The sequence below is a fragment of the Heteronotia binoei genome, chromosome 9 (genome assembly GCF_032191835.1).
Source record: "Heteronotia binoei isolate CCM8104 ecotype False Entrance Well chromosome 9, APGP_CSIRO_Hbin_v1, whole genome shotgun sequence".
NCBI classification, from domain to species: Eukaryota; Metazoa; Chordata; class Lepidosauria; order Squamata; family Gekkonidae; genus Heteronotia; species Heteronotia binoei.
The window spans coordinates 25,137,782-25,281,960 of record NC_083231.1 but is presented as its reverse complement, the minus strand read 5'-3'; the positions used below and the strand labels follow the sequence as shown (position 1 = coordinate 25,281,960).

Below are 144,179 nucleotides of genomic sequence, written 5' to 3'. Positions count from 1 at the left end.
AGACAGCATCAGCCAGTGTATGCAGCTGAGAGTGCTGCTGCAGTTGCCACGAGGAAGAGTGCCACCACAGGGCACCGCTATCATGCCCTTCCTTAATGACTCTGGGCAGTTGGAAGCACAGGTACAGGCAGGTGGCAGGGGAGGTGCATCATGGCTCAGAAGCAATGTTCTCTCTAAGCCGCAGAGTCTTGTGAGCAAAAATTCAATTTTGTGAGCTGCTAGCATTAAAGTTGTGAGCTGCTGCATAAATTAGTGTGCTCTGGGGTCATCCTTCCTGAGCTAAGACAAAAATGTGTGAGCTGGAGGCTAAAAATCTGAGATGCAAGCTCACTCTAACTCAGCTTAGAGGGAACACTGGTCACAAACCCTACCTCAGGGTATACTGGTGCCAACCCTGTGCCCATGGGGGAAGAAAACCTGTGCTTTTCCCCTGCTGGCAGCCTGATGAGCATCAGACATCGACTTCAATGTGATCCTGTCTGCATCACTCCACCTTTTGCAGCAGAATGTTGAGAAATGGCTTAGATAAGCAGATAGCTCAGGAGAAGTTCATGAGAAGGAAATTGTTATGTATTGAACATAAGTACCGGACCTCATGGCGATGGCTACCAAAGGAGACCCTGGGTCCCCGGATGGAGCTCGCCTGAGGCCCCGCCCACCAAGATCTGTGGCGGGAAGTTTGACCGACCAGGATTGGCCTGGTCGGAAGAGGGGGGTTGTACCGGAAGATGTATATAAGCGGGACCCGGCCCGTGTGCTCTCCCTCTTGTGTGTATTAAAGACACTATGTTGCCTTCCAACCGTCTCGGATCTCAATACATTACAGAAATCAATTAACTTGACAACCCTACTTCCATTCCCCAGAGTTTTTGCTTCTGTGTGTGTGTGGGGGGTGGTGGTGGTGGAAGGGGGAGTCCCGTGCCTTCAAAATAATCTAATTACTATGATAGCCATCTGATGTAGCGGCACTCAAGTACGCATGTCAGGTTGCTTGCTTTAGATTAACCAACAGATAATGTCATTTCATTACCAATGGGCGCTGAGAACATTGATGCTATTGGCTCTTTCCAGACTGTCTGGCCATTAACAAGAGAGAGCTACTCTCACAGACGGTGATGCTTTCAGCGCTTGGCACACCCTGCCGAGCTCTGCTCCCAAGGAACTCACATGTCCTTTGGTGGACTGTCTCTCCCATCATTAAGAAAAATTTAGTAGACCCTTTCGTTTGTTCCTAATTTGCAAGCTAAAGAAATACTGCTTATCCAGCTTGAAACTAACACCTATTCTGATAACAGCAACGATTTCTGTTCCACATATTAGCCTTTGTACCTCAATCAAAGTCCTCAGATAACCTTTTTCCAAGAGTGATGAATACCATCATAGGAGGCTATCTAGGACGATAGCTTAATGTATGCCCGACTAGCTCAGTAAGTTGTAGGTTCTGCCAACAGCAAATAGCTTACACAAATCAATGCCTGCACTCCCTCTGGGAACCGCCACAGTGTATCTCTTTCCAGTGCAGTAATGCTCCCGGTGCAGAACCCCCCCAGCGTGCTCTGACCAAACCTATCAGCTTTTGTCACATCTCCAAACATGCCCCAGTGCTGACATTCGGGACTTAAAGGGAAAACCAGGAATCATTTAGTTGTCATGAAGACTAAGATTGCAGAGTCGGGGGAGGGGGCTGGGGGGGGGGGAGAAGACGACAGGCTTGTTGGAGTTTGCTTCATCAATGTCAGACTCAACAAGCATAGCCATTTTCGGATATTGCTGAATCCAAGTAACGGGCGATGTGCATGTCTGGTATGATTAGAGATGGCAGTCATAGAGGGGGGAGATTTATTAATGGCTCTGCACTCTATATGCACTCGTCCTTCCTTGATTGTGTGTGTGTGCATGTGTGCACGCAACCCTCTTTGGCAGTATGTCCCCAGGATAGAGGTAAACTACCTCTGAGCATGGAGCATTTAGTAAACTACCTCTAAGCTTTCAGTAAAAAAGGTAAAGGTAGTCCCCTGTGCAAGCACCAGTCGTTTTCGACTCTGGGGTGACGTTGCTTTCACAACATTTTCACGGCAGACTTTTTACAAGGTGGTTTGCCATTGCTTTCCCCAGTCATCTACACTTTCCCCCCAGCAAACTGGGTGCTCATTTTACCGACCTTGGAATGATGGAAGGCTGAGTCAACCTGGAGCTGGCTACCTGAACCAACTTCCGCTGGGATCAAATTCAGGTCGTGAGCAGAGGGCTCCGACTGCAGTACTGCAGCTTTACCATTCTGTACCACGGGGCTCTTTAACCTTTCAGTAGTCACTGTTTATGTAGTTATCCCCCATTAATTTGTCTAACTTTTTTAAAAAAGCATATTAGCAGTTATAGCAGAGCGAATTTCATAATTTTCTTAGGTTTACTCCTCCTTTCGGAATTACCATTGGTGACGTGTCTCCCTTTATTGAAGTCAAAAAGCAAAATATAATGATAAATAGAACACAATAATAAATAACCAGAGGGCCAAACCCCCTAAATTATAAAAACCAAATTTGGCAAGCCCATTTTAGGGCAGACAACAAAACAGCGAATGATCCATGACAACCTTCTTAGCTCAAGGAGAAGTATTCTAAAGCAGCAGCCTTGATATTGTCATTTAAAGTCCAGTAAGCTTAATGCTAGGTGAATTTCTATGAGGATAGAATTCCACAGACAGGGGGCCACAGCAGAGAAAGCCCCGTCAGGATTGCTCACTTCAAAAGGTGGAAGCTAAAGCTGCCAAGTCACCCTGACCAATGCTAGTGGATGGGGAGGGTAGAGTTGGCAGATCCAGGTTGAAAAACTCCTGGAGGTTTGGAGATGGAGCCTGGAGAGGACAGGGGACCTCAGTGGGCTACAATGCTATAGAATTCACTCTTCAAAGTAACCATTTTCTCCAGGGGAACTGATCTCTGTATTCTGGAGATGAGTTGTAATTTCAGGGAATACCCAGTCCCACCTGGAAGCTGTCATCTCTGGTGGAAGCACATAGTATAAGTCTTGGTTGACTCATGTGAAATCATGTGGTCCCATTTGGGGGGGCTTTATTAGAATTACCAGCACCTTGAAAGACTGGAAGAAAATGTAGATTTAGCAAAACTGGCAAGATGTTATCATCCTAACAACCCAGTACATGTGATCATCCTAACAGTGCAAGATGTGATCATCCTAACAACCTAATGCATGGATCACTGTCCGTGTAATACCCTTCAAACAGATGGCATGTGAGGGAGGTGGTGAGCTGCCCTTCACAGGTTGCCTTCAAGCAGCAGCTGGACAAACGCTTGTCAGGGATGCTCTAGGGCTGATCCTGCATTGAGCAAGGAGTTGAACTGCATGGCCTGTATAGCTCCTTCCAGCCCTGTGATTTTCTATGATTCTATGAAATAACCAGGGCTTTTTTTGTAGCAGGAACCCCTTTGCATATTAGGCCACACACCCCTGATGTAGCCAATCCTCCTGGAGATTACAGTAGGCCCTGTAAGAAGAGCCCTGTAAGTTCTTGGAGGATTGGCTACATCAGGAGGGTGTGGCCTAATATGCAAAGGAGTTCCTGCTACAAAAAAAAGCCCCAGAGAAGCCCTTTCTTCACTCACTTTGAACCAGCCAGTTCCACTGAGTGACCCAGTGTCCTAGTCTTGTGAACCATTTTCCTCTATCCATTTTTCCCATCCTGTTTGTCATGTTATAGTGATCCCTCTCATGCCATCCTCTATTGGTTTTTCTCTAAACTTAAAAAGCTCCAGTGGTTTTCATTTTCCCTCATAAGGAAAAGGCTTCCTCTTCTCTTTAGCCGCTATCTTCCACATCTTCAAGAGATGGAGCAACCAGAAAGGTACATAATAAGAACATAAGAACATAAGAGAAGCCATGTTAGATCAGGCCAATGGCCCATCCAGTCCAACATTCTGTGTCACACAGCGGCTAAATATATATATATATATATACACACACATACACACTGTGGCTAATAGCCACTGATGGACCTCTGCTCCATATTTTTATCTAACCCCCTCTTGAAGGTGGCCATGCTTGTGGCCGCCACCACCTCCTGTGGCAGTGAATTCCACATGTTAATCACCCTTTGGGTGAAGAAGTACTTCCTTTTATCCGTTTTAACCTGTCTGCTCAGCAATTTCATCGAATGCCCACGAGTTCTCGTATTGTGAGAAAGGGAGAAAAGTACTTCTTTCTCTACTTTCTCCATCCCATGCATTATCTTGTAAACCTCTATCATGTCACCCCTCAGTCGACGTTTCTCCAAGCTAAAGAGCCCTAAGCGTTTCAACCTTTCTTCATAGGGAAGGTGTTCCAGCCCTTTAATCATTCTAGTTGCCCTTTTCTGAACTTTCTCCAATGCTATAATATCCTTTTTGAGGTGCGGCGACCAGAACTGCACACAGTACTCCAAATGAGACCGCACCATCGATTTATACAGGGGCATTATGATACTGGCTGATTTGTTTTCAATTCCCTTCCTAATAATTCCCAGCATGGCGTTGGCCTTTTTTATTGCAAACGCACACTGCCTTGACATTTTCAGTGAATTATCTACCACGACCCCAAGATCTCTCTCTTGGTCAGTCTCTGCCAGTTCACACCCCATCAACTTGTATTTGTAGCTGGGATTCTTGGCCCCAATGTGCATTACTTTGCACTTGGCCACATTGAACCGCATCTGCCATGTTGACGCCCACTCACCCAGCCTCAACAGATCCCTTTGGAGTTCCTCACAATTCTCTCTGGTTCTCACCACCCTGAACAATTTAGTGTCATCTGCAAATTTGGCCACTTCACTGCTCACTCCCAACTCTAAATCATTTATGAACAAGTTAAAGAGCATGGGACCCAGTACCGAGCCCTGCGGCACCCCACTGCTTACCGTCCTCCACTGCGAAGACTGCCCATTTATACTCACTCTCTGCTTCCTATTACTCAGCCAGTTTTTGATCCACAAGAGGACCTGTCCTTTTACTCCATGACTCTCAAGCTTTCTAAGTGTGGGGGTGACATACATTTATGTAAATGCATCATGCTACTGGCAGTTTTCAGTCCGTTCTTAATGGTGTCAGACGTTGAGTTTTCCTCTCTCACTGCCTATGCCCAATGAGCTGTTCAACAGGACTCCAAGTTCTTTCCTGGCTGCAGCCAGTTCTGACTACATCAGCATATTTAAGGTTAGGCACTTCTGCGCTGCTATCATTTACTTACACTGAATCTCATTTGTCAGAGTTTTTTTCTTCCAGTCACTCAGTGTGGAGAGTTCAGTAGTTTTTCAGTCTGCTTTGGTTTTTACTGCTCGGAATAATTGCTATCCTGCAAACCTGAATATCTCAGTTCTCAGCCCCTGACTCTGAATCATTTATGAGTAATAGCACTGGTTGCAGTGCAAAGTCTTGGAGGGAGACATTGCCTTATTTCCTTCTGTTGTAACACTGTTCTATTTATTCCTGCTCTCTCCATCTTGTTCTTTAAGCAGTAACTGGTCTACAAGAGGACTTGTCTATGGATTCCAGGAGGGCTAATTTAACAGGCCGAACCTCAGGTCCTGATGCTGCTATATCTATCATGCATGTCCCTTCAGAGCTTGCTGCTAGTAGTGCTTGCCATCATGAGAACATAAGAGAAGCCATGTTGGATCAGGCCAATGACCCATTCAGTCCAACACTCTGTCACACAGTGGCCCAAAACCTAGGTGCCATCAGGAGGTCCATCAGTGGGGTCAGAAGGACACTAGAAGCCCTCACACTGTTGCCCCTCCCAAGAATACAGAGCATCATTTGCCCCAGAGAGTTCCAACAATAAGCTGTGGCTAATAGCCACTGATGGACCTCTGCTCCATATTTTTATCCAATCCCCTCTTGAAGCTAGCTATGCTTGTAGCTGCCACCACCTCCTATGACAGTGAATTCCAAATGTTAATCACCCTTTGGGTGAAGAAGTACTTCCTTTTATCCGTTCTAACACAACTACTAAGCAATTTCATTGAGTGCCCACGAGCTCTTGTATTTTGAGAAAGAAGAAGATAAGAAGACGAAGATATTGGATTTATATCCTGCCATCTCAGAGCGGCTCACAATCTTCTTTATCTTCCTCCCTGACAACAGACACCCTGTGAGGTAGGTGGGGCTGAGAGAGCTCTCACAGGAACTGCCCTTTCAAGGACAGCTCATGCAAGAGCTATGGCTGACCCAAGGTCCTTTCAGCAGCTGCAAGTGGAGGAGTGGGGAATCAAACCCGGTTCTTCCAAATAAGAGTCTGTACACATAACCACCACACCAAACTGGCCCCAGATCATCTTCTGGCATCTGCTGAAGTACCACAGCCCATCAAAGTTGATAATACTGCCTTGGCCTGGATAACCCAGGCAAGCCTGATCTTGCTAGATCTCGGAAGCTAACAGAGCCGAGCCTGGCAAGGACTTAGATGGGAGACCTCGAAAGGACATAAGAACATATGAAGCTGCCTTATACTGAATCAGACCCTTGGTCCACCAAAGTCAGTACTGTCTACTCAGACTGGCAGTGGCTATCCTGGGCCTCAGGCTGAGGTTTTTCATGCCTACTTGTCTGGACCCTTTTTAGTTGGAGATGCCGATGATTGAACCTGGGACTTTCTGCTTACCAAGCAGATGCTCTACCACTGAGTCACCATCCCTCCCTAAAGAAAATTATCCCCAAGGAAAACGACAGCTTTGGAGAATAGAGTCTATGACATTGAACATACAAAGCTGCCTTCTACTGAATCAGACCTTCGGTCCATCAGAGTCAGTATTGTCTAATCAGACTGGCAGCAGCTCTCCAGGGTCTCAAGCTGAGGTTTTTAACTCCTATTTGCCTGGAGCCTTTTTTAGTGGAGATGCTGGGGATTGAACCTGGGACCTTCTGCTTACCAAGCAGATGCTCTACCACTGAGCCACTGTCCCTACAAGGAATATCAGGGTCAGGACACAGAGGCAGGCATATCAAGCCACCTTGCTGAAAAAAAGTCCTAGCCTCGCTAGGGGTCACCAGAAGTCACCATGACTTACAGATATGCAAGTACGCACAGACACACATGAACGGTTTAAAAAGTAGATGATACTCAGCTAAGGGACTCATAGACTAAGCCAGGGGGCTGAATCTTTTTGTGCCTATGGGTGCCTTTGGAATTCTTCTGACACAGAGTGATGAATGCAGCCTTCTGACACAGGATGATTAATGCAACCCCAAAATGGCTGACACACGAAGTGGGCCCAACCCCCAAATGGCTGCCACAAGAGATTACGTCAACCACGAAATGTTAGGGAGTGAGGTCATGCGTAACTATAATAGTAACTCATCAGCATTTTAGGAAGAACTTTTGTTTAAGTGCATTTAAAAATGAATATAGTGTTTAAAATATTTTAAATGAATATAGTGTTGAAAATATACACACAGCTTACTTTCAGACACACAGTGAAAACTCTTGGCTCTGGTAGTAGCACAGTAAATCAATGACCAGTTAGAAGCCTGAGTGAAGCAATGGTGTTGTCAAAGTGTGTGGCCTAATATGCAAATGAGTTCCTGCTGGGCTTTCCACAAAAAAAGCCCTGAGTATAGTTTTGTACAATCAGAATCACCCATCATGCAGTATTCAGAAAGCATGATTTTTACCACTGGCATCAAGGTAAGCAGGTCAGTAACACAATAAAACTCTTTTTTAAAAAATTTAATAGGTAAGTATATAGCTTCAAGTTTCAATTTTAAAAACAAAAGTAATGTAAGACAATAAAAGTCTTTGATATTAATAAATAATATTAAAAGGCTTTGCTTATGAGTTTCAATAATGAACAAAAACTAATCCACCAGGGAATAAAGGGGAAGGTTCTATAGTGTATCACATTCATTGGTCTAGTAAATTTTGGGGGATTTTTTCCCTGGCATCAGAACAGGATACATTTACTTGCTTACATTTTAATACTCCTTTGACTCATTCTGTAACCCTTATGCAATCCATACATTCTTTTTTTTTTTAAAGAAAATTTCCTTCTTAACATATTTGTGTATTTTTAAAAGATCTGTTTGGTTTTTTTAAAAAAAATTTAAAAGATGTGAGGATTCAAACAGGTTGCAAGCCATGCAAATGTTTGTAGGAGTGCTAAAATGGACCTTCACTGGTGCTTTAAGCTAACTGAATCCCTTGTGTACTAACGATGTTTCCTGTTTCAAACTCCAACTCACTACAGTAATTGAATCCTCCAGCAAATACTCCTAATTCTGCTTTTGCTTTGTACTACAGTGCAAATAACAAGCATGTTCCGCTCAGTCCAGCCATTATAAAGATATTACGCCATCATTAAATGGAATCTGTTATTCCACTGTTAAAACAACTGATCAATATCCATTACCATTCAAGGAAGATTGGACCCGAAATGAGATTATATAGTAAATGAGCCAAAGGCAAGGTAACGATCCTTTTCTTCTGACATATTTAAATATGCTCCTCCCCACTCCAAGCAGATGATTTCCTTAAAAGAAACACACACTCACAAGTGTTTAGTGATGTCCTACATAGGTGGGTGGAACTTTTACTATTAATATTTTATGTAAAGTTGTGTATCGTGGAGTTTGCAATAAAGGACCCAGTTAAAATTAAAAACTCTGGTGTTAGTGAAAGATCATTCACTTTCATTGTAGGCATGGTTCAGCCAAAGTTAAGTCTTTATCTCGTGTCTATTTCAGTATAGGTGAGTATTACTTAAGTTTCTACCACATTTTTTATTGCAGACTTTCTTCAAGCGGTTCAGGAAAGTGTACATGAACCTGCCGTCCTTCCTACCACAAGCCTGTGGCATAGGTTGGAGGGGGGGGGGGGGAGGGAAGGAGAGAAAGACTGGCCTGAGGCCTCTCAGTGGGTTTTGTGGTTGAGCATCATTCGAACCCTGACCTTCCCCTTCTTAATCTGGACTACTTATCAGTACACCATAATTACTTTCCTAAAAATTGTTCCCACTGAAATCAGTGCCACTGAAATGTGTTTAACTCGTCTGAATCATGGGTTATCTCATCTGTTCCCATATTGCTATATACGGTGGCATTAGAAAAGAGTCTACTGAGCCACACTTTCCTGCGTGGACAGCTCTGTGATCTTCCTACCTGGGAACAAACACCATTGAATTCAGTGGTAGTCATTTCCAAATAAAAGTGGATATGATCAGGCTGACTAGCTTACCAAAGTCAATGGAGCTTAGAAGAATTTGGACTGAATTTTGCACTTAAACCAAAACAGATTGGCCAGGATCCAGGATGCTTCTGGATCCTGAGCATGCCCAGTGAAATGTTTTTCTTGATTTCTTCAAATGATGGACAGTCTGTCTTTTGTCATATCCCCACTTTGCAATGAAGAGGAGCCATAGCTCAGTGCTTTGCACAGGTTCGATTCCCTGGCATGGCATTTTGCTTTGCACAGGTTCAATCCCTGCCATGTTCAGTTAAAAGGATCAGGCAACACGTAATGTGAAAGACTTCTGCCTGAGACCTGGGAGTATTGTAGACCTGGGAGTCTACAATACTGCCAGTTTACAATACTGAACTTTTTGTACCAAGGGGACATCAGGATAAGGCAACTTCATGTGTAGCTGTCTCTCCCTCTCTCTCTTTGGGAGGGGTGGTGGCTCAGTGCAAAAGCAGCTGCTTGACATGCTGAAGGTTCCAGGTTCAATCCCCGCCATCTCCAGCTGGAAGGAAGAGGCAGTATGTGATGTGAGAGACCCCCACCAGAGACCCTGGACAGCTGTGGCCAGTCTGAGTAGACAGTACTGCCCTTTATGGACCAATTATCTGATTCAGTATAATCCCTATTACAGCACAGGCTCTATACCTGTGTTGAATCTTTTAAATTCCTGTATTTTAATTGGTCTGTGACCATAAATAAAAAGTCCAAGTCTATAAGGCAACTTCATATAAATCACTAAATGCTTTTGGAATTCCTTAGTTTGAACAGCAGTTTACCATATTGAATAGGAAGAACGGAGGGGGTTGTGTCTCAGAAACACAAATTCGAAGCCCTATACCCAGCAAAGCAAAACAAGCTATAGAGTTACCAAAGAACATAAGAGGAGTCCTGCTGAGTCAGACCAGTGGACCATCTAGTCCCACTTTTGGTTTCACACATTGGCCAATGGGCAGAGAGGCCAAGGCCTTCCTCTGATGTCACCTTTTGGCACTGATATTAAGAGGATGATATTCCACAGTTGACTGTCTTGGGATGTGGAGGTTCCCTTTAATCATTCTTTAATCATTCTCTTTAGGGTTTTTTTTGGATTGTAGACATTGTACAGCAGCCGTTGATTCAATGCAGCCAGCAACACATCCCAACAATGAGAAGAAATTCTCTTATCTATAATGACCCACACTTTTAAAAAAGCTTCTTCCCCCTGTGGAAGGAGAAAAGCTTTTAAATATATCCCAGGGAACAATCACTGTCCGGAAAGAAATTGGAAATTGAACTTCTCTAAAGTAAAAATTGTAATAGCACGAAGCAACGGAAAGACTTCGATAACACAATAAAAACTCAGTTCAATAATTTATTCAGTGCAGTCTGGAAATAAAATAGGTGCCCCAGAAGAACCCATAGTCAAGAAATATGGAATAATTACTAGATGAGACTTAGAGCTTGCAAGCTTTACCAACATGGGCTTTTCATTACTGTTGAAATGGACAGGTCTCTTTCAGATTTAGAGCACTCTTCTAAGTGCTAGAGTTACACTCTTCTAAATCCATCAGTCAACAGGGGTAACCATGTTCAGAGAAGCACTGTAAGTGAAGTACATCCATGTGTAAACGAGTCCTCTGATACTGAAAGATTAAAGCAGAAAAGGCTGACTGAGTAGAGGGGGTGGGGAAATGCTCAGACAATATCTTAAGAAACGGGTCAACAATCACTATGTCTACTAGCAAAACTGGCCAGCACCCAAACGGATGACAAAAGCTATAAAACCAGCCACCTACAGACAAGGAGTTAGATTCAGTCGGTTTATTAGTTCAGTCTAGCCCAACTCAACTCGTTTCTACATCCCTCATTGCACAAGGCTTTTGTATAGAAAGGTCCCAAAATTCTCAGCATTTCTGATGTATATATTCATTTCCTGGGTCCTGGATAGAGTTGCCAGCCTCCAGGTGGGGCTCAGAGATCTCCAGAATACAGATATCAGTTTCCCTGGAGAAAATGGATGCTTTGGAGGGTGGACTCTGTGGTATTATCATGGCCAGTGTATGGGAGTAGGCAAGGTAGGCAGTTGCCTAGAGTGCTACCTCACCAAGGGTGCTTCTGGGCACCCCCTCCCCCACCCTGCTGATATTGAGCTTGAAATATATCACACTGCACAGGATTATTTGGAGTTATTTGTGATTTGTATACCAAAACTATTTTCTACTTGAGAGATAAAAGCAAAGATTGATGATGTTGTCGTATTATTTATTCTCACAATTTTTTAAAAAATTAAAATTAAAAAATGGTAAATTTAAATTTAAAAATAGTAAATTAAAAGTGTGAAGGGTTTCAAGTTTGGTGTTCTCCATTTTATCTACATTTTCCTTGTTTTTTAAAATCTGGCAGGAGGGGCACTAGTATGAGTCTCGCCTAGGGCACCGAAAAGCCTAGCACCAGCCCTGGGCATTATACCTCCCTCTTCTGTTCCCTAAACTCCACCCCCTCCAGGCTCCACCCCCAAATTTCCCAACTAGAACCCAAGCATATAATGCTTAATTTTTGTTTCTTTGTGATCTTGAAATGTTTATGCCAAGGGTTACCCCCCAACAAAGCTGCTGGAGGAAGCTTGACTGTGATGTGCTGAGGTAGCCAATGATGTGCTTAAATCACTCCCCGTGCACCTGGAAGTGATGTCAGCATGTCACCATGGACTTCCTGGCATGTGGCCAAAACACCATGGTTTAACCATAGAATTTTGCCAAATGCCAGAGTAGGGTTGCCAATCCCCAGGTGGGGGCAGGGGATCCCCTTGTCTGGAGGCCCTCCCCCTGCTTCAGGGTCATCAGAAGGTGGGGGGGGAATGTCTGCTGGACACTCATTATTCCCTATGGAGACCAATTCCTAAAGGGAATAATGGAGAATTGATTGGCAGGTATCTGGGGCTCTGGGGGGGGCTGTTCGTTGAGGTAGAGGCACCTAATTTTCAGCATAGCATCTGATGCCTCTCCTCAAAGGATCCTCCAAGTTTCAAAAAGATTGGACCTCAGGGTCCAATTCTATGAGCCCTCAAAGAAGGCTCCAATTCTATGAGCCCATCCTTCATTATTTCCAAGTAGGCAAGGCATTTAAAAGGTGTGCGGTCCCTTAAACGTGGTGGTCAGAACTCCCTTTGGAGTTCAGTTATGCTTGTCACAACCTTGCTTCTGGCTCCACCTCCAATGTCTCCTGGCTCCACCCCCAAAGTCCCCAGATATTTCTTGAACTGGACTTGGCAACCCTATGCTAGTATCTCCAGTCCCCTTCAGTGAGGCCCTATCATCACTTCCAGGCAGGAGCTAAAAAATTGTGAGCTTGCTCACACTAACTCAGCTTAGAGGGAACACTGCCCCTGATGTAGCCAATCCTTCAAGAGCTTACAATAGGCCCTGTAATAAGAGCCCTGTAAGTTCTGGGATGATTGACTACATCATGCAATATGCAAAGGAGTTCCTGCTACAAAAAAAAAGCCCTGGGTTGACCTATACATTGGGAAAGTTGCATATCTTACCTGCGCAGTGACTTCCCTAGTGCAGCCGCTCCGCCTCTCAAACTGACCTCCACATTTTTAATGAGACATGTGAATGACTATGAAGTGCTTTGGGTTTCCAAAGCAGTATGCAAATACAAATAACAATAAGGACGATGATAGCACCAATTTATTGATTTATTTATATTTTGACTTATATCCCGCCCTTCCCACCGAAGTGGCTCAGGGCGGCTCACAACACATAAACTTACAATTTGAGTTCTCGGCTCTTCTGTTTTCTCTGCACACTCCCTTAACAAGTAGCTTCTCTTTGCAAATGGTTTTGGAGAGAGCAGAAGTTAAACTGCTGCACCATCCTTATTTACAGTGCTTTTGGGTTTTTTGGAGGTTATACCCCGAGGTGTTACATGGAAAGATTTCCGCTAGGACTGGAGAACGCAGCTTAGATAGCGTTTAAGCTTCCTGAGCCCTCTTCCTGTGTTACTTTTTGTTTTGCTCCAACTCTCTTATTTATCTTCCTTCTGCAGGGAAGGGATTTAGCAAGCTGATAACTGTAGAGGAGGAAGAGCCATGTCAGATTTAGATGTTCTGCTTCGGCATTAAGGAATTGGTTTATTTTAATGCAAATGCCAGCACAATGCCATGCGGGTCCAGGCAGAACCACAAAGGGTTAATGTAATGCCCACAGTTGAGGAGATTAGTTCAGATTTAATTGGCATCTGGACGCCTTTTGCTAGCTGGGATGATTTGAAAGTACTTGTGGGAGAGAAGAAGCACCGAACAGGTAAAAATACTGGAAAAGTAGGAAACTAAATTGGTACTGACAATAATAATGCTTAGCATTTATAGTATGCTTTTTGAACACTTCATGCATATTATTTTGGTAATCCTCTCAGTGCTGTTGGAAGATAGCTTGGGGTTAACACCCCAGATTGCACACCAGAGCCTGCATCTGAAATAAAATCTCGTCTTGCCCAAGATTAGGGATGCTACAAACTTCACCGTGAACCAATGTTCCCTCTAAGCTGAAGAGTCTTGTGAGCAAAAATTCTACTTTGTGAGCTACTGGTATTAAAGTTGTGAGCTACTGGCATTACAGTTGTGAGCTACTGTATAAATTAGTGTGCTCTGGGGTCATCCTTCCTGAATTAAGGCAAAAATGTGTGAGATGGAGGCTAAAAATTTGTGAGCTAGCTCATGCTAACTCAGCTTAGAGGGAACATTGCCGTGAACAGGTATGCTGGATAGATCCATGTTGTTGTGTACTGAGTTTGGTCCCTGGGATTACAACTAGCATTGTGCACGTGCTCAGGGGAACCGCAGGAAACTGCAGGTCACCTGACTAAAGGGGACTGAATGAAGTCACCTATGACAATCTGTGGCTTGAAATTCAAGTGGTCTGGATTGGACCTGCCTGGGAAGTGGGCTGTTCCAGATGCATGCATATAAGCGGGGACCCAACCCTGCCATGTTGTCTTTTTAGTGATGTAGCTAATAAAGTATGGTTATGGTATGTCTCTGAACCCAGTACTTTACACTGACGATGAGGATGGGATCCAGTTGAGTCAGCCTACTGCTCAGCCACACCGCACGCACCGTGCATCAAGCTCCAGCGCTTCGCGCTCTAGAGTAACACACCATGGTTGGGATCATGCCTGTGGCTTAGAACACCAACTACCTGACTTCAATCCTACTCGGCCAGACATCTGGGAATCATGGGTGGACTGGCTCTAGTACTACATCCAGCTGCACAAGATGGAGGATGTGGCTGACAAGAAGGCACTCCTGTTGAGTTCACGCGGGGTCGAGACGCTCCAACTGATAAAAAGCCTCGTTGTGCCTACCACGCTCATGGCCGCCACCTATGAGGGCCTGGTCAAGGTAGTGACCAATCACTTATCGCTGAAGCCAACCCGCCTCGCACGCCGGTATGCATTTTATACACAACAGCAGCGACTGACCAAGTCAGTGGCCGACTATCTTTCAGAACTGAGAGGCCTAGCCCTGCACTGTAACTTCCGAGGGAACCTAGAGGAGATCCTGCTTGACCGCTTTGTGGTGGGGGTCCAGGAAGAGAAGTTGCAGCGGAAGCTCCCTTGAGATCGATGACCTCGATCTCAAGGGAGCACCCCACCAGGCTACCATCTTTGAGCAGACGCACGGCAGCCACCTGACAGCTGCCATGCATCAAGCAGCAGCCTCCTCGGTGTCAGAGGGGTCGGATGCTGAAGAAGCACACCAGATCCGCCGCACGCCCCGACGAAGGAACCAACCAGCAGCCCACCCAAGGACCGCAGAGAAGCAAGCCCCAGGAAAGTGTGCAAGCTGCAGGGATCCCCATGAGCACCACAACTACCCGTACTGGAATGCGGACTGCCAGAATTGCGGAAAGGTCAGCCACATCACATGAGCCTGCCGGGCCAAGCCCAACTGGAGGTGCCAGCTGACCCACCATGACTCAACAGACTCGCATTCTACAGCATCTACCAGCATCCAGGTACTCAATTTGCCCGGAGACACTCCTGATAAAATTAAGGTACCGGTGCAGATCAATGGGGCCCCCTGCATGATGGAACTGGACTCAGGGTCCTCCATCTCCATAATTTCAGAGGAGCCCCTAACAAACTGTACCCCAATGATTATCTGTGCCTGTGGCCACCTGGGTTCATACTGCGGGACTTCCAGAAGAACCCCATCCAGGTTAAAGGGCGGACTTGGGTCAGAGTACAGTTTAGGCACTTCTGAGGGCAGGCTGGACATACTGGTGGTAAGGCGTTGGCAATCGTGGCGGGAGTGCACAAATTCCACAATTACTTCTATAGGCTGTGCTAAATGATTGCCATGGACCACAAGCCACTGCAGGGCCTCCTCGTACTGGACGGCCAGGCCCACTAATCCTGTCCCAGCGCATCCTGTGGTGGAATGAGTTCCTCAGTGCCTAAGCCTACACGCTGGTCTACCACCTGGGTAAGTTGATGGGCCACGTGGATGCTCTCAGCCGCCTCCCACTACCATAGACAGGCCCCGACCCAGCACCCACACACCACGTGATGTTGATTGACATGTTGCCCGATCGGCCTCCGAGGTCGCCCGCTTTATGACCCGTGACAGCATCCTTTCCCGGGTCTTGGACTGGGTGGGGAGGGGTTGGCCCACGGGCCAGGTTGACCCTGAGTTCTGGGCCTTTGCCTTCCGCCGGGACAAACTCTCAGCCCACAAGGGAATAGAATGAATCATTAAAGTCTAATAATAATAGGAGGAGGAGGAGTGGATTTATACCCTGCCCTTCACTACCCGAAGAAGTCTCAATCTCCTTTCCCTCCCCACAACAGACACCCTGTGAGCAGTGCTCCCTCTAAGCTGAGTTAGTGTGAGCTAGCCCACAATTTTTAAGCCTCTGGCTCACACATTTTTGTAGTATCTCAGGAAAAATGGTCCCAGAGCAAACTAATTTATACAATAGCTCACAACTTTCATGCCAGTAACTTGCAAAGTATAATTTTTGTTCACAAGATTTCATACCTTAGAGGCAACTTTACCTTTGATGTAGGTGGAGCTGAGAGAGCTCTGACAGAAACTGCTCTTGAGAGGAACAGCTCTGTGAGAACTCACGACTGACTCAAGGCCACATCAAGCAGGTCAAAGTCACATCAGCAGGTGCATGTGGAAGAGTGGGGAATCAAACCTGGTTCTCCCAGATAAGAGTCTGCACACTTAACTACTACACCAAACACCAAATCAAAAATCAAAACCAATCATCTGCTGAAAAGTAGAGAGCAAAAGGTCTCAGGCTAATTTTGAACACACTTCAATTATTTCCAATGAAAACGTCATGTTTCTTATCTGAAATATGATTTAAATTCCCCATTACAGCATCTGTAAAACCATCATTTGGTCTTTTACCAGAATAAATGGTTTATTTTCTTGCCTATGTTTCTGTCATTGTCATTTTGCATTCTGATCATTTTAGCATTGGGCAATTCTTCACTGATGTTGTTATTCAAATCCAAAAATAATATAATGAATTGCTTGACTTGGAAAAAAGAAATAGTCACTTTCCAGACACTTACTTGTCACCTGTTCTCCAGCAGAATTTGAAATCAGGAGAGTTTCCCCCTGGCTGATAGGAATTGTGAAAGTAAAGACAGTTTTCTATATTGAAAAGATTGATTTTGTCAAGGGGAAAACTACCGCCAATTTTATTGTTAAAGCTTTTTGGGTGTGTACTGAAAACCTTGCAGAACTACTGTGTCAGGAAGATTTAGGATCTAATGTTCTTCTTTTGAACAATCACCTTGATCTTTCAAGGGAAGTCACTATATAACTGTAACTATTCTGCCTTCCCCCCCCCCAGTGATGATGATGATATTGGATTTTTATTCTGCTCTCCACTCCAAATCTCAGAGAGGCTCATAATCTCCTTTATCTTCCTTCCCCACAACAGACACCCTGTGAGGTAGGTTGGGCTGAGAGGGCTCTCACAGCAGCTGCCATTTCAAGGACATCCTCTGCCAGAGCTATGGCTGACCCAAGGCCTTTCCAGCAGGTGCAAGTGGAGGAGTGGGGAATCAAACCCGGTTCTCCCAGATAAGAGTCTGCACACTTAACCACTACACCAAATTGGAGCCAAAGCTGTTTACATCATTTTCTTGTTCTTGATTTTATTCTCACAACAACCCTACGGCGCAGATCTGGCTCAGAGTGCTTGACTGGTCCAAGGTCGCTCACTAAACTAACATGGCAGTGTGCACCTGGAGTCTCGCAGTCCCTAATCCAACAATCTAACCACTACACCAGGGGTGGTCAACGGTAGCTCTCCAGATGTTTTTGCCTACAACTCCCATCAGCCCCAGCCAGCATGGCCAATGGCTTGGGCTTATGGGAGTTGTAGGCAAAAAACATCTGGAGAGCTACCGTTGGCTCCTCCTGCACTACACCATGCTTGTTCAGAGAGCTTCTGGAAGTTCTGGTGACTCCAGAGTTTTCAAGGCAAGAAGATGTTCAGGGGTAGTTTGCCCTTGCCCGCCCCTACATTGTGACCCTGGATTTCCTTGGTGCTCTCCCATCCACATGCTAACCAGTTAATGGGGTTTTATTTTATTTTGTATGTTTTTAATCTTAGCATTGTGATCCACTGTGAGCCATACAATAAAGGTGGGGTATAAATACTAGAATAAATAAACAAATGGCCAGGTTCCACTTGTTCTAACTGGTTGTGGTTCTCCAGTCAGGAGAAAACCCTCCTGATTTCAAATTCTGCTGGAGAACAGGGAGTTTAAGACGTGCATCTAACTACACGCACACGAGCCAGCTGAATCTGTCACAAGACAGCATATATTTTCCGATATAGTGGAAACAGGATCATTGAGATGAATGAAAATGACAAAAAAGCTGTGGCCAAACTTGTTTAACATAACAGCCATATAGAATAAACATCAGATGTCTGAGAGCCACAAGACATGAACATCAGATGTTTTAGAGCAGAAAGGAAGGAAGGCAAATAGATGGGTGAGGGTGGGAGAGGTGGAAATGAAGCGACTTTTACGTTAAATGCATTCTCCAAGCCACTGGCTGGCTTGGCTAGGCTAAGTGATTTAAAGAGAGAAATGCCTTCTCCAAGCTGGCTGATGGAGTGGTAGGGGCTTCAAGAGACGCACTATATTTGTGAAAGAGCCACATGTGGCGCCTTAGTCACAGTTTGGCCACCCCTGTCTTAAACCATTCCAGATAGATCATGTACTCCGGACTTCAGCACCTTTGTTTCTTCTTGGAAAACATGTGCAAGTATAATCCTCTTATTTAGGGGTCCCCAACATGGCATCTGTGGGTGCCATGGCACCCACTAACATGTTTTCTGACACCTGCCAAGTGATTTTTAGGAAGTGGGTGAGGCCAGGTAGGGTTCCCCCCCACACACCAAAAAAAAAAAGTCTTGATTGACTACTGGAAATTTGATTGGCTGGTCAGATTTTTAAAGCGTTTCTTTGGCAGCAGTTGCCACCACAGCCCAAGAATCTGCACTGTGTTACTGAAGTTAAGCTGTGGGAATCATTTTGTGACTGGCTCTGCCTCCTGCATCTGCCATTTTCTGGCAGCCATTTTGTTGCACCCTTCAGAATTCCAGATGTGCCCATAGGCTCAAAAAGGTTGGCTCTTATTGGTTCTCTAGGTCAGAGGAGTGACTAAAGACAGTGTAATGTACTTTGAACATTAGTGAGCATGGCTGTTAAGAGTGGACCGACTTGGTGTTTGTGGCATGACAGTTGCACTGAAAGATGACCAGGTGTTTCACAGTGTTCATCATGGGCTGATTCTTAGAAGCAACTTTCCCCCTCCCCACCCACCCAGTGTGAGCAGTGTCCGCTAATGAACAGGGGTGGAATTCTAGCAGGAGCTCCTTTGCATATTAGGCCACACACCCTGATGTAGCCAATTCTCCAAGAGCTTACAAAAAAAGAGCCTTGTAAGCTCTTGGAGGATTGGCTACATGATGGGGGTATGGGCTAATATGCAAAGTAGCTCCTGCTAGAATTCCACCCCTGCCTCTCACATACCCTGTTTGCTTATGATGAGCTTATCTTATCATGAACAGAATGTGAATTAATCTTCCAGATGCATCCTTTTTTAAAAAAAATACAAATTTACAGTCAGTTCAGCAGTTAACACTGAGCAACTTCCCTTCCTCCCATGAGCATTGTGCTGTGTTAGCTGAGAATGGATGGATTTTAGCTGCAACTATGCCCATAATCTCTGAGGCTATGAATGGAGTCCAAATATAAAATGTGTTGTTTTTATTGCGGTAGGCTGCCTTAAGTGCCCATGGCTGGACTGGCAGTAAGGAAAGTGCAGAATAAATGGGGTGGTGGGGGAAAGATACAAGTATTACAACTGCTGTCTTCCCATCTGTAATGATATGTAGACCGCCATGCAGCCAAATGTTTTATGTGTCTTCTAAAGGAATACACTCTGGCATTCAAGGCACTGCTGGAGCTAAACAAAGAGTGGCCGATCCGTGATATGAGTTTGTGCCATGTTCCAGAATGCTAGTGGCATACAGGATCTCATCCCCAGGACTGCTGGGGTGGCAGGGAGACAAAATTCCGAGGGTGGGGGGAGGGGAGGCTGGTCACCTTGAGAGTCGCTGGAATTAGGCAACTCATGTGAATTATTTTCCTATGATTTTGAGGTTGAGTCAAGATGGTTTGAAGGTAGACCCAGCAAGAATCTTTCTGGGGGCCCATAGTGGCCCTTTGCAACCCTGTTCAGGACACACCTCTAAGGATTTCTTGGTTGGCCAGATGAGATGGAAAGATGTTGAAAGCCTGAAAAGTGCTGCCTTGAAGTATTTTATATATACGAATCAAAAACCAAGTTTCCACAACCCAATAAGCTTAAAGGTATTTCTGCAGATTCACCGAGCAACAGATATTTGAAAAGTTGCCTTGGGTTTTTTAAAAAAAAGGCATTTCCCATTTAGATTGACCAAAGAGGAAGTTGGCAGAGACTGCAAAATAAGAGTTATTGAATATGAAGCACAACTCGCGGGAGGCAGCGGTGAAAGGGAAAGCATATTTTCCGAAGTATACCGATCAGTTCTCTATTATATGCTAATGATATGCTTGTCAGGAGGGATAGAAGGCATCTAAATGGCCTAAATAATTAGCAACTGGTGGCCAATATTTCCTGCTTGGACAGGGCACTAGTGTGAAAGGTAGTTGTGAAGCTTCAGATGGTTTCGGAGGAGATTTTTTTAGACCCATTTCAATCTGAATTCGAACTTTGGTTTGGGACAAAAATAGCCTTTGGCTCTTTGACTGACAACCCTCATTGGAAGAATGACAGCTGGAGGACATCTCTGTTCATTCTCCTGGACATCTCAGGGTCTTTTGATGCCATATTTAAGTGGTCCCATTCTTGCCTGGACAGCTTGTTCCAGAAGGAATGCTGCAGGAATACTGATTGATTCCATAACCTTTGTGTGTTGGGACCTTCAGGGACACATCTTGCTTCCCATGCTATTTATCATCTACGTGAGGCCTCTGTGACACATCATCCAGGGATCTGGAGACAGGTTCTGCCAGTGAGGATTACAGCCATCTCTGTTTCTACCTAACAACTGAGTTGGATGGATTGGTAGCAGAGCCGGATTAACAAATAGGCCAAGTAGTCATTGGCCTATGGGCCCCCGTGCTTTTAGGGGCCCCAGGCCAGCTCCCCCCCCCCCATTTTCCTGCTGCTTGCAACCCTCCCAGCTTGCACACACAGCCAGCAACTGAGCTGCTCTTTGCCCACTTGCCTGGTGTGGCTGCTGCTGGTGTTGTCGCCAAGTTTGCCTCTCTCTGCCTCTCCCCTGCAGCTTTGTTAAAGGGGCTTTTGAGAAGGTGCCTACAGGCTGCAGCATGGGCAGTGGGGCGGGCACTCTGAGATAACTTGCAAGGGGCCGCCCAAGATTTCAACTGCTTAGGGGCCTCCACAGAGTTTAATCCGGCAATGGTTGGTAGAGGTCTTCACCTGGTGCTCAGGTCACTGTCTTTTAGGTACTAGTCCAAATCATTTCTCTTCAACCAGACTTTTAACTGAAGGTGCCATCAGTTTTTACTTGCCTGCTTCATGCCTGGGGACAGTTTTACAGATACTATTTTAAGCCACTGAATTTTGTTTCATGCTGTTTTTATGCCTCGAAGGGCTCTTGGTTTGTTTAATGGCTTTTAAAACATTGTTATTTTTAATGTTTCATTGTGTTTATGTTTTGTTATGTCACTAGTATTATTTTGCTTTGCGAGTTTCCTTGAGAAGGTCTCTGGAAAGGTGGCACACGTACAAGAATCCATCTGCTGTGCCTGAGTCCGGATCCAGTCAGGAGCACCTTTCTCTCAGGCTTTCCACCATAAGGACATTAGAATGGGGACAGGAAGGAGGCAAGCACACATCTCCACTGGGTCTGGTTTTAGCTTGATCGAGAACAAGAAATGTCTTGTATTGGACTATCATTGGATTTTGCACTAGAGCCAGTTTGGTGTAGTGGTTAAGTGTGTGAAGTCTTATCTGGGAGAACCAGGTTTGATTGCAGCTGCTGGAATGGCCTTGGGTTAGCCATAGCTATCGCAGTTGTCCTTGAAAGGGCAGCTGCTGTGAGAGCCCTCTCAGCCCCACCCACCTCACAGGGCGTCTGTTGTGGGGGGAGAAGATATAGGAGATTGTGAGCCGCTCTGAGTCTCTGATTCAGTGAAAAGGGAAGGGTATAAATCTGCAGTCTTCATCTTCTTTCCATTCATTACTTTGCGAACCAGCATTTTGGCTGAAAAATTAGCTTAAAAAGAGTCAGTAGGCTAGTGGTCGCTTTCTCCCAGTTCGTACCACTCTTTAACCCAACTGGTGGTGGCAACTATTTGTTCCGCAAGTGTTTGGAGGTGGATTTAGTTTCAACACTTAACAGTAAGTAAACACCCATCAAATCCAGTCTCCCAAGTGACTTGCTGAGGTCAGTAGTAGAGTGACGGCTCCAGAGGGGTCACACTGCCCCCCCCCCCAAAAAAAACTGATGCTGCTTTGAGTAAAAGTAAACACAGATGCAATGGGATATTTAAATGATCGATACTGTGTATGTACTCAAGCAATTCCCTAGCTGTGTAGACATTGGCTGTCAGGAAACAAAACATCTGTTGTCGGGAGTGCAGAGACTATGCTCAATCTTTTATGCACAATTTGGTGGTTTATGCTTGCTATGAGGCATTTTTAATGGCGCCTCGCATAAACCGTGCCTTCCCTTGTGAAAACTTGCGATGGGTTAGGCTACTGGAAGCCAGTAACTATTATAATGGTAATTTAAGCTGGAGCACAGCGATGGCATTGCATTATGAGCCAGTAATGGGATCCTAATGTTTAGAGTACGCTCTTGCCGTGCATACTAATGAGTAGAGATGCAAGTTTTAGAACCAATCCTTAATTATATAAATGGCTTTTTTCTGGTTGCAAGCATAGCAAGCTCGCAAAGTTGGCGAGAGCCTCTGAGCTTTTGGAGACTCATTACCCGGGTGGGGGAGGAGTCTTTATCACAGAACAACAAAGGAAGAGTTTTCACATCAAATAGCATTTGTGGGTATGAGTTTGCACATGAACCAATTTCCAGCACCAGAGCCAACAGAGAGGGGATTTTTAAAACCTGCAGCAAGTTCTCATGGGGTAGGCTTCCTCTTTGCACAGAGGCTTAATTCCTGTAAGCCTCCTCCTGCTATTTGGCACCATCCACTGCAGAAATGTTCAAAAATACCCCCAATTTCATCAACACAGGAAAAACAGCTGAAAGAGACACGTGTGACATTATGGAAGCAGTCTGCCAGTGTGTTGTTTAAACTGTTCCATGGTAATGACTGATGCCAGAGACTTCCACAAATATCCCCAGTGTGTTTGTAAATGATGCAGGAGCAAAAGACTCAAAACAAGAGAGGCTGATGGAAAGTGGGGAGGATTAGCGGATCAACCGTTTCTACTTCAGAGGACTAGAGTTTGGTTCCTCGCCAACTGATGGGTAGTAATAGTTTGATTATGGAAGCCTACTTTTCATCTCCTTTGGAAATGAGGTCTTATTTTGGAAAGGGGCATAATGAAGTGAATGCGTTTTTATGACATTTGGGGGGACTAGGCCATGTTTTCATTTTGGACGGGGGTGGCAGAAACTGGAAATGCTTCTATGCTCTTCAGAATGCTGTGAATGTTACTGCAGAGAATGTAGATCCACAATGGCTGCTGATTACTCCGTGGCCTGGTTTACAGTCCCTGTGTGCTTTCAGGAATGTCACTCCCTGTATGTTTTATCCTACCTTCTCAGTTATAGGAGTCCTGTGGTGCAGAGTGGTAAGCTGCAGTGCTGCAGTCCAACCTCTGCTCATGACCTGAGTTCAATCCTGGCAGAAGCTGGGTTTAGGTAGCTGGCTCAAGGTTGACTCAGCCTTCCATCCTTTTGATGTCGGTAAAATGATCACCCAGCTTGCTGGGAGTAAAGTGTAGATGACTGGGGAAGGCAATGGCAAACCACCCCATTAAAAAGTCTGCTGTGAAAACGTTCTGATGTGACGTCACCCGTGGGTTGATAACAACTCAGTGCTTGCACAGGGGACTACCTTTACCTTTTTACCTTCTTGGTACACAAGGAGTGACCTTCTTCTATATTCCTTCTTTCTTCATATATAAGATCAGTTTGCACACAGAATAGGGACCCCATGATGGCACCCACTCTTTGAAATTCCCCAGGGAATTTCTATTGCTAAGTACGAATATTTATATATGAAAGATTTGTTCATGCTCCATCTACTAGCTGTGATAACTAAAACAAATCTGGTAAACCTCTGAATGCCAGTACTAAAAAGCAACATCAGGGCCTCTACAGCCAGTTCGCTGGCCCTCTAAGTCAATTGGTTGATCACTGTATGCAAAAGGATGCTGGAATTGGTAGTCTGATTGATCAGGGCTTCACCTAAGGACCAGTTCTACTGACATCACAATTTTTTTTTATTTTAGGATGCTTTTAGATACTGCTTCACTTAGTGATGGGAAGAGGGAGATAAGAGAGGAGGAAATAATATCTTCAACAAGAAGTACTTACTTCCATGGTGGTTTAGCGACATAGTTATTCCTGACATCAATCAATGTTCAACAGTGCCAAACACAGTTATTTAGACTACCTGTAATCTGTATCACTAACCTACTGTATCTTGTGGGTAGTGGCTTGTAATTTTACTGCACCCAGCACTAACAAAATCTTGTCTTTATAATGAGATTAGGGTGAAATGAGAACTTGGCACATTACTGACACATCACCATATGCTGCATGAATCATCAAATTTGATTCTGCTTATTCTTACCAAGGGTGCATTTTTGGTCAATCTATTTATTTATTTATTTATTCCGGGATTTATATCCCGCCCTTCCCACGAGTGGCTCAGGGCGGCTTACAACAGACAACAAAACAATAAAATCGGAATAAATTAGTTACATTTAAAATCGAGCATTTAAAAACCTAAAACCTTAAAATTAGTATTAACTATAGAGTTATCACAGAAATCTAGAAAGCTACATTTATCCAGTCAGGGGTAGGCTAACCGGAAGAGGGTCGTCTTACAGGCCCTGCGGAACTGGGTAAGATCCCGCAGGGCCCTCACCTCTTCCGGTAGCTGGTTCCACCACATAGGGGCCGTTGTAGAGAAGGCCCTGTCTCTCATTGTCTTGAGACGCACTTCCTTGGGCCCGGGGATGTTGAGAAGATTTTGGGTCCCAGACCTCAGAACTCTCTGGGGAACGTGTGGGGAGAGACGGTCCCTCAGGTAGGCAGGTCCCAGGCCATATAGGGCTTTAAAGGTAATAACCAGCACCTTGTACCGGACCCGGTATGTTATTGGGAGCCAGTGCAGAGCCCGAAGACCCGGCCGAATGTGCCCCCATCTTGGGAGGCCGATAACACCCGGGCCGCGGCATTCTGCACCAGCTGCAGTTTCCGGGTCCGGCACAGGGGCAGCCCCATGTAGAGGGCATTACAGTAATCCAACCTCGAGGTGACCGTAGCGTGGATCACTGTTGCTAGGTCGTCGGGGTCCAGGAAGGGGGCCAACTGCCTTGCCCGTCTAAGATGAAAAAACGCGGACTTGGCAGTGGCCGCTATCTGGGCCTCCATCTTTAGGGATGGCTCCAGTAGCACCCCCAGGCTTCTGACCCTGTCCACTGGCCTCAGCGGTACACCACCAAAAGTTGGCAGGGGGATTTCCCCCCCCCCCCGGTCCCCGACGGCCCAAACAAAGGACCTCTGTCTTCCCAGGATTCAGTGTCAGTCCACTCAGTCTGAGCCACTCAGCCACGGCCTGTAATGCCTGATCTAGGTTCTCTGGGGCGCAGACCGGTCGGCCGTCCATAAGTAGATAGAGCTGGGTGTCATCAGCATACTGGTGGCACCCCAGCCCATACCTTCGGGCAATCTGGGCAAGAGGTCGCATATAGATGTTAAATAACATCGGGGAGAGAACCGCTCCCTGGGGCACCCCACAGTTAAGTGAGCGCCTCTGGGATAGTTCCCCCCCAATCGCGACCCTTTGTCCCCGACCTTCAAGGAAAGAGGAAAGCCACTGCAAGGCTAACCCCTGTATCCCCGCGTCGGCGAGGCGGCAAGTCAGCAACTGATGGTTGACCGTATCGAACGCCGCCGATAGGTCCAACAACATCAGTACCGCCGAGCCACCCTGATCCAGATGCCGTTGAAGGTCATCCACCAGGGCAACCAACACCGTCTCCGTCCCATGACCCGGGCGAAAGATGTATAGACCTTTTCTTCATGAAAAGCAATGTGCTACACCATGCATTAGGGTAACTCTGCATAGCTATCATGGGAACAAGGAGGTCTACCAGTAGAGTCACACCTGGGCTATACTTCTCTGGTCACAGCTGGGTATCAAACCCCACAGGGCATTTCATAATAAATGTATGGAAATTATCAACTGGTGCAGCTCCACATGCTTCTGAAGGCCAAACTAGTCAAGACAGGCATCCCTGGGTTCACACTAGGGAAACAGCCCTTTTTAAGGAGTCCCCAGATGGTAACCACTTTAGATTGGTGTGGGCTCCTGATTTTTGCTGGGAAATTGCAGTGCAGGGGGAGGAGGGCACCCTGTCTCCTCCTTTTCTCCTCAAAATGGCACCAGGGAGCTTGTGGACAAATAATGTCCCCTGAAAAGCCCTGCTGGATCAGGACAATAGTCCATCTATTCCAGCATTCTGTCTGACACAGTGGCCAACCAGTTCCTCTGTATGGTCAACAACAGGGCATAGAGGCCGAGGCCTTTTGTTGCCTCTTGGCCCTGGGATTCAAAGGATTAGTGCCTTTGAATGTGGAGGCTCCCCTCAGCCACTATCTAGTAGGCATTGCTAGAGTTATCCACCATGAATCTATCTAATCCCCTTTTGAAGCTGTTTATTCCTGTGGCCATCCTCTGGCAGCAAATTCCACATTTTAATCCCTCTCTGAGTAAAGTAGTTTCACACTGGAAAGCAGCTCAGGAGGTGGAAGGCAGGATTCCCGAGTGGGAATTCAGTCTTTAAAATGGCAGTGCTTTGCTGAGGTGAACCCAGAGACACTAGTCTAATTGAGTTTGGTCCTGAGGTACATGTACAGCGTGATACATAAACTGCAGAATGGTAAAAAAGAAAGAAAAACAATTGTAATATGATCTGAATATTTTTTTTCATGACCAAGTTCTAGACTGATCAATGGCACCAAGTGAAACTGACCTACGTTTGTCTAATTAGCAAAGTTGTAAGGAAAATCAGAAGCCAATGGGGTTAAGAAGGCAAACGGTTATATATAAAAAACATAATACACAACATTTCATAAATTCCTGAAAATTCATCAGCCATCCAAACATGCTTGTTTTTACCAGATCATTTTTATGACATTATGAATAAATATTCTCTTTTTTGTACACTGGAAAAACAGTTTTTGTCTGACGTGTCTTATTAATGACATCTTAAATTTGATATTTTAACAGTAAATTTCCCAACAGTTGTCAGAAGTATCGTTTTCCTTTGTCAACTAAAATACTCTCTGTGCGATCCTGTCTGAGATTTTATCGCTACCATACTGAGCAGTAATCAATAATGCTGTTCTTTTCAATCATGCTGAATCTCTATTGAACATATTAATTAAAACTCACATAGCCCCCCAAACATTATTCATTTTTCTGCTGAAACATGTTAGTTTGTGATGTGATAATGAAGCAGAAGCAAAAACACCACAAAAATTCTTCTTAAAAACCCACTTGACAACCCAGACAATAAGAGAAGAGCCATTAACTAAGAAAATCTAATAGTAGGCCCCTCTGAACAAATATGTTATGGTCTTCGTCTAAAAATCCCCACCCCCCACCCCCAACTTTCTTGACTAACATGAAAACAGAAATTTTCAGACTATCAAACCAGTTTTCACAAGCTGCTGATAGTTTTGCGTTTCACACAAAATAGTCCCGATGAACACGAGCAGGTGAATGTTGGCGCAGCCATAAAATAGCATAAAGGCATATTTACACCATCCTTACAAAACAACACACAGCCACACACAAATCCTCACAAAGCTCGGTCCCAAAGACGTACATTTAGAGCCTTGGGTACTGAACAAAAATATTTATCCAAAGCAGCAGACAACACCTCCCCCCCCTTTTTTTTTTCTTGCGTGGTTCAGTTGTCACTGTAGTGCTCATGCAAAACAGACATTTGCTTTATTGCATTAACATTTTTTAAAAGTGTTTGGATTTTGATTCCGTCATCACAAGCTCCCTTCTTCTTCATCCGCTGGAATTCTGCATCACCACTAATGTGGACAAAGGATGACAAATGACCTGATGGATATATTTGTTTCATGAATGGGAAGGTCAAAAACCAAAAATGTCTTATCATGCACATTTTTACCTATTATAAAATGATCCATAATGCTTTTGTTTCATGATTTCCAATTTTTTAAAGAAAAAGAAAAAAAGAACAAGAAATCAACCCATCTGACACCCAGTGTTCATGTAGAGAATGAAGCAGCAACAATGAATCAGAGGACAACTCGGTCTACCTCGCTCAGAGTGGACCAGAAAGAAGTACTTCAGTAATAAAGTGGCAACTTAATAGACACTAAACGCACCATTGATATGTCAAGAAATACTGAAAAGACTATAGCCCGTATTTCTGTAACAGTTCAGACTGCCAAGGGCGCTTGCGCTCTGGGAAATAATCCGGAATATGGATTTTTTTGAAGTCCTGAATACATTTCTGCATCTCTTCTTCAGCACTCAGCTTCTCACAGACCTTCTTTTTGGAAAGGTTTGTTTCTCTGGACTTGCTAATGAGAGTTTGAAAAAGTTCACTATTCCTGCGCTTGTCTGGGGGCGCCATCCACTGTACAGGGGCCTTCTTAGAGGGCCGATCCAAAGTTAGAGTGCTTGGCTGATGTCCAGCAGCTGGCTGGGTGGTAGCCGCATTTTCCTGGGGCGTGCTTGGTTCAGAGTGGCTATCACAACTTGAAGTGGACAACTCGTTACAGGAAGTTCCACTCTCACTTCCTTTGTCTGTGACTTTTTCGTGCTTTCTGTCTTCGTGGTCTTGCTTCGGAGAAGCTGTTCTCTGCGGCGGTCCTAAGAAAAGTTAAAGATGAAAAAATTACCAGTAGGCAGCAACTTAAGCAATTAAATCATCTATATGTTAGAAACAGCCGGCAATTTATATCTAGGTGAGTCTGTTTGGTGTAGTGGTTAAGTGTGCAAACTCTTATCTGGGAGAACCGAGTTTGATTCCCCACTCCTCCACTTGCAGCTGCTGGAATGGCCTTGGGTTAGCCAAAGCTCTGGCAGAGGTTGTCCTTGAAAGGGCAGCTGCTGTGAGAGTCCTTTCAGCCCCAACCACCTCACAGTGTGTCTGTTGTGGGGGAGGAAGATAAAGGAGATTGTGAGCCGCTCTAGGACTCTGAAATTTGGAGTGGAGGGCGGGATATAAATTCAATATCTTTTTCTTCTGATACAGCTACAAGGGCTCAAGTCCCCAATGTTATGAATAAATGCTGCTTAAAGTCAACATCACCTGTCTTAGGTCATACTCCGACTCCCTGGATACATGGGAAGCGGGCTGTGCCATCCTGGAGGCAGCAAACCTCCATTAAAATAGAAGAAACCTCAGCAGTTTGTTCTTCCTCCGTTCTCTGCAATGCCTCTAGTCTGGCTTTATTCAGGCCTGCCTACCTGCTAGGATTCTATTAAACCACCACCCCACACAGAGTGCATACAATGGTCTTGCTTGTGTTGGTGTGTACTTATGCACAAGGGGAAGCAGTAGAGCACTGAGCAATGCAATGGCTTGAGAGAGATGAAAATGAGAGAAGAAACAGAATAAAATCTATGCACTCCATTAAATGACATCTCCTAAAAGACAGAAGGCAAAATAAGAGAGGGACGGCAAAAGATGAGATGGCTGTACAGCATTACTGATGTAACTAACACAAATTTGAGCAGACTCTGGAGGATGGTGGAAAACAGGAGGGCCTGGCATGACTTGGTCCTTGGGGTCGCAAAGCGTCAGAATCGACTGTGTGACTGAACAACAACAAAACCTATTAAAAGGAAAATCCCCAGCCTTCAGCCTAGTGAGGGTGCAATGCTTGCCCCAGAGGGACCTCTATAGGGCTCAGTTAAGCTCTTTTGCTCTCCATGTGTATAGAAGCAACATACCAAGTCATTACAGGGAATGGGAGATTTTTTCATGCTTCCCATATTCCCTTCCAACTTTCAGACTCTCTATACCCCAAAGCTACTCAAGACCTAGTACTCAGATCATGTTACGGAAGGGCTGGAGGGGGAAATGAGAGACATGCGCCAGTATCCCATTTCTTGTAATATCTCTCTACAGATGTTTTCAAGAGAATTATGTCAGGTTCCCAGGGAGCCACATGAACACAGCACCTTCTCGTAGAGGAAGATCATGCATTAGATCTTGCTAAATCTCACAAATATTTGCCACCTTAGATTTAGCTGTTTACAGTAATTCCATACAAAAGGCATACAACTGAAGCAGGGATACATGGAAAAACTGGGAATTATAACAAAACCCCCATCCCAGAAAGCCTTATTGTATCATATGCCACAAATCCAATGTTGCAATAATAAACAAAATTGGCTCCATACATTAAGAGTAGAGAAAACAAAGAAAATTGAGGGAAACAGTGAGAGAGAAAGAGAGGAGGAAAAGGAGATGAAGAAACAAAAAGATTGTCCAAAGTAGCAAAGACAAAATGCGAGCCTGGATATGTCCCATTAGGCTTTATTGCTGATAATGTTAAATAGACAAAAAGCTGCTTTCCATAATAATTATAGTTCTGTGTTGGCATTAATAGTGATGGAATCTTACTTTCTTGAGTGGAGAAACATACGATTTCGATAATTAGATTGGGCTATTTTGTGCAAATGTTCTAAGATTTTCAGGCATGCAGTTGCATTCCCGGGCTTTATAGGCATTTCAAACTGAAATACAGTTGTACAATTGTGACTGGAACTGGAAGAAGTCTTTTCTTTTAAATGTTTCTGTCTGCTTTGGGAAGATAAAAGGACTTTGCTGTACAGCACTCTGTTGTGGCGAATGCAATCCTAATAAGGGAAATTAGCCTTGAGCCCAACGGTGTGTGAATAGTTATGCAGTGCCTTGAAATGAATGAAGCAATTCATCATTAAGGAGAGGACCTCATGTCTCCAGCTGATAAGCCGTTTATCTAAAGGAATGCTACCAAACTTCAAGGGATCATGGATTCTTCCTGGTTTAATAAGGAAATTGAACTAGACTGTCCTGCACAGCTTTTATGATCATTGAGAGTAACCTCCCAGTGTTTTAATCATCCAAATTACTACGACACAAGGTCCCAGCTAAGCTGCACAACTCTCCTCCTGTTTGCAACTATTGTTCCCCCTCCTCCATATGGTGTAGAGGTTGTCTTCAGACCTGGAAGACCCAGGCTCAAGCCCCTGTTTGGTGAACTTTACCCATGATTCAGTGGGTGATCTTGAGTCAGGGGCTTTCTCTCTCAACCTAATCTCAACTTCATAGGTTTCTGTGAAATCAAGTTAAAACTGTAACAAAAGAGCTTTCTGGTGTTTAAGGTAACAATGTGGGCTTAATGAATTAGTAAAATTTAATTAGTGGACCTGAGTGCATTGAGTTGTGTACCCTTTATCTAGGAAGTGGTTGGTCCCCCAATAGAAAGACTTCCCCTAGCAGCTCTGTCTTTATTGGCCTCTTTGAATTTTAAGAACATGGGAAGGGCTTTTCTAGATTAGAATAATGGTCCACCTAGCCCAACAACAGGGGAAAAAAGAGGGAAACAAAAACTTAACCCCCCAAGAAAAACAACAAATTAAGAACCTGAAAGATTAAATGTATACAAATTAGGGGGGGGGGGGCATGTAAAATCAATTGGCCAGTTCCGCAGGGCCTGTAAGACAGCCCTCTTCCGGCTGGCTTATAACTAACTGGCATTGGAAACTTGAGTGTAGTGTTGATAGACCGCTGTTATATGTTTTATTATTTTACTGTTTTAACTGTGTAAGATGTTTTAAATTCAAAATTTGTCAGATTTTATGTGTTGTGAGCCGCCCTGAGCCATTTCAGCGGGAAGGGCGGGATATAAATTGAAATAAACTTGAAACTTAAATATACAACATAAATATTACAAACTGACTTGTAAATGGGATTTCACCAAAATTGCTAGACCCGCTTTACATCGGCTTTTGAGTGAATTCTGTAAGCAGGAAGATTAAAAACTCTAAAATCTGCAAAGTTTAGCATTTCTGTAGACCATGTTTCCTATAAAAAAGATACAATCAAAAGATTTTAGGAAATTAATAAAATCTAAATCAGACAGTTTGTTTCTCCATCCTGCTATATTCCAGGAAACACATCGTAAATCCCCAGTTCCTGTTTCCTTTGTTAGTCACTCTATCTTTGCTATCTGATCCAATGACGTCTGGGAATCATTGAAGATACCGCCGTTGCGTTGCAAGGACTGTGTCTCAGGCTGGGCCGTCATTGTGTCCATGCTGAATGAGTCAAAAAAAGAAGGTCGGGTGAGGATTTGGCATTTTAAAAACCTGGTTTATCTGAATGTTTCTATGCCTACTCACTGGGAGGCTGAGTTAAATTTGTCTCAGTAAGGGAGTTTCCCATAGTAAAACGTTTATGTTCATTTTGGATTGGATTATCCTTAGAGATAAGTGGGCAAGTTGCTGTCTCTATAAGTGATTGGAAACAGTTTTTAGTAAGTTCCAGTCTCCCAATAACTGCATGTTGCTCCCTCCAATGTTCTCTATGGGAGATTTCTTCAAGTCCCCTTTAGCGAGAGACATTGTCTATGCGGGTAAAGCTTGCCGAATTCCATCCAGCATATTTTATTGAACTGCCAACTGTATATTAATCTCCAGAAGGTTATGCTAGGGTGTGGTCAGACGTTACACTAAAAGCGGATGCATCACGCTCCAATTTGAACTGCCCAATTTTGAATCGGCACATTTCTGATCAGACGACCCTTCTTGAAAGAGAGCGGTCCCGCACTGGTCCCGTATTTGAACGATCAGACATCGCAGACCTGTATCGCTTCTTCCTGTGGGCATGTGCTTGTTTGAAATAACAAGTTCCGCCAAAAACTGGAGTGCAGAGAGAAGCAAACACACGCACACACTTGGGGGGGGGGATGAAGATATCCCGATTGCCTTTTTCTTCCCCTCCTCCCAACACACACACACACATACACACCCCACACACCTCCCGCAGGGGGTTGCGATCTCTTTGTCGATATGGTTGCTCTAGAACTCAAGACATTTGTAGATGGATGGCGAGGGAAAAGGACTTGGGTTTGGACCTCGGGCAGCGAGGAGGGCTTTCTTGCTTTCCACGCCTCCTGCAAGCCTTCCCCCCTCCCATTATTAGTGCTATTGTTGATGACCGATCACTTTCCAAGAAAGAAAAGCAGCCCTTTCCAAAACTTTTTTTAAAAGAGAGAGTTGAATCTGGATGATGCTCTTTTATTACAGGGCGAGCTGAAGGATGCAGTTAAACTTTTGGAAGAGAGTGCGTGGGGAAGCTGCAGCATTTCCTGGAGAATGACAATTTCAGTGCATGTGTTTTTTTTGGGGGGGAAGCCCGAGGTAGTCGCAATGCATTTCGTGCAGTTGAAAAACAGCTGTTGTGGGAAGGGATCCTCGAGAGGGGAGGGGGGAGAAAAGCCTAGCCAGACTCATTCAACCTGCCAATCAGCAGAGAACTACTTTCAGGGAGAAGTGGGACTTGACGCTGACACATGGAGATCCCACATAATGGGGATATTATATTCCAGTTCCTCTAAAAAAGAAAGATTCTGCTCCCATGTACCCCGTATTGACAGGAAAAATGCAAAACTCTGCTAAACGGTTATGTGGTCACGCACATGCATGCATTTGTCTGATAATAATGGCACCAGAAACGGTTGCAGTTTGAGGGAAGTGCAAACCGGCTGCATCGTGGATGAGCCGTTCAGACAGAAATAACCCAATTGTATGCTGCCCCAAGTAGGAAGGACCGGACTTTCTCTGGGGTCAAATTGCGGCAAGATCAATCTGGGGCAAGTCGGGATGACTACGAGTTACTGCTGAGTAACAGATGTGGAAGTCTGAATGTGCTCAGGAAATCCGAATGCGAAACGTGCCTATGTCGGAACTAAAGGAGCGTCTGAACGCACCCTTAGATAGTCTTTCCTTACTGTCCTACATTCAAGAAAATAGGATTGATTGCTGTTTCCTACTAAACGACAACATAATTGATATCACAAAAGCTGTTGCCAAATTCTTGGCTGAAATTGTCAAAAATTATTCTAAGCAGGTTTTATTGTGATCTTAACCTTATTTTAGCCTTTTATGCTTTGATCTAATTGTTGTTTCATTGGCAAGTCTCTGTATATCTCTTTTAGTTATGCCAATAAAGATGTGATTGATTGATTGAAATATTACAAATTATCAAAAAGACATGTATTTATTACAAATATTTTTTTAAAAATGATAGGCCCAAATATAGCCTCAATAAGGATTACAAATCATGTAATATGCATATGCATGAGAGCCAGTATGGTGTAGTGGTTAAGCGTGCGGACTCTTATCTGGGAGAACCGGGTTTGATTCCCCACTCCTCCACTTGCAACTGCTGGAATGGCCTTGGGTTATCCAAAGTTCTGGCAGAGGTTGTCCTTGAAAGGGCAGCTGCTGTGAGAGTCCTCTCAGCCCCACCCACTTCACAGGGTGTCTGTTGTGGGGGATGAAGGTAAAGGAGATTGTGAACCGCTCTGAGATTGGGAGTGGAGGGCGGGATATAAATCCAATATCATCATCATCATCATCATAATTAGGACCTTATGTAACTCCAAAACAGATGCGTTTGGCCTATCAGCCTTCTTCAGTGGTCAAGCATAAATGTTGCATATAGGCTGAATTATCACTATATTAATATTAATCAATATACAGCCAAGTGAAAATTATGTTCTGATAAATATCAGTGACACAAGGCAAGGCTGTACCATATAAACTTCATGGGGCCTCCCAAAAGGTGCCCCTAGCCTTCATTGTTTCCAAATGGGGGGAAGGCATGCGGTCCCTTTAAATGTGACTGCCAGAACTCCCTTTGGAGTTCAGTCATGCTCGTCACACCCTTGCTCCTGGCTCCACCCCAAAAATCCTCAGATATTTCTTGAGTCGGATTTGGCAATCCTAATCTGTACACAACAGTATCACTGATTACTCATACTAGCAAAATCCCAGACAATTTTTCATGTGGGTGAAAAATTCACTGTGGGTGAAAAGTTCTTTGAATGGAAGGGAGGGAAAGGGAAAACATCTGGAATTCAGCCTTAAAAACACAGAGCACATCAGGAAAACCTTAAAAAGAAGATTCTAGGTGTGTAACCCAAGAACACTTGTGGAAAAACATACAGATATATATACACACCCAACAAATTTGCAATGATCCGTGTTAATTTCCCTAACTAGTGAAAACAGATTGTGCAATTCTTGGTATTTATTTTAATAGGCCCAAGCAAATTTTCACCAAAAGGGACAGGCAGTAATTGTTTTCACTACAGCTTCGTTAAGTCATATCTAATCTACTTTGCGTTGTTTTCCCTTCCCAGCTTGGTTAGGCACATGAAAAGGCTGGCCGGCACAAAGATATAATTGCCTGGGAACATTGCCACAGAGAGACTGGCAGGATGCTACAGCAGCCTTGCTTCACTACATAGCAGTAAGCAGCTATTTAGAACAACAGTTTATTTGGTAAAACATTCCCTGTACTCATTAGGATGTTTGTTCCATGCCATCAGTGATAATTTTTCAAAGTTTTAGTAGTACAACAGACTGCAAATCCCAAAGCACTCTGAATATGTCAAGGAATTACACTGATAAAGATTCATCTTCGTAAAAAAAAAAAAAAAGGCCATTTGTGTTTCAATAAAGCAAAGGAATAAAAAAGCACCTTTAGGAAAGTATTCAATAAAGACTATCACCCCGTTCCAGCAAATGATGTATGATTGCTCCCCATGCACGCACAAGCTGCTAATGCTACTACAATAGGGTCGCCAATCCCCAGTTGAGGGCAGGGGATCCCCCCCAGTTTGGAGGCCTTCAACCCAATTCAGGGTTATCAGAAAGCAGTGTGTGTGTGTGTTAACTGTCTACTGGGCCCTATGGAGACTGGTCCCCACAGGGTATAATGGAGAATCAATCCACAGGTATCTGGGGCTCTGCGGAGCTGTTTTTTGAGGAGAGGCACCAAATTTTCAGCATAGCAACTGGTGCCTCTCCTCACCCCCGCCCCCAGTTCAAGAATATTGGACCAGAGGGTCCCCATAGAAGGTGCCCCCATCGTCCATGATTTCCAAAGAAGGGAAGTCATTTAAAAGAAGTGCTGTCTCCTTAAATGTTATGGCCGGAACTCCCTTCAGAATTCAGTCATGCTTGTCACAACCTTGCTCCACCCCTCAAAGTCTCCTGGCTGCACCCCTAAAATCCCTAGATATTTCCTGAGTTGAACCTGGCAATACTATACTATGACTATTGGTAAATTCTTCATATCTGCTCCTTGATCTGCTCCTATTGCTCATGCAGGGAAACCTGCTCTGATGAAGTCACTTGTCCTTTTTTATTCTTTTTTATTTGGCTGGGGATTGAGAAGGAAATGAATTGTACCCACCAGCATTTTATTTATGTCCCAAATTCATACCCCACCTTTCTACTCTACTTTGGACCCCCCCCCCAAGACAGCTAACAAAAACATATATAATAACAGAGCATTTTTTGTAGCAGGAATGCCTTTGCATGTTAGGCCGCACCCCCTTGATGTAGCCAATCCTCCTGGAGCTTATGGCAGGCCCTATAACTCACAGCCCTATCAGCTCTTGGAGGATTGGCTACATCAGGGGTGTGTGGCCTGATTTGCAAAGGAGTTCCTGCTACATAAAAAGCCCTGTATAATAGTCTTTTAAAAAATGTAAAATCCAAACAAAAACACATCATTAAAACAATTAAAACTGAGCTAAAACACACACAACAACAACAAAAACATAGCTAGGAAGGAGGGATTACTGCTCCTGTTCTGGTTTGCTTGCAAGGGAAAGAAATTCATCCAGAATCACAGCTTTAGACTGGTGCGTCATGATCTAGTCACATAATCTAGCAACACAATCCTAAACAGAGTTACACCTTTTAAAATCTGTTTAAATCAATACGCTTAGAAGTGTTTCACTGTGCTTAGATCGGCATTGTGCCTAACTAGATGTGAAGTCATCATGATCAGGCTCTTAGATGTGTTTGAAAAAAAAGGAAAATGCGTTCACTTTCTTAACTGGTCTGCATTGGGACAGTCAAGTCAATGTCAACAATATGAGTCTTCCAAAAAAAATACAAATTGCAAACTTTCCTGGAAAAGTTTCCAGTGCCCTAAAGAGATCATGATCTGATTATTTTTAATGGAATAATACTTGTAAAAATTCAAAGCTAATAAGGAATTAACTTCCTATACACTGTTTAAAATTTAAGGGGGGGGATCTAAGACACTCAAACCAGGTTTAGCACAACTGTGCATATTGTTTCAGCACAAGTCCACCTTTTCCCATGAATGCTGCTGGAAAACCTCCATGTCAGTTTTAATCTCCCATAGCCTCACTTGCAAATTGCTTGGGAAATTCATGGATCTGTGACATTGGTGCTTGGGACAGGCGGACTTTGAGAATAGAGTTGAGTGTGTGATGTCCCATCCTGTGATGTAACACCCAGATCAAAATTCAGATCTTCCAACTCCTCCCCTTCCTGTGAGGTCACTTCCAACAAAATTCAATTTTTAAATTGAAATTTCCCTCCTCCTATCATTCTCCCCCTGCCTTTTTCTCCCACCTTGCGTCACCTTCTGTATGCATGTGTTCTGTATGACACACGAGCTCTTTGTTTCTAAACATTTGTGCTAGTATAACTGGCTGTATCTCATTCTGCTTCTTAACTTGTTAGTTCTATGCAGATTTCTAAAATATAAGAAGCTAGACCACCATTTGAATGGCTGCAAAAATCTGTCACAAATGCATAACATTTTTGCAGACTCCTGGATATGAGGGTGATCTGGATGCAACATCTGTCACCCCGTTAATTGCCAGCATTGATTTTGTTGATCTGGCTGGCTAGCTGGGTGTCCCCTCCCATGTGCATCTCTCCTGAAGCTGCATGCTCAGTGGAAGAGGATGACCATCCCAGATTAAAAGAGTGTACCATTCCTCTAAAAAGCTCTTAAAATCTTCAGGTTTTTCAAAGTGCTAGGGAAGAACCACAGAAAGAATCCACCCAACAGCAGGTTCATCCCTCTCTCAATTCCCAACTGGCCTCTGAGTTTTAGTGCCTTTACAAGCAACAATTAGTTTACCCTAATCTCTATGGAATACTGCAGGAGAAGCAGAATTTTTAGCTACTGTAGCTACTGCATCTACCCTCCTGGGACTTCTATTTCTCTTAGACTCTATGCTATTCCAGAGTGCACGCTCTGAGGCTGCCATTTTCTCAAGAGGACCTGATCTCTGTAGTCTGGAGATTAGCTATAATTTCAGGAGAACTCCAGACCTCACCTTGAAGTTGTTAACCCTACTCCAAAGCCCCACAGAACGTACCCAGTTCACCATGAATCCCTTCTGATAAATGTCTGTTTTAGCCAAACCTAGAGAAACCTTCTTTGATATAGGTCTAATTCATGTTTTATCTAGGGCTGCCAGGTCTGTGTTGAGAATACCTGGAGACTTTGGGGGTGGATCCAGGAGAGGGTGGGGTTTGGGGAGGGGAGGGGCCTCAGCATGGTACAATGCTACAGAATCCACCTTTCAAAGCAGCCATTTTCTCCAGGGGGGCTGAGCTCGGCCAGCTGGAGATCAGTTGTAAAAGTGGGAGATCCCCAGGCCTCTCCTGGAGGCTGGCAACCCAAGTTTTATCAGTCATAGAAAGAGATAACATGATCCTTCTATTGCCAGAATCCACCTAAATGAGAAAGGAATAGGCACAGTTCTTAAGAAGGGTTTGTTGGATCAGAACAATGGTCCATCTAGCCCCGACATGCTGTTTCACACAGTGGCCAACCTGGAAGGCCAAACAAGCAGGGCATAGAGGCTAAGTCCCTCCCTTGCTGCAGCCTCCCAGCACTCGTATTCAGAAGTCTGCTGCCTCTGTACATTTCAGTATGAAAAACTGATTTCTGGACCACACCACTTAGGACAACAAACAACAAGGGGTCTGTATGAATAAATACTGATCCAGGGAGAAGACTAGACTAGGAACATTCAAGTACATTTTTACAGGGCTTTTTTTGTAGCAGGAACTTCTTTGCATATTAGGCCACACCCTCTGATGTAGCCAATTCTCCAAGAGCTTACAGGGCTCTTCTTACAGGGCCTCCTATGAGGTCAGGGGTATGTGGCCTAATATGCAAAGGAGTTCCTGTTACAAAATAAGCCCTGCATTTTTACAACATTGTCTGCTGTTTGCGTAGTCTGAATCTAAACTGTGTGGCATTCAAGTTGAGCAAAATGTGAACTATGTATTTATTTTAAACTCCCTTTTTGCATTTTCACAGTGCATTAGAGGGCTCACATACTGAATACAATTTTTACATAAATCCAAAACATCAGATACTTAACTAATAAAGCAACAGTAAAAATAACCTTTAAATAACCTCCATTACAGTTTTGCACTAAAATGAACATAAAGTTAGGGCTCCCAATCTCCAGGTGGTGACTGGAAACCTCCTGGTATTATATGACTGATCTCCAGGTGACAGAGATCTGTTCCCCATGGGAAAATGGCCACTTTGGGAGGTGGCATTATATCCCCACTGAGATTCCTCTTCTCCCCAAACACAGATATCATCTGCAGCGTTACAGAGAAGTTCTGGTACTGCCTAAGACACTTCAATTCATAGTGCCTGGTAGCAGTTCCTGGACAACATACCTATAGATTCAAAAGGCCTGTTTGTGCAACACTGGCTGTTAATGTTCTTTATTCTTTTCTTGTATTCTCTCTCTCAAGCGCAAACAACTTAAAATGCAGAAGCAGCAGCCTTTCCTCATCCGAAAGATAAAGTGATTTTAAAAAAGCGAAGCTAACAGGATAATGAGATGAGGAACACAGTCTAATTGCTGATAAAATGTCAATATTCCAATAAATGTGTACCAGAAGTCCATTAGATTTAATTAGGCATTCTCCCTCCCCCCTTCTCCTTTGAACAACGCATCAAAAGATAAATGGTAACAGAATTCTGACTGCTCTGGAACACAGGCTAGGACAAACAGATTTAAGGACAGTTTCTATCCAAGTGCTGTGGTTAGGTTAAATGCAGGGTTATGAAGGATTATCTGTTTTAGATGTATTTAATGGTTTAAATGGTTTTAATGGTTTTATGAATGTTTAATGGTTTTATGAATGTTTATTTAATGGTTTAAATGGTTTAAATGGTTTTATGAATGTTTATCCGTTTTAGATGTATTTAAATGGTTTTAATGGTTTAAATGGTTTAATGGTTTTAGATGTATTTAAATGGTTTATGAATATGTGTGTTTGATGTGTTGGTATGTTTGTGGAAGAGCACCTCATTTCGTTGCTCTCTTTTTGTTGAGAACAATGACAATAAATTCATCTATCTATCTATCTATCTATCTATCTATCTATCTATCTATCTATCTATCTATCTATCTATCTATCTATCTATCTATCTATCTATCATGTATAGCTTTACCAAAGTTAGCAGAGAGTCAAAGGATAATACATGAAGGTTTGTTTCGTGAATGCTGTAGGCACCAGGTTGGATCCAAAACTCCACCAGCAGACAGGGCTGGCCTTAGAGCACACAGCACTCAAGGCAAGTCCGCCCCCCTTCTCTGTGGTGCCACCCTACGGCACTGCACCCCATGGCCCACACCCTTCCACCCCCAAGGGGGCCTCCCTTCGAAGTATGGTGAAGAAGGCACCTGGGCGGCTGGCTTCATGCTGGCTGGCTGGCTTCCTTCACCTCCCTTCCAATTCCAGAAAGGAGGCACAGCGAAGCCAAGTGGCTTTGTTTCATCTCCCTTCCGGAACCAGAAGGGAGCAGAGCAAAGCTGGCTGGCCAGTATGCAAGCCGAGGCATTTGCCTAGGGCACTGGGGAGGCACCCATTTCGGCCCCCTGGCTTGCCGCCCTAGGCAAATAGGATCAGCCAATTTTGCTCTGACAGGACCAGCCCTAACGGAAGGTCCTGTCAGCAGACTGAAGCTGGTGGAGAAGGACTTTCCTGCCCCCTCTTCTTGCTGCAGCTCACTGAGCCTCTCAAAATTCTGCTGCTAAGGGGTTCAAGGGACCTCTATGAAACCTGTGAGGAGGGCAAAATGGGGTCTTCAGCAACAGGGCTGCCAACTCTGGCTTGGGAAATTGCTGGTGATTTGGGATCAGAGCCTAGGGAGGCACCTCAGTGATGCCAAAGAGTCCACAGTCCACAGCTGCCACTTCCTCCGGGGGAACAGAATTGCTATAATTTGCAGATCACCTGTAACTGCAGGAGAACTCCAGGTTGTACCTGAAGGAAGACAACTGTAGTTTGCAGTGTATGTGTGGGTAATTCAGCAAAACTCACTCTCATTTTGACAGATTATTGTACTCTAGTACATAAACTGCACAAACTAGTTCTCATTTTGATTTGTTCTGGTTTGAAGTAAAATGAAAGGATGTGGGAGGACTTTGATATTAATAATCTGCAGCACTGCATGCATAGCTGCATAATATGGCACAATGCATTACAGATAACCTGAAGAAAAGATTTACATGCTAACTTGGAAGTAATTTGGAGCTCGTGAGTTTGCAGGAATCCCAAGAAAACGATATGCAAGATCCAGGTTTGCTCACAAGGAGACTTTGATGAAGCATGAAATTTACAGAAATAGCAGGCTCCAATCTGCTGGGCCTTAAACATATACACCAAAGCCAGCCAGAACTTGAGATGAGATACAGAGCTAAAACTAAACATCTTATACCTTAATCGTTGACTTCAAATCAAGAATAGCATCATCAAGGCTACATTCTAGACACTGAGAGATCTTGCACCTGGTACTCAGTGGCAGAGGAAACAAGTCAGCTAGATAAGAACTTGGGAGAGTATGAATGAAAACATTCTCTTGGGAGCAGCCCACCAGCCATCCTTCCAGGCAACTCAGAAACTTAGCAAGAGTCAAAATGAAGTTACAGAGGCAATACAGGAATAAGTCCCCATCACTGTCAGTATCATTTTAGGAGCAGAGCTATGGTCATGGGTGAAGAACACACCAGGGAAGGGGGAGGCAAAGCAGATATTTGTGGGCTTCTGGTTTTCCTTCCGGCCAGGTTGATGCTGGTGATCATGACAATAACCCACGGGGATATAAAAGCTTGCTCTTAAATGCTATGTCAGCCACAGATAAAAAACAGCAGCTGTCCAGCATGGTGCAGTTCTTGAAGTGTTGTAATAAGAGCTAAGAAATGCAGGTCTGAATCTCCAGTGTCATGGAAGCTTGCTGGGTGACCTTGGACATTTTATCAGCTTAACCTACCTTGCTAGGTTATAGATAAAACGGGAGACAGGAGAATGACATAAGCCACTTCTGTCCCCCCCAGGAAATAAAATAAATAAATGAAAGGGCCAACCTGGCATGTCTCACAGAGACTGGCTAGAGGAGGGGTAAACCTCAACCAACTGTGCCTCCCCCCCCCCGGGGTATTCAGGGGTGCATCGGGTTATGCTGAACTCTATCATAGGGGTCCCCAACCCCTGGTCATGGACCAGTTCCAGTCTGTGGCCCGTTAAAGGTTGCTTTATTCTTGAGTATGGTAATCAAGGATCAATTGTCCAATGTATAGCTATATATGACTGACATTTTATTTCTGTATCTCTTATTTTGCCTTATTTATAATCTGATATATGCCAATAAAGGTTTGTGTTTGTTGTTGTTGAGTTGTATAATTATTTCATTATATATTACAATGTAGTAATAATAACAATAAGAAGAAGACAACACTGGATTTACATCCTGCCCTCCACTCCAAATTTCAGAGTCTCAGAGCAGCTCACAAACTCCTTTACCTTCCTCCCCCACAACAGACACCCTGTGAGGTGGGTGGGGCTGAGAGAGCTCTCCCCAGCAATTTTTCCATGGACTGGGGGTAGGTGGGTGGTGGTTTTGGGATAAAACAACACTCACACAGAAGCCTCTGCCTAAATATTCTGAAGATGTATGAGCAGTTACATTTTCTGAAGAAAGGACAGTGTTTTCTATCTACCACTCAGGACCCCCACATTTCCTATATACTGTTCCTAAGCATCTGCTGACTACCCAGGATAAAATGGGGGGAAAGCCAATGGGCTGCAAGTGGAATGGAGAGTCAATGGAAACTGCCACTGTCTCTTCCAGATACTTGTGCCCTTAAATTTATGGCACTATATGGTTAGATGTAAGCCAATGTTTAGTATGGGCCATTTGGATTCTACCAATTCAGTTCTGTGGTTAACTGCAGGGTGTGAGCTGTGCTCTTCTACATTTGCTATGAGGCTGAAGCGGAGACCAGTGGGAGATGATCGGTCTGGGAATTCCAGTATTCCTGGGGAGGGGAAGATATGACGGTGGGAACAGACATCGATATAAGGGAAGGAGGCTGAGACAAGATGGTGCTCGGCCACCTTCCAGTCTGTGTCCCATCCCGATGGTGACAGGTAGTGGGGTCAGGCTGAATTACTCGCCTCCGTCATTGGTGTTATGCAATGCCAGGTCCATAAATAATAAGACCTCAGTCCTCCGAGAGTTTCTGCTCGAGCAGGACGTGGACCTGGCTTGCGTGACTGAGACCTGGGTGCGAGAGGGAAAGACTGTAGCCCTCTCTCAAACGGCTTCCCCGGGATACTCTAGTCTTTCACCAATCACGGACTAGCGGGTGGGGGGAAGGGGTGGCTCTATTCATACGAGAGGCTTATTCCTTTCGGGCTCTCCCAGCCCCAGAGATCAATGATATTGAATGTGCCAGTCTGGCGTGGGACTTTGAGGAAGGGTTGGCGATATGGCTGATGTACCGTCCACCCAACGCACCAGTCAGCGCCTTACCATCCTTGATGGAGGCTGTAGCAGGCTGGGCATTGGAGTACCCAAGGCCTGTGATCCTGGGTAACTTCAATGTCCATGCTGACGACATGGCCTCCAGTCAGGTGATGGACCTAGTGTCATCCATGGCGACACTGGGGCTCTCCCAATTTGTTACATCGCTCAGGCGGGGCATATGTTAGAACTGATCTTTGTGACCGGGGTTTTGGTGGACAATATTACTGCTGAGGCGGTGCCATGGTCAGACCACTTTGCCCTTAAGGCTCGTGTGGATGTCCCAACCCAAGCCTGTTTGGGCGGCGAGCTTATTTTGGTTTGCCCGCGGAGTCTGATAGACCCTGAGCAGTTCCAAAGGGCTCTACGAGATCCCTGGCCCCCTGGTGATTCTCTTGATGACCTGGTTGAGTCTTGGCAGGGCCGGCTCTCCAGAGCCATTGATGAGATTGCACCTCAGTGCCCTCTGGTTAAGCTGGCTCCGTGGTATACCCCGGAGTTGTGGGAGCTGAAACAAAGGCTCAGACGGTTAGAGAGGCAATGGTGGCATACTTGAGACGAAGCGACTAGAACATCTTATAGAGAGTTTATGAGGTCCTATGAGATAGCAGTCAAAGCCACAAAGAAGATTTACTTTGCGGCCAAGATTGCGCCTGCAAACTCGCGCCCAGCACAATTGTTTAGGACAATTCGGAATCTTGCAACACTGCTGCAAGGCAGGCCAAATGCTAGGGAATTGGAGATAGGCTGTGAGCTTTTGCGAATTTTTTTGCAGATAAGATCCCATTGCTCCGCCACAACCTTCCTGCCACATTGGATACAGTATGTGAACTCAAGGCCCCATGCCTGTCTTCTGGATTAACTCTGGATCTCTTCAACATGCACAGCTTGGAGGAAGTTGACAGAATCCTCTCCACTGTACGCCCAACAACTTGTGATCTGGACCCGTGCCCCTCCTGGCTAATTAAAGCTTGCCATAGGGAGCTTAGATGTTCTATACAGGACATCATAAATAGATCCCTCTTGGAAGGGCTTTTTCCAACGCCTCTTAAAGAGGCCATGGTCCGCCCTCTCCTGAAAAAGGCTGCATCAGATCCAGCCGAATTGGCACATTACGGTCCGGTCTCAAATTTACCCTTTTTTGGGCAAAATTATTGAGAGGGCAGTAGCGTTACAGTTACAGAGTTTTCTGGATGATGCTTCTGTCTTAGATCCCCACCAGTCCGGCTTTCACCCAGGTCATGGGATGGAGACAGTGCTGGCCACCCTGGTGGATGACCTCCAGCGGCATCTGGATCAAGGTGGCTTGGCGGTGCTGATGCTGTTAGACCTATCGGCTGCATTCAATATGGTCGACCATCAGCTACTGACCCGCTGCCTCACCGACACAGGGATTCAGGGGTTAGCCTTGCAATGGCTTTCCTCTTTTCTTGATGGTTGGGGGCAAAGGGTGGCGATTGGGGGTGAACTGTCCCAGATGCACCCACTTAATTGTGGGGTGCCACAGGGGGCGGTGCTCTTCCTGAAGTTATTCAACATCTACATGCATCCCCTTGCCCAGATTGACCGGAGGTATGGGTTGGGTTGTCACCAGTATGCTGATGACACCCAAATCTATCTACTGATGGATGGCCAGCCTGACTGCATCCCAGAAAATTTGGTGTTGCAAGCTGTGGCAGGATGGCTCAGGCTGAGTAGGTTGAAGTTGAATCCAGCAAAGGCAGAGGTCCTTTGCCTGAGCCGTGGCGGTCTGGGAAGGGAAATCCCCCTACTAGCCTTTGATGGTGCGCCATTCAAAATGGCGCGTAAGGTCAGGCGCTAGTGCAGAACGCGGCAGCCAGACTGCTGTTGGGGATCCCTAGGTGGGAGACACATACAGCCGAGGCTGCGGGAACTGCACTGGCTGCCAATAGTGTATCGGATTCATTACAAGGTGCTGGTTATCACCTTTAAAGCCCTGTATGGCCAAGGACCTGTCTCTTCCCATACATCCCCCAGAGGGCACTGCGATCTGGTTCTCAAAATCTTTTGGCAGTCCCCGGGCCGAAGGAGGCCAAACTGAAAGTCACCAGGGAAAGGGCCTTCTCGATTATAGCTCCCCACTGATGGAACCAACCACCTGAGGAGGTGAAGGCCTTGCGGAGCCTTACCCAGTTCCGCAAGGCCTGCAAGACTACCCTCTTCCAGCTGGCTTTTGCTTAATATGGAATTTACTATAGAAGAAATACCGTCGCCACGGAAAAATTGTAAGATGGATAACACCGAGATTTTAGCACCAACTACTTTGATGGTTTTAATTAGATGGTTTTAATATGATTTGCAATATGTTTGGTAAACACCTTGTTTTAACTGTTGAAATGTGGCATATTATGTCATGCCATGTGAGCCGCCCTGAGCCTGCTTTGGCGGGGAGGGCGGGATACAAATTAAAGATTATTACTATTAATGCAAAAAATGAACAAAAGAGAATTGCACAACAGCTGATGTAAGGAATCTTGCAACTTCTCGCTGTCAACCTAAATTCAACACACAATGCCTTCAACGGTAGACTCATTTATCTGACGGCCAATAAAGAGTGCTGTCAAAGCATTCAGGACAGAAAGACAACTTTTAAAGAAGACACGTTTTCAGCATGATGAACATGGGGATTAGCAACGAAGCCCCTCTTTGCACACTTCTCGGAGTGTTTTTGTGATTCAGAACAGTAATACCTGGCACACTTGAAATGCTCAAAGAGCCTCTTGTACATAATCTTACAACGGTTCTGCAAGACAGCCCCTGTATTATTATAACTCAGTTTACTGTACAACCATAAAGATCAACCTTTGTTGCAAATTTTAAGTATACATAACAAAGGAATTTCATTAAGGTGGACACACTTATCTGCTTAAAAACACACACAAACAGAAAATGACGCTGAAGCATTCATCAAGCTACAAAAATAGGTTAAATCTCAATAGCTAAGGGCGGATTCTGGTCTCCACATTGCAATCCCTGTGCATTTATGTTCCAACAGTTTCATATCGAAGAAAAGCTGCCAACACAAGGCCGTTCACTATGACAGAATTACTCTTGAGAAAAATACTTCACAGTTATTGAGGGCTCCTTTCAATAATCACCCAAGAGAAAGACAGAGGGTCATTTTGAATGATACAGAACTGCCCTTTTCTCTCAGATTGATATCAACACTTGGAAATTGGTGAAAAACACTAACAGCTAGAGTTACTGATTTGTGTGGGCTGGCACACGAAAACAGGAACAGAACTGGCTTCTAGAATAAGCTAAACCAGACACTCCAAAGGTGTAGTTACTGCTCAAAACAGAAACGCAAATATTTCGCTCTCCCAGGGTTGCCAGTTCTGGGTTGGGAAATACCTGGAGAGGGTGGGGTTTGGGATGGAGAGGGACCTCAGCAGGATGCAGTGCCACAGAGTTCACCCTCCAAAGTAGCCAGTCTCCCAGGGGAACTGATCTTTGTCATCTGGAGATCAATTCTTACAGCAGGAGCTTTCCAGGTGGCACCTGAAGGCTGGCCAAAGCTTCCCCTGCAATAGCTAGCAGATTTTCTCATGTCAGATGTCACCATGCTCCTACAAACAATGTTCCCTCTAAGCTGCAGAGTCTTGTGAGCAAAAATTCTACTTTGTGAGCTACTGGCATTAAAAGTTGTGAGCTACAGCATAAATTACTGTACTCTGAGGTCATCCCTCCTGAGCTAAGACAAAAATGTGTGGGATGGAGGCTAAAAAATTGTGAGCTAGCTCACACTAACTCAGCTTAGAGGAAACACTGCCTACAAGTCCCCACTCTGAAAGAATGTGACAATACCATAACTTGAGATAAATTCTACCACATGCAATAGTAAGAGAATTGGAACATGCAGTTGCCATTTTTTATGCCAATTGGACAATAGCAGTAATGACTCAAAAGCAGAGCATCAGGTTAAAGAGATTTATCTGTGTAGAGCTTTGGGAATATAGGCTTTATGGGGGGGGGGGGGAGGAGAAGGAGAAGGGCTCTGAAGAAGTCTGAAGAAGAACTTTGAAGAAGAGGAAGAGGAAGTGGAAGGAGTGGAAGTAAGTTTTTATACCCACTCTTCACTACCTCAAGGAGTCTCAGAGAAACTTAAAATCATCTTCCCTTCCTCTCCCCACAATAGATACCCTATCAGGTAGGTGGGGCTGAGAGAGTTCTGAGAGAACTGTGACTGACTCAAGGTCACCCAGCTGGCTTCATGAGAAAGAGTGGGGAATCAAACCCAGTTCTTCAGATTGGAGAAATGCAACTACTTAATTTGCATACTGTGAGGAGTCTATGTGGAGCATGAGGCCTATTCATTTTTTAACTGGGAGAGGGAGGAGAGGGAGAAAGGGGTGAAGCTTTTCTTGTTTTTGTTCCAATAACTATTTTATTGCCAAAAGGCCTCAGTTGAAAAAACAACAGCCAGGGGCTACATAGAAAGCAAGTTCCACTGAGCTCTCATTCAGGACTAGGGGTGCTGCTAACCTCCAGGTAATAACTGGAAACTTCCTGGGATTTCAACTGATCTCCAGGCAACAAAGATAATTCCCCTGGAGAAAATGACTACTCTAGAAGGTGGCCCCTATGGCATTATACCTTGAGAGCCATTGGTGTAGTGGTTAAGTGTGCGGACTCCTATCTGCAAGAACTGGGTTTGATTCCCCACTCCTCCACTGGCAGCTGCTGGAATGGCCTTGGGTCAGCCATTGCTATCACAGGAGTTGTCCCTGAAAGGGCAGAGAGCCCTCTCAGCTCCACCTACCTCACAGGGTGTCTGTTGTGGGGGAAGAAGATAAAGGAGATTGTAAGCCACTCTGAGTCTCTGATTCAGAGAGAAGGGCAGGGTATAAATCTGCAGTCGTCATCTTCTTGTTGTTTAAATTCCTCCCCTCCCTAGATCCCACCCCCAGAATACCTAAGATTTCCAACCTGGCAGGGCCGCCCTGCCGCTAGGCAAACTAGGCAATTGCCTAGGGCACCAAATTGGGCACCCCATGTGACTTGGTGACATTATCAGTGTGTGTGTGTGGGGGGGGGTGCGCCAGAAGTTAGCCTTATCTAGGGTGCCAGACAGTCTATGGCCAGCCCTGCAACCTGGAGCTGGCAACCATATTTAGGACAGGGTTGCCATGTCGCCTCACCCATCTGGGGGATGTTCTCGAGCTGGACGGCACAATGATGTCACCTGGAAGTGACCGCATCACATCGGGTCGTTCTGGTATTGGGGCAAACTCTATGGTTAAATAGGGTTTAAGCTACATAATTTCCCCCAAAACCAGAGCATTCCCAATGAGATCACTTCTGGGTGATGTCACTGTGTCCCTGTTTAGGGGAAGGGTTTCCCCCACCAGCCAGCTGGTCCACAGAAGAGGGGAGCCTCTGAAACTGGGGGATCCCTTGCTGGGACCTGGGGGCTGGCAACCTAATTCAAGACCTTGATGCATTGCTAAGCCATTCCTTTTGTATCACTATACTAATTTTTGGCAGATGCAAATCCTTCCTCCCACACTCTTATGCTCGAATTGCTTTTTGTAGAGGACCATCTCTTTAAACTCCTATGGTTCCCAGCCTCCAGGTGGGGCCTGGAGATCTCCCGCTTTTACAACTGATTTCCAGCTGGCAGAGATCAGCTCCCCTGGAGAAAATGGCTGCATGGAAGGATGGACTCTGTGGCATTGGGTCATGCTGAGGCCCCTCCCCTCCACAAACCACACCCTCTCTCAGATCCTCCCCCAAAGTCTCCATGTATATTCCAACACAGATCTGGCAACCCTAACTCTCACAGCCTTTGTGGGCTGAAATCACATCCTGGTGAGGCAGGTGGCCTTTAGAACCTTGCTTCACATCCAGAGGTCTGCTTCCCAGGAACTGCAGCTGGGCCAGATTCTGCAAGAAAACAGCACTTCCAGAACATTGGCTCTTTGACTACAGGAGCTAACTACTTCTAAATCACATTTCGCCAAAGGACAGTCCTTTGAAAACCCAGGAGGCTAGATGACAGCTACACTCTTAATGAACACTGAGCAAGGCCCCAACACAACAGTCCAAATCTTTGCTTTGGGTAGGGTTGCCAACATCCAGGTGGTGGATGGAGTTCTCCTGGGATTACAAATGATCTCCAGGTGACAGAAATTAATTCACCTTGATAAAATGGCTGCTGTGGAAGATGGATTCTATGGCATTACACCTCATAGATGTCCCTCCCCTTCCCTCCCCAAACTCTAACCTCCTCAGGCTCCATCCACTAAATCTCCAGGTATTTTCCAAACCAGCTGGCAACCCTGGCTTAGGGAAGGAAAAGGAGTTTTGGAGGCAGGAATACCATATCCAATAGTGCAAGCTGTATCTCTGTAGCAGTAAAAACAGTTGTTTGGTTTAAACCAAGGTGTGTAAGTAAAAAAGGGAGGGGTGTAGTAAAATGGATAGTAGAGAGTTAACTGGAACCTTACTACGAGTTGGAGGAAAACTCCAGCCCCTGGACAGTTCTCTTTTCTTGCTTTCAGTGTCTTTGTTTAGTTCAAAGTTAGCTACAATAAAACAGTTCAGCAACTCATGTAAGTACAGTGATTTATTTCCTTACCACAGTGAGATCACAGAAGGGGGCTTTAAGAAAGCAGATGCTAGACCTTAAAATTCGCCCTTAGTTCCAACACCCATGTAATGGAACAATTTACCATGTGCTAAACAAAAGCTGTCCATTGTTTAGAAGGAAAAGCTAGCTTTAATATTTCCTTTGCCCATTTCCTGTTACAATAGCAGACAAGAGCCAGAACCACCCCCCCCCCCGAAACTGTTAACTCGCAGAGAACATTAATTAAAACCAGCCTGTTTAATCTACTGATTAAAGCTTGCAAATATTATTAATATCCCATTTCATTTCACTAGGAAAAAAATGCAAAACACCATTAGATTGTAAGCTTGCATGGTGCATTCTGGATATGTTGATTTGTGCAGCACCTGGAAGACCTCTGACTGCTGTGCAATTTGAATGGCCCATAGAACAATGATCACATGTTCACTAAACCTTGGTTTCTTTTCCAATACTAATGAGAGAGAGAGAGAGAGAAAGAGAGAGAGAGAGAAAGAGAGAGAGAGAGAAAGAGAGAGAGAGAGAGAGAGAAAGAGAGAGAGAGAGAGAGAAAGAGAGAAAGAGAGAGAGAGAAAGAAAGAAAGAAAGAAAGAAAGAAAGAAAGAAAGAAAGAAAGAAAGAAAGAAAGAAAGAAAGAAAGAAAGAAAGAAAGGCCTATTACTTTGCTTTAAACTCTCCTGGGTCTATGGTATCTCTTGGAGAACAAAGTGCACTTTACAACTAAAGTCAGAAGTGATTCAAAGTGCTCCTGCTCTCTCCGGCTGGGAAGAGAGATGCTAAAAGCATTTTAAAGAGGCAGTCTGGGAGTCAGTGAAGGGACTGGCGAAACAGCTGTGTGCAACTATAAATGGGAGAAGCAAAATGGGGCTTTTCAGAGCTCTGCAGAGAAGCCTGAATTATGCCAGCCTGAGGAGTTGCTAGAGTACTCAGACTTACAGCTGATCCTGCTGTAAGAACAGGCCAGCATTATAAAGACAACCAACCACCAGCTTCATGCTAGCCAAATAAATAACTTATTTGGGCTTTCATGGGCCTTAAGATTTCTGAAGGAGAGGGAAAATCCTTAGGAAATATGAAGGTAACATCACATTTCACCAACATAGGGCCGTTCGTTCTTCAAACACTAGCTAAAATATCTAAAAAAATATGAGCAGCTCTTTGACTGACAAAGGAAAGGAAAGGTCCCCTGTGGAAGCACTGGTCGTTTTCAACTCTGGGGTGACATTGCTTTCACAACGTTTTCACGGCAGACTTTTTACGGGGTGGTTTGCCATTGCCTTCCCCAGTCCTCTACACTTTCCCCCCAGCAAGCTGGGTACTCATTTTACTGACCTCGGAAGAATGGAAGGCTGAATCAACTTTGAGCCAGCTACCTGAAAACCCAGCTTCTGCTGGGATCAAACTCAGGTCGTGAGCAGAGGGCTCTGACTGCAATACTGCAGCTTTACCACTTTGCGCCACTTTCTTGACTGACAAAGCCCACTGCTAAAAATCAACAGAACGAAGTTTGCGTCCAGTGGCACCTTTATCATCAATGAAGTTTAATTCTGGGTACAAGCTTTTGTATTTCATGCACATGAAACTGTATAGCCAGAATTAAATTTTGTTGGTATTAAAGGTGCCACTGGACTCAAACTTCATTCTGTTGCTCCAGACCAGGGGTGACCAAACGTGCTTAATGTAAGAGCCACAAAAAAGAAACGTCAGATGTTTGAGAGCCACAAAACATGAAAATCAGATGTTTGAAGGAAGAAAGACAGGCAGGCAAATAGATGGGGGAGAGAAGAGGGAGGGAGAGATGGAAAGAAATCAACATTAAGTGCAGGGGGGCAGAGGGGATGCTTGCCTCAGGTGCCACCAGAGGGGGGCGCCAAATTGATTATGGAGTCCATTCTATTCTATGGGCCCATAAGGGGGTGAAATTTTTTAAATTTTGTCCCCCCTCAAAAAAACATGTAGATCCGGTCCTGATTAAGTGCATTCTCCAAACTACTGGCTGGCTTCGCTTGGAGAAGTGATTTAAAGAGAGAAATTCTTTCTCCTAGCCAGCTGGCATGGTAGTGGGGTCTTCAAGAGCCAGATAAGAAGAAGACTGTAGATTTATACCCCGCCCTTCTCTCTGAATCAGAAACCCAGAGTGGCTTACAATCTCCTGTATCTTCTTCCCCACAACAGACACCCTGTGAGGTGGGTGGGGCTGAGAGGGCTCTCACAGAAGCTGCCCTTTCAAGGACAACTCCTGAGATAGCTATGGCTGACCCAAGGCCATTCCAGCAGCTGCAAGTGGAGGAATTTGGAATCAAACCCAGCTCTCCCAGATAAGAGTCCGCACACTTAACCACTACACCAAACTAGCTCTCTGTGTGAAAGAGCCACATGTAGCTCCCGATCCACAGTATAGCCACCCCTGCTCCAGACTAACATGGCTGATTCAGGTGGGTACCCAAATCTGCTAAAAATCCATGTAATGGCTACTAGACCCATGAAAACCCTTCAATCACCTAAATACAGAAACCATTTCTTAGATTTTCTTTGAAAAGTCATCCCTGATTTTATACAAGACCACGTCCTTTTCTTCCAGTGTTATTCTTGTGCCATTAACAACAGCTTTCCTGCAACTGAGGAGAGCTTTCTAATGATGAATTTGTATCTGCTAAAGGCAAGGCAACCTTCTTTGGGGGAGGGAGACAAGCTTGGGAGATGAGGAGAAGGCAAACTTGAGCAACACATAATTTTTCAAAGGTGGGGTTCCAGTCTTGGTGGAAATCATGCCTGAGATTGCAGAACGCTGTGGGGCTGTTCCATTTATTATAAATTTACTGCTTTCAGGGCAGAATCCTGCTACAAAAACATTCTAGTGTAAAGCTCTGGTGAGACCTAGCTCCAGCTAAGAACATAATATAAACATTTTTTTCTTTGGCTGATCTTGCTCTCCTACATTTATGATACCTAGGGGGCATGTACTACTGTTGGAGGGGCAGAAACCACTCCAACAAATGCTGCCTACTTCTTTCGCCTATGAGTCTTGCAAATATATTTCAATGAGAGCAAAGGATTCAGAGCTTCAAGGGAAATTACCAAGCAGTTTTAAATGACAAGTGTCAAATGTAAGTGCTCACCTGTTTATTAGACCTCTCTGAGACTAGCAGAACTTCTTCACCAGCTTAGAATGAACTTAAGAGAAGCCATGCTGGATCAGGCCAATGGCCCATCCAGTCCAACACCCTGTGTCACACAGTGGCCAAAAAAACCAGGTGCCATCAGGAGGTCCATCAGTGGGTCTATGACACTAGAAGCCCTTCCACTGTGCCCCCCCCAAGCACCAAGAATACAGAGTATCACTGCCCCAGACAGAGAGTTCCAACAATACACCATAGCTAATAAGAACATAAGAGAAGCCATGTTGGAACAGGCCAATGGCCCATCCAGTCCAATACACTGTGTCACACAGTGGCCAAAATTTTTATATACACACACACACACACACACACACACACACATATACACATAAACATATACACATTGTGGCTAATAGCCACTGATGGACCTCTGCTCCATATTTTTATCTAACCCCCTCTTGAAGCTGGCTATGCTTGTAGCTGCTACCACCTCCTGTGGCAGTGAATTCCACATGTTAATCACCCTTTGGGTGAAGAAGTACCTCCTTTTATCCGTTCTAACCCGACTGCTCAGCAATTTCATCGAATGCCCACGAGTTCTTGCATTGTAAGAAAGGGAGAAAAGTACTTCTTTCTCTACCTTCTCCATCCCATGCATAATCTTGTAAACTTCTATCATGTCACCCCGCAGTCGACATTTCTCCAAGCTAAAGAGCCCCAAGCGTTTTAACCTTTCTTCATAGGGAAAGTGTTCCAAACCTTTAATCATTCTAGTTGCCTTTTTCTGCACTTTTTCCAGTGCTATAATATCCTTTTTGAGGTGCGGTGACCAGAATTGCACACAGTATTCCAAATGAGACCGCACCATCGATTTATACAGGGGCATTATGTTACTGGCTGATTTGTTTTCAATTCCCTTCCTAATAATTTCCAGCATGGTGTTGGCTTTTTTTATTGCAATTGCACAGTCTTGACATTTTCAGTGAGTTATCTACCACGACCCCAAGATCCCTCTCTTGGTCAGTCTCTGCCAGTTCACACCCCATCAACTTGTATTTGTAGCTGGAATTCTTGGCCCCAATGTGCATTACTTTGCACTTGGCCACATTGAACCTCATCTGCCACGTTGATGCCCACTCACGCAGCCTCAACAGATCCCTTTGGAGTGCCTCATAATCCTCTCTGGTTCTCACCAACCTGAACAATTTAGTGTCATCTGCAAACTTGGCCACTTCACTGCTTACTCTCAACTCCAAATCATTTATGAACAAGTTAAAGAGCATGGGACCCAGTATTGAGCCCTGCGGCACTCCACTGCTTACCGTCCTCCACTGTGAAGACTGCCCATTTATACTCACACTCTGCTTCCTATTCATTAGCCAGTTGTTGATCCACAAGAGGATCTGTCCTTTTACTCCATGACTCTCGAGCTAACTAAGGAGCCTTTGATGAGGAACTTTATCAAAAGCTTTCTGGAAGTCAAGGTAAACAATATCTATTGGGTCTCCTTTGTCCACATGTTTGTTCACCCCCTCAAAAAAATGTAACAGGTTATTGAGGCAAGATCTTCCCTTACAGAACCCATGCTGAGTCTTCCTCAATAACTTTGGTTCATCAATGTGCCTACTCATTCTGTCCTTGATAATGGTTTCTACCAACTTTCCCGGTATTGAAGTCAGACTGACTGGCCTGTAGTTTCCCGGATCTCCTCTGGAACCCTTTTTAAAGATGGGGGTGACATTTGCTACCTTCCAGTCCTCAGGAACGGAGGCAGATTTCAATGAAAGATTACATATTTTTGTCAGAAGATCCACAAGTTCAACTTTGAGTTCTTTCAGAAATCTTGGATGTATGCCATCTGGACCGGGTGACTTATTAGTTTTTAATTCGTCTATCAGTTGTAGGACCTTCTCTCTTGTCACCTCAATCTGACTCATTGCCCGCGTCCGACACTGGTGTTATGCAACGCCAGGTCTATAAATAATAAGATCGAGACCATTAGGGACTTCCTGCTTCGGCAGGATGCAGACCTGGCTTGCGTGACCGAGACCTGGGTTCAAGAGGGAGAGACAACGGCACTCTCCCAGATGACTCCCCCAGGCTACTCGGTCTTCCACCAGTCGCGGATTAGCGGGCGGGGGGGCGGGGGGGCGGTATTCATACGGGAGGCTTACTCCTTCCGGGCCCTCCCGGCCCCAAAGATCGACGGTGTTGAATGTGTCGGCCTTGTGTTGGATGTCGGGGAGAGGTTGGCGATCTGGCTGGTGTACCGTCCGCCTAACGCACCGGCCAGCGCCTTACCATCCCTGATGGAGGCGGTGTCCGGCTGGGCGTTGGAGTACCCAGGGCTTCTGGTCCTGGGTGACTTCAATGTCCATGCCGATGACGCGGCTTCCATGCAGGCGATGGACCTAGTGTCTTCCATGGCGACACTGGGACTCTCCCAATTTGTTACGACTCCCACGCATCAGGCTGGGCACACATTAGATCTGATCTTTGCGGCCGGGATTAAAGTGAACGAAATCGCAATGGAGGCGATACCATGGTCGGATCACGTAGCCCTCAAGGCTCGTATGGAGACGCTACCACAACCCTGTAAGGGCGGAGAGCCTATTTTGGCTCGCCCGCGGAGCCTGATGGACCCGGAACGGTTCCAAACGGCTCTTCGGGATCCTTGGCCCCCTTGCGATTCCCTTGATGCCCTGGTTGATACCTGGCAAGACCGGCTATCTGGGGCAATCAACGAGATCGCACCCCGACGTCCTCTGCGCCCTTGTTCAAGGCTGGCTCCCTGGTATACCCCGGAGCTACGCCGGCTGAAACAAGGACTCCGACGACTAGAGAGGCAGTGGCGGCGCACTCGTGGCGAAGCGGCGAGAACATCCTACAGAACGTTTATGAGGTCGTATGAGATGGCAGTCAAGGCCGCGAAGAAGAAGTACTTCGCGGCCAAGATTGCGTCTGCAAATTCGCGCCCGGCACAATTGTTTAAAATAATTGGACACTTAACTACACTGCCCCAGGGCAGACCAAACGTCAGAGAATTAGAAATAGGCTGTGAGGCTTTTGCGAAATTTTTTGCAGACAAAATCACGTCGCTCCGCCAGGACCTGCCCATCACCTTAGATACAGTACATGAGCCCGAGGCCCCATGCCTGTCTTCTGATTTAACTCTGGATCATTTCGACCCGCTCAACCTGGAGGAAGTCGACGGAATTCTCTCCTCTGCGCGCCCTACAACTTGCGATCTGGACCCATGCCCCTCCTGGCTAATTAAATCCTGCCAGAAGGAGCTTGAATGTCCTTTACGGGACATCATAAATAGATCCCTCTCGGAGGGGCGCTTTCCATCATCCCTGAAAGAGGCTTTGGTCCGACCCCTCTTGAAAAAAAGTACAGCAGACCCGGCCGAATTGGCAAACTACCGACCGGTCTCTAATTTACCGTTTTTAGGTAAAATAATAGAGAGGGCAGTGGCGTCGCAGTTGCAGAGCTTTCTGGATGAAGCTTCCATCCTAGACCCTTGCCAGTCCGGCTTTCGCCCGGGTTATGGGACGGAGACAGTACTGGTCGCCCTGGTAGATGATCTCCAACGGCATCTGGATCGGGGCGGTGTGGCGGTGCTGATGTTGTTAGATCTGTCGGCCGCGTTCGACACGGTCGACCATCGGCTACTGACCCGCCGCCTCGCCGATATAGGGGTGAGGGGGTCTGCCTTACAATGGCTCTCCTCCTTCCTCGAGGATCGGGGACAAAGGGTGGCAATTGGTGGTGAGCGGTCCCGGAGGCGCACACTGGATTGTGGAGTGCCTCAGGGGGCAGTTCTCTCACCAATGTTATTCAATATCTATATGCGCCCTCTTGCCCAGATTGCCAGGAGATATGGACTTGGGTGCCATCAATATGCAGATGACACCCAACTCTATCTGCTGATGGACGGCCGGCCTGACTGCGTCCCTGAAAATTTAGACCGGGCCCTGCAGGATATGGCAACATGGTTGAGGGAGAGTGGGCTGAAACTGAATCCAGCGAAGACAGAAGTCCTTTGTCTGGGTCGGGGCGCCCGGGAAGGGGAAATACCTCTTCCGGTCTTCGACGGGGCGCCGCTGAAAGCGGCGCACCGGGTTAGGAGTCTGGGAGTCTTACTGGAGCCTTCATTATCAATGGAGGCCCAGATTGTAGCCACTGCCAAGTCAGCCTTTTTCCACTTGAGGCGGGCAAGGCAGTTGGCTCCCTTCCTAGAGCGCCAAGATCTGGCAACGGTACTTCACGCAACGGTCACCTCGAGACTGGATTACTGTAATGCCCTCTACATGGGGCTGCCTCTGTACCGAACCCGGAAGCTGCAGCTGGTGCAGAACGCAGCGGCCAGACTGTTACTGGGGCTCCCTAAATGGGAGCATATACAGCCTGGGCTGCGCGAGCTGCACTGGCTGCCAGTTACATACCGGGTTCGTTACAAAGTGCTGGTCATCACCTTTAAAGCACTATATGGTCGAGGACCTGTCTACCTTAGGGACCGTCTTTCCCCATACGAACCCCAGAGAGCACTGAGGTCAGCTGGAAAAAACTTGCTGACCACCCCCGGACCAAGAGAGGTGAAGCTGCAATGCACCCGTAATCGGGCCTTCTCCTCTGTAGCCCTGAACCTATGGAACCAACTTCCAGAGGAAATGCGGGCCCTGCGGAACCTTGAACAATTCCGCAGGGCCTGCAAAACTTTCCTCTTTCGACTGGCTTTCGCTGATGAAGGAAGTGATTGCTGATGAAGGAAGTGACTGCTAAGGATTACCGCCATCATATAAAGAACAAACAGCACTAGCACTTTTATTACTAATTAATTAATCAATTTTAAACTTATTAGAATTTTAACGTTAAATGTAACTTTGTTGTTTTGTTGTTTTTGTATAATTGAATGATGTTGTCAGCCGCCCTGAGCCTGCTTCGGCGGGGAGGGCGGGATATAAATAAAATTACCTACCTACCTACCTACCTCACGTCTTACAACACCCCTTCCAATATAAGTGGTTCTGGAGCAGGCAAACACTTCTCATGTTCCATAGTGAAGACGGAGGCAAAAAATGCATTCAGCTTCTCAGCCATTTCCCTATCCTCCTTCAGTAATCCTTTGACCCCCTGGTCATCCAAGGGCCCCACTGCCTCCCTGGCTGGTTTCCCGCTTCTAATATATTTGAAGAAATTTTTATTTTTGGTCTTTTATGTTTTTTGCAATATGCTCCTCATAGTCCCTTTTTGCCTGCCTGATCACAGTCTTGCATTTGATTTGCCACATCTTGTGTTCCCTTTTATTAATGTCATTTGGACTAGCTTTCCACCACTTAAAGAAGTCCTTCTTACCTTTTACAGCTTCCATTACTTTGTTTGTTAACCATGCAGGCCTTTTCTTATCCCTGTTTGTGCCTTTCCTAACTTGTGGTATATATTTTATCTGAGCTTCTAGTACTGTCATTTTAAATAGCCTCCAAACTTCCCCAAGTGTTTTAACTGTATTTACCTTTCCTTTCAGTTTCCTCTTCACATGCCTCCTCATTTCAGAGAATTTACTCCTTTTAAAGTTAAACGTGGTTGTGCTGGTCTTTTTGGGCAACTCTCTATTTATACAAACGGTGAAATCAATAACGTTATGGTCACTGCTCCCAAGTGGTATGATCACTTTTACATCTCTCACCAAGTCTTGGGCATTACTTAGGACCAAATCCAGGATTGCCCCACCCCTGGTAGGTTCAGAGACCATCTGCTCCATAGCACAGTCATTGAGAGCATCTAGAAACTCAATCTCTTTCTCTCGACCAGAACACATATTGACCCAACCAATCTGTGGGTAGTTAAAATCACCTATGACGACACAGTTTTTATATCTAGCAGCTATCGATATTATAATTGTCCTCTATCTTTTGATTTGGTGGGCGATAACCAACTCCCATAGTTAAATTTCCTTTTGGGCCCTCTATTTCAACCCAAAGCATTTCTAGAAGGGAATCTAATTCTCTGACCTCAGTCTTACTGGACTGTATGCCCTCTCTGACATACAGAGCCACCCCACCTCCAACCCTTCCCTCCCTATCCTTCCGATATAACTTATATCCAGGAATCACCGTGTCCCACTGATTCTCCTCATTCCACCAAGTTTCTGAAATTCCCACAATGTCTATGTTTTCTCCCAACACTAAACATTCCAACTCACCAATTTCACTTTGAACACTTTTAGCATTTGTGTACAAACATCTATAATTTCTCAGGCAAGCTAGGTCCCCAATCTTCCTCCTGCCGCCTCAAGACTTTGTCAGGCAGTCCATACTGTTTGTCACCATCTCAGTGGACAACTCTGATCCATTACCCAGTAGAAAAGCAACAGCTAACCCTTCATCTCTTTGAGATGAGTCCTCCCAAACCAGAGACATTTCATCTCCTGTCGGCTTTCCCCCCAAATTTACCGTAGTTTAAAAACTGCTCTGCCACCTTTTTGATTTTAAGCGCCAGCAGCCTGGTTCCATCTGGGGACAAGTGGAGACCGTCTCTTTTGTACAGCTCCCGCTTTTTCCAGAAAGCATCCCAGTGCCTAACAAACTTAAACCTTTCCTCCTTACACCATCGTCTCATCCACATATTGAGACTTCTAATTTGTGCCTGTCTCTCCAGCCCTGCATGTGGAACAGGTAGCACTTCTGAGAAGGCTACATTGGAGGTCCTGGCCTTAAATTTCCCGCCTAGCAGCCTAAATTTTTCCTCCAGGACCTCACGACTGCATTTCCCCACATCGTTGGTGCCAACATGCACCACGACCACTGGCTCCTCCCCAGCACTGTCTATCAGTCTGTCTACTACACGTGTAATGTCCGCTACCTTCGCACCAGGCAGGCAAGTCACCATATGGTCAGCACACGGTTTTGCCACCTAGCTGTCTACCTGCCCAAGGATCGAATCACCATCTACCAAGACCGCCCCCTCTTTCCCTGCCGAGGGATGGTTCCTTGGCGTGAAAGGATTCCTGCTCACCAACTGAAGAAGAGGTCCCTTCTGAGGGAGCATTCCCCTTATCCTCAGCCTGGTGCCCTGTTCCCTCTTGACTCTCATGCTCCCTGGCAGCAACGGGGCTGCCACGTGCAGAGCTCATCTAACACGTCCCCAAGAGTCTTCTCCGAGTGTCTAACTGACTGTCTCTGCTTCTCCAGGGCAGTCACCTCGGCCTCAAGGGTACGAACTCGTTCCCTGAGGACCAGGAGCTCCTTGCATCAAGCACACACCCAAGACTTCTGTCCTGTGGGCAGATAGTCATACATGTGACACTCAGTGCAAAACAATGGAAAGCCCCCACCCCCCTGCTGGCATTCTACCTTCATGATAGCTTTTTAAAAATATACAGTCCCCTTTTAAACCCTGTTTGTTTATGTGGCTCCCCATCTGGAGAGTCTACTTACCTTATTGGGAACACAAGGAATCTGGGTTCCTGGTCCTTACACAGCCCCAGGCTAAGAGCCATGGGCCAAGAGCCCTTTAGCTCTCGCCCTTCGACTCACACCAAAGGTTCACACCTCTGGCAAGGCGCAGCTTAATAATGCAAAGAGGGTGGGGAACACAGCCACTCCTAATCAATCAGCAACTATCACCTTCAATCACCTTCAGCCCTTCACACAAACTCAGAAGTTTTCAGCAACTTCCCCAGCTGCTGAGCCACAAACCTCACCCTTGTAGCACTTCTCTGCTCTATCCCAGAGCTCTCTGGAATAATAATAGCCACTGATGGACCTCTGCTCCATGAACACAGCATGTAAAACAAATTATATATATGCGCGCGCGCACACACACACACACACACACACACACACACACATATATATATATATATATATATATATATATATATATATATATATATATATATATATATATATATATATATATATATATATATATATATATATGCGCTGGGCTTTTTTTCTAGAAAAGGAAGTGTTGAAACTCTCAAGAGGGAAATGAAGGAGAAACACACGGGTGCCCTCAGGAACTTTTAAACCTTTTTTGAGAATTTTGTTACTCAGTCCATCACACTCCCCCAGAAAACTCCTATATATATGCAGGGGTAGAGTTCTAGCAGGAGCACCTTTGCATATTAGGCCACACCACACCCCTGATGTAGCCAATCCTCCAAAAGCTTACAAAAAATAGTCTTGTAAGCTCTTGAAGGATTTGGCTACATCGCAAAGGAGCTCCTGCTAGAATTCACCCCTGTATATATGTATACATATACAAGTTTCCAAAACATAAATACAAGTATTGCTTCCATCAGCATGCTACTAGTATACTTTTTAGAATAACAGATCAAGAAAGGCAGCCAACCTGATTGCAGAAACAGCTGGCATCATAAAAGCCCAAGAAGCTGATGCCAAAGGTTGTATGAACAGAGTCCCCTTTACATTTTACAAAGGGAAATGTATGAATGCCCTTGAAGAATGAAAATTATTTCTAGATAGACTGTCTTTACGTATAGAAAAGGAAATTGGTTATAGAAGCCTAATTACATGGAAATCAGTGAGACAAGATGCAGATGGTCTGAAATGGAATCTTTTAATCTTTGAAATGAAGACATTGCCTCTGCGAGGATTCTGCCTCACTATTCTTTAAACAGGGTAAGTATTTATGAATGATCCCTTTACTATATCTTCTTCAACATGCTTTTTTTAAAAAATAATGAGTTGTTGCAACTTTCCAAAAAGAAAAGCACAAAACACCTGTGCAGTATTGCAGTAACCACAGAATTTAGATTCCTGAGATCCTTAACCTTCTTTTTTATTTTAAAAAAGTTTCTACTCCTTGTGGTTAGTATATGGCAATATATGGGCAATCAATGCTGCAATTTAAAGAAGTCACAGAATAAAATGAATAAGATTTTTACTGGCTGAAGTCTACGATTTCAGCGTCTATCATCAAAACTGGAGTAGACTGCAAAACAGAAAAAACTGAACAAATTATGCAAAATAAATGAAAAACTGCATACTTCTTAGAAATTGTGCAGATTTAGCTTTTCTGTGGCAGAATCTGGATTATCCATTAAATTTTAAATGCAACATTGACACAGTCTTAAATCATCTAACCATGACTGGTTATAAATACTCCTTTACTTTGTGCACTTCATATGAAGAAATATTTAGCTATGAACATAGCCTAGAGTATCTTGCCCACTAGTTATTAATGGTTCTCAAAGCCAGAATCATTGCTCACTCTTCTTCCCAAACTACCATCTTATCTCTCCAAACTGTCTTTCTGAACTTGCCTTTTATTTTATGTCACGAACACTAGCGTTATGGGTCTGTTCTGGAAGCAAGAAGTAGCCCCCTTTTGCATAAGAAGGGCTCCATTTCAGTATGTAGAAACCCAAGTCAGAAGCCTGTAAGAACAGGAAGCACAAAGGACTCACCTTCTTTTAATAATCCAGATACCAAGTGAGAAGATTTTGAGCACCAATAGTGTGTTTGGAATGAAATTTCTACATATCACCTTTCTATTACCGTTTCTAAAAGTCAATTACTATTTAGACACCCTCAAAGGATCTGAATAACTAATACACAAACTCTTGAAATAGTTCTGTGAACTAATGGACTGTAGAACTGGCTTCCATTGAGGTTACTCAAGCACATTCCTTTGGATGATTTTGTTTTCTTTAAGTTAAAAATTTATATGGGTTCACAGCAGTGAGAAAATATTTAATTATCAAGAAATATAACTGATCAGATCATCTATCTGGCTTGATCCCACAAGCGAGGGCCTTCCACCTTAATTTTCAGGGTAACTCTCCTGATATTCTGACTTGGGGATCTAAAATCATTCCAATTCAGAGTGATCTGATTTGCAATGCCCACTTTGCTTTATGCTTCACTACACAAAGCAGTTCTTGAAATTGTGTTATGAATCAGTTCATGGGGCGAGACTCCACCTTGAAACATTAAACAGGCTGCGTGCCACCTAAAACAATGCACATCCTCAGAGAAAAAGAATACATATGAATTGAAACAAGGAAAACGCATAATTATTCAAGACAGCTTAGAACAGGGGTGGCCAAACTGTGGCTCGGGAGCCACATGTGGCGCTTTCACACATATTGCGTGCCTCTTGAAACCCCCACCACCCTGTTGGCTGGCTTGGAGACAATAGGAAGGTGACAATAAGAAAATGTTCAGCAAACAGAGCTGTAAATCAGAAGTCTTCTATGAGGGGTCCTATCGCTGAGTTGCTCTTTCCCATCTTCTCCCTGTAGAACTCCGTTGATATGTGTTATGCCCATGCACTAGTCCCATTTGTCTCTCGTTTCTCCAAGACAAACCAGCTAGCAGTGTGGAAAATGCATTAAAGTTGCTTTATTTCCACATTTCTCCCCATCTATTTCCTTCCTTCCTTCCTGTTTTGCGGCTCTCAAACATCAGATGTTCATGCCTTGCAGCTCTCAGACATCTGACATTTATTCTATATGGCTCTTACATTAAGCAAGTTTGGCCACTCCTGGCCTAGAATATGATCTAAAACACAAAGATGGAGTGAAGGGAAGGCCAACTGAGGTAACCGTGGTTACAACAGCAATTCAATCTGCGTATTCTACACTGAGGTTTTTGAACTAATGATAAATAATGGTACATTAAACTCACACTTTTTAAAAAAAAAGAGAGCGAGAGAAACTGTGGGTAAAAGAATGTGTCAAAATTACAAAACAAAAATAAACATCAGTGGAGAGAGAATTGTATGTAGTACAATGCACATATCTGGATTTATTTATTTTCTTTAAAAATTACAAATATGACTTGTCCCACAGATCTATAATGAAAAACAAGAACAATGAAAAAAGATTTCAAATCAAGAAAAAGAGAAAGAGGAGTTCGATTGTGCCAAGCGTTGACATTATCAGGCTGTTGAATGCAAACAGGATTCCTTTGATTTGAAAGGTGTTTAGATGGCATTGTGATTGCAATAAGTCACACATACAAAAATGCTGCAAGCCATAATGCCCAAGATTCCTGCTTCTGGCAAAGACAGATGGATGTTCATGAGCACAGAAGGTATCTTTCCCCTACACTTGCCAGCAACCACAGCATCTAACAAAGGTACGTACATGTTTCTTTCACCATATGGATTCCCGCCCTCCCATCTGCAAACTGTAATCCAGATGGGTCTTTGACAGTTTGCCTTAAAACCTATGTGAATAAAAAAATCCTATTACTGTAAATCAGAAGTCTTCTATGAGGCGTCCTATCACTGAGTTGCTCTTTCCCATCTTCTCCCTGTAGAACTCCTTTGATATGTGTTATGCCCATGTACTAGTCCCATTAAACTGGACAAGGTCCTCTACCCACCCTCACCCCCTCTTCTGAAAAGGCTCTGTTTGCTGACCATTTTCTTATTGTCACCTGGTGCTGTTTTCTGGCCTTATAGACCATTGTTTGCAGCTCTAAGGATGGACAATGTATTCTATAAAGTGGTATTTTCACGAAGTATGAGTTGTTAATTTTTTTATTCTCAAAGAATAACACTGGTCTCCATACAAAAATATTCTGACCAGACCTTTTATGAAGGATGCATACAGCTGACCTGAGAAAAGAGAGCACGCACACAGCATATACACTCCTAAACATTATGTTGTGGAGTTGTATACGACACATTCTAATTCAGGGGTGTTGAACTCATTTGCTAGGAGGCCCAGATCTGACACAAATGGGTCTTTGTGGGGCCAGACTATGTATGTCATAAAATGTAATGTGAGGTAGTGGAGATATAAACTTTATAAAGGACATAGACAAACAGAATCAAAGATATTATTTTTAACTTAAAATACAAATATGTTTAAAACTTGCAATATTTTGTTTAAAATAGAAAGGTGGGAATAGTGGGATTTGGCAATACAATTTTAAAAATAAAACTTCAAGAAAAAGCAAAAGGATCACAGCAGAAAGTAAAAAACATAAAATGCTCTGAGCCTGGGAAAATGATGAAATGGCATTGCAAGCTTCTCCACACACACCCCAGGGGGGGTCTACGCAGATTGGCTATTGCTCTCCAGTATAATACCCCCCCTTTGGCTGTGGGTTCCCAGGTTAGAGTAATCACTAGGTCAGGTTCATTGAGCAGAGACAAGCTGGCTCAAAGCATCAACCTTTTATTTGCAAGGACACAACTCCAGGAAGCCTGAGCTTCAGCTGTCTATATAGGAACTTGAAACACATTGCAGCACAAAGCTGCAAGGAAAATGTAGAACGGATCTTCCATCAAGGTTCCTGGGCCCTATCTATCTGGTTACAGAGACCTTAATGGAAAATTCACTCCATGTTCTCCCTGCAACTTTGATTGAGAGTCTGTTCCATGTTTTCCTTGCAGCTTTGTCTGTGCTGCAGCCTGTAAAGACAAGACAGAAAAGGCAAGGAACTGAAAGAGCTGGAACTTTGTAGCTTCAAATGGTCAGGACAGAAGGGGGGAGCGGAAAGAGCCCCAGGGACCTGATTAAAACCCTGGGCAGGCCAGTTCTGGCCCACAGGCCAGACATTTGACACCCCTGTTCTAAGTACCCTTTCTTAGCCCAAACAAGGGTATCTGAATGTTGCAGTTGGCTTGTATGTCAGGGATTTCAAACAAGCTTTTGTCAGAGTTGTAAAACAGAAACATTTTGCTTATTTCAACCTGAACAAAATAATAAACAGCATTATGAAGCTTATGGTGAAGTTGAAATTGCACAAATGGAATTAAAATTAACTGGAAAGGCATGGTTGCCGTTACTTTCTAGATTTTTGAGCACTTAACATTTTCAAATGAAGTGACTTTTCAATTCAGTAGAAAAGTGTCCTCAACTGGTTGTTTGGTTGTGTTAGTTCTGAGCATACTCCCACAAAATTAATGCCACTGACTATATAGCCACAAAAGCAGCACATAATCTCTAATGTAGTTTGTTCAAAATGGTGCATAATCTACCCATGGGCATTGTAAGGGCCGATATAATCCAGTAAATCATGAACTTCTATCAACAGTGGCTGCTTGGCCAGTTGCTATGTTGAATGCCACCACCGTGCAAAAGCAAAACTACTCAAAAAGCTCCTTGTTTTGAACTGCAAGCAAACTGTTAAGGCAATCACACAAAGTGTTCAACTGAAGGAAGCATTGTGCGCATTCCAGACAAGGTACATTCAAGATACTGATCACATTTTTATGTGTGTGAAATTTGCAACACCCCTACTTATAAGAGCATTTTAATGCCAATCACTCCACCCCCTAGTGGGAAACATTTATTTAGAACTGATTTCTGCCAACCAGAAGTCCTTACAGTAGTATACAAAAACGGTAAGCTTTTGTGGTTCCATTTTATCGTCACTCGAATAGGAAATCAATTTTTTTTTTAAGATTACCCTATGAATTTTAGTAAACATTTGTTCCTCATTTTCCAAGCAGCAGGAGGTTCAGGGATATCTTTACAGCATCAGTTCATATTATCTTTATAATAATCTGTTTATCTCAGAACCTTCAGGTTAAACAAGTACAATGCACTTGCAGCAGCAGATACACAGGGAATGTAAATCTAAAAGCAGCATTTGCTCAGCTCCCCAAACCACTGTCAGAGCATACTATAGAAAATCCTGGGCACCTTTGCTTGCCGCCTGTAAGAACAGCCAGGACTGTACATTGGCCATTTCATGGTAGTTGCTTCAGCTCAGGGGTCATTTTGTAGAAAAATAGGTGGTGGAGCTTATTAGCATAACTCATTAGCAAATGCTGCCCCCCATCAGCCAAAAGCAATTCGACGCAAGAAAGGAGAGCCCCGGGTGAGTGAGGCCTGCTTGGGCTGGCTAGAGATGAGGGCTGCTGGAGGTGTGGCAAAGCTCCTGGTGGCTGGCTGGCTGGCTGTCCACTCTCCTAATCCAGGGATTGTTATGCAGCAGCAACTACAATTCAATGGACAAGGAAGGTGGGGAGGAGGGGGGGGAGGCGTCAGAAAGGTTCAGAAGCTGTGCTCCTGTGAGCTCCTGCTGAAATCAAGGCCTGCTTCAGCTAACGATTCATTAAGCAACATTGTCCAAACATGTTTCATCATAGTTCAAAAGAAGACTCACATTCCTTCACCTAGACATAAATAGGTCATGTTATTTTATCCCACATTACTTCTATTTTTTCCTAAGGTAAAGGAATGTGACCAGATCAACCAGACCAATCCTCAAGACCTTACAATAAACATAAGTAACAATGTTGTGCAATGGTTAGAGTGCAGAACTACAATATGGAAGGCCCAGTTCTGAAACCCCTCTCTGCCATGAAAACTTGCTGGTAGACCTTGCTGGATCACATTTCCCAGCCTAACCTAACTCACAGGGCTGTTGTGAGGATAAAATGGAGGAGAGGAGAATGACATAAGCTGCTTTGGGTCCCCATGGGAAAAAAGGCAAGATATAAATTAACAAATAAAGAAGAAGAAGAAGACTGCAGATTTATACCCCACTCTTCTCTCTGAATCAGAGACTCAGAGTAGCTCACAATCTCCTATATCTTCTTCCCCCACAACGGACACCCCGTGAGGTGGGTGGTGCTGAGAGGGCTCTCACAACAGCTGCCCTTGAAAGGACAACCTCTGCCAGAGCTATGGCTGACCCAAGGCCATTCCAGCAGGTGCAAGTGGAGGAGTGGGGAATCAAACCTGGCTCTCCCAGATAAGAGTCCACAAACTTAACCACTACACCAAACTGGCATTTTAGCACGCCATGTTACTGTAAAATAAAGTTATTGCAAAATAAAAAGCCCCCATCCCAATTTTTTAAAAAGCAGCAGAGATCAAGAACCCAAAATATTATTTTGTAGAGACAATAAAGCACTTATTTATCAATGTAGAGAAGGAGCCATGGCCACTGGAACAGCACCTGCTCTACACACAGAAGGTCCTAGGTTCAATCCTCAGCATCTCCAGTTAAAAAAAAGATCCAGGCACTAGGCAATGTGGAAGACCTTAGCCTGCGACCCTGGAGAGCTGCTGCCAGTTTGAGTAGACAATATGACCTTGATGGACCAATAGCATGACTCACTATAAGACATACTTAAAACATCTGTATGTGACCCAGCCAGATACATGTGTTCTATACAGTTCAAAATACACTAAAACAATTTCGTAATCAAATAACCAACAGGCAAACCTTAATGGGAAGGGAATTTCACAGGTGAGGTGTCACCTCTAAAAACAGTCCTGTCTGGTTTCTACTTGCTCACCTATGAAGAAGGGGCCATAAAGACTAAAACTTGAGTGGAGGATCTGAATTGGAAGGCTGGACTTCTCTGACCAGGGAAACAGCTTTTATCTACTTTTACACCACTTTTACTTTCTCTCTACTTCTCTTTAAAAGAAACAAAAACAGAACAGCAGCCATGAAATGGCAATGATGCAACCTGTCTTAGCCTGACTGAAATGGAAGGATCTCTAAATCATTCGTTCAACAGTGCTAGTATAAAAGTGAAGGTTGTACTACAAGAATCTACCAAACTCTGCAATATATTTTGCTGTGAATCAAACAGTGGATCTGGTGACACCGATACACAAATGGCACCCAACTCTATTTCCACCAACAGTTGTCTCAGGCAGGTTTGAAGATGCTTTATAGAAGTACCTGAGGAAGGTAATGGGGTAGGTGAGGGCCAATAAACTGAAGCTCAGTCCAGACAAGACTGAGGTGACACTGGTCAATGAGAAAGCCAATTGAGGACTGAAGATTAGGTGGGGACCGCAGGAGGAAAATATACCTCTATTTTTCTTGCTCTCTGGAGACCCAACATGGTTTTTCACATTGTCCCCTTCCCTTCACTTAATCCTCACACCAAATTGAGAGGCTGAGAGATTGTGACAGGCCCAAGGTCACCCTGTGGGCTTTCATGGCTAAGAAAGGATGTCAGACTGGTCATCTCAGGTCCTAACCTGAAGTTAAGAAATTTTACATGTATCTTGAAAGGTAACTGTCAGGTAAGTCTGAGATTCTTAATGACTTCTACATGTGAGCCTCTGTTGGCTTGCTAAATTTTAAAGATGTTATATTCCTCCCTTATCCATCCCACAGTGAATCTGTTCTTTGGCCTGCTGATCACTAAGCAACCTTATCTCAGTCAAGGGTTTGTTCCATCCTTATCTCCCATAAAAATGTGTAAAGGGCTTATTTTCCTTTTCTCCCTTCAGTATGCTAGTGAGGTCTGTTCTTGCTTGCATCCGAATGATTGTTCTTAATAAAACTGCCTGCTTTGTTAGCAAAAAAGGCTTGAGTGAATCTTTTTCTCTCTCAGGTAGAACTTGGGAAAGGGTTTTTTTAACTAGAACAGGGGTGTCAAACATGTGGCCCGGGGGCCAAATCAGGCCCCCTAGCAACTGGCTGTCATCTGCTTCCTTCTCCCTCTCTCTTGCTTCCTTCTGCATAACAGCTTGCTTTACCAGTCTTGCTGAATTGCACAGGAACTACAGAGCAAAGTCTCTGTTTTCTCTATTGGCTGAGGCTTCTCCCCCTCCTGGTTCCCTGGGGAAGGAAGGAAAGAGCCAGACCCTCTTTTGTCCAGTTCCCTGGATCCCATGGGAGAGATACAAAGACCAATGAGTGCTAATGTTTTGCATGTTTTATTTATTTATTTTTTAAAAATTGTGTTTGTTTGTGCCCTTTATAAAGGTTATACCTCTGCTACCTAATCTTAAGTAGATACACATAAGGCTTGGGTCTCATTTATGTCAGATCCGGCCCTCATGACAAACGAGTTCAACACCCCTGAACTAGAGTTTTGAAAACTCCCCTGACACCAGCACTTTAACTGCTATGACATGCCAGCCAAAAGGGTTTTTCCTTTAAACGACTGCTAACAGCACAGGATAGCAGGGTTGTTTCTCATTAGCAAGACCCTAAAGGTAAAGGTAGTCCCCTGTGCAAGTACCAGTCGTTTCCGACTCTGGGGTGGCGTCGCATCACGACTTTTTCACGGCAGAGACCCTACAGGGCAGGTAAAAGCCCTTTCTCCTTTCTGATCCAATGAAGGGCAGCGTGATGTAGTGGTTCAAAGCTGTGCACTCTAATCTAGAGAATCAGGTTTGATTCCTTAAACCTCCACATGAACCTGTGGCGGAATTTATTTTGGGTTGGCCCTTTTTATGATCTTAAACATACTCTTTATGAAATTGGCTACAAGAACTCTTTCTGAAAGTAGCCATGCTCTTATGAAGTGAGCACTAAGCTCTTCAAACACCTTAGAAGCCTCTATATTTCTCTATGATTTTTGGCTGCAGTTATGAACTTGGCCACGAGAGTTCTAAGCTATTCAGCACTATCATGCATTCATATTGCTAAGTGGGTGAAAGTTGAGTCTCTTTTTAGGACAGAAATCTCCCTATATGGTAAGGCCCATATTTGGTATGGCAGAAAGCAAGATGGCTACTAAGCCTGCTAACTGGGTGAAAGGCCAAAGTGAGTTGGGGACAATCTGAGCTCTCATTGTTGATAGTTGGCGGTGAAATTGTTTACAGCTGGGGTGCAGTGTGACCCAGTAGATCTGATAAAGAGATGGGTTGATGCCTTTATAAGCCCTCCACTTTTGAGCAAATGCTGCGGACTGTATCAGAGGCAGGGACCTCTTTGTCAGTCTAGCCCAGAAATTAACAATCCTTGTTAATTTCTGTTTGAGGCCTCAAACATTGAACACAGAGCATAGCTCTGCTAGAATGGGACTTAGATTTTAAATGGGAAAATGTAACTAACAGGGGAAGTCCCTGATGGGACTTATATTTTTCATTATTGCTTTATCGTATGTTATGCTTGACTTAATTCTAACTGTGTAGTTGTTTTCTGTTTTGTTCTCTATCCATATAGTTTAAGCCTTCTCTATCTAATGTAGAAATATTCTAAGTTTATCTAACTGCTTTGTTTTCTATCCATTTGAAGCCTTCTGTCTAAAGGAACTGCATGAGCAACTGTACTAATGTAATCTCTTGTTTAGCCTTCTTTCTAAAGGAGAAACTTGAAGTCTAATCAACTGTTTGCTTTTCTAAACATGGAGTCTAATAGAGTTTATCTACGAGGTCTTAAAACTTATTAGTGGGTATGTATTAGCCTTCTGGTAACTGCAGGTTTTGATTTTGGGGTTTTACATTGTTGGGGGTACAATAGAAATCCCCCAACAGAACCTTGGGCCAGTCACTGTTCTCTCAGAGCTCTCTTAGCCCCACCTACCTCACAAAGTGGGGAAAGGAAGGGAAGGCAAATGTGGGCCACGTGGTGACTCCTTTAGGGGAAAGAAAAGTGGAGTGAAAACCCCACTCTTCTTCACCACAACTACTCTTTAAAAATGCTAGGAAGATTCGGTCACAAAGCTCTGATTATCTCTACTTTGGCTCCCAGAATGTTTACACGTTGCCAACTTCAGCAAGCAAAGGCCAAAAACCCAGGGCACTAAAGCTAAAGAAAGAGTTGTGGGGAGCATCAGAGAACCTCCAGGGGATCCTTACTCTTTCTTCTTGGAGAGCCAGTTTGGTGTAGTGGTTAAGTGTGCGGATTCTTATCTGGGAGAACCAGGTTTGTTTCCCCACTCCTCCACTTGCACCTGCTGGCATGGCCTTGGGTCAGCCATAGCTCTGGAAGAGGTTGTCCTTGAAAGGGCAGCTGCTGTGAGAGCCCTCTCCAGCCCCACCCACCTCACAGGGTGTCTGTTGTGGGGGAGGAAGGTAAAGGAGATTGTGAGTCGCTCCGAGACTCTTCAGAGTGGAGGGCGGGATATAAATCCAGTATCTTCTTCTTCTGATACTAACTGCACAAGTTGCTCTTTGTGGCCAAGTCTATTCCAGAAAGCCTGCTATCATTCAATTTCTGGGCAGAACATTGCTGTACAAGTGCAGGTGTGTTTGGTTTTGTTTTTTGAACACATATAAAATAGGGGAAGTAGATTTCTTCATTAGTTTCTTCTGAGAGTTGAAGGGTGTGTGTGTGAAACCCAAAACTGTGCTAAAAACCTCTGCTGCGGATGTATCTCAAAATAACCTTGAAATATAAACAAGATTGCCCTTCAGTTACTTCTCTTGTATCACTCCTGCCTCCCACCTGAGAAGAGCAATTTTAACTCAAAACAACAATGGGGATAAGCCAGTAGTTTAAAAAACTTTATGATTTCTCATAAAGTGACATTGGTACCATTGGCATAGAACTAAGAGTGTCAGACCTAAGTCTGTGAGACCCAGGTTTGAATTCTGCCATGGAAACTTGCTGGACGACTTTGGGTGAGTCACTTACTCTCAGCCCTGTCTCACAGGCCTGTTATGAAGATAAAATGGAGGAGTGGAGAACAAAACAAGCAGGGTAGAAGTAACTAAAGAAATAACTTGCTTTGGCCATGTTGGGTTGAAAAATGACTCAGCTGGTCCTGAACCACCAGTTGCACACAAGTCAAACCATGCAAAAAGCAGAGGGTGGTTTTGTGTGTGTGTGTGTGTGTGTTTTTGTTTTTTTTGGGGGGGGGGAGCTGCCTTCTTCCTTTCCCTGCTTCATTCCCAATGACACCTGGCTGCCCTATCATCACTCAGGGAGCAAGTTCACTTCTGAATGAACTGATACCTTTCCCAGCACCCAGTGTAAGGATGCTACAGATGGCTTTTGAGTGCCATTTTATCTTTCTTATAGGTCAAATGCCAAGTCAGAAGCACTATGATGTGCCATGTTTTGCAGTATGCACAGAATTCCTGCAAAGGGAACAGATGCCCCTCTCTCTGCAATTCTTTGTAGCATGGCTGGCACCAAAAAGGAATGAGAAATACCCCAGAGGTTTCTCTATTAATCACAGAGGCCTCTTGAGAGCCCTCTCACTTAACTCTAGGAGACACAATAATAATTTCAGGACTAGGAAAAATATGGTTCCAGAACAGTTCAGCTGGGAAAGATTAGTTTCTGCCCCTGCCAAAGATGGCAGCCACCTCTATCTACTTCATTTATACCTTGCTTGCCTTCCAAATGGGCCACAAAATGGCCTACATTCTTCTCTCTTACATTTTATCCTTACAACAACTCTGTGGGGTAGGTTAGGCTGAAGGTCTGATTGACTCAAGGTCATTCAGCAAGCTGCCATAGCCAAGCAGGGCTTTGAACCTGGGTTTCCCAGATCCCAGGCCTGCGCTCTTAACCACTCTTAAATTCCAATTCAGTTTATCATCAGGAGATAAGAAGTGAGATTTTGTATGTTATTATCACAGTATGGCAGTTGATAAAATACCTCATATGAACCATTATAAGAACCATGCCCTCGTTATTAATGTAATTGCAATATTCTGTCATTTCTGTATTTAGTATGATATACTCAAGGCTTTGTTACTGCTGAGTAAAACTCGAAATTGAAGCACTAATTATAATTTGATAGCACCAGGCAGAAAATGTATAACAGAGCTGTACCTCATGGAGTCAGAATTCTGATAGGGCATTGTCTTGGACTACAAGGTCTGGAGAATTATTTTTGGATTCTGTTATAAAACTAAATTCCATGTCTAACAGCCTTTAATTATGCACATTTCTGAAAGCCCACTATAATAGCCAGACATTACAATATATGAAATTCAGAGCCCCATATCTGAAAAATTCCAGCCAAAGTTAAGCACTTTCAGGCTTCATTTATTTCAGTGGGCAAGTTAAACATGCACTTAACACTCACCTACTGAGATTAATAGGACTTGTGCATTTTTTGTATTCCTGTAAAACATGGAAATCAAAGATTTATGTATCTCATTTTGCCATGCAAAGATGAGCAAGTTCCAAAGGAACATGCAGGTTACACGGGGTTGATATGGACAAACTAGTCTTTGGACATTACTCAGGAAGCATTGCTGCTGCTGCTGCTGCTGCTGCTGCTGATGATGATGATATTGGATTTATATCCCACCCTATACTCTGAATCTCAGAGTGGTCACAATCTCCTTTACCTTTATCCCCCACAACAGACACCCTGTGAGGTGGGTGGGGCTGAGACAGCTCTCCCAAAAGCTGCCCTTTCAAGGACAACTCCTACAAAAGCTATGGTTGACCCAAGGCCATTCCAGCAGCTGCAAGTGAGGGAGTGGGGAATCAAACCTGGTTCTCCCAGATAAGAGTCCGCACGCTTAACCACTACACCAAACTGGCTCTCCAAGAAGAAAGAGTAAGGATCCCCTGGAGGTTCTCTGATGCTCCCCACAACTCTTTCTTTAGCTTTAGTGCCCTGGGTTTTTGGCCTTTGCTTGCTGAAGTTGGCAACGTGTAAACATTCTGGGAGCCAAAGTAGAGATGATCAGAGCTTTGTGACCGAATCTTCCTAGCATTTTTAAAGAGTAGTTGTGGTGAAGAAGAGTGGGTTTTTCACTCCACTTTTCTTTACCCTAAAGGAGTCACCACGTGGCCCACATTTGCCTTCCCTTCCTTTCCTCACAGCAGATACTTTGTGAGGTAGGTGGGGCTAAGAGAGCTCTGAGAGAACAGTGACTGGCCCAAGGTTCTGTTGGGGGATTTCTATTGTACCCCCAACAATATAAAACCCCAAAATCAAAACCTGTGGCATTCAAACTGCCATTCAAAGATGAAATCACCTACTCTTCCTAGGGTGAATATTCTTCCTGAATATTCATCCTAAAAAGAGTAGGATGAAGACAAGAACTTTTTCCCAGGCAGAAGACAGATGTGGGAGCCTTTGTGGAAAAGAGTTGTTGGAGTCAAGATTGAGACAGAGAAACAAACTTCTCAGAACAAGTTCCTTTTTAGAGTGGGAGCCCAGGGGTAAGTGAAGCCACTGGGGCTGTGAAGTCTCCGGGATTCTGGACTGACAGATGTCCAACGAGGATAAGAAGCTGCAGGCTCACCCTCCTTCCATCTCTTGAACGAATCTTTTGCTCCCACTTGACTGCTGTGGATCTTTAAAAGTAAAACAAAATCCACATTCTGCTCCTCTGCCTGAGATGCATAGCAACATCATCATAAATTATTTATGTAATACTGCTGAAGTCAAGAGATTTTAGGAGCATCTTTTGTCTGTCGTGTCAAATGGAAGTTTGCCACTGACATCCAAGGTTAAATGATCAAATACTCACATTGGAAATAAATTTTCTATTAACTGGAAAGAAAATTGTGAACAGTATGAATTTTTTATATGCACTGAAATTGCAAATCGCTGAACTTTTTTACTTTTAAATGTGTGCTATGATTGCCTCCGCCCAGTACGTTTGGAGGAAACGCATGTTTACATTTGCTGGTTTTAATGCATGTTTTCTGCAGAGCAAATACTGAAGTATACTGAATAGATATCTTCTTTAGGTGACTCTACTTCTGTCTGAATAGACCAACTGGCTATATTGAGGAGGAGAACAAGAACAGCAAGCCCCCGCCCTTCACTTGGGAGTCTCAGAGTGGTTTACAATCTCCTTCCCTTCCTTTTCCCCACAACAGATACCCTGTGAGGTCAAGTCAGTAATTTTAAACTTTAACCAGTTTATAAATTTGTTTGCCCCAGATTTCTATATGCCCAAGATTACCTGCTGCATTGTCAGTGATTCCAAGAACCTCAAAGTTTCATTGGGCAACTGAAACTCAGCCTACACCTGGAACCCTGCAGCTTCAGCTTTTGAGTTCCTTAAGGCCAAAGAAGAAATTCTCATCTGAATTTCTACCTAGATTTTGGAGTTTTGAATTTTATAATGTTCTCTTCGAAGCAGAATTGGGAATTGTCTATTCTTTTCTTCTTGGATTTCTGAATGCTGTATAGAGGTCTATGTGTATAGTTTGCCATAGCCATCAGTTCCTTATGTTACCTATATCCTCTCTCTTCTTTACGTTATGGATAAACACGTCTGCAATGCAAGTCATGATGTGATAATACATACGCAGCAATCACATGGCCAATGACATCAAGATTGCTTTTTTGCAGCATTGCACGTGCACATCAGCACTGGACAGAGGAAAAAGGATTATAAGGGGCTGAAGGAAATGAAAAAAGAAGGTGCACATGATCCATTCCAGAATTAATTTTTAGAAATTCCTGGAATTAACTACAATTAAAATAGTGCAGAACTCAGCACAAAAATATCCAGAAAAGACCAGGGGAAACCTGCTTATTCCTACTCTGGACACATTCCTGGGTGAGTACAAAATTGGTCCTTGTTAGTGCTATGAAGTTTCTGGATTGGTGAGGGTTAGCAAAGGAACTTTGCTAACGTACAGAGATGTTTGCTAACGTACAGAGATGTGCTACCCTTTGCATTTCAGTCTCCTCCCTAAGACTTCACTTGGACTCCAGCTAAGCTTAAACCCTTATTTTGATTTCTTTCAATACTTGACAACAATTGATTTCAATGACCTTGGCTAGATAATACACCATTCAGATTTGGATTCAAGCACAAACATTGGTCTCCATGGACACAGCCTTGACAAAAATCCAAGCCCACCAGTTTCTGCTCTTTTGGCCATTACATCCCATGTATGTTCCTTGGAGGTTTCTCTGCTACCTTGTTTGTGAGTACACTGAATACATTTTCCCTTACTATCAAGTAAAATGTACTAAGGCATTATTAGTGGCTAAGTTACATTTCTGGTATCTTTCTGTATATTATTAGTCTACTGGAAGGGAACCAATGGGAAACATTTAAGCAAGTATTTGGCACGTGTCTCTGGAGAGGCAGGTGGGCAAGCTGTCAGGTAGCTGTTTATGGCACCCTGATTCACTGCCTTCCACAGTTCCAAGCTGTGTCCAACATTTTAATACATCACACAACAACCAAAAATCTCTGAGGAGTGATCTGCCAACTTGGAATTGGCAGAGCAACATTTGTGCTCTTGAAATTCTTGGCACACTCTTGTAACACATAAGGGGGTAGAGTGGAAAAACTGGAGAAAGAACCAAGCCACCCAACACCAGACACAGATTCAAACTTCCCATCAGGGAAATCATTTGCACACACTCATTAACCCATAACTTATGTACATAAATTTTAATAGTGATTATAGTCCAAGTGAGCTATATACAACTTTTCCTTGCTGTTTCCATTCTGCACACAAACATGCCATATAAATTGCTGAACACAGATGTAATCTTTAAAGATCTAATATGTAAAGCTGTTAGATATTAATATTTTTCTACCTTTGATGTCTTATCAGCTACCTCAAACTGTCAGTGTTTATTTTTTTGCAAGTAGAAGGATGTAGGCTGCAAGAAAGAAAAATGTAAATAATTGATAACAGTTGATTTCTTGATTTATCCTGGTTTCTTCCATTCTACTTGTCTTTTTTATTCTCTTGTGGGTTTCTCCCCCCAACATGGTGTCATTTTCATGTAAATATAGCTTTAGCCTACATTTTTATTTGTACATTTTAGGTTTTGTAAATTGGTAACATAGGAAGTGAATGGGGAAGCGGGATGGCCACGTCCACTCCCAGTAGAAAGCTTTTACATCTTTTTTTGTGCTTTATTAATTAAAGAAAATCATTTACATCTAAATTTCTACCTTGAATATTGCCAGAAGCCTTATAGTTCCATCCCAAACAATTAACACTCTTCTAAGCCCATTTACTTCAATGGACTGTCAAAGATACAACTTTGCTTCAGGTTGTGCTACTTGTATAAGAAGCCATCACCAGTCTACTTACTGCCTTTAATGCAGTAAAATCCTACGTAGAGTTATATCTTTCTAAGTCCACAGATGTCAATGTGCTTAGAAGAATACTGCTCTGTTTACAACTGGACTTTTAGTATCTTGCTATATTGTATAGTTGTTGTTTTTTTTTTTAAATTAGATCTTAAAGAAGAAAAGCAAATAAATGCCTTAAAGTAACAAAGGGAAATATTAAATGTTTGGGGATTACGGTAACTGCAGTATGCATTAAAAGCAAATGCATGAATCTTCTACAGATTTAAAAAAAGAAAATCCGCATAAGTGATTATAATAATCATACAGTGCTTAAGGTTGTATTTGGGGGAAAAAAAAACATAAAACCATAATTCTTCTTAAGAAAAGCACAACATTCTTTTTAAATTTACTAATGGTGCTGCATAAAATGTGCATGCATATATCAAGACTATTTAGAGAAAGGGACTATCGATCATCCATCTCAAGTGCTTATTTACAGCCAGTAAATGGAGCTCTCTGCTGACCTTATGTTGGTGTTACTCATGCGAATGTGAGCTCATGCAGGAGCAGCTTCCATCCATGCATTGCCCTGCAGCGCTACATGGAAAATGTAACTGCCCATATTAGTTTAGCTCCGAAAATCATTTAATGAAACAAAATGATGACAAATCATTTCATACTGCTCCTTGTGCTTAGAAATGCTTTGCGCGGTTGTGCTTACAACGTTAGTGGTTATCATTACAACTTGCAAAATACTTCCAAAACTGGGGGAATAGACAGGGGAAGTTCTAACTCCCTTGTAAGTTTCACATCTACAATGAAAGGGTTGCTCCCATGCACAGGTAAGATGAAAACTTCCATTTCAGTGCTGTCATTTTCTACCTAATTGAGGAGGTGTTGGATTCTCTGGACTCACTGTAGGCATTGTCTACACCAGGGGTGTCAAATTCATTTGTTCTGCGGGCCAAATCTGACATAAATGAAACCTTGTTGGGCCAGGCCATGTTGGGCTGGGCCGGGCCATGTGTGTACCTATTTAATATTAGGTAGTGGCGATATAAACTTTATAAAGGACACAGACAAACACAATTAAAGATTTTTTTTAAAAAAAAAAAAACCCTTAAAACATGCTTTCTTTGTATTTCTCCCATGGGATCCAGGGAAATGGGCAAAGGAAGCATTGGCTTTTCCTTCCTTCCCCAGGGGACCAGGAGAGGTAGGAGCCTCAGCCAATAGAAGGAAGACAGGTTTGGCTCAGTAGCTCTGCTGTGTGAGTGAGAGACCTTGGCAAAGCAAGCTCTGCCCCCCCCCGCCCCACTTCCTCCCCAAGGGAGGAAGCTCTGCCTCCATCCCCCTCTTCCTTCCCAATGGAAAAAATAGAGGTTTTGCTCTGTAGCTCCTGTGTGATTGAGCAAGCCTGGCAAAGCAAGCTGTGATGCAGAAGGGAACAAGAGAGAGGGAGAAGGAAGCAGATGACAGCCAGTTGCTCATGGACCTGATAGAAGCCCTCCGGGGGCCTGATTCGGCCTCGGGCCACATGTTTGACACCCCTGGACTGCACTCACTCATGTTAATCTTATCACTACTTGTTGAAGCCTTTGCTCAGGGACTAGATATAAAGTCTTTCAAACTGTAAATCATGGCTTGAGCTATTTTTTTGTACGTAAACTATGTCTGCTGACATTCATGTTCTGACCCTCGCGATCATGCACACCCATTTGCTCTTTCAGATTTTTAAAGAAGTTACATGCGCAACGAAGTTGTTTGGAAAAACAAGCAAGAATCTCTAAAATAACTCAACAGGCATTCTGTGGATACATGAGATCAAATCCTACCCACCAGATTTATGTAGGAATCATATAGAAGTTGCATAGTTAAAATATACATCACTAAGATGTCAACCTAAAGTTGACTCATTTGGAATGCCATGTTGGAGGAGATTTTTACAGATACCGTGGACCACCAAAAAGATAAATAAGTGGGTTCTAAGATCAAATCAAGCCTGAATTCTCCCTAGATGCTAAGATGATTCAACTGAGGCAACTGTACTTGTTTGGTCCCATTACAAGAAGAAAAGACGATAATGCTAGGAAAAGTTGAAAGCAGCAGGAAAACATGAGATAGATTGACTCAATCAAGGAAGCCTTGGTGCAAAAGACCTGAGCAAGGAAATTTTGGAGGATGTTAATTCATAAGGTTGCCGTAAGTCAGAAGTGACTTCATGGCATTTCACAGGGCTTTTTTTTTTGTACCAGGAACTCCTTTGCATATTAGGCCATACCCTCTGATGTAGCTAATCCTCCAAGAGTTTACAGTAGGCTCTGTACAAAGAGCCCTGTAAGCTCTTGGAGGATTGGCTACATCAGGGGGTGTGACCTAATAGGCAAAGGAGTTCCTGTTATAAAAAAGACCCTGGCGCTTAACATATGCACAAAGGATCGCTTTGAATGTTAGTTACTGCTGACTTATACCATAATTTAACAGGAACTGAGACATTTACCTCAAATTTGCTGTGACTTTAATGACTTTGACATCTTCACAAAACAAAAGAATAGGGAAGAAAGAAAAGTCAATGGTAGGAAAAAATAATATCTCAAAGAACATTTGTGAGTTTTGTGTTAGCATATCCCCTCGGCGGGGAGGGCGGTATATAAATAAAATGTATTATTATTAGATGTTTTTCATGTAGCACTTTCGTACATACATCAACACATACATAATATATTGCCATTCTATATTAGGAGATAACATAACTCCTGGATCTAGATGTTTCTATCATACCAGGCTTTTTTACAGCTTTGTGGTATCCATTTATCATTCTACATGGTCAGTTTGCTTTCAGCTAATAAAAGCGGCTGTCAAAAAGGTTTTATGTGGAAAAGACAGTAAAAGCAGTACCAAAAACTTGACCGAAATAGCAGTAAATCTTTATATACAAAGTTCCTGATAATACAAATTCACACTGGAGTGATTTAGTAAGGAGTCACCAGAGTGCTAATAAAAACCCATAATTCATTGCAATTGCTGAGTTAACAGGACAAACCTAAACAGAGCTACTCCCTTCTAAACCCACTGAAGTCAATGAGTTTAGAAGGGCATAACTCTTCTTACATCTGCACTGCAAATTGCTTTGTCATTACTGTTTGCCGTGTTGCTGTGCGTTTGCAGAAGAATTCTGCATGCTTGCCCATCCAATCCGCTTTCAAAACACCACCCGATTCACTTTGCTTCTTGTGGCATTGTGAAACAATGCAACAGAAGCACTATCTGGGGAAATCTTATACTCCACAGATAATGAACTGTTGCTGTAGTCACAAAAATTAACTTCTTGTGTCCGTAATTAGCAATGACTTTTGGTAGCCTTCCATAGGTTATTATGGTAGTACAAGTATTTCAGTAATGTACATCGTTTGGCATCTGTATTAAGAATCTCAGTTTGAGTTGATGAAGGAGAAAAGGGTTAATGATTTATCCCTCCTTGGCTGTCTCATTCCCCAGAGTACTCAACTGTTTCCCACTTGAGCCCCGTGTCACCTATTTAATATTCTAGTGGAGAAGTATGCTGCTTGCAGACGGTACTTAACTTTCACCCATCAAGAGCATTTTGACTGATTTCCGGTTTTTGCAGTTCAATGGGATAGTTATTCCATTGTTGGGATTAGTTATTTATAGTTTTGAATATAGTTGCATGCCTATTTGTTGTTTTGGGTCTTGTACATTTGATTATATTGCATATCCAAGTTTTATACACTTATTTACTGATAACAAAATAATGCTTGGAACTGTACACATTACATGGGGAAAATCTGGTGAGAAGAAAACAGAAAATGGTGTGAAAACAAAAGACTCAAAAGGTTTTAATTCATCCAAGTGGAATTCAAAAACTGGAATCTTTCATCTTCAAAACAATTTGGCCAAAATTTTAAGTTCCATAGCAATTACAGGACAGTTACTCCATTAGAGATTGTGGTGTGGTATTATTACAATGATTCCACAGAGTACAAAATGCTTTGGGAGCTTATTACTGCCTGTTGGACTATTCAATTCTTGATGCTTTTAATGCAGGTCATGTGCTCAATGCACATATATATCTAAGCACATTAAAAAGTAACCTAGACATTGATATGCCTATGGCACGATGAGTAATTTGAATACTGCACAGCACAATATAAATAATTAATTGTTGCAATATTGTATTTATTATTTAGATTTGTGAAACCTTGTTCTCTCAACAAGAAGATGAGTTTGTACATTATATCAATCATTTAGGCTGAATTTGTTTTCGTTTTTTTAAAAAGGAAATACATAAATATACTCCCCAGATCCAGGGCTTTTTTTGAGTAGGAACACACAGGAATGCAGTTCCAGTTGACCTGATGTCAGGGGGTGTGGCCTACTATGCAAATGAGTGTGTGTGTGTATACACACACCCATATATTGGCCACTGTGTGACACAGAGTGTTGGACCACTGGCCTGATCCAACATGGCTTCTGTTATGTTCTTATGAGTTCTTGCTGGGCTTTTTTCTACAAAAAAGCCCTGTGTGAAGCAATGGTGATGTCAGGGGGTTGGCCTAATATGCAAATGAGTTCCTGTTGGGCTTTTTCTACCAAAAAAAGCCCTGCCCAGATCCTTCACTTTACAAACAACTTTTTTTGGGCAGAGGTTCCAAATCTTTCAACATCAGTCTGATACTCTGAAGGCTACATCTAAAGATAGTGAGTTTGATCCAGCCAGACTTCTTCAATTTTATCCAACTGCTCTCTTTATTATGACTCCTATCTCATGCAGCTTTCGTCAGAGCAGGTCACATGATCCCCAGTATACTATTTTTAGGTAGTCAAAGGGGACCCTGTCTTCTTTGTCTCACAGTAGAAATGCAGGTCAGATCCAACAAAGTGCCACTTCAGTACACCCTACAGTCTATGTCTGGTGTCATTGTGTCTTTTCTTCTGGGTTAGGGAGCATGAAGGAGCACAGAATGCCAAAGGCCTGAATCAAAGCCACAGCAAGGCATTCAAGTACTCCAGTTAACTGTACAACTGTGCCACTTACAGCCATTGTCCATGCTGTTTCTCAGGCTGACCACCCCTCATGAAAACTGTGAGTCTTTCTTGGGAGTGTGGCACCTATATGAATAGAAGAAACAGATAAGAAATTTCTGCAAATAAACACAGGAGATGTAAGGGGGGGGGGAATCGAGAAGTGATTGTGAGATACATAACTTTCATTAGCCATGTTTCTGGGAACCCATTTGTGCAACTTTCGTATAGTGGGAATTGGGCAGCACATTGGTTTTCCAGGACAGCAGTGCTTCCATTTGCAAAACCATATCCATTTGGAAAATCCTTCCATTGGCCAGTTAATATACTACGGTGACCAGGGCTTTTTTTGTAGCAGGAACTCCTTTGCATATTAGGCCACCCACCCCTGATGTAGACAATCCTCTTGGAGCTTACAGTAGGCCCTGTACTAAGAGCCCTGTAAGCTCTTGGAGGATTGGCTACATCAGGAGGGCGTGGCTTAATATGCAGAGGAGTTCCTGCTACAGAAAAAGCCCTGACAATGACAGGTGCACTCTTGGTGGGCTCCTGCACTGCGTGAACTGAATGCAACAGAACTTCTCTCTTTAATAAGTATTTAAAACATTATTCCTGTCAATATAGAAACTGCATAGGGGAGGGAAAAAAGGTTATAATTTGGTTATATATTTATTAATTAAGTATATACTATTGCTAAGACGAAATGAACTTATTTGCTAACAGAAAACTACAGCTAAAATCAGTAGATGGTTGCAGTTCACTACCTATTTTTACTATAATTAACTAATTAAATAATTCTATATTTTTAAAATATTATCCATTGCTAAGATGAAATTGACTGATTTTAATAATTACTTAACACATTCATTAACTATTTATTCTTGTTATTAATGTTTTTATTTCATAACTTATATTTGAATATTTTATTGAACACCCATTAAGGTGTGTAATTGTAGATGTAAGTCTGTTAGCGTATGATTAGCAGCATATGTTCCATATAACTTTTGTAAGGTGTTCTGAAGAGACCTAATTGACTATCGCTGTTATGCTGTACTTTGATTACAGTTGCCCACGTTTACAACTTGTTTTTAATTTTACTGCATTAAACTAATATTAACTGATTTAAGAAAAAAAAGAACTTCTCTCTGTCTTCTGCTATAGGAACTCTCCAGAGACAAGCTGCTGTCTCCTGCCACAGCTACCATTTTGAAACATTTGCAATATATTACACATGGAGGAGCATAAGTGCTAAACCACTGCTGAGCATTTCTGAGGAACTCATGTATGTGCATCCCTGTTAATAGGGAGCCACAGAAGGTATCTTTTAAAAGTGTGTGAAATTCAAATCTCACGCTTCTTCTTGTGCACTGCATGAAGTTACTCTACATGACATTCTGAAATATACTGCCTTATCAATTTTCTGCAGAATTTCTTTGCAGTAATAATTTGAATTCACTTTGCTCCAAAAGCCCCGAGGCAAGCATATTTTTCCAAGTTGGTAGTAAAAGTGAGTTTTTGTTACTGTCAAAAAGCAGCTGTCCTAATTCTGGAGTCATCTGCAAGCTAACAGCTTTCTACTCTGCAAAAAAACCCAAACCCTGCATTTCAGTCTTATTTTGAGTTACATCTTCAAATGAATTCAGGAAAGGGAACTCAAGAGGAAAGCCAAGTTGAACTGAGAGACTTCATCTATGAAAGATGTTACCTGCAAGAAGTATCTACACTATGTAACCAATAAATTAAAGATGCATGTTCCAGACAGGTTTACTTGAAAATCCTACTTACAAACACAAGCCATGCTTGGGGCAAAGTTCTGAATAATACTTTTCTCCATTTGCTTCCCTTACCTGCTAAGAATTGAACACAGTTCAATTTCTCAACCTTTTCTTTTTTGCACTGAACAAGATAAGCACAGTTTTAAATAGCATTATTTAGGCTGGATACTAGAGATCATGATGAGTTTCTTCCTTAATTTTTTTTGTTTCAGAAAGTTGTTCTTTTTTTTAACCTTTTGCTGCAGAATGCACTTTTTTGTATCAGAAGGTTATTGATTTGTTTTGATCTTTTGCTACAAAATGCATTCTGCATCAAAAAAAACTAGAATAATTTGTATTGAATACATGCCCATACACATATATAATTAGCAGCATGAGGCCAATGAACATAAGAACATAAGAGAAGCCATGTTGGATCAGGCCAATGGCCCATCCAGTCCAACACTCTGTATCACACAGTGGCCAATATATATATATATTGGTGTTCCAAACCATATATATATATATATATATATACACACACACACGCACACACACACACACAAGTGTTCCAAACCTTTAATCATTCTAGTTGCCCTTTTCTGGACTTTTTCCAATGCTATAATATCCTTTTTGAGGTGCAGTAACCAGAATTGCACACAGTACTCCAAATGAGACCGCACCATCGATTTATACAGGGGCATTATGATACTGGCTGATTTGTTTTCAATTCCCTTCCTAATAATTCCCAGCATGGTGTTGGCCTTTTTTATTGCAATCGCACACTGTCTTGACATTTTCAATGAGTTATCTACTACGACCCCAAGATCTCTCTTTTGGTCAGTCGCTACCAGTTCACACCCCATCAACTTGTATTTGTAGCTGGGATTTTTGGCCCCAATGTGCATTACTTTGCACTTGGCCACATTGAACCTCATCTGCCATGTTGATGCCCACTCACCCCTGAATTCCAACCCTGCCTATAAGGAATAATTATCCTCCTGTCCCAGGTTGCCAAAGATGCTGAGAACAAAGAGGCTAAGAAACAGAACCTGCAAGCAACGAGCTTCAGGAGTTGGTCCACCAGTTGTCACCTGTTTCTCAAAATGGCCCTCCATGAAAGAAGAGTAGGTTTTTATACCCTGCTTTTCTCTACATTAAGGAGTCTCAACACAGCTTACAATCGCCTTCCCTTCCTTTCCCCCAACAGGCACCTTGTGAGGTAGCTGCACCTAAGAGAATTCTAAGAGAACTGTGACTAGTCCAAGATCACCCAGCAGGCTTCATGCGAAAGAGTGGGGAAGCAAACCTGGTTCTCCAGATTAGAGTCTGCTGCTCTAAACTGCTACTGGCTGGTTGCCAAACAGGGTTTTGTTAACTCCAAGTTTCTAGTTCTCTGTTGTAGTCGCTGGCCATATTAGTTTTCAGGGTTGCTGTTTGTTTGTTTTTTTAAAAATGGATTGTATACTGTTGTTTGGATGCTGATACCACTGGCACCCGAAGTCGTCTGGCAAGGAGGCACAGAAATTTTCTAAATAAATAAAGGAAATCAATAACACCAAGGTTTTTCACTTAAACACCATGGCTCACCAAAATCTCACCTCTCTAGTTTCCATCTATGGCAGGGGTGGCCAAACTTGCTTAATGTAAGAGCCACATAGAATAAACCTCAGATGTTTGAGAGCCATAAGACATGAACATCAGATGTTTGAGAGGAAGGAAGAATATAGATGGAGAGAAGGAATGAAAGCAACTTTAAATGCATTCCCCAAGCTGCCAGCTGGCTTGGCTTGAAGAAATGATTTAAAGAGACAAATGCCTTCTCCAAGCCAGCCAACAGGGCAGTGGGGGTTTCAAGAGCCACACAATATGTGTGGAAGAGCCACATGTGGCTCCCAAGCCACAGTTTGGCCGCCCATGATCTATGGTTTTTGGATTTGCACTAGCGGCCCAGTCTGGTAATGCAAACAGCATCATCTTCTCGTCTCACAAAGCAATATCATCCTTAATAACCCTAGATTACACAGTGCTCAAAGTATATCTATTAAAGGCTGCTCATTAGGAAGGTATCTGACAAAATGCAAATTTCCCTACAACTGGTGCAAGCATTATGGAAGAATGACACAAATATTAATAGGACCACTGGAAGCCGCCATCTGTTTAGGCTGAAAGAGAGAACTTGAGCCAATTGTGAACCGCAGTACTGAGCATAATACATACACAGATCAGCTCCTCCTCTAGACGGGGAGCTAGGTACATGTACATTCAAATGAGAGGGGGCACACTCCATTTACAGTAATGCCTTACCTGCACAACAAATTCCAGATATGATTAGGAAGATTTACTGCACAATGGCCACACACTGTCATACTCCAGTCCTGCAAGGGACATTCAAACCATGCCTAGTCATGGTGCTCACCCAGAATACAATTCCCTCTGCACACTTTTGAGTGACTTTGCAGATTATTAATGAATCTAATCAAAATTAATAATAACTATTTGCAAGGCACATTTATTAGTAAAAGGTATGCTATATTTTATAATTATAACATTAGCATGTGCATATGTATTTAAGAGAAATCATTTATTTTTAATGACTTCTTTCACTCTGATGACGTTTATTGTTCCCCCACATTAAATTTCAGGACAGTGGAGTTCTATATGAAAAAGTTCTTTCATTAAAATGGGATGCTTTAAAGAAAACAGAAATATGCAAATATGAGGCCACATGAACTGTAATACGTGCAGTCATACAGATTTCCATCACACAATGTATAAAAAAAAAATTAGTCCAATACTTTTTGCCCAAGAAAATATGCCACTATGCTCTCAGTGGGACGTAACCTTGGCCTTTAGTTTGTAAAAAAAAAACCCCATTACTTTCCTAATAAACAATGCAATATTAATAAGTACAGTTGGGGTCCAGGTTTCTGAACACTCACAGCAGGTATTGAAATTGTTGCTCAATTTAGGTTAGACATTCATTGTTCTTTGTAAACAGACATTGCTGATTTCAAGTAACAGAAGAACAAATAAAACGCAGAGTATAATTAGAAAGAAGACCACAACATAGCTTGTATATATTGCTACGGTGGTGAAATATTTTTACTAACTGACTTGCCTCATCGCCAAATAAACTATACATCTGTCCATTTCTTATAAAAATGTTCTCAATTTTGTTTTTAAGAGGGAAAAGAAAGAAAAGTGTGCATACTCTATTTGTACATCTGAGGAAGAGATTTTAACCAAATATTCAAATCTTGTTGCATCTTTTGTTTCATTCAGAGAGAGAAAAATCTTTTACAGCACACTTATAGAAGATAAAACAAGAGTGGGCATTCCAGTAGCTATTTTTTTTTTATCAAACAACTCCTGGGCAGAATTTTTGCTGGCTGGGGTCATCTGATGGTGAGGAAGGCTTCTTCCTTTCTTTCTTTCTTTCTTTCTTTCTTTCTTTCTTTCTTTCTTTCTTTCTTTCTTTCTTTCTTGCTTTCTTTCTTTTTCTTTCTTGCTTTCTTTCGTCCCTCACTAGAAACTACAGAAGTTTCCAAGCAGACGAAGTGAAGCTCATATGCTCCATTTTTTCTTATGCAGCAGGACCACCTCTGTTTTTTGGTACCAATCCTTGGTAAACCATAACCCTTGTTTGGCCTTTTGAAGAGAGGCCTTTGTAAAAATGTGAGGGTTGATGGTGATGACTGCTGGGCGCCAGAGCTGTTGCCACAGACGTACCAGCTGAAAGGAGGACGACCAGAGTGAGCCAAGCCCTCCCCTCTCTTCCTGAGACCTCTACAAAGCTTCCCCCCAAAAATACTAGTATGCTCACTACAGCAAATCAATACATAACAATTTTCAACAAAATTATTACTGTGTAAAGGAGGAGAAAAATTGCATGACTCTGTCACATTAAACTTAAAGCAGACCATAACATTTAAAACAACATGGAAATGAGAATAAAACCTGGATTTTCAATCACCCAGACAGTTCAGCCTTGCAAGCCATTTGCAACTTGCCATAACCAGACATTCAACTAATGGTTCATTTGTATCTGATCAGTTTGAATCTGTTGTAGTTGTGCGAAACTGACCACGCATGTGTGTGCTCATGATGAGACTGACTAAGGAGGAAGTGTGAATGCACATGAAAGCTTATACAAAGAATTAAACTCCGCTACTCTAAAAGAGAGCAAAGAGACTGGATTTATGCCCTGCCCTTCACTTGGAATCTAAGATCAACTTACAACCTCCTTCCCTTCCTCTCCCCACAACAGACACTCTGGAGACTTTGGGGGTGGATCTGAGAGAGGGCAGGGTTTGGGGAGGGGGAGAAGAAGAAGAAGAAGAAGAAGAAGAAGATATTGGATTTATATCCCGCCCTCTACTACGAAGAGTCTCAGAATGGCTCACAATCTCCTTTATCTTCTTCCCCCACAACAGACACTCTGTGAGGTGGGTGGAGCTGAGAGAGCTCTCACAGCAGCTGCCCTTTCAACGACAACCTTTGTAAGAAGCTATGGCTGACCCAAGGCCATTCCAGCAGGTACAAGTGGAGGAGTGGGGAATCAAACTTGGTTCTCCCAGATAAGAGTCCACACACTTAACCACTATACCAAACTGGCTCTACAAACTATGGTACAATGCCATAGAGCCCACCCTTCAAATCAGCGAGCTTTCTCCAGCGGAGCTGATCTCTGCCAGCTGGAGATCAGTTGTAAACGTGGGAGATCTCCAGGCCTCATCTGGAGGCTGGCAACCCGAGGACAGATGGACACCTACTGGTCTAGTAGTAATCCCAAAGGTTGATCAAAAGGGTTGGGAGCAACTGAAACTGGTGGGACAACCTCATCTGCTGCATTTAAAGTGTTAATACTTATGCTTTGCTTCAGTTGTTCTGTTTTCAGATTTCTGATTGATTCAAATTTTCTACTCTACAGACCCAATTGCATTGTTTTCTTGGATGTCCTGTCCTGTTGTCTATATTGATTTACTCTGTGTAATCCCCCTTGATTGCCAGAGAGAAAGGCAGACTATAAATAATGTAAAAATAAGTAAATAAAACTGCCCTTCAGCCTCCCCTGAAAAAAATTATTTCTTTCCCAGAACTTTTGCATGATTTAATGGCATGGATATGAATATATACTGCAAAATCACAAAAAATGATTTATTTAGGATTTATCTCCTTAATCTTATATTAGAACCTGTGGCATCCAGATATTACAGTTCAAATATGCCTGTAACCCACATGCTGGAAGATAAGTAGCGAAGAAAAAACCCACAGAAACCACGGTTATGGAAGATAAGTAGTAGCAAAATGGGCCAGATCTAAAATGAGGATTTAGATATAGTTGAAGTCCTCAGTTCAGTGTTATCTTTGAAGATCTTAACAGAAGTGGAGGAAATCATGTATGGTCAGGGCTTTTTCTGAGCTGGAACGCACAGGAATGCGTTGGCACCGGGGGCGTGTGGCCTAATATGCAAATGAGTTCCTGCTGGACTTTTCCCACAAAAAGCCCTGTATGTAACAATGGTGATGTAAGGGGGTGTGGCCTAATATGCAAATGAGTTCCTGCTGGGGTTTTCCTACAAAAAAAGCCCTATAGTGAATTCGCTTATTGTGAAATTACAAAGTTCAATGAGCCTAGAGATACAACAGTACAATGAGATGGAAAGATGTGGAAGACTGCTGAAATAGCTGGATAGAATATACTGGGGTGGCCAATCTTGTTTAACGTAAGAGCCACATAGAACAAACATCAGATGTTTGAGAGCCACAAGACATGAAAGTCAAATGTTTGAGAGCTCCAAGCCAGGAAAGAAGGAAGAGAGGGAAGGAGAAATGAAAGGAAATAGATAGGGGAGGGGAAGGGAAAAGAAAGCAACTTTAAATGCATTCTCCAAGCTACCAGTTGGTTTGGCTTGGAGAAATGATTTAAAGGGATGTCTTTTCCATGTTGGTTGACGGGGCAGTGGGGGTGTCAAGAGCCACACAATAGATGTGAAAGAGCCACAGTTTGGCCACCCTTGGAACACACATCAGACAAATTTATTAACTAGTAACAATTTAAAAACTATACTGTAATGACAATTATTAATACTGATTAAACCAGTAAAAAAAAAAAGGTTAAGGTAGTCCCCTGTGCAAGCACCAGTCGTTTAAGACTCTAGGGTGACGTTGCTTTCACAACATTTTCACGGCAGACTTTTTACGGGGTGGTTTGGCATTGCTTTCCCCTGTCATTTACACTTCCCCCACAGCAAGCTGGGTACTCATTTTACCGACCTCGGAAGGATGGAAGGCTGAGTCAACCTGAGCCAGCTACCTGAAACCAGCTTCCGCTGGGATCTAACTCAGGTCGTGAGCAGAGAGTTCAGACTGCAGTACTGCAGCTTTACCACTCTGCACCACGGGGCTCTATAAACCACAGCACCATGCAAAAGGCAAGGACAGAATCTCCCACCTTGAGATGCTTATCTTTTATTTGCAGGGAGTTTTTGCATAAGGAAATATTGTGACCTTGCCTGCTTTCCAGGTGAAAGAAAAAATGCCAGCTCAGAATTTTATCAACTGATTCTGCTGTATGCGCAGGCCAGTAGTTAAAAAACTAGTTACTTTAATTAAATACAAAAATCACTACTGGTATATTAACATAAATCCACACCTTTTGTGTGTGGTCCATCCACCAGGAATCCAAATAAGAAATCCAAATTATCCAACTGGGCTAAGAAGGAAAACTAATTCAGGATGAAAAGGAAATTCTTACACAATCACTACCAATAAGGTTGCCTGAATATTTTGGAGGTGGAGCCTGAGGAGAGCAGAGTTTGGAGAAGGGAAGGACTTCAATGGGGTATAATGCTATACAGTCCACCTTCCAAAACTAACATTTTCTCCAGGGGAATTGATCTCTGTTGCCTGCAGATCGGTTGTAATCCCAGGAGATCACCAGCCACCACCAAAGAGGCTGTATAAATCACAGGAAAGAGTATTACATCATAATCTGCCTAATTTTGCAATAAAGTTTCCAGCCAACTGCTATTGAAGGATTCAGGCCAATAGCTAAAAGTTTCAAATGCTCCACTTGAAAAAAAAAATTGGATGTGTAGAACTCAGTTCTTCAGAGATGACTGCAACTATACTTGAACTCTCAAACCACATGAGATAAACTGAGAGCATTCTTCAGTATTCAGAGATCTTCAGCTAAAAGACTCATGTGTAGTCTGAACTCACACTGAAAATTCTACCCTGTCAGTCTATTCCATTGGACAGAACAAAGCAACATTGCTTGCTGCTTACAGTGCTAGACAGCTTACTGTGGGGGTTGCATCCTACCAGGCTTTCCAGTTGATCTCTTCTAAATTTCCCTCTTCACTACAGCCACTATTCCTGAGACAATTTTGTCCAGGCAGGTTAGGGTTGCCAGGTTCAACTCAAGAAATAACTGGGGACTTTGAGGGTGGAGCCAAGAGCAAGGGTGTGACAAGCATGACTGAACTCCAAAAGTTGTTCTGACAATCACAATTTAAGGGACTGCAATCTTTTAAATGCCTTCCCTTCATTTGGAAATAATGAAGGATAGGGGCACCTTCTTTTGGGGCTCATAGAATTGGACCCCCTGGTCCATTATTTTTGAAATTTGAACGGTATTTTGAGGAGACACACCAGATGCTATGCTGAAAGTCTGGTTCATCTATCTAAAAAACAGGCCCCCTCCAGAGTCCCAAATACCCACACATTAATTCTCCATTATGCCCTAAGGGAATTGGTCATTTCTCTCCCCTCCCCCTGCCTTATGATGACCCTGAAATGGTGGGAGGGCCTCCAAACCGGGGGGTCCCCTGCCCCCAACTGGGGATTGGGAACCCAGGTCTAAGTATCCCTTTTCAGTTGGCCATAAGGGTCTCACACGCTCTCCTCTCTTTTTCACCACAAGAAACTGGTAGAAACTGGTGTTTTGTGGATTTTTATAAAAATATTCACCACAAAGTGTTATTGAGTAACAGAAAAAGATCTAGCTAGATTGTATGTTTGAGCCTCACTGCATTTTAGTCTAAAATGTGTTTTGATATGCAGGAAAAAGGGGAAAAAATAGAAAAAGCAAAATATGCAGGTCCATTAAATGGAAAACAGACAAACAGAAATAATATGAATCAGTTAAAAGGAACACAGATTGGAAGACCAAAATAAGCAAAACTGATATATTGCAGGCTGTTTATGAGCAGAGCCTGAGAAAGCCCTTCAAGAATAAATTGATGGAAACTGCTTTGTGCCAAGACTGGTCAGCTGGGATGTTTTCCAATTTATGGCAGACATTAGATTTAAAATGCCATCTGAGAAACCTGGCCACTAATTACCAAGACAGTATGGGAGTAATTCCAGAATTATGTAAGGTACCATGCCAACACAGATGGTAAGGTTATCTGAGGGCCAAAACAGATTCAATGTGGAATTCCATTATTTTATACATTTCAGGGGAGGGGATACCAAAAACCCACCTGAGAAAAGCAGTGAGACGGGGAGGAGGGCTGCTTCAACCACCCGTTTTCTCTTGTTGGCCATCAGATTTTTCTGCTCAGAGTCCCCCCCTCGCCCCCCAGTAACTGAGAAAGTGTTCTTAAGCTGGCAAACAGAAAGAAGGGGAAGAGATTAACAAACCCCTTGCTATGCTGCTCATATGACTGTTTTTTTAAAAAAATAAAATAAAATTCAAAGAAAAGAGACATAGAACTCCATGCCTTGTTTTGAGTTCAAGGATAATTGGATAACTATTTCCTTTGAAGGACTGAGGCAAGTCACTAGGCAATACATAGAAACTTGACTTCTTTGTCCCTGGAAAGAGTTCTTCTGCAGTAAAATGGGAAGGGAGCAGGTTACTGGTCTCTTCCTACCTTTCCCATTGCATTCTAGGGCATGGTTCAAACGTAACTGTCTCCTCATTCTGGAAATAATTCTTTGTTAATCTTTGCATGCTGGTTGCCACACAGATCAGGCGGATCACATGACCACCACTCAACACTCATGGCAGCTGGTGATGTAGAAAGGCTCTCCACAGGATCAAGCCGATCCACACCGTGAGCAGCTTGCAAACTCTACATCTCTCACCGAGCCACTAATACCCCGAAGGATTCCCATTGGCCTCTCTGTGGTGCTGTAACATCAGAATCCATTCTAATTTAATACTTTTATGCATGCTGCGGTAAGTAGCTTTAAAGATTCAGAAGTGCATCTTGTGAATAATAAACCTTCCAGAGCAAAGGATTCAAGAAATTTAGTTTATTTACCAAGGTACATTATGTTCTTCATCCTTTCTGCAAAGATAAACTGGCTTAGATGCAATACACACCTAAGAGGTAAACCAGTACTCCTAATCACTTCTCCTAAGAGTACCCTGACTCTTATCAGTAGCTAGTGAATTTTTAAAAACCCACCAAGCTATAGGACAAATATTACTTCATAATATTTTTCTTCCCCCCAAAATCCCAATTAGGACTGAGAATGATCTTCAAGGAATCACAAGGCCTTCAGGGCAACTGAATGTCAAATCAAGAGGCAGGATGGAAAATGGGGCAACACATTAAATGACTACAGGTACTAATAGTTTATTTTCTTATATACTTAGAAATAAATATATACAGTACAGTACAGTTACAGTAAATTGAAGGAAAAGATTAGGTTTGGATGACATGAACCCTGAGCCATAATCCATCTCCCAACATGTATGGATGCCAGCCTCCAGGTGAGACTTTGGGATCCCCTCGAATTACTGTTCATCTTGAGATTACAGAGGTCAGTTCTTCTTGAGAAAATAAGATGCTCTGGAAGGTGAACTCTATGGCATTGCACCTCACTGAGGTCCCTTATCTTCCTCAGGCTCCGTCCCCAAATCTCCAAGAGTTTCCCAATATGGATCTTTCAACCCTTACCTCCCCATCTGCCCTCCGGAGGCCAAGGAAAACCCGGCAACCCTAAACCAGGGGTCCCCAAACTTTTTGAGGCTGCGGGAACCTTTTGAATTTTGACAGTGTGGTGGGCACAGTCACAAAATGGCTGCCATAGCTTATCTTCAGCCACCTGGTGAAGATGCTTGTGATTGCTGCCACAGCAAACTGCCAAAGCAATGCTTTGAAAAAAAAACAACTGCACAGCCAATCAAATACATGGGATAGAGAAGGTAGAGAAAGAAGTACTTTTCTCCCTTTCTCACAATATGAGAACTCGTGGACATTCAATGAAATTGCTGAGCAGTCAGGTTAGAACTGATAAAAGGAATTACTTCTTCACCCAAAGGGTGATTAACACTGCCACAGGAGGCAGCTTCAAGCATAGACAGATTCAAGAGGGGATTGGATAAGCATATGGAGCAGAGGTCCATCAGTGGCTATTAGCCACAGCGTATTGTTGGAACTCTCTGTCTGGGGCAGTGATGCTCTGTATTCTTGGTAGTTGGGGGAGCACAGTGGGAGGGCTTCTAGCCCCACTGGTGGACCTCCTGATGGCACTTTTGGTCACTGTGTGACACAGAGTGTTGGACAGGATGGGCCACTGGTCTGATCCAACATGGCTTCTCTTATGTTCTTAAACCTCCAGTGACTAATCAGAAGAATTACTGGGCAGAACCCCCATCTGGCCCCACTTACTTTCCAAAAACATGTGACAGTCAGTCACCAGGAAATGCATCAGCAGGCACCACGGAACCCCTGGGCACCATATGGTGTTCTTGCTATATTATGTAAAGGTTCTGACTATTTTAAAACCTATGGTTGGGAACAGCAATTAGCCTTCCTTCACCTCTCACCTCCATGAGGTAGGATACAAATTTGGTGTAGTGGTTAAATGTGTGGACTCTCATCTGGAAGAACCAGATTTGATTTCACACTCCTCCACTTGCAGCTGCTGGAATGGCCTTGGGCTAGCCATAGCTCTGGCAGAGCTGTCCTTAAAAGTGCAGCTTTTGTGAGAGCTCTCTCAGCCTCACCTACCTCACAGGGTGTTTGTTGTGAGGAGGGTAAAGGAGATTATGAGCCACTCTGAGATTCAGAGTGGAGGGTGAGGTATAAATCCAATGTCATCATCTTCCTATTTGTAAGCACTATCTGAAATTGGTTTAAATCCTTTGCATTGCTTACTGACTAATTGTTTTTATTTGATTCATCTACTGGGATTGTTTAATTGATTTTAATTGATTATGAATGTATGTATTGGATTGCTGTTCACTGCCCTGAGCCTTTTGCAAAGAGGCGGGTGGTCTAAAAGTTGAATTCATAATTTTTTTTTTAAATCATTTTTGTGTGCTGGTTTTTGTTTGTTTCATTTGTATTAGGGAAAACATTTCTCCCATTCTGGTACTTGCATATACTCAAAGGAGCCTTTAAACTTTGCAGCAGCAAAACCCCTCACATAATAGTCTAGACAGTGTTGATGACGGTGAAATCAGGCTCAGTTATTTCATAATTTCAGCATATAGAAGAAGGAGATATTTCATTCCTATATTATTCCGCTCAGCTTCTAAGTTCTCTCAATTAATTCAAAACGTCAGCAGATGGGACAACAGAACTACAGATCACAAGGCTGAAGTCTTAGTGAATACGGAGCTAAGTAGAACTCAGTAATATTATTTAGCTCCAAAATTTAGCATCCTTATTCTCATGAGATGTTCCACCAGACTTTTGCTTAAGAACAGTGACAGGCACCATTTTGGCTGGCACCTCCCCCACCTCCCGCTGGTTTCCTCTCACCTCTCCCACATGGTGACAACACAATCTGAAATCTGATGTATTAGCGCCACACTACTTGTTGTGGTTGTTGTGCTGTTATTCACTCAGAGCCCTGACTATTCAGGGATTCGGTGATCCATAAATCCAAATTATAAATAAATATACATCAATAAATATAAAATGATTGGATCATTTATATCCCCAGAGATTCCTCATAGGTCCCTACTCACTTTGAAGGCAAATGAAATGTCACAGGCAGCCACATATGAGTAGGGTCAGCTCCTCTCTGGGAGAGTGAAGGATCAGAATCACCACAGACTTGTTTTTCCAGCCTGCTGAATAGTGTGAGGCATCAGACCTAGGGGCAACCTGATCATAAGTGAGAGAGGCAGACTAAAGTAAATTCCAGAAGGCAGTCTAATGCTTGTTGACACAGATGCTGAAAGAGAAGCAGGAATGACAGACCAAGGGAAGGCTTGTACAGCAAGGGAATCAGAGCTGGAGCAAACAAAACGAGGAGCACAGTGTATGAACTACACACACTTTGTTACACAAAAGGTGAAGGCAGACATCAGGTACCAAAAGAGAGCAGAGGAAGGGCCATCAAATAATGTTTGGAAGGAACACCTGTGTTGCTGCTGTTGGGAAAAGGATGCAAGCCTAGATAGACCAGGGGTCTCCAATATGGTGTCCATGGGCATTATCTGTGCCTGCCAACATCTTACCTGGTGCCCACCAAGTATTTTCAGAAAGTGGGCAGGGCCAGGTAGGGGTTTTGCCCTGAAAGGCTTCTGATTGGCCAGTGGAGATTTGATTGGCTGTGCAGATGTTTTTAAAAATGTTGCTCTGGCAGCAATTGTCACCACAGCACAAGGATCTTCACTGTGTGACTAAAGGTAAGCTGCTGCATCAGCAGCCATTTTGTGGCTGGCTCCACCTCCTGCAGCAGCCATTTTGTGCCTGTGCTCACCATGCTATAGCAGAATTCCAAAGGTGCCTGCAGGTTCAAAAAGGTGGAGCAGGTCCCTGAAGCAGGTCCACTGTCTGATCTAGCGGGGTTTTTCTTATATGATGGCAGTGGAGACAAAGCATCAGAAATGCATAATTCTTATTCCCATGAGATTGGCATTTGGAGTAAGAACTGAGGGCACTAGAAGAATCTATTTATTCAACCAGCTGCATCTTGCTTGGAGCCTAGTGCTAGTATTCACTGGGAATCTAGCTAGTCCATAAACAAAACAACAGATCTTTTGCAGCTTATTTGGTGTCATTACAGAGTGGGCTAAATTTCTGCAGCACAACAGCAGTTCTGTATGCAAAAGGCAAATCATAAATGAGATTAATTCTTCCTCCTCATGAGAAAGCAGATTATTAGTGCAGACATACTTGTGTACTGTCACAGAGTGTATATCAAACCCACTTTCTAAACCTGTAACTATAAAGGCTACAAAACAACCTGGGACTGAACACGATAACAAAAAATTCTACCACTTCTAGCAACTGCATTTATTACACTTCAGATATACTGGAATTTCTATGCAAGTCCCTTACGCATAGCTTACACAACTAGACAAGCTTACACAACTAGAAATTTCCGTTTCATCCTTTACTTTCATAAATTAGCATAATGTGCAATTTGTGCTAAACATGTAATCTCAAAGGGTTATTCCATAATACATTTTCCCCATGAGACTCTGCCCTTTAGAAGAATGGAACACAGAACTAGAAACAGCTGACTTTCAAAATCAAATCCAACCTTGAAATGATCCATGGTCTAAAACAACTGCTTTCAAAGTGTTCTGGAGAGAACTGGGGTTCCTTGGAAGTTAATTTGAGACTCCTATTGAAAGCATTAATAGAAGATAAGCTTGCCTACTTCCAATCCTCTAGTGTGCACCTGTGGGAGACTTTTGTGTCCTTCCAGAGTGCATGCTCAGCTCACAAACGACAAGGTTGAGGTCCAGTATAACTTGGACTGGGAAAGTAGAGGTCATTTGAGCCTGCAGATTGCCAGATTTTCTTTAAAAAATGCTGTCTCAGTAGATGTTTTGAGCGGGGAAGTTGATTCATTTGAAAGAAGGAGAGTTTTATGGATACTGTGAATCACCAAAAATACAAATAAGTGGGCTCTATATCAAATCAAGCCTGGAAAGAGTTGCCAGTTCCTCAGTGGGCTAGTTAATTTGGAAAGAACAGAAAGTTTGAAAGGAACTAGACTGAATCCAGTGGAGCAGTCAATAGAAGGATTCTGGGTATTTGCCACAATCCATAGAGGTCAGGGGGTCTTATATAAGGATTGCCAGGTCTGACTCAGGAAATATATGGGAACTTTGGGGGGTGCAGCAAGGTTGTGAGAAGCACAACTGAACTCCGAAGGGTGTTCTAGCCATGACATTTAAAGGGACTGCAGTCCTTTTAAATGCCTTCCCTTTACTGAAAATAATGAAGCATAGGGGCACCATCTTTTGGGGCTCATAGAATCAGACCCCCTGGTCCAATCTTTTTGAAACTGGGTGTCAGGCAATGTTTCATTGAAGTTACTGATGTTTTATGAATATGTTTAATCCATGCTTACTAACACCATTATTGAATAAAATACTGTACCACTAATACCTGTGCCCTGCAAAAGAAAGAGGAGGGGTGGGAATGGAGGTTGCCCAAACTCCAAAGGCCAGTAAAGCCTTTGAAGTGCAGAGTGCCAAGCTAGCCACTCTGGCGCCTCCCAAGCGAAAGCAAGGACACCACCAGGGGGGAGAATGCAGCCATCGCCGTTGGGAGATAAGCTGGCATGTGAAAGTATCACTTGCAGGGAGGACTGTAGTTTTATTATGAGAAATGGTTTAAAGCCCATGCCTTTGAAGTGTATCCATAAATGCCAATGGTTCAAGCTATCTGTTATCAGTTTCAATGAATCCATGTAGAGAGTAACATTGTTGTAATCAATAAATGAATCTTAGTTTTTTGAACAAAGACAAGTCTGATCATTTTGGAACTTCAATGAACCCTTTGCTGACACTGGGGAGGGGGGAGAGTTGAGGAGAGGCACCAGATCCTACGCTGAAAATTTAGTGCCTCTACCTCAAAAACACCCGCCAAAGCCCCAGATACTCATGAATTCATGAGTCTGCCCAGCAGACTTTCAATCCCTCCACCCCACTTTCTGATAACCTGAAGTGGGAGAGGGCATCTAAACCAGGGGAATCTGCTGTACCCAACTGAGGATTGGCAAACCCCGGGGATTGGCAAACCCCATGTGAAGGACAACACAGAGTTGGGGGCACTTCCTAAATTTATGAAAAGGTCGTACATTCTTCTTTAACAGAGTATATTTATGCACTAAGATCAGATTTTATTTGAACCATGTTATTTTAAAGGTACAGACCTACCACAGTTGAATTTTTTTTTAAAAAGAAAAATTATTTTCATCCACGTTTGAGAGAACCTCAATCTTTTGTGGGCAAATTACAGGTTCTACTGCTGAAGCATGGTCTCTTCTCATAGCCTCACAAATTTCCTGCAATGGAAGAATGCCCTTTTGGATACTTTTTGATAGCCAAACTATGTATACATTCAATAATGTTCCCTCTGTGGTAAATCCAACAAACTACAGCAGTTTAATTTAATATATTTCTATCGATCAACTGAAACATCACATCACAAAATAGTTAGCACAGGCTTTCTGAGTTATTCTTCATCAGATTGCTCAAAAAAGTGCAAGAGGAAGGAGGTTAACAAAAGTTTCAAAGAACAGTTAGGAGATTATAACATCAGCAGATTGTAGGTTTCTTAAAGTGTGGAGATCAAGAGGTGTTACAGACTTAATTGGATTACATGGCCTTGAATGCAAAATAGATTTCAAGGTGCGCAAGAGACTCTCTGAGATGGAGAAACAAAAAAACCCTTGTTGTCTTGTTTTGAAAACTTAACAGCCAGCAGTTAATTAGATCCCTCCTCAGTTCCGCTGGGAAGCCTTGTAAGGCTGAGAAAAATGTGGTTGTCCTTATATACTAATAAAGCAGATATACTTGCAACCCTAAGCACAGTTACACCTTTTGGACTTCAGTGAACTTAGAACCTGCTTGGGATTGCATTGCAAAGAGTCCATAAAACTTATGTGAATAGAAAGAATTATCTTACTTTTATAAAATTACACTACTGCTTTGGGATCCTCCCCCGCCCCGTGTAACTATATAGCTATTACCCTGACATGGATAGACCTAGCTAGCATGATCTCTAGGGCTGCCAACCTCCAGATGAGACTTTGAGATCTCTCAGTATTACAGTTGATCTTCAGATGACACAGATCAGCTCCCTTGAAGAAAATGGCCACTTCGGATTCTATAGCATTGCATCCTGCTGAGGTCCCTCCCCTCCCAGGCTCCACCCCCAAAATCTCCAGGTATTCCTCAGCCCAGAGCAAGGGTTACCAGGTCCCCTCTTAGTCATGGTGGGGGGACTTAGGGGGTCTTCTGGGGTGGACAAGATGTCACACACAATGTCCCCTGTGTGATGACATCACCCAGAAGTGGCATCATCATGGCGGTGTTGATGCTCTGGTTTTTGGGCAAAATTCTTATGACTTCTTTTTGGCTTCAAAACCTTAATTTGCCCCAAAATCAGAGCATCGCTGTGTGACATCCCCAGCACAATGATGTCACCCTGAAGTGATATCATGTGATTAGTGATGACATCACTGTTTAGGGATGGAACAAGGGGGCTGGCAACTCTACCCAAGGTTGGCAATCTCCAGCTGATCTTGTTAGATCTCAGAAGTTAAGCGGGGTTGGCTCTGCTTACTACAAGGGCTGAAGCACACCAAGGAAGTGCAGGGTCATGACACAGGCAGGCAAAAACAAACCACCTATGAATGTCTCTTACCTTGAAAACTCAATGGGATCATCATAAAACAGCAAAAAAAATTATGGCTATTAATACTCTCTTGTCTGAGGAACTGCTTGCCTGAGGAGGTGAGGTTCCTTGCTGAGCTTCAAGAGGGCCTGTAAACTAGTTAAATGTTTGGACATCTGCTATATGTTGCCATGGTAACTGTATGATATGGATTTGTGAGTTTCTGGCCATACAACTGTGAACAGCCGATTATTTCTGCTTGTTTACGTTTCTACTAGATTTTTATCCTTCTGAGTTTGTAAGCCATGTTGGATCCAACAAGAAAGGCATGGAGGGCAGTAAATTAAAAATAAATAACTGATTTATCATAAAATCTGTTTGTTTGGTAGCAGTTTCCTTACTCTCGGACAGAGGCAGAAGTGGAACTCAGCGGAACATTTTGTTGCTCCAGATGCATCTGCACATTCCTTTCTCTCCTTGCCTCTTCCCCGTTTTTCTGCTAGTGAGGATTCACCAAGCAGCAATGTGCTTCATCCTTTCCAGAGTGGAAATTTAAAGACAGCAAAATGGTGAGAAAGAAAAGGGCTGCTGTAAAAGATTTATTTTGTTGGAAAGTAAAGCTGAGCAACTGCATTGAAGCGGAGGGGCAGAATGGGGGACCTGTGGTTTCACCCTTCATTCCCTTTTTTATTTACTACAGTCAATGAACAGGGACTGCACCACCTCTGTGCCAATAGTTCAGTCCGTCGGTTTCTGGGCACAATTCTTGTTCTTATTTTAAGGCCCTAAGTGGCTTTAGGCCTGGGTACTGAAAGGACTGCATCCTCTCATGCTGTCCAGCCCAACAAATATCTTCCTCACAAGCTCTCCTCTCTGTGCCCCCACCTTCAGAGGTGTGGCAGGTAGTCACCAGAGACAAGGCTTTTTCTAGGGTTACGAAGTTCCTTCAAGCAATGGCAGGGAGCTTACTGGCAGCAGGAGAGAAGGCCTAGGCTGGTATCATGGCAGTGTTATCAGCAGAGTGCTGATGTCACTTCTGGCAGTCACTGGAAGTGATGTCATTGGCCGTTTTCCCACTGACCTTACTCCAGAGCGATGTCCCTCTTCACCGCGCAGCGTCTGCGCGGATTTCCCACCAACTGCTGTGCACAACCAGGAAGTGCCGCAGCTTTTGCGTCGCAGATGTAAACCGCTAAAAACCAGTTTACATCTGCGACGCAAAAGCCGCGGCTCTTCCTGGTTGTGCGCAGCAGTTGGTGGGAAATCTGCGCAGACGCTGCGCGGTGAAGAGGGACGTCGCTCCGGAGTAAGGTCAGTGGGAAAATGGCCATTGTGTTACTGATGAAGCAGGGATGTTCTGGTATTTGGACTAAAATTCTATGGTAGAAACCATTTTTACTAAAGATTTTTTACCCAATTACCAGAGTGTCCTGCATTGCCAGCAACATTGCTGTGATAGAGGAGGAATTGGGATTTATACTCTGCCTTTCGCTTGGAGTCTCAGAGTGGCTTACAATCTCCTTCCCTTCCTGTCCCAAAAACGGACACCCTGTGAGATAGGTGGGGCTGAGAGAGAACTGCTCTTGAGAGAACAGCTCTGAGAGAAGTTGTGACCTAAGGTCACCCAGCAGCTGCATGTGGAGGAGTGGGGAATCAAACTTGGTTCTCCAGATTAGAGTCCACTGCTCTTAACCACCACACCAGACTGGCTCCCTACATCAAACAATACATCTCCTGCACTGGTCAGCTGAATCGAAGTGGCAGGCCTAACCTTTTCAGTGGCATGTGGTGGAATGCCCTTTTCCTTAAGGATTGCTTGGCTGACTACACAACTGCCTTTCAGGCATCAGGCCAAAATGTTTTCTTTTTTTCAGGCTTTTAATAACAGGGTTAATTTTTTTAACCTCATTCTCATAGTCTGCTTTACAGCCTAAGAACTGTTTTGAGACCTTTAAGGAGCTCATTGTGTTATGCTGTTTTTATGCCATAGATAGATTTTCATTTTCAAATTAATTAATTACAGAAATATCTGTGACACCTCTCCAGAGTACCTCATCGAAGTGGCTTAGAAAATAAAACATAATGAAAACACAGCACAATTAAAAAAAATCTACATATGGCATAAAAACAGCATAAAATAATGAGCTGCTTAAAAGATCTCAAAACAGTTCTTAGGCTGTAAATTAATTAATTACAGAAATAACAACTTGTAGGCAGGGTATAGGAGCCCCATGGCACAGAGTGCTAAGCTGCACCAGCTCAGGGTTGGCTCAGCCTTCCATCCTTCTGAGGTCAGTAAAATGAGTACCCAGCTTGCTGGGGGTAAAGTGTGGATGACTAGGGAAGACAATGGCAAATCACCCCATAACAAAAGTCTGCCAAGAAAACGTCATGATGTGGCACCACCCCATGAGTTGGTAATGACTCTGTGCTTGCACAGGGGACTCCCTTTACCTTTTAGGTGGGGTATAGGGCGTGAGTCTTTGCCAGCAGCCTGGCAACAAGAAGGACAACATTCCACTATTAAGTTCAAGGTAGGACAAATGGCAGGATGACTGAAATAGCAGACTTACTGAAAGTTATGAGCAAACTGTGGTGTTTTGTGCAACAAACCACAGTTTAAGCATTCTACAGTCCATTATGAAGTCTAAATAACAACAAGATGTCTCAACCCTCACCCCTACGAAGTATGGACACTTGTGACACTTCCTTTTTAATGCCATTAATCAGGCAGAATTCCTATTTAATACCATTAATCAGGCAGCATTCTCAAAACTTTCATTGGAGAGAATTATAAATTACTTGGCTGATATCATGACACCTTTCCCTTTCCGCATCACAGTATTCCTCTATACAGAACCCCAGCTGTATAGAAAGTTTTGGAGACCCACTTGCAAAAATTTGCAGTCTCTTTTTTTTCTATTTAGGAGAGAAGCAAAAACTTAGGTAAGCATTCCCTCCCCCCAAATGAAAGAAAAGGAATACTGAGTCTTGCATAATTATAGGAAGAACATCTGTGACCTTGGTTTGTTGTTCTGTGACTCCTTACATGAAGATTAGAAAAGTAAAGGCTTTAGATCACACAAGTGTTAAGAATGCCGGTTTTGCCAAGGTGAAGAGGAATCATTCATTCAACAAAATTCTCCAGTTCCCTGAACATGTTCATTAATGCCTTTCATCAGTCCTGGATATTTTCACTAAGGATGATCCACAAAGAAATCAACTAGACACTTTATCTTGAGACTTGTTCATTTTAGCTCCTGCAAAAGTTGCCAGCTTGGTATGCTGAGCGCTGGTGTTACAGGTCATGGTGTGGTATAGTGGGGGGCAGGAGAGGTGCATTATTTGCTGAAATATTATAAACACTGTTCAATATATTCCAGTGATGCTCGTGTGACTGGACAGCAAATGGCAATCCTTTGCTAGGTGGGTAAGGAATTGGCTTTTCCCATATAGAATAAATATTGCTGTGAAACTGCAATGACCCTTCAGCATGAACTCTTCTAGATTCTTCACAGACAAGAACTGCACAAAGACTCCATTAATTATAACTAGTCACAGAAGAGCAATATTATAAGAAGGGAAAAGGAAGGTTGCTCTCCACCAATGTTATACCTCAATTCCATTTTCAACAAATACAACTTTAAGAAAAACACATACTTTTGTGTTATAACAATCATAGTGATTTGTCACATCTGGCACACCCCCCCACATACATCACTTGTATACTAATTTATAGATCCAGGTGGCCAGCTATGTTGGTCTGAAGCAATAGAACAAAGTTGGAGTCCAGTTTTATTCAGAATGTAAGTTTTCATGTGCATGCACACTTCAGTGCAGTGAGCAGTGTTACATATATCTGGTGGGCAGTGGTTAGGCATGCAAAATAGTACAAAGTTAGAATCCAATGCCAAAATAATGAAATTAAAAAACTGAAAGAATAGCAAGTTTGGTCTGGAAATAATTAATTACATAACTTGCTATTCTTTCAATTTGTTAATTTCAGTATTTTGGCACCGGATTCTAACCTTTTCAGCCGCGGCTCCTGCACTGTGGAACCAGCTTCTGGAGGAAGTGCGGGCCCTGCGGAACCTTGACCAGTTCCGCAGGGCCTGCAAGACCGCCCTTTTCAGACAAGCTTATACTGATACCAACTGCTGAGTTGCCTGGAATAAAGAGCCGCCATCCATAATACGATCATGGAACCACTTAAACTGGCAGAACCAGCGCCAAACAATTTTATTGCTGCCAGATACATTTAATACAATTTGAACTATGTATTTTAATTTAATTGACTGGTTTTTATGTTTAAAAATTTTAATTGTTAAATTTAAAGTTTTATCTATCTATGTTAATTGTTTGAAATGTTGTTAGCCGCCCTGAGCCGCCTAGGCGGGGAGGGCGGGATAGAAATAAAAATTTATTATTATTATTATTATTATTATTATTATTATTATTACTGCTTTGCATGCTTAACTACTGCCCACCAGCTATAGGTAGCACTGCTCACTGTACCCCATTTTATCATCTAATGAAGTGCGCATACTAATTTATGCTTCTTACTGCTTGGCATTTTCTCATGATCACTAGGAATTTCAAAGCTTTCTGTAAATCTGTGGTTTATGCTACTGCATACACTGAAGTCATTTCAGTCACTATTAACAGCTGTTCCAAAGTGCTAAAGGTGTCCATTAACAGCCTTCTATAGTTTTAAATTTACCTAACATACCAGCTGTTCACCATAGAATTATGCTTCCATATTTCAATATCCATTGCGGCAGGTTGCTATTCCATCTACTGGCTATTCAAGCTTCTGGGAAATCTAAATCCTAAAATATCCACAGTGACCAATAGTACCCAAGGGACAGAAAACTGGATGGCAGCATTAAGCAAATCTGGGTATTGCTAGCAAGTTATGCGTTTTCCATGAATTGGCTCAAATTCACATGAAGCCAGGACAAGGGAAATTTGCTATAAAATATAAATTTTACAGTTACTATTTTATCATTCTCAACTTTTAAAATACAGAAAATTAACCAAATACACATTAAGGTTTACAAAGCTGGTAGGAAAGTATCAACCCCATTAAAAAAAGAAGTTGAAGAAGAACATTGCCATTGCATCCATGCCTAACAGCCTCTCTTGGCTGGTTTTATAGCCCCATGCCTGAGGGTCATGCTTGGAAATCAGTTACTCAGAAGCAATCCTACAACTACTCATCTTCGTTAACAGCAAGCAGCTGGCATCGGGCCAGGAGGAGTGAACTCTGCTATCTTGACTGTACCTCTGTTCTCAGCCTTCCTTTGAATGCTCTAAGGGTGTAGGTGATGCTGGTGGGCTGGGAATGCGGGGTGACATGACAGAGGTTTACAAGATTATGCATGCGATGGAAAAAGTAGAGAAAGAAGTACTTTTCTCCCTTTCTCACAATACAAGAACTCGTGGGCATTGTGCTCTCCTCTTTCACCCTCAACAAGAGATTCTTTAGGTCCTCCTCACTTTCTGCCATTAGAGTGGTATCATCTGCATATCTGAGGTTGTTGATGTTTTTCCCGGCAATCTTAATTCCGGCTTGTGCTTCATCCATGTCAGCGTTCCGCATGGTGTACTTTGCATATAAATTAAATAAGCAGGGTGACAATACACATCCTTGTTGAACTCATTTTCCTATTCTAAACCAATTAGTTGTTCCATATCCCATTCTGACCACTGCTTCTTGACCCTTATACAGGTTTCTCAGGAGACATGTGAGGTGGTCTGGTACTCCCATCTGTTTAAGGGCTTGCCACAGTTTGTTGTGATCCACACAATCAAAGACTTTAGCATAGTCAATGAAACAGAAATAGACATTTTCTGCTCTCGCTGACCTCTGGCTAACTCATGACAGAAATGTTTTTAATCAATGTTTTACTCACTCAAAGTGTGTATCAGGAAAATCCAGAGTAGACTGAGGTATGGCTCGGTCAATGACAAAAGTCTTCAAAGACTGAGGCCAGTTTGTCCTGTCAGGGGCTGCACTACCCTGAAGGAAAAGGTTTGTAGCTGGGATACACCCTGCCTACAGTTGGAGGCCCAACTGGAGATCTCCTCTTCTACCATAGTGCCTTTTATCAACTTTGATTGCTATACCAGCTAGGGCTGTCCCTGTAAACACGTGATCTGGCCATGGTTATCCATGCTCTGATTACATCCAGCATAGATTACTTTAGTGGGCTTCATCTGGAGCTACCACTGAAAACAGTCCAGAAACTTCAGCTTGTCCAAAATGCAGCAATCAAGCTATTGTCAGGGATGGGATCCAAGGATCATGTCACTCTAATGCTGAAAGATCTGCACTGCCTACTCATTTGTTTCTGTGCACAAATTTGTTTCTGTGCTGGTTTTAAATGGCTTGGGGCCAGGATACTTGAAGAACCGCCTCCTCCCAGATTGTTTTCCAATTCCAACTTTTTTTTCCCTGTCTCTTGGATGGAGGTGTGTGGAAATGATGACCACGTGCTAAAACAGCACAGGGTACAGCAGTTTGCAGATCTCGCTCTAGTACTGGGCATATTTGCATTTATGCACATAGAACGTTCAGGCATTTATACTTTTAAATTCTATAACAATGTCAAATAGTATTATTATATATATACTAAGTTACAAGTGATGCAGTTTGTGTTGTTAAAACAATAAAGTTGCTTTAGATATTATACAGGAAAGTAAGTATTGCCAATTTTTGTTACAATTTCTGTATTTTTCAAGGCAAAAAACCAAACTCCCCCACCCCCATCAAGGCTTCAAAATGTCCAGAAATTTGACCTCTCTGTATGAGGCACAATCACATACCTGTGCAATCCTATGCAACATTATTCCTGCCTCTTCCTTCATTTGCACAGGCTTAGACTGGACTTTGGCTAAGATTGCACAGTGGTTTTAATTTTCCTTTGTCCTGTGATTGTCCTTTTCTACTTCAGACCTGAAAAAATATCCATCTTTCTCTTCATTCGTAGCAGAACTAAAACCATAAAAAATAATCACATGGTTCCAGCAAGTTCTGTCACTTGACTAACGGGCATGAAACTGTATATTTAAATGCTCCCCCTTGCAAAAACACTCTCAGAACTTGAAGGAAATCTAGCTTAGCCATCTTCCTGTTGTGCTAGTTAATATGAGTAAACTTTCAAACTTTCCATAGGCCAGAATCAGGGATACTTAAAGCACTGAAATCAAAGAGCTCAAAGTGCATTCAAATCTATGATGGACTGCACTCAAAATTCCATCAAGACTGTACCATCTGACTGCGTCACCTTGATTTGCCATGCTACGAGGACAACAGATTCTACATTTGTTGTCTACTGGATTGTCGACTGAGTAATGATCAAATCCGTTCTATCCCTGCACGTAAGTTTCTTATTTACAGCACACTGAAAATGTATTTCTGTCTCCACTGGAAGATTTCTGTTAATGCCTACTCCCTGCCATCACCATTTCAAACATCATTATCACAGCAACCTGATCAATGAAACTTTGATACTGACATATTCTACATAAGGTGAGCAAGGAAACTGCACAGTAAAGTTCTCTAAGGAGGATGAAAGAGAGGCAGTATCAGCCGGGGACTACCCATCACTGATACCTTACTATGTATGACATTTATCATGCATCATCTGGTTCTTGTCAAGCAAGGGTCATTCTTTCAAGAGCATAAACCTTGTAACTTTTCCTTGTAACTACAAAAATTCAGAAGCCATTATCTAGTAGTATCAGGATGTTCTACTATTTCTAGTGAAATTTCACTAGTGCATGCATGATGTTTTTAAAACGGATAAAATACTCTTTGGCTGAGAACAGACGGGCATTTTGGGGCGGCTGGGAGGCATCCCAAATTGGACTGGCGCAAAAAGAGCCATTCGGGAGCCTCCACACACTCAGTCCATCAGGCAGCTCGGCGCCTCCACATGGAAAGCCAACCTGGAAGCCGGATTCCTCTTTGTTCCCCTTGGGGGAAGCGCTGATGCACACGAGTGCTCTCATTGGGTTCTTTAAAAAAAAACACCCAGAAACAGTTTCGGGTGGCTTAGAAGTTCCACACCGCCAAGCCGCCTCACTAGGGCCCCTCCCCTTCCAGACGGCAGGGAGGCGATTACTGGCTGGCTCAAACATTTGCGACCACTTTCAAAGTGGTTGCTTTTCAAGCCAGGTGGAGCAGCCGGAAGGATGGGGTGAGTGTGGGCTGGGGACATCTGGCAGATGTTTCTGTGTGGAGGGATTATTTGGGCCGACTTCAGAGGCGTCTCTGAGTCGGCCAAAGTGTAATCAGCCTTCTAGTCTTTTCACTTCTCTTCTAGCAAAGGTACCTAGAAAACAGGGCTTTAATCTGTAAATAGAGTACCAAAAAGAAAAAAAAAAAAGAATTAGGTGCAAGCCTGTAGAGTGGCTAAAAGAACACAGGTTAAATACAAAACACAATATAAAAAAAAAATTACAAAATCAAACTTTCCCAAGTGAGATCTTGTGCATTTCCTGGAAAGCAATTCCTACACAGTTGGCTTAGCCCATAACAAGTATATAGAAATTCAGCTGTACAAGGAGAAGGTCTCAAATTTCAACTTCTGGTCAGTTCAGTTGTTATACCTCTGAGCTAATCAGCAGCCTCAGTTCACATAAAATAAAAATGAGCTGGTAGCTTGTATGGCCAAGATCAATACTGGACACAATCCTACCAAAGTTCAGCACTTTTAAATTCAATTTATTTCATTAGAGGAGATACCAACATCTGAAATCAATGGTGCTTAGCGGTGCTTAATCTTGGCCACAGTATTAGAACAAAATAGGAGTCAATTGCACCTTTAAAACCAACTTAGTTTTATTCAGAACGTAAGCTTTCGTGTGCATGAACACTTCTTCAGACGAGGAATGAGGTACAGAAAGCAGGGCCACATATAGCTGGTAGGGTTTGGAATGCCAAGTGGTACAAAGTTAAAAACCAGAATAGTAAAATTAACAAATTCAGAAAACCTTTGATCTGGGTTGCATTAGCGTGGGAAACCATAAAACAGTAACATGTCAGAATGTGAGAATGCCTGTTAATTATTCTATTGCTAATAAACCTGGGTCAAAAAGAAGGCATTTCTTTCCTAGAAGAAATATACTGGCCACAGTAGATAGGAGAAAGCCATGTTACTACTGTATCAGTTCCCTAAAATATAGTTAACACTGACAACTACAGAAGATTAAAGAAAAAATCTGTTTTAAGACTATTTACATGAGTCATGGAGTGCCCTGGGTTCACAAAAAATCTGCTTTACTAACTAAACCAATCAGTTTAATTCTGATTTCGTGTTTCTCTACCACATTATTCTACTTATTAATAATCTTGCTTGAGAACAAATACAAACCAGATTCACTGATTAAACTATGTATATGGTGCATATTTTTGTGTATCAGCTCACCTCCCTTTTTCCTCCTGTATATATTGTTCCATCTTGACACAGGGAAACAAATTGTTCTCAGCAACTCTAGCAGGAAGGTGGAATTAAATTGAATGTCAATAATTTGAACTACTTATTATGTTGTCAAAGAAGCAATAAATAACAGATATAGTAAATGACAGAGATGATTTTGGAGGATATAAACTACTTGCACAATGGGGAACAGCAGCTGGTTTCTGAAAGTAATGAGAACTTTCTCTAAATGCACAAAGTCTATGCGTAAGAAAAACAGACGTGGCTAAAATTAACCATGTCTGTAAAGAAAGTAAACAATTTCTTGGAAAATCTTCCAAGGTAAAGCTTCACATAGTGTTATACTAATTTAGTCCCTGATACTTCTAGAAGAAAGGCCTCCTTCTATTATCATTACAAATAGTGTACTGTAACATAAGTAAACAAGATTGTCCCTTACCCCAAAGAGCTTACAGCGTTTCTAAAATGAGTGGATACCAAGGGAACGAGCTTATGGATTTTGGACAATTAACTTGACCTGAAAAATCCAAGTATTTCTAATTAAGTTTCTCAGTACAGCGGAAATCAATAAGATAAATTTCAGGTTCTTCTGCAATTTCTATGGAGATATATGAGCAAAATTTAGAGCAGCCCCAAGAGAGCAACTCAGAAATGTACATATACTTTCTCACGTAGTAACTCTAGTATTATAGAAGCAGCATTTCTGCAAATACCCGCTTGAAAATGGTATAAAACTCCTGCCATTCATTTTAAAAAGCCCTTTAAATCATCACGATAAGTTGTACTAGACAAGGCACTATGCTTTTTAAGTAAAATCACAGAAATTTAAAAATTACCGACTACACGACTTATTAAACTAATTTTGTGATTTCGTGTGTAACTGTTGAGCAGAATAACAAGCAGATAATACTGATTTTTCTTTTTGCACCACCATTTTTAGTGACTTGCAAAGCTGAAGAAAAGGAATGCTGGTAGCTAGAAACACAATCAGTCAATAAAATCTAGCCTTTATAATGTGCAAATATCCCCCTCCCCTCACAGAATAGACTGGAATAACTCTCCTTAGAACTGCAGTTATTCACACGCTGGAGAAAAATTATTTGGCTTTCAACAGTAGTGGTACCAAATATGTGGGATATTATCATTTCTCCTCTCTGGAAAAGCGTAATTGACATGGCTGGTGCTCCAGCTAAAGCCCTGGCTAACTGGTGACTTGCAAGATGATCCAGGCAGGAAAATCAATCAATCTGAGATGGTTTCTATCATTTTGCAAATCTAACTGGATTCCTTGGTTTACGGAGGGGATGATGAATTTGGAAGCTGATCTGAGCACATGTAGAGGAAAACTCAGACTGAAAACATGCCTGGAAACATCTTTGGGCCAGCAAAGGTGGCAAAATGTTTATACTGCTTCACCAACACTACCACTGAAATCCAACTAAGCTTGTCTTATGCGGCTTCAAAACTTGGTAAATTCAGAGTCTCACTGAGACTTGCATGCTAAGCTTCTGCCAATCAAAATCAACAGTATCTGTCATTACTTGGATAACACTGATCCTACAATACAGTTTCAGAATGTTACTAAAGCATAGACTAGTATTGGTTGCTTGAATGAGTTTATGTATTTAGAAATTTATACCACATTTTTCTCCCTGCAAAAAGAGACAAAGTGGCTTACCATGCTACCCTCCACTCTTCTATTTTATCCTCACAAGTGAATGACTTCATTTAGGAGAAGGAATGCAACCCTACTGGATTTCTTGGATGCCCTAGCAGTTTTCAGGACTATCACCATACTATCATTTGACCAACAGGCTGAGAGGGGCTATGTGCTCTGATGGAACCTGTCCTATTCAGGGGATCATTAACAGATACTCAGGTACAGATACTTGATTCTATGTTATGATGGTTATGCAGTCTCACAGGATTCCACTAACATCTACATGAAATCAGAGAGGCCATCCAGATGTTTGGCATGAAGTGTCACTAATATATAGATGCCACCCAACTCTCCTTTTCCTATCCTTCCAGAAGTTGGGTGAAACAGTGGATATTCTGAACAAGTGCCTGGATCTGGAAGCTGTAGTGAGTTAAAAGAGAGCTAAGAAAAGTGATCCTTAATCCTTAAAAGACTGAGGCACTCTTAGTTGGTAATACAGGTATAGTTAATCAGAAATTAAGGAGTCAGCTTTTTCTGAATGGAGTTGCAGTTCCCCAAGGAAGTGGATTTGTAACTTGGGCTGTGGACAAACAATAGGCTTGGTGTAATCAGGCTGCACCTCTAATTTCTGCAGAACAAAGAATTTTTACTAGACACACCACCCTAATCCCACCTTACCCCATGGTCAACCAATCAGACTACTACTGAGCAATGTCCCCTCAAAGCTGCAGAGTCTTGTGAGCAAAAATTCTACTTTGTGAGCTACTAGCATTAAAGTTGTGAGCTACTGCATAAATTAGTATGCTCTGGGGCCATCTTTCCTGAGCTAAGATAAAAATGTGTGAACTGGAGGCTAAAAATCTGTGAGCTAGCTCACGCTAACTCAGTTTAGAGAGAACACTATGAGTGGTCATCTCATAGTGGGCAGGCAGCTTATTTTTTAAAAAGTCTACTTTGCACATGCACAAACAGCTTATTCACCGGTGGCATATTGCTAATTGTGCAAAAAATGGTGGTCAGGGAGCAGAAGTCTCAGATTTCCCAAATGGCTTGAGCGTGCAGTGGAAAGATGGCACAGGAGGGACGGTGGTACAGTGGTAGAGCATCTGCTTGGTAAGCAGAAGGTCCCAGGTTCAATCCCCAGCATCTCCAACTAAAAGGGTTCTGGCAAATAGGTGTGAAAAACCTCAGCTTGAGACCCTGGAGAGCCACTGCCAGTCTGAGTAGACAATACTGACTTTGATGGACCAAAGGTCTGATTCAGTATAAGGCAGGTTCATATATATGAATAAGATCAGACATCTGGAAATGTGTGGCTACAAAATCTGTAGACATCAGACTTTCTCCAGTGTCAGGAAAGTCAGGGGTGAGGGCTGGGGGGGTGACAACTGGAGGACAGATGGCACTGTCTGGACACGCTTGTTAAATCTGGTAGGGAGAAGCAGCAATATCAGATTAAACACCTCATTTGATTGCAGCCTCAGTGTTACTATTAAATCCACTTCAGCAAAGAACTAAACTCTGCCCTTTCAGGCTCCACCTCCAAAATCTCCAGTTACTTCCCAACCAGACCTTATAACCCTTACAACAAGTCTTTGCCACGTGCTAAGGCTGCACACATTTTTGAATATGAATATATGCAGGGGTGGAATTCTAGCAGGAGCTCCTTTGCATATCCCCCAAGAGCTTACAAGGCTCTTTTTTGTAAACTCTTGGAGGATTGGCTACATCAGGGGTGTGTGGCCTAATATGCAAAGGAGCTCCTGCTAGAATTCCATCCCGATTACATGTATTATAAACTCAGGAAATGAGTATGGAAGTTGACAAAAGATTCATGTCATTCTTGACTTGTGCTTTGTAATATTAATTATGTTCTCCACTCCTATCTTACATAGACATCAACTTCCTGTGTAATCCCAGGTGACAACTGTACTGCTGACAGATATGGACCCTGAAATAACTCGTTTGGTGACAAAATATCTGTTGATAGTGTTCTCTCTAAGATTCCTTTTTAATCTGTTATCATGTACCAAGATTTTAAAATCTATTTTTATAATGCTAAGGGATTTTATGGGATTGTATATTAATATTAGGTGTTTTTAATAGTTATTTAATTATGTCTTGTGATCATGATTACTGGCTTTTCTTCCTCTTTAGTTAATCTACTTTGGTTTCAAATTATTTTGTATTCTGTTTTGTAATTTTGTTTTGTATTTCTATTATTCAATGCCTTGTTTTATATTGAGCTTTAAGACCATTGGTCAAGGAAGCTAATAAATAAAAGGAAAGGAATTATGTTCTCCATCGTATGGTAATTATGTTCTGGGACTGAAGAAGACTGGAAACATTGACCAGATCTAGTAACAGCATCACCCCGTTTAATCATTTTTTGGAGAGATTCGTTGCAGTTTTTGGTCCAGCTGGGATCTTTTCCATGAATGTGGAGCTACAGATACATAGTACAGTTTAGCCCTATGGACTTTGTTGCAAGACTAACATTCCCCCTATTATATGAACACTCTTTGAAAATGTTCCCTTCTGTGGATATTGTGTATAATAATAACATAGAAACACTGTGGATAAATAATTTTATTCTGGTACTACACAATTGAATGTTATTTTTGGTTTAGCTATACACAACTGTGGATTCTCGTTTGCTTTATCAAATGATGCCAAGACATAACTTCCTTCTTTGGAACAGGAAGTGACATTGTGACACTTTAGAAATTTTAAAATTTGTATAATAAAAATTACAGGGGTTTCAAAATTCCTAGAGCATTGTGACATCACTTCCTTTTCAAGACTCAAAGTGACATCAGGGCACTCCATAAATGTCTAAATCTCTATGATATTTGCACAGATATTTTAAAATTCTTAGAATGTCATGACATCACTTCCTGTTCCAAAGCAGGAAGTGGTGTACCAGAAGCCACTGCTCCCCTAATCCTCCTGGAGCTGCCAGGCGAGAGTTTGCAACCTCAGTCATGACTCACAACTTGAGCATGCTCAAACCTAAAGCAAGTTGTATCAGTTGCACTACTGTTGTTTTTGTTATATTTTGGGAGGAGAAACATAAAAAAAGACACATGATAAAAATGTAAAAACACCTCCTCTGTTGAAGGTTAGGATTGAAGAAGATTACTACTCAGTAAGAGAGGGCCAGGGATTCCAAGTATGTCTGAATAATCTCTGACATGGAAACAAGGCCCCTGACCAGCAAACTACAGAAAAATAACAAATCTTGAAACTGTATACCAGGGGTGGGGAACCTTTTTTCTGCCAAGGGCCATATGGATATTTATCCATTTATTTCATCCATGGGCCATAACAAATTATCAATTTAAAAAACAGTGCTCCACCAAGGGAGAATGATTCAGGCCAGCAAAATTAATGCAAATAATTGTTTTTCTATTTGAAGTCATGTGGGGAGAGCCTAATCTGGCGCACACACACACGACCCGCCGCCCTCTGCAAATGCATAGGTTCAGGGCTTTTTTGTAGAAAAAGTCCAGCAGGAACTCAGTAGCATATTAGACCACATCCCCTAATATTTGCATATTAGGTCACACACTCATTAGCATATTAGGCCACACCATCTGGGATAATCAAGTGCAAACTGAACTGTGACAGTAACTTTTCCAGGCCCTGCAGCAATTCTGGCCAGCCAGCCAGGCCCCAGGGAGGCTGCCGCACAGTACATCTGGGTCCTGTGATCCCTGCCTGGCCCTGGGGAGGCTGCTGCACAGCACAGCTGGGCCCCATGATCCTTGCTGGCCAGCCAGCCCAAGGGAGGCTGCCACATGGCTCGGTTCGGTCCAGCAATCCTTGAGGGCCACACCAAGTGACCTCGAGGGCCGTATATGGCCCCTGGGACAGAGGTTCCCCACCCCTGCTGTATACACATAACTATTATCCGTTTGACTAAACATCATCTCTTTGAATGATACAAATGTTCCGATCATAGCCTTAACTAGCCTATTACTCCTGTTTAGCAATCCAACTAATTTAAAAATCTCTATTTGCATCTTCAACTTTTTTTATTAAACTTTTATCATAGTTAATTCAACAATTACATCCTATGCACATATTTTCAGTTTCTTCACTTGATATTTCTTTTAATAATATCAAAAGATTTAGAAATTATTTTAAAATACACCCCTCTATCTCTCTCTCCTATTAATTTAAGCTTACATTTTGCCCTATCGCAAGTTCTCTAAGCACCCTAGGATTTTTCTATAGTTATAGACTGAGGAAAGGAATAAACGCATTCCTGTTCTAAAGAAAGCCAATGTGGTATATTTATTAGAGCAGAGGGGTTGCAGTCTCATTGAGGCTGTCAGCACTTTTGGAATTTTAAGATGGATGGCCGTGTTTGTCTGTAGCAGCAGAAAAGAGTAAGAGTCCAGTAGCACCTTAAAAGACTTAACAGAATTTGTGTCAGGGTGGGAGCTTTCATGAATCACTGCTCAATTCTACAGATATCTGAAGAAGTGAGCAGTGCTTCGCAAACATTCATATCCTACCACAAATTTTGGAATTTTAAGTGTGGGAGGTGGTTGTCACCACAAAATGGCTGCCATGGGGACCAGGGCTAATTACTAAATGACATGTGAGTGCAAGTAAGGCACCTTCCTTTGATGGAGGCAACTGTTTTCTGAAGAGATGTTCCCATCACACACACACACAATGCCTCCTGGATTCTTCCAAAGCTCCTCCTGCTGCAATAAGGTAGAAGAAAACCAGGACTAGCTATTTGTTTTGAAGGAAATATGATTTTTGAAGAAACTAATGGGTGTCAGGAAATAAGCTGGTGCGTGCCATCATGGGCAGCAACCATTACATTGTCACGATAGAATTTGGGACACCTGGGTTCAAATCCACACTCAACCATGAAGGACCTGATAACTTCGGGCATGGAACACTCTCTCAGCCTAGCCTACCTCACAGGACTGATGTGAAGTTACATGAGGGAAGACCATGTATGCTGCCCTGAATTTTTTGGAGGAAAGCTGAGATTTACTTTATTTTTATTTTATTTGTGTTATTTACAGACCCTCTTTCTCACTGGGACTCAAAGTGGATTACACAGAGTGGGTCAATACAGTCAACTAGATTGGCCATTTTAATAAACAATGAAATAGAATTTGGCAAGGCCTTTTTTTTAGAAAAAGCCCACCAGGAACTCATTTGCATATTAGGCCACACCTTCTGACATCACCATTGTTACACACATGGCTTTAATAGAAAAGTGCAGCAGGAACTCATTTGCATATTAGGCCACACCCCCTAACATCATGCCAGCCAGAACTGCATTCCTGTGTAAACCCCCTCTTGAATTAGAATCATAGAACCAACTGGAATAATTAAAAAAAAAAAAACAAGCAACATGGCCCATTAAATGACTCAAAAATTAAGTAATAGTATAATGCTTATAGAAGCTACACATAATAGCACAGACTAGAGTCCTTAATAATTTGTCCAAGCAATTTTGTTAAGTCATTTTGTACAGAGCAACCCTACTATCCTTGCAGAAAAACCCTCCTGAATAATTCAGTTTTGCATGGTCTGCAGAAAGCCTGGAGCATAGGAGCCTTCCTGACCTCTTCAGGCAGACCGCTCCATAAGAGAAGGGCCACAACGGAGAAGGCAGGAGTACAGATTTTGCCCTTTTGCAGGTTGGCACCTGCAGAAGAGTGCAGGATAAAAGAAACAATTTTCACTTAGTTGTGACAATTTCCATAACAATCACTGGAGAATTACTACTTCCAAGCAGAAAACCAATCAGCATCAATTTATTTTTAAATAAGCTTTTAAAGAACCCCAAAATGTTTAAAGGATCTTTTTTAATGCAGTTATTTAAGAACGTTTCTAAGCTCCATAGGTCAACTGAGAAAGGAACATTTCCAGTTGTGTTCTCTTATTTTCAGATGTTAAAAGTATAATCTATTAAGACTGATTAGGCCCTTTGAAGGAAAAAGCATAGTAATAACCGTGTATAATAGAGGATTGCTTCCATAATAGCAAGGATGCATTATAAAATGCAAACAGATTAAGAGAAGTTCATTGTCCAAGAAGCTGGCTTCCAGTAAAAGTCCATGGCCACTAAGAGGTATGCAAAACTAATCTTCCTTCTCTTCCAATTTAAAAATGTTGATTTTGTAAACACATAAGCAGGAGTGTTAGAAATATTCCACTTTACAACTTGCTAATATGCAGCACTGCAGCCAGATCATGGCTTGAAGTCACATAATATAATTCTGCAACTGACAAGAAACTGGTATGGTTCTGAAAGCTACCTCCATGGGGAAAGGGTCTGTGTTAAATCCACACAGTGAGCTCCTAGGCAAAAATACACACTTGGGGGTGACATACAGCCACTAAAACCCACATAGCTGAAAAAACTACAAAGCACCATCATATTGGGTTAGCACTTTTGTACTCTCCAGAAGCAGGGATGATAAACAGGGCAGCCTGACCATACCTAATTGTTTTGTTTTGTTTTGGTTTTTTCAGAATTTTAAATGTTTATTATGAATCAAACAGAAATTACAAACAGAAACCAAAAACATAACAACAAAAGAAAAGGAAAAACAATGTCCACATAGCCCCATAACCACCCACCACCCAACACCACATATAGAAGGAGTTTTGGGGATAATATAAAATACCAATTCTAATGTCTCATTACAAATCCCATACTTTTTGCCCATATATACACTGGTTCCCAAGTTTTTATAGATTCTGTCAGTGTTGAGTTGCTTTAAGAGAACTAAACTGCTGAGTCAAGGTTATGCAACTAAAACTATACAGCTGTGATAGAAGTCACGAGAGGGACAGGTGCAGCTAATGTTACAATCTGTGATGGGATTGGGTGGCTGCACTATATCAGTGATAGCATTGCCCACAGTAGTTGTTGGGTGATGGTGGATGGAGGAGAAGGAGAAGGACGTATGTGAGAGGAGGAACAACAGACTGATATACTGTTACTCTGGAGGATTGCTTGGCTATTGACGTAATGTATTGGACTGGATTCTAGACTTCTCTATTGGATTGTGATTTGGTGCTGCATATTGGAAGGACTGCTATTTTGAGTATGACCATTTGCCTGCCTGTGACTGCCTCTTACGTGTTAACCCAAAATACAACTGTTTACTGGCTGTTGTGGAGTTTTGGTTTCTTTACCACAGCGTTCTGGAGTTGCACTCAACTGTCTACTCACACAGGGGAAAACTTCCTACGCATACAAACTCTGTCATCGGTTGTGGGCCCAGCGTGGTCTCCTGGAGAGTAGGAGCAATAAGTGCCATCAGTTCCTGTGGTCTACTCGAGGTCTACTCGTGAGTAACAGCCTTTTTTGGGCGTGGCAGTTTTTTGTATTTCACACAGGCATAATGGAGTCCTGTATCCAAGTCTCCGGTTTCCTTATCAAGAGGCTGAACGGGGAGAATTACAGCACCTGGTCTGAGAAGGTCACAATGATTCTCAAATATCAAGGTTTGTGGGAGTACGTGACGAATCCACCCAACATAGCCGTGCTAGACGCTGCTGATGACACAGCTGTTACAGAAAAACACAAAAGCAATGAGGATAAAGCTTGTGCACTAATTGGTCTAACTTTGGAAGACAGCCAGCTTATCCATATAAAAACCTCCAACAGTGCAAAGTCTTGTTGGGACGCTTTAAAGTCTCTTTATGTCAGTGAGAGTGTGGGGTCCCATATATATCTAATGAAGAAACTCTTTAGTGCAAGATATGTGGCTGGTGGGGAAATGAGTGTCCACCTAGAGTTCATGCAACGTACCTTGCAACAGCTGCAGGAGAAAGAGGTGGTTTTTTCTGAGCAGCAGAAAGCCTACATAATCCTTTGCTCCCTGGATGCTAGTTATGATCAGTTTGTAGCCAATTTGGATATTTTGCCAAGAACTGAGATAACTGTGTCTAACATCGCTCAACGTTTGTTGAATGAGGACATGAGGAGGAGGAACTCAGCTTTGTTCCGGGAGTCTCCAGCTCATTCAGCCAAGTCTCCTGCCCGGGAGGAATTTAAAGGGGCTGACAGTCAGGCAGCAGCTGAGAAAGCTTACTCAGTGAGGAGATGTTTTGTGTGTAACAGCACTAATCACCTCAAGTGGCAATGTAACCGTTTCAAAGGGAAACAGCCTTCTGTTACTCCGAAGGGAGGCAAGCATGTGAATCTTGTTGTTAACAATTCTTCCTACTGCAATCAGTTCTTAATAGATAGTGGTGCTACGGTAAACATCATTAAGAACAAGAATCTCTTCGACACCTACACACCAGTTAAAGGTCAGTGTGTCATGTTGGCAGATGGGCTTTGTGCCAAAATAGAAGAAAATGGGCTTGTTAACATTCCTTGTCTAAGGAGAAAACTCCAAATGCTTCACGTGCCAAGTATAATGGGCTTGTTAACATTCCTTGTCTAAGGAGAAAACTCCAAATGCTTCACGTGCCAAGTATTAAGTACAATATGATTTCTGTCTACACTTTGACTGAGCAGAGTTTTAAAGTTTCTTTTACAGCTGAAAGCTGCTTGATTTGTGCAGATGGCGTTTCTGTTGTGGCTAAAAGGAAAGATAACTTATATTTTCTGGAGAAAGAAAATCTTGTGCAACATGTGAGTATGAACAGACCCCCTCATGATGAGTGTATTCACATGTGGCATAGAAGATTGGGGCATATAAATTTCCAAGCTGTTGAGAGAACCTTGCAAGCTGCAGAAATTACCCCCAAGTCTTGTCATTGTTTTGTTGACTGTGAGATATGCAAAGCAACGAAATCAAAGGCAGCATCCACAGTATCTCCTACAAAATTCCAGTCTGCAGAAATATTGGACCTAGTTTTTCTGGATCTGATTGGACCCTTTCCAACCAGAAGTGTGGGCGGAGCTAAATTCTGTTTGCATATAGAAGATCACCATTCTCGCTATGGTTTTTGTTTTTTACTTAGATCAAAGGCTGAGACCTACCAAAACATCAGCAACTGGCTTCGTTTTGTCAAGAGAAAAACTGGTAGAGTTCCAAAAGCTATTGTTTCTGATAATGGGACAGAATTTTGTAATGACCAAATGTTTTCTCTATTTAGGAAATATGGCATCCATCACCAACAGAATGCAGTCCATGATGGGAGAAATCAAACTCTCTATAATATGTGTGTCTCTATGTTGAGAGATAGCAACCTTCCAATGAGTTATTGGGGGGAGAGTATCATGTGCACTTCCCATGTTCTGAATTACTCCTGGTCTTCTGCTATTGGAAAAATACCTGCTGAGGTGTGGTATGGCAGGAAAGTTTCCATTAGCCATATAAAGATCTTTGGGATACCAGCTTATGTAAACATCCCAAAGCAGCTACAGAGAAAGGGGAGAAACAAGGCTGTAAAGTTGTTATTTCTTGGTTACTCAAATAATCACCAGGCTTACAGATTTTCCCAAGTAGGTGACAAGAAGATAACAACGTCTTGCTCTGCAAAGTTCTTGGAAACCTCTGTCGGTTGGGAGAGAACGTCCTCTACAGTATTCCTGCCTACAGCGGTGGAAACTGATTCACAGCTACCAACTAGAGGCGAGAGGCGGAGTCCTTCACCCAGCAGCAGAGGCATCAAGCCAGAACCTGTTACACCTGCCTCTTCTGGAGCGGGAGTGTCGCAGCAGCAGCAGCAGCAGCAGCCGGCAGACCAGCATGCAGTGTCAGATGAGGAAACAGAACCAGTTCTCAGACAATCTACGAGAGAAACTCGTCCTCCAGATCGCTACAGTCCTGGTCAAGCGTGTGTCGTCCTTGCTGAACCTTCCTGCTACGACAGCATCAAGCATCTCACGCAAGACGAACAGGCTGGATGGACCGCAGCCATGAATGTGGAACTTGAGTCGTTAAAAGGTCTACAAGTCTATGAAGAGTCTGTGTTACCACCTAACCATAAACTCTTGGGTTGTAGATGGGTTTATAAGTTAAAATCTGGGGCAGACGGAAACGTGCATTACAAGGCTAGACTTGTTGCACAAGGGTACTTGCAGTCTATGCAAGACTATGACGAAACGTTTGCACCCACGCTCAAGGCTACATCAATCTTTTGTGCTCTGACTTATGCAGCCAAGTATAATTGTATTGTGAAACACCTAGATGTTAAAACCGCTTACCTGCACGCTCCTCTAGAACACACATTGTATATGAAATTGCCACCTGGTGTCTCTGGTGGAAATAGCAATGCAAATGTTTGCTGGAAACTTAAAAAATCTCTGTACGGTTTAAAACAGTCTGGTCATCAGTGGAACCAGTTCTTAACTGTATGTTTGAAAAAGCTTGGTTTCAAACAGGGCATAGCTGACCCATGTATATTTGTCAAAGGAAAAGGGGAGCAGCATTGCATAACACTTGTCTTTGTTGATGTTTTAGCTTTAATTTGTAGAAATGGAAAGATGATGAATTCTATTGTTGAAACTCTGAAGAACCAGTTTACAGTAAGGGATCTGGGCAACATCAGACAGTATGTTGGCTTAGACATAGAGCCTGTAAATGGTGGGTATCGAGTCTCACAGAAGGGTAAAATAGCTCAGTTGCTAAAGAGCTATAAAATGGACCAAAGCAAAGGAGTGCAATGTCCTATGCTGCAAAATTTTGACCTAAATGACAGTCAAAGTCCATTATTTGACCAAAGCATTTATCAGTCTTTGATTGGTAGTCTCTCTTATATAGCTAACTGGTCTAGACCTGATATTGCGATGGCAACCAACCAATTGGCCAGGGCGGTGAAGCAGCCAAGACAGTGCCATTGGATTGCTGCAAAACATGTTCTTAGATACCTAAAGCATACTCTAGAGTTAAGCTTGTTTATAACACCTTTTAAGGATCTAAAGGTACATGCTTACGCAGATGCAAGTTTTGCCAGTGATCAGAACACCCGACAGTCAACCACCGGATTGGCAATTTTCTTGGGTGGTGTCCTGGTAGGGTGGAGATCTCTGAAACAGCGCCATGTAGCTCTCTCGACATGCGAGTCAGAGTATTCCGCACTCAGTACAGTGTGTAGTGAGTTAACCTGGTACAAACAGTTACTATCTGACCTTGGTTTGTTTTATACAGAACCAATCACTGTGTATGAGGACAATCAGGCGGCTCTTAAGCTAGCAACCAATCTTGGAGTAAAATCAAGATCCAAGCACACAGATGTCAGGTTTCACAATGTGAAGCAATGTTTAACAGACAGGTTAATCACTCTGGAATACTGTGCTACGAGTGATAATATTGCAGACATTTTTACAAAAGCTCAGACACCAGTTAAGCACAAAGAAAACTGTCTGAAACTTGGTCTGAAGTGAAGTTGCAATATTACTACAATGTTGTTTGAAAAATATATGTAGACTATGAATGTAAATAGTTTATATTACTGTATAGAATGTTTTAGTTACATAAGGGGAGGATGTCAGTGTTGAGTTGCTTTAAGAGAACTAAACTGCTGAGTCAAGGTTATGCAACTAAAACTATACAGCTGTGATAGAAGTCACGAGAGGGACAGGTGCAGCTAATGTTACAATCTGTGATGGGATTGGGTGGCTGCACTATATCAGTGATAGCATTGCCCACAGTAGTTGTTGGGCGATGGTGGATGGAGGAGAAGGAGAAGGACGTATGTGAGAGGAGGAACAACAGACTGATATACTGTTACTCTGGAGGATTGCTTGGCTATTGACGTAATGTATTGGACTGGATTCTAGACTTCTCTATTGGATTGTGATTTGGTGCTGCATATTGGAAGGACTGCTATTTTGTGTATGACCATTTGCCTGCCTGTGACTGCCTCTTACGTGTTAACCCAAAATACAACTGTTTACTGGCTGTTGTGGAGTTTTGGTTTCTTTACCACAGCGTTCTGGAGTTGCACTCAACTGTCTACTCACACAGGGGAAAACTTCCTACGCATACAAACTCTGTCAGATTCTTGCCAATTTCCGTCTCTCAACCTTATGGTCAAAATATCCATTTCAGCAGATTCTAGTAACTTAAATAAAAATTCTTGCTTATCCGAAGTTTGTGGGGATTTCCAATATTTCGCGAAGAGTATCCTAGCGGTAGTAATCATATACATCAATAGTTTAAAGCAGGGTTGTCAAACTCATTTTTAGGAGGGCCAGATCTGACATAAATGGGACTTTGTGGGGCCGAGCCATGCATGTCCTAAAAAGTAATGCCAGATAAAGGAGATATACCCTTTATAAAGGACACAGGCAAAAACAATGAAAGATATTATATTTTAACTTAAAACACAAACATGCTTAAAACTTTTGTTTACATGGAAAGGAAGGGGAATAGTGGGATTCTGCAACACAATTTTAAAAATAAAACATTGAGGAAAAGCACAAGGATCACACAGCAGAAAACTAAAAATATAAAATGCTCTCAGCCTGGGAAAACATGAAATGGCAAGGCATTACAAGCTTCTCCTCCCCACACCCTGGTCTACTCAGATTAGCCACAGCTCTCCAGTGTAATATCCCCCTTTAGCTGTGCGTTCCCAAGTCAAAGTACTCAATACTAGTCCTCATGTCCATTAAGAGACAAAGCTGACTCAAAACACTGACGTTTCATTTGCAAGGACACAACTCCAGGAAGCTTCCGCTGGCCATAGGAATGCTGGGAAGTTAAACCTCTCCACTGAAACAAAGTTGCAAGGAAAAAGTGGATTGGATTTCCCATTCCAGTCTGCTCTGGCCATAGGCCTGAATGGGAAATCCATTCCATATTTTCTCTGAAACTTTGCTTCTGCTTTAGCCTCTGCAAAGAGAAGGCAGAAGGAGTTGTGAACAGCAGCCTTCAAGCTTCACAGGGTGAGGACAGGAGGGGGAGGAGGGAGAAGAGAGCTTCACTGGCCTGATTGAAGCCCTCTGGGGGCCAGTTTGGCCAGCGGGCCACATGTTTGACGCCCCTGGTTTAAAGGGCGGATTACCAGACAACTCTTGTCATTATCATCTTGGGGTCTAATTTAACCTTGAATTTGTGTTAGGCTATTGATGTTTACTACTTTTGTTATTAGCAAGGGGAAAAGTATTTTGAAAAGTTTTTTACAATTTTTAATTAAAAGATTGTACTTATGTATATACACACCCATTCTTCTAATTCTTGTGGCCTACTGAACTAGTTTGGATTATGGTAGATTTACAGTTGTGACTGCATATCATGTGTGAAGACACAGTGTGTTCTCAACCAAATAACGATCCAGCCTTTATCCCCTTTTCACAGAGAAGGAATTGTTTCTGAAGAACTGGAGGTATCATCTTTGGGACTTCACATAGCATCCATTATTTTGGGGGGGGGGGGGAATCTGCTTCTATCAAAGAAGAATGCTTGGCTTTGATCCTCCTAATGCTCCATGGACCCTCTCAACATTTTGTGTCTGACCTCGATTCCCATGGCAGCCATTTTGTGAATGATTCACTTAACCCATTTTATTGTGGTATCTACTACCTTTTCTCAAAGTTTCAAAAGCATCCACGGGGACCTCTCACTAACCAAAGCTGGGGACTGGCTGTTGTGAAGCTTGTTAGAAGGCATGCTTTGTACTGATTTAATAGGTGAAAATTACTTTTGTAGCAAAATAAGTATAGTCTTATTAAAGAGCCCCTTTTGCCTAGGGTACCATATTGCTTATTTTAAACTGTCCACTGGATTGTTTTGCAAAAATACATGCATATGGCTTTACATTTCAAGAGGGAAATATCCAAGCTTTTTCTGCAAACCTGTAGAGCACACCCATGTATGCTATATAAATAAACCCTGAATACCCTCCCTTTGAAAATGTAGAACATACATATGTTTTTGGAAACAAACCACTGGACAGTTAACATAACCAATATGATTCCCTAGACAAAAAGGACTCCTGTATTAAAAGGTTATGCTTACCTTTCTAGAGAAGCAATTTCTATCTATCTTTGTTTCTAAATAGAAACAAAGCATGCCTCCCGACAAGTTTCCCAATAATCTTTGTGGGTATAAGGACTCAGTTTTCTGCATCTTCTCTTCCACTGTTTTCATAACACCCAACCCCCCCAAATTTCTGATTTCTCAATATTATGGGAAGTGCAGTAGAAGTAAGAAGTCCACAACAAACTGCAAAAACTGGACTGCAGATCTAATGGAGTTTTCTAAATGCAACAACAACAACAAAATCTACATTATCTTCTATCTGTAAAGTTGTGTTTCTGGTCACATCCTGGGCCAACAGAACCCCGTTATAAATCAAATATAAATCAAATAAAGTTACGGCTGGCAAGGATATAACAGCCTCATCCACTTACAAGAAGATAGTTAGCAAAGAAGAATAAGGTACATAATGTGAAAGAAAGAATGTTTAAGTGGTATATTTATATATTGCTTTCTTCTCAGTGCTTACACATTGTTCTCATGTGGTCTCCAAACCAGGCAGTGTTCAAGTTCAGGTTGCCAACATCCAGGTGGCACCTAGAGATAGCCTGCTATTACAACTGATCTCCAGATGACGAAGCTGAATTCTCCTGGAGAAAAAATGGTATTACACCTAATGAGGTCTCCCCCTGCCCAAACTCTGCCCTTCTCAGGCTCCATCCCCAAACCTTCAGGTACTTCCCCACCAAGAGCTGGCAACCCTAGTTCAAGCTCAGATCCAGGGCTCTTTGTGTAGAAGAAGCCCAGTAGGAACTTATTTGCATATTAGGCCATACCCCTGATGTCACCATTGTTTCACACATGGCTTTTTTGTAGAAAAAGCCCAGCAGGAACTCATTTGCATATTAGGCCACATCCCCTGGTGCCAAGCCACCTGGAAGTGTTCCTGCTCAAAAAAAGCCCTGGCTCCAACCTATTTAAGACCTCAGATTTATACCCCGCCCTTCTCTCTGAATCCAAGTCTCGGAGTGGCTTACAATCTCCTTTATCCTCCTTCCCCCACAACAGACACCCTGTGAGGTGGGTGGGGCTGAGAGAGCTTTCACAGAAGCTGCCCTCTCAAGGACAACTCCTGCGAGAGCTATGGCTGACCCAAGACCATTCCAGCAACTGCAAGTGGAGGAGTGGGGAGTCAAACCCGGTTCTCCCAGATAAGAGTCCGTGCACTTAACCACTACACCAAACTGGTTCTCAGTATTTAACTTCAGCATTTCAGCTGCATTATGTACCTTCAACCCCCTGCTTTTGCACTGGGGTGCTGTGCCGTATCTTGCCTTGAGATATATCACATAGCAATCACAGCCACGTGGGCCTCTTTGTAGAAAAGGCCTAGCTGATTACACAAAGGAACTCATTAAGTTAAGTGAATTTGAAACTCATCTGTCAGCTGGAATGATCAGCCTTGTGCTTTAACAATTTGATGTTCATGAATCTGAAATATTTTTCCAACCTTGGCTGTCACTTTTAAAAGGCAATGAACCAGAAAACTGAAAGAAATTAAATAGTGTCTCTTCCAGCTCTAGTAATACCTATTTAAAGAATGATATCTAAGCACAAAACAAGTAGTTGACTATTTCAGTTTAAACAAGTACCTCATTTACAAAGTTCAGTGAAATCTACCTCTTCCTTTCCACAGAGTTTTCCACTTTCTTATCTTGAAATGGAAACTCCACACGGCATTTCAAATATTGTTGCTTCTAGAACTTATGAGCATAAACTAGTTCCATATCCAAATATGAGATTCCAATATCCAGTCGCATTTCCGTTCTTAACCCACCCACCCAACCACCTCGCTGCCCAACTAGGTTGTTGGGAGTGGGAGAGAGACAAGTGAACTGACTGTCATCATCACTATTTAAATCATGGTTTATGTCATTATGAAAATAGGTCCCATTTGTGTTAATTTAAAATAAATTTCCCATTTTGAAATTAATGCATTTTTTTTTGAACAAGGATGAACACTGCCTGCTACTGATTTGCAATCTCAAGAGAGCCTAGGAGAATAATCCAAAACCTCTGATCATGCTATCCTCTTGCCTTCTGCACTGCAGAATTATATCTGGATAGGATAAGTGACAAATTTTTGTTTTGTGGCACTTTAAAGACTAACAAATTTATGGTAACATAAGCTTTCACAAGTCAGACCCATTTTGTCAGTTGACACATTTATCCACAGCGCTCCAAACAGCGGAAACACAGGCAGGAGACAGAGTTATTACTACAAAGAATGGTCATAAGGTCTATTTTCCCAAGACAAAGTATGTTATGCTACCTTTCATAGCACAGATGAAAACAGACTCCAGTCAAAAAAAAGTAAACAATCTGCTGAAAGACATGTAGACCTCAGTGCTGATGGTTTGGCATAGTAGGATGAATCTCAACTGACGATACTGACTAAAAACATCAGTTTAAAGGAGGAATATCAAGGAAGAAAGACATAGCATCTCATAGGGATGTAGTTCCAGGGAAAAAGTGGAAACAAGGAAGGAAGAAAAGAGTTGCTTGAGGGACCGCAAGATCTCCAGATGACTTAAAGTTATGGAACAGGAGGGAATGCAGGTTGCATATATAAATATACTGGGAAATGAGAGCAAAAGGGGAGAGCAAGGTACTACTTTAACAGTAAAGACAAGCTGTTCGTGCTGAATCCAAAGGTAGATGAGGAAGCCAGGAAGAGGCAGTGCTGCATGCAAAAACATGAGAGGAATGTATTATTAAAGTGAGAAAGCTAGGGTGAGACCTGATGGCATTTGGTTTTTTGGGCCACTGTGTGACAGTGTTGGACTGGATGAGCCATTGATCTGATCCAACATGGCTTCTCTTATGTTCTTATGAACCCAGAAAGGAAAGTTGCCATTGTCAAGACAAGTGATGGCTGTGGGAATTTTTGCCAAGGAGGCAACAAAGTAGGGCCATATTTTTGCAGTGTTGTAAAGGGAAAAGTGACATGGTTTGGTGAAATAAGAGAGAACAGTCAAAGATAAAGCCAAGGTTTCATGTCCATTCTAAAAGCTGGTTAGCAATGTTGTCAATGGATATGGAGATTAGACAAGGCAACAGAGGCTTAGGAAGAGAGATGAGAAGTTTAGTCACATATACTGAGATATCCAAGTGGAAATATTAGACAGGCAATTGGAGATGTGGGATCAGATGCAGGGAGAGGTAGAGTTGGGTATCGTCAGCATATAGGTGACACAGAAAACCACTGGATGTGATGAGGTTACTCAAGGACACTGTTGGGAGAGAACAGAAGAAGATTTCTGAAGAACCCTAGCAGAGAGGGAGAAAGCAAAGAGCTTCCCTCTTGAGAAGGTATCATAAGGAATTAAGCCAAAAAGAATCACTCATTAAGCATACCAAATGTCCCCCATAAAGCTTTGACTTTCATCCCTCCTAAAAGCCATCAAGGAGGTGGATTTCCTGACTTCCAGTAGAAGTCCATTTCACAGAGCTATCACAAATAAAGACTATGGCCACAGAAATTTAGTGAGCAAAGTGGTAGAGTGATCAGCAGTATCAACATTCAACAGAAAAATCAAGAAAGATTAAAATAGAGTAGTAAACGTTAGACTCATAAGTGAGGAAGTAGCAAACAATCTGGGTGAGAGATGTTTCAACTGAATGCAGAAGATGGAAGTCAAAGCATTCTAGAGCAAGGAAAACAGCAGTGAGTTTGAGTGCAGGAGAGGAAGAAGAAGAAGGAGAATTGCAGATTTATACCCCGCCCTTCTCTCTGAATCAGAGTGGCTTACAATCTCCTTTATCTCCTTCCCCCATAACAGACATCCTGTGAGGTGGGGGGCTGAGAGAGCTTTCACAGAAGCTGCCCTTTCAAGGACAACTCCTACGAGACCTATGGCTGACCCAAGGCCATTCCAGCAGGTGCAAGTGGAAGAGTGGGGAGTCAAACCCGGTTCTCCCAGATAAGAGTCCATGCACTTAACCACTACACCAAACTGGCCAAAGAAGAGCAACAAATTGTCTATGTGATGAAGAGACAGAATTGCAATGTAGATGGGCAAACAGAACAGTACAAGTGTAGGCCTACAACTACAGACGGAATTCCCTCCTCCCACTTCTTTGATAATCCGTACCCAGCACAACTCCTAGTCATGTATCTCTGTCTTGAGCAGTTATGGTGCAGATTCTGGGTTGCACCACCAGCAGAATGCCCAGTACAGCTCCCAGGCTGAACCGGTAGCAGCATGCCCAGCGTGGCTTATGGGCCGAGCAGCTGGTGGTAGGCAAGCCCAAAGCCTTGGGCTGTACAATGCCCAGGTTCAATGTGGTTCCCTGGCTGCCAGCAAGTTATCACAGAACCCCAGGCTGTTCAGCTCCTGCTGAAGGAACCACGACAGCTCCTCAGTGACATCACCACTGACCACCTGAAGTAGATGATTTAGCCCCCCCCCCCCAATGCATTTAATTTTTTTCAGGTTTTTCTGCAAACATAGGGAGTGTCCAAAGTTTGCTGGAAAAGTCTTCTTAGCATCCATGTGGCCCCCATCTATGGATTTACTCATCTGTAGATGGGAGCACACATTGATAATAGTGTACAGATGAACGCCAGGATCAAAGGAAAATATGAAGGGGTTGCATGTACAAATTAGTCAGTGGTGGGAAGGGTATATGAACGGAAATACCAGTCTGCAGGTTCACTTGTAATAATACGAAAGTTAAATTGGTTTACTGATTACATGTTTAATATTACTTTAATTATAATTATTATTACATAATTAGGTAATTAGTATTTTATATATCTTCAAGCCATTACTATATTATTAAGTTTTATAGAACTACCTGACTTTCTATTAAATATCACTGTCATCATAGTTATTAGAATTTAAGATGCAGAATTTAAGAGGCAATTTTTAAAATATATATTTTAGTTGAACACTATATTATTTGTTATCTTCTGTGCTTTTTTTTCTTTGTCTCCACAAATGTTGAAATCTTAATTATTATTACTGCATATATTTTATGTGTATACTATACAGCCTTTATTGCGATACAACCAAAAGCTCTTGTTACACTTTAAAAATGTAATTTTATTTTTTATGATGCACTTTTCTCTTCTGTATCTTTAAAATTTTTAGAAAAAATATTGAAAAATAATCATGGGGCTGCCACCCAAAAGGCCCTGTTCTTGTGTGTCCAACAGATAAGATTCTTTTTTTGGTGGGCCAGTCAAGAGGGCATCTCTCTGTGATCTTAATTTCTAGGCAAGAGCCTATGGGAGATGACAATCCTTCAGATACCCTGATCCCAAGCTATGTAGGGCTTTAAAGGTCAAAATTAGCACCTTGAACTGGGCTGGGGAACAGGCAGTAGCCAGGGGTGTCAGCTGTGGGGAGGAGAAGGGAAAGGAGATTGTAAGTCACTCTGAGATTCCTTTGGGTAATGGAGGGCGGGGTATAAATCCAATATCATCATCTTCTTTTTCTAATTACTTTAGTATTGGCATCACACGCTCCCAGTAACTGGCCCCTGCCAACAGTCTGACTATCACATTCTGCACTAGCTGCAGCTTCTGAAGCTCTTCATGGGTAGGCTGAAGCAGAGGACATGACAACGGTCCAGTCTACATGTAACACAGGCAAGGATAACTACAAAGGGAAGGAGGACAGATAGACTGAAAGGCAGAATTCAGCAGGGAGGTGCAGTTCCCAGAATGCATGGTATGGTCACTAACAGACATGAGCCTTAGCAGACTGCCCATGTACTAACAGTGCTGAACTGGTACACCCCTCAGAAAGCAATCCTAAGTAGGCCTATTCTGAATCCAGCTCAGCTCTCTTCAATGGGTCTTACTCATAGGAAAAATGTGGATGGCACTGCAAGTTCCTTTCCCAGGAGATACTACAAGGATGGATAGATGATGTTGGAGGATGGGAGTGGTTGAGCAACAGTAGAACCAACAGTAGAAACCAGGTCAGGCAGCCACATTTACTTATGGGACTCAATTATGGTCACAATAGTATTTCCCATGAGATGGAAAGTAGATCTTTTGGTCGCCTCACCAATGTGGGAATCCAAGGGAAAGCTTTACTAGGGGAGAGGACTTCACCATGATACCCGTTGGTATGTGGAGTTCCATAAGGGGCTATCCTCTCCCCAATGCTATTTAACATCTTTATGCACCCTCTTGCCCAGTTGGCACAGGATTATGGGTTTGGGTGTGACTACCAGTATGCTAATAACACCCAGCTCTATCTTTTGATGAGTGGCCAGCCCAAGAACATCTGACCAGGTGTTGGGGGCCATGGTTGGTAGGTTAAAACAGGGGAGGTTTAAACTAAATCCAACAAAGACAGAGGTCCTGTGGCTGGGCTGGGTGGGGACGGGGTGCCATTAACAGCTGGGATGTCCATCAAGAGTTTGGGAGTGATCTTGGATGCCTCCCTTTCAGTGGAAGCCCAAGTCACAAAGGTGTAAGCTGTGTTTTACCATCTTCATCAGGTTAAACAGTTGGCCCCATACCTGTCACCCTCTGACCCAGCCACAGCGATTCATGCAACAATCACCTCTAGGTTAAACTAGTGTAACTCAGTTTAGGGCTTTCCTTAAGGTTGATCTGGAAAATGCAACTGGTCCAAAATGGAAGGGTTTACACAGGGACACCCTTTGGAGCACATATCCAAGTGGTCCTCTGTCAGATGCACTGACTCCAGATTGAGGACTGGATCAAGTTCAAAGTTCTGGTCTTGACTTTCAAAGCTCTCAGTGGTCAGGAAACAACATACCTTCATGACCACCTTTTCTAATAATAATAATAATAAATTTTTATTTATACCCCGCCCTCCCCGCTGAGGCAGGCTCAGGGCAGCTTTTCTGATACTTCCCCCATAAAACATTACACTCAAGTAATCAAAATCTCCTGGTGGTGGTCCCCAGACTGAAGAGCATCTAATTGTCCTCAACCAGGTCTGGGTCCTTTTCAGTCCTGGCTCCAGTCTGGTGGAACACTCTTCCAGGAGAGATCAGGGCCCTGTGGGATCTGGTACAATTCCACAGGGCCTGCAAAACAGAGTTGTTCCGCCAGGCCTATGGTTGACAGCAGTTTTGAGCGCTTAGCTACAGCAAGTTTTGGCCTCCCCTCCTTTTTTTATCTTCCTTTCTCCCCCTAATCCCCTCCGTTTCATACTTTCTCTGTTCGTGTTTTATGCCACCTTAAATTGTATACTAATTGTTTCACTGATTTTGTTGTTATTTATTAACTTATCTTGCATTTTAGAAGGTTTTATTATATGGTTATAAATTGTTGTCACCCGATTTGAGCCAGTTTCAGGGAGAGTGGATTAGAAATCAAATGAAATAAAATAAAGATACCCATGCTTTTGGTTGTACCAACCGAGCATCCACAATCTAAGAACTGAACATTTCACTGCACTGATATGGCTGGAGGACCAAAGCAGGTGTATGGACTAGAGACACCAGATGATCCTGAAGATACAGGAAGGTATCTCCTAAATCCTAACATCAGTCAGGGGTGGAATTCTAGCAGGAGCTCCTTCGTATATTAGGCCACACACCCCTGATGTAGCCAATCCTCCAAGAGCTTACAAAAAAGAGCCTTGTAAGCTGTTGCAGGATTGGCTACATCAGGGAGTGTGGCCTAATATGCAAAGGAGCTCCTGCTAGAATTCCACCCCTGACATCAGTGATGACTTGCTAGTGTCTGAATTCAATGGAATTCTCAACAGATGCTTGGTCTTTCTGCATTTTTCCTTTATCAAAAAAAAAAGTGTTTGATAGTCACAGTTTAGTCAATTTGTATTGAACTCATATTTACTTTTAAAATGTTAAAAAGAGGGCTAGACTTGAAATTAAAATAATCCAGTGTATCTCACATAGGAAAGGTGTGGCTTCTCTTCCTTCTACCTCCAAGAGAGTAAAATGAGATAGGGCATGAGCCTATGCACCCTGACTCGGATGGGTCTGTTGAAATAGTTGGGAAAGCGTACCTGTGTATTTTGAAAGCAACCAGACAGAGTAGTGCTTCATTTTGACTGCATTGTACCATAGGGCTCACTGCATGTGTGATGCTGTCCCAGGTGGTTACCTGATCTCATCAGATCACAGAAAAGCTAAGCAAAGTCAGTGCTGGTTAGTACTTGGATGGGAGACCACAAAGGAAGTCCAGGGCTGCTATCCAGAGACAGGCAATGGCAAGCCACCTCTAAATGTCTCTGGTCTTAAAAACACTACAAGTCACTATAAGTCAACTGCGACTTGGCAGGCCCTTCCACCATTATGATTCTATGCAGCAATTAAAAAGTGCCATTTAATTCACTTGATTTGATCTTACTGCTGGTCAGAGCTTTTCCTAAAAAACAACAACAAGAACTCAATTGCATATTAGGCTACACCCTCAACATCACCTTTGTTTCACACAATGCTTTTTTGTAGAAGTAGCCCAGCAGGAACTCATTTGCATATTAGGCCACGCCCCTAACATCATCTTTGTTTCACAGGGCTTTTTGGTAGAGAACGCTCAGTATGAACTCATTTGCATATTAGTCCACACCCCCTGACATCACCATTGTTTCACACGGGGCTTTTTGTAGAAAAAGCCCAGCAGGAACTAATTTGCATATTAGGCCACACCCCCGACATCACCTTTGTTTCACACAGGGCTTTTTTGTAGAGAAAGCCCAGCAGGAACTAATTTGCATATTAGGCCACACCCCAACATCACCTTTGTTTCACGCAGGGGTGTTTTTAAGAGAAAGCCCAGCAGGGACTCATTTGCATATTAGGCCACACCCCCTGGCGCCAAGCCAGCCAGAACTGCATTCCTGTGAGTTCCTGCTCAAAAAAGCCCTGCTGCTGATTAAACATGCATAGGATCAGGTTGTAAAATACACTGGATCTATTAACTCTGAAACGGAAAAGGAGGAGAATGCTCACATGAAGGGGGACATGGGCCAGCATTTGAGACTGCAAGTCACGTCCAGTCACCAAACCACCTGGGACAGCATCACACATGCAGTGAGCCCTATGGTACAATGCAGTCAAAATGAAGCACTACTCTGTCTGGTTGCTTTCAAAACACACAGGTACACTTTCCCAACTATTTCAACAGACCCAGCAGTATTCATCTTGGGGTGGACTGTGCTTTAAAGGCATTAATTGTAAGAATACTTTCCTGAGAGTAAGTCCCATTGAATAAAATGAAGTTTACTTCAAAGTAGAACTGCTCACACTTGCTCCCCCAAGTCTCCTAGAAATGAGAATTTATTTATTTTTATTTACTGTATCCAGGCCTTGAATTCAGCAGCTCACAGGAGCACAGCTCCTGAACCTTTCTGAAGGTTCCTCCCCACTCACCTAGTCCACTGAATAGTAGGTGCAGCTGCATAACAATCCCTAGATTAGGAAAATGGGCAGCCAGCCAGCCACCAGAGGTTTTGCCACACCCCCAGCAGCCCTCATTAACCCCTGGAGAAGCCCATTACACCCTTTCTCCACTTCTTATGTGATTTTGGGCAGCAGATGGCTTGCTGGCCTTTTGACTGTTGGGGAGGGTGGCCAAGGAGAGCCACAGGTGAGTGAGGCCTCCTTGGGCTGGCTGGATCCCTAGCCAGTCCAAGCAGGTCTCACTCGCCCGGGCCTCTCCTTTCTTGCATCTGTTGCTTTTGGCTGGTGGGGTGGTGGTGGCATATGCTAATGAGTTATGCTAATGAGCCCCACCACCTGTTTTTCTACAAAATGACCCCTATATCCCACCTCCCCCACCTTCCAAAAAATGGAACTCAAAGCGGTTTACATTGTTCTCTGTTTTATCCTGACAACAACCCCATGGGGTATGTTAGGCTCAGAGTGTGACAGGCCCAAAGTTGCCCAGCAAGCTTCCACGGCATGAGTGGGGATTTCCTATTCTTACACTTTCATCGCCATGCCATGCTGGCTCTCTATTGCACTTATGCTTCCGGGAGAGCAATTCACATTGAAGCCTACCCCTGGACAGATGAGACCTTTGCCAATGCAATGAAGAGAAGTGAAATGTGATCCCCGAGTAGCTTATTTATTTAAAAGCAGAAAGGCACCAGAGGTCCTAAATGTTAAACCAAAAGTCTAGTGGACTGTGACTTTTACTGAATGCCAGAAGAACAATTTATAATTTATTCACTTAAGTCTCAGGCTGACAAGCAGCCTTTCAGAAAACTTGTACGCATCAACTACCACCCAAAGTCTTTTCAATACTTTCCGAAGACAAGAAGTGGAATGACCTACAAAAAAAAATGCTTTATCCTACATGTTGCAATTGCCAAGGGCAGGCAGCTGGCATGTGCAGCAATCTCAAGTGGGCCATAAGCATTATAGTTTAGTGAATTGGCCCTCAGTCTCTGCTTAAAATGGCAATCACAGCAGCAATCACAGTTAAAATCCTTAAATTATTTCCCATTATATTTGTTTGAATGACTTTTCTGGGGGTAAAAGAGGAAAATTGCAGCCACCTCCTGGTTATTTAGCCATTGTCATCAGCTACCCCAATCACACTTCCAGCCACGCTTTCCTCCATTGCAAAGGCATAAACACACACAAATACAACAAGCCAGAGAAATTACTCTTGCGTGTACAGAGCTTAACTCAAACCCATTAAAAAAAGATTTAAAGCTTCCTGAGACTTGGGAAGAAAAATCTCTGCCAAAGGATGTTCCCATTTTTATTCCAGCTGTGTTTTCATTAGTCTGAATCATTCTGTACTTATCATCCAACACAGCATGCTTTTGGTGAGGTTTAGGGATGCGTCCTAGTAACACATATCTACAGTTTATCTTCGTATCTGCATAGTTGCAAAATGTGTAAGTTTGTGTACACCTGAGTGTTATTTAAAAAACTCTGCCTCCATTGAAGCTTTTCTTTTTTTGGTGGGGGGGAGGGCAGTAGGAAAACAGAAGACCTGTTTAATGGTCTTTGGAAAACTGAGACTCTTGCTGTTCTATCTTCCCCTGAAATGTGTCCAGATGGAGTCTGTTTACTTGGTAGTTAATGAGAATGGAAGGAAATGTAGTGATAAAATATTAAAAACCTTTCCTTACTCCTAGTATCGTCCACTTTAATCTTATGCAAAAAAAAAAAGCTTCACTTTAGCAAACCCACAAAGCATAATGCCATTACCTTTCAAACAAGAAGAGACTGTTCAGCAAAATGCAATTTTTAGGACTTCAGGTGGTTTGGGCAAGGAAAAGAAACCCATGCTTTCCACTCAGAAAAATGGAATAGCCTTCTGATGTAAAATTTCAATTCCTTGATATTCACAGCACAGAAGTCATAATGATAATTAGTAGCAATGTAACCCACAGTCCTGTCTACTGCCTTCTGAAATTAAGCAATGCTGTGAAACAAGCCCACCTAGACGTCACATCCATTCCACTTGCAAGATGTTCCCTGGGACTGACCACTGCTAGAACAAGACTGCTGGGCAAGAAGTATCGCAACACCACAATTAAATTTTATCTTATTGCTTGTGATCTGAATTCTTGAGCAAACCATACTATGCTATTAAGTTAAGTAAAAATCGACAGAAGACTGCAGGTAGATTGCTCCACGTATGCCAATGGTCCACTGCAGCATCAGTTGATGACTTTCATGAGAAAACCAGTTAAACATTTATCACCAAAGATGAAACTTTCCTATAATTAAATGTCAATTCAAGCAGGTTATCAAAATGGAAATGGTTAGAAGAAGAATTGCAAATTTATACCCCGCCCTTCTCTCTGAATCAGAGACTCAGAGCGGCTTACAATCTCCTACTCCCCCCACAACAGACACCCTGTGAGGTGGGTAGGGTTGAGAGGGCTCTCATAGCAGGTGCCCTTTCAAGGACAACTCCTATGAGAGCTATGGCTGACCCAAGGCCATTCCAGCAGCTGGAAGTGGAGGAGTGCGGAATCAAACCCGTTTCTCCCAGATTAGAGTCCACACACTTAACCACTACACCAAACTGGTTACACATTCAAGTACGGATGATCGACATTAGTGAATAGTCAGCATGTATGAAATCAGTCATTTGAGCACTTCGAAGGAGGAAAGCTGGTCTAGATGATGTAAAAAACCAACAAACATCTCTCCCAAAACAACAACAAACATCCTTCCCAAAGCCACATTTGCCCCCCTCCCAGATATTTACCACCTAGATCCAAAATATGTACCTGTTGTATCTGAATGTTAAGCGCTAAGATTAGGTACTATTTCAAACAAAAAGGGATAAAACTTTAGAAACCGTTAGAGAATCCTCATCTGTTCCCACCAGCAGAGACATTCTCACAATCAAAATGAAATGGAATTTTCATATAGTTGGCAGTAACTGGTAATAACGTTCAGGCTTTTCTTTTTAACCCCAGAGACATCAGCAAATTTCTCCTCCTTTGCAACATGCATGTGTACGAGCTTAAATAAATTTAGCAAAATCGCTTCCCCTCACCACCACACTGAGGCATACAAGTATCTGAAAGCTCTGGATGCCCTAATACCATGTTCTAAAAAGTAGAAATTCATTCCTGGAACTTGGGAAAAGAGTAAGTTGTGAGTGTGTAAAGTGCCATCATGTCACAGCTAATTTACGGCAACTCCAGCAAGGTGCTTTCAAGTCAAGTGAAAAGCAGAGGCGGTTTGCCATTGTGTTTCTCTGCGGAGTCTTCCTTAGTGGTCTTCCCTTCCAAGTACCCACCCTCCCTAGGTTCCCAGATCAGGCTATATCATGCCACCTTCTCTCCTAACAAGGAGCAAATTACTTCATAGCAACCCACACTGTCTTACGGACTAACTTTCAAAATTGCTGGGAACCAAAGCTACCGAGTTATATCTGTCCTACTGGTAGGAAACCCAGAAGCTGGGAGTTGTTAGAAAGAAACGGGTGGATTAGAAAAGTCTTTTACCTGACCCAGAAGAGCTCTTCTTGTGCCTTTAGAAGAAACCCTTCCTCCTGATCTCCATGTGAGGAAGTTCAGTTTTAGGAGGAAGGCACAATGCACATGCATTCAATGATCCCACATCACCATCATGATTCTTATTATTATTCTTCATATTATCATGCTGCAATGCGATTGCTGAACCTTGCAAACCAAAGCACTTTTTCTCCTTCCTTTATACCAGGGGTGGCCAAACTGTGGCTCTTCCACACACATTGTGTGGCTCTTGAAGCACCCACTGCCCCATCAGTCAGCTTGGAGAAGACATTTCTCTCTCTTTAAATCACTTCTCCAAGCCAGCTGGCACTTATTGGAGAATGTATTTAAAGTTGCTTTCTTTTCACCTCTCCCCCACATCTGTTTGCTTTCCTCCCTCCCTTCCTGTCTTGTGGCTCTCAAACATCTGACATTTATCCTATGTGGCTCTTATGTAAAACAAGTTTGGCCACCCCTGCTTTATACCTTTCCTTTAGATGAAACCCTTCCTCCTGACCTCTATGTGACCAAGTTCAGTTCTGGGGGGAAGGCACAAGGCACATGCATTCAAGGACTCCACATCAACATCATCATTTTTACTATTCCTATTATGATGCTGCAACGTGTTTGCTGAACCTTGCAAGCCAAAACCCTTTCTCTCCATTCTTTATACCTTTCCTTTGGAGGAAACCCTTCCTCTATGTGAGGAAGTTCAGCTCTGGGGAGAAGGCACAAGGCACATGCATTCAATGATCCCACATCACCATCATCATTCTCACTATTCCTATTATGATGCTGCAACGCGACGGCTGAACCTTGCAAGCCAAAGCCCGTTCTCTCCTTCCTCCCCTACCCGCGGCCAACCGAGAAGGAGAGCAGAGCGGGACCTACTGTAGAAGATGTACTCTGTGTAGCTGCTCCAGACCTTGTCGTCCCGGTACTGGTTGACGAAGGCGGCGGTGCCGGTGGAGTTGCAGGCGACCATGTGGAAGCCGGCTTCGGAGAGGCGGTCGAAGGCCTGCTCGAGGTAAGTGAACTTCAGGTAGAAGCGGGAGGTGTACTTCTCGGGCGGGCGGGCCGGGTCGCGGCTCTCGTTGAGGGTCTCGCCGAAGATCTCCTTGGCCAGGGCGATCCTGCCGCACACCATGATGCGGGGCACCCGTCGGAACTTGGCGTCGCTCTGGCCGTCCCTGGCGGCGGCGGCGTAGGAGCCGCGGTAGCCGACGGTGATGAAGCCGGCGCGCTTCTCGCGGGGCTGCAGGAGGAGGAGCTCGCCGCCGCCGGGCGAGTCGGCCTCCTCCAGGTCGCTCTGGCAGCCCTCGTCGTGCAGCGAGCCCCGCTTGGCCCCCCTGGGCGCCAGCAGCTTGACCAGGTCGGCCAGCTGGAAGAACTCGGCCTCGCGCAGGAGGCGCTCCTTCTCGGGGAAGTGCTCGGGCAGCGCCAGCTGCTTGTCGCGCAGGTAGTCCAGCACGTACCTGAAGAGGAAGCCGTCGCGGTCGATGAAGAAGCGCGCCCGGCTGTCCCGCGGCAACTCCCGCGGGGCGCTCCGGCGGGGCGCGAACATGTGCGCCAGGGTGCTGTCCGGCACGCTGAGCAGCGTCGAGTGCTTGGTCACGTACACCTGCCCGCCCACGTTCAGCTCCACCACCTCCGGGAAGGCGCCGCAGCCCCCCTCCGCCGGCGACGACACCATGTCGCTGATGGGCAGGATGGTGGCGCCGCCGCTGCCCTCCTTCAGCGCCATGGCCGCCGCCGAGCCACTTTGCCTGGCGAGGACGAGCCCGGCGCCCGGAAAAAAGCCGACGGGACAGCAGGCGCCGCCGCCGCCTCCTCCTCCTCCTCAGGCTGCGCCCTTGTCAGCCGCGCGCACAGCCCCTCGCGCCTGCCTGCCTCGCCCAGCCCGCCTAGCCACGTGCGCCTTCGCCCCGCGCTCTCTCTCGCCCCCCTCAGGCCGGCTTAGGGGGGCGCTGCTGGCCGCTCTGCGGCGCCTTCGGGATTTGGCGGGGTTTTCTGGCTTGACGCGCCCTTCCTGTCCGAGGCAACTCCGCGCGGGACTGTTCTTCGCCTCAGGTTAGCCGCGCCCAGGGCGCTTTTTTTGGTTTAAAAAAAAAGCCCAGCAGGGACTTATTTGCGTATGAGACCACCCCCCTTGGCGCCAAGCCAGCCGGAACTGCGTTCCTGCGCGTTCCTGCGCAAGAAAAGCCCTGGCCAAAGCGGCCCCATTCTCCCTCCTCGAGGCGCAAGTGCGCCGGAGAAGCCTTCTCTCGCTGCCGTCGCCTTAGCGCTCCGTACTTGGGTCTCCCGCTCAGCCGCAGAGCGCTCCTCCCACTTCGCTGCCCCGCCCCCCGGAGGGCCAGCCGGCCTCCTCGCTGCCCGCCTCTCGCCAGTTGCTCCTCTGCTCTGCTCTCCTCGCTCGGGGGCCGCCGCACAGCGGTGGAGGGAGGGCTGGTGCGTGCAGCCCGCCTCTGCCACAGTCCCGCCGAGCAACTTCCCCACCTCGAGCCGCAGCGAGAGACGCGCTGACGTCAAGGTCGGCTGGCTAGGAGCCCGAGGCGAGCGGCTGCCCGCTGCCGTGCAAGGGCGCCGAGAATGGCGCGAGGGACGCCCTGCCCCAAAAGTAGAGGCCAGCGGGGGAAAGTTCGTAGACGCTGAAGCCGGCAACGAGGGTCCCGGAGGCGGGTGCTGCAGCTTGCGCTAAAACGTCCTTACTCTGGAGCGCTACTGAATTCAAGAACACTTTGGGGAGGGAGGTAGAGCTCAGCGCTAGAGCATCTGCTTGGGAAGCAGAAGGTCCCAGGTTCGATCCCCGGCACCTCCAACTAAAAAGGGTCCAGGCAAATAGGCGTGAAAAACCTCAGCTTGAGACCCTGGAGAGCCGCTGCCAGTCTGAGGAGACAATACTGACTTTGATGGACCGAGGGTCTGATTCAGTAGAAGGCAGCTTCAGATGTTCATATGTTTGGGGAGGGATGGTGGCTCAGTGGTAGAGCATCTGCTTGGTAAGCAGAACTTCCCAGGTCCAATCCCCGGCATCTCCAACTAAAAAGGGTCCAGGCAAATAGGTGTGAAAAACCTCAGCTTGAGACCTTGGGGAGCTGCTGCCAGTCTGAGTAGACAATACTAACTTTGATGGACTGAGGGTCTGATTCAGTAGAAGGCAGCTTCAGATGTTCATATGTTTGGGGAGGGATGGTGGCTCAGTGGTAAGCATCTGCTTGGTAAGCAGAACGTCCCAGGTCCAATCCCCAGCATCTCCAACTAAAAAGGGTCCAGGCAAATAGGTGTGAAAAACCTCAGCTTGAGACCCCGGAGAGCCGCTGCCAGTCTGAGGAGACAATACTGACTTCGATGGACCGAGGGTCTGATTCAGTAGAAGGCAGCTTCAGATGTTCATATATGTTCATACTTCTTCCCATGTAAGCACGTCTCATAGCAAGGCAGGCACCCCCTCTCCAATTCCAATCGACTGATTTTACCCCACGGATGTTTGATTTAGGGAGGGGGGGGTGTCCAGTGGGAAAGTTCCTGGCAAAGGAAAGGTTAATTACACCCTCCTGCTGTCCTCCTAAGAGCTCTGTGGCGCAGAGTGTTAAAGCTGCAGTAGTGCAGTCCTAAGCCCTGCTTGCGACCTGAGTTCGAGAGTTCGATCCCAGTGGAAGCTGGGTTCAGATAGCCGGCTCGAGGTTGACTCAGCCTTCCATCCTTCCAAGGTTGGTAAAATGAGGACCCAGCTTGCTGGGGGAAAAGTGTAGGTGACTGGGGAAGGCAATGGCAAACTACCCTGTAAAAAGTCTGCTTTGAAAACTTTGTGAAAGTCATCCCAGAGTCGGAAATGACTGTTGCTTGCACAGGGGACTTCCTTTACCTTTTTGCCGTCCTCCTTCCTTTGGTGCTCATTGCCTGCTTCTGATGGTGCCTTGCGTGAGATCTAGGGATTGCAATACATGTAGTTAGCTTTTTGCCTCTGGAAGACGTTGGGCCAGGGCTTTTGAATTCGGAGGTGCACAGGCCTTGGCATGCAAGCGCATCCTACACATGGCTACCACAACCCACCTGTGCCTTTTCCTGTTGGGTGCACGAATGCTTTCTTGCTCCCGGCCACATTTCATGATGTTTGAAGGATGCACAGAGTGGGAGGGAATCCTCAGGACCGAGGACAGCCCAGATGCAGAAGCCTGAATTGTTGAGCCTCGTGAGTTTAATTTTGGAGCTGTGCTTCAAAAAAGAGAGAGAGATGTTGCCTGGTAGTGCTTCTGTGGCAGAACAGTCTCCTTTACCAGCCGATTGTTTAGTAAATCTCACTTTACAGTAATTGGAGGTATTGAAAATGGTGGCATAAGCAAAGGTGGTGGTTGAAGTTGGAATTGCACTCTGAGCATTCACACCCATTTCCCTTCTGTATTCCATTCAACAAGCCCTGACCTGGATAGCCCAGCCTAGCCTAATCTCAGAAGCTAAGCAGGGCTGACTTTGACTAGTATTTGGAATACCTGCCGCCACCTAGTAGTGCATGATTGATTGATTGATTGATTGGATTTATATCCCGCCCTCCCCGCCAGAGCAGGCTTAGGGCAGCTCACAACACTAAAAACATTTACAATTCCAAATTTCGACAGTTAAAACATTAAATAATTAAAAGAGA

The 144,179-nt window shown here is 43.4% G+C and overlaps 1 protein-coding gene across 1 annotated transcript; it reads right to left on the bottom strand.

Annotated features, from left to right (window-relative positions):
* Positions 1-27,622: 27,622 nt before the first annotated feature.
* KCTD8 (potassium channel tetramerization domain containing 8) lies at positions 27,623-141,281 on the bottom strand. Its single transcript, XM_060246318.1, has 2 exons — positions 140,429-141,281; positions 27,623-28,878 (listed from the first exon to the last, which is right to left on the bottom strand). The coding sequence occupies exons 1-2, from the start codon at positions 141,279-141,281 to the stop codon at positions 28,418-28,420; spliced, it is 1,314 nt and encodes a 437-aa protein (XP_060102301.1). The 3' UTR covers positions 27,623-28,417.
* Between the last annotated feature and the right edge of the window lie 2,898 nt (positions 141,282-144,179).

Bases quoted from the DNA above. Each gene is read 5' to 3' on its own strand.
- KCTD8 (XM_060246318.1), bottom strand. From the start codon at position 141,281: ATGGCGCTGAAGGAGGGCAGCGGCGGCGCCACCATCCTGCCCATCAGC. The intron at 28,879-140,428 runs GTAGGTCCCGCT...AACTTTTCTTAG, and splicing joins CACAGAGTACATCTTCTACA to GACCGCCGCAGAGAACAGCT.